At 44.4% G+C, this 144,179-nt stretch overlaps 2 protein-coding genes and 1 long non-coding RNA gene across 3 annotated transcripts; 2 read left to right on the top strand and 1 right to left on the bottom strand.

Annotated features, from left to right (window-relative positions):
- Positions 1-7,323: 7,323 nt before the first annotated feature.
- On the top strand, positions 7,324-103,999 carry LOC311225722 (uncharacterized protein; the record flags this gene model as incomplete). The annotated part of the gene is made up of 7 exons (XM_084311116.1): positions 7,324-7,439; positions 56,364-56,438; positions 72,746-72,826; positions 95,452-97,273; positions 98,096-98,274; positions 101,125-101,348; positions 103,864-103,999. The coding sequence occupies exons 1-7, from the start codon at positions 7,341-7,343 to the stop codon at positions 103,997-103,999; spliced, it is 2,616 nt and encodes an 871-aa protein (XP_084167242.1). The 5' UTR covers positions 7,324-7,340.
- On the bottom strand, positions 54,145-55,485 carry LOC311225058 (kinesin-like protein KIF15; the record flags this gene model as incomplete). The annotated part of the gene is made up of 3 exons (XM_084310268.1): positions 55,379-55,485; positions 55,016-55,157; positions 54,145-54,264 (listed from the first exon to the last, which is right to left on the bottom strand). The coding sequence occupies exons 1-3, from the start codon at positions 55,465-55,467 to the stop codon at positions 54,145-54,147; spliced, it is 351 nt and encodes a 116-aa protein (XP_084166394.1). The 5' UTR covers positions 55,468-55,485.
- Positions 104,000-104,198: 199 nt separating the features above from the next.
- LOC311225286 lies at positions 104,199-110,502 on the top strand. The gene is made up of 2 exons (XR_014619496.1): positions 104,199-104,352; positions 105,377-110,502. It is a non-coding gene; the product is annotated as an uncharacterized lncRNA (long non-coding RNA).
- The last annotated feature ends 33,677 nt before the right edge of the window (positions 110,503-144,179 follow it).

Genomic DNA, 144,179 nt, shown 5'->3' on the forward strand with positions numbered 1-144,179 from the left:
ATTTGTACGAAGTGGGTTTCTTCACTTCACTAACAGGAGAAATGTTAAACCATCCCGAGTACTCATATATAATAGGTGCGGATTTTAATGCCATTTGGAACCCAAGGATGGACAAAACTTACCTTTCCTTCTCCAGCGAACAAAAGAATTCATCTAAAGCATTAAAAGATTGGTCGAAATCAACAGGAGTAACTGATTTATGGCGTTCACTTAACCCCATGACCCGCAAGTACTCCTGTCGTTCGGCGAGACACAACACACTATCCAGAATTGATTACGTCTTTGCATCCCCGAGAATATTTGATAAATACGAAGTGGAAATGACACCCAATGCGCTATCAGATCACTGCTACTTAATCCTGAAAGCAACATTTGGTACACTATCTACCCGGGCCCCAAGATGGCGTTTTAATTCGATGCTGCTTAACAACAAGGAATTCATTACACAAATTAAAGAAGCTCTCACAGTATTCCTACAAGATAATGCTAACTCGGTGCAAGATCCCAGAATATTATGGATGTCGGTAAAGAATATGATCAAGGATTTCTCGGATAGATTTACCTCCATATTGCGCAAAAATCAAAACACAAAACTGTCTGAAATGGAAACGCTTTACTCAACGCTTTTTAATTCTTTAAAATACAACAACTCTACTAGACTAGATAACCAAGTTAACATTCTAAAGACAGAGATCAAAGCAATGTACAGACAAAAATCGGAATTGCAAATACGCAGCACTAGACAACAGCAGTACTTCCAAGGTTCTAAACCTAGTCACCTATTAGCCATGCGACTAAGAATTAATGCAAAATTTGCAGATATAACTGCCATTAGGAAACAACAAGCTCTAGTAACAGAACCCAAAATAATAAACGATACATTCAAAGAATTCTACTCCGATTTATATAACTCAGAAACGACCTTTGATCAAGACAAATTAGACACATATCTTAATCAAATTACTCTCCCTAAACTTACGGATGAAGACGCTAAACAGTTAGAAGTACCGATCACATTAGAAGAACTCAAGAAGGCCATATCCGGAATGAAAAACGGCAAAGCTCCGGGAATTGACGGTATCCCATCAGAAATGTACATTTCTTGCTGGGACATATTTGGACCCTTATTACTAAATATGATCTTATACTCAGTCAAAGAGGGAAGCTTCATTGAACACCAAAATACCGCACTCATTTCAGTTCTTCACAAAAAAGACAAAGACCCCACTGAATGCGGTAGTTACCGTCCTTTAAGCCTCCTCGGAACCGATGTCAAACTGTACTCTAAGATATTAGCCATCAGATTGCAAAAGCATATGACGTCTTTAGTTCATACGGACCAAACAGGCTTCATAAAAGGTCGCCTGATCAATGATAACATAAGGCGAATACTGCACGTACTAGATACAGACAAAGAGGACATCACACCTAAGGCGATACTATCCCTGGATGCTATGAAAGCATTTGACAGGTTGGAATGGTCGTTTCTATGGGCAGTATTGGAAAGGATGGGGTTAGGAAAAGGTTTCATTGATATGATTAAAGTACTATACAAGGACCCATCGGCCAGGATTACAACAGGCACATTCATCTCCGATATCTTTCCGGTATCGCGCTCAGCCAGACAAGGTTGCCCTCTTAGTCCCGGACTATTCAATCTATCATTAGAACCTTTAGCACAATTTATAAGACAATCCCAACACATAGAACCAATAGTAATCAAGGGCACACATCATAAAATTAGTTTATATGCGGACGACGTAATATTGTTCATGCAAAACCCCAACAACACATTGCCGCTTATACTCAAGTTGATAGAGAACTTTGGTGATTTATCGGGATTTAAAATAAATTGGCCTAAGTCGGCTTTTCTTCCTCTTAACACCAGTGCAAAAAAAGAGACAACCCTCCCAGGTGCGATACCCATGGTCAAACATTTCAGATGCTTGGGTGTGGAAATATTTCCCACCATAAGACAAACGGTGAAGCACAATTACACAAAAATACAGAACAAAATCAAGGACGACCTGGACAGGTGGGCAAAACTTAAAAACTCAGTACAGGCAAGGGTATCAATAGTTAAGATGGATGTATTACCAAGAATCAATTTCTTCAGCTCAATGCTTCCGTTACCTCCTCCAGAGGGCTACTGGAAAAGATTACAAACCTCCACATACAAATTTATTTGGAATAACAAACCACCTCGCATAAAAAGATCCACCGCACAGAGAAGTAAAGCAGACGGTGGCATGGCAGTCCCAGATTTTTTACAATATTTTAATGCCTTCACATTAAGACCATTGAAGAAGATATGGTTTGACCCCGAGGCTTTGGTATCTTGGAGAAAATTAGAAGAAAACATAGTAGCCCCACAGAGATTGAAAGACATAGCATACACTAAACTTTCAATCAAGCATTGTGAGCGAGAATTTGGCCCAATAATAACCCATGCAATCAGGACATGGCGGGAAACACAAAGGAAATTTCCTAACCATCAAGTATGGCATAATCACACTCCCATATTCAATAACAATGCTCTCTTAATGGGAAAACGACCTATAAGATTCCCTGTATGGGAAGAAAGAGGCATACACTCATTAGGGGATATTTTTAATAACAAGGGCCTCTGTAGTTATGTCGAAATATGCATAAAGTTTAACCTCACCGAGTCCACATGGCTTTTTTACATACAGTTACGACTTTGTATGAGATCTCACGGTGTTCCATTACACATACCAATTGAACACCACAGATACCACAAATTTTTCTATGAAAGAGATACATTGGGAGGTTTTGTATCAGGTTTTTATTATCAATTACTAACGTCCTCGTACGAAACCCTTCAACTAGACAATGTCTGGAGGAGGGATATACCAGACCTGGAAAATGACTTTGATTGGCAAGGAGCCTGGGCAAATGTCCGACTTACATCAAGGAACCCGGATCATCAACAAATCAATCTGAACTATATTCACAGGACATACTTGACTCCTATAAGGCTGTGCAAAATGGGGCTTATACAAGACTCCAAATGCTCCCAATGTACAAATGGGGACGAAGGAACATTTATGCACATGTATTGGGACTGCCCACCAGTTAAGGCATTCTGGAAAGATGTGTCCCAACAATTATCAATACTCGTATTTTGGAATATACCTGTACACCCCGCGATATTGCTATTGAATGATGTTTTTGAGTTTGCAGTGAACCCACAACTAAAAAGATTGGTTTTATCGGGTATCACAGTAGCTAAAAAACTGATTGCATCACGTTGGTTTCAACCGGAAAAAATGTGCCGGAAAGTGTGGTTTCTTACATATCTTGATGTGATATATCAAGAAATATCAACAGCAAGAATTCTGGGGCTCAATGAATCCAAAATGTTAATGTGGTTAGAAGTGGTGGAGAGAATAAAAGCTAGCCTATAATGGTGATGTCTGGTTAGGAGTGAGGGATAATGGAGGTACTATCCAAGAGGGGGTCCGGGAGGGGGGGATTTGAGCTGGAGCATATGTGTGTAGGGTTTTAGAAAATAGGTATTAGGGGTATATTATATACTAACATTTATATAATTGTAACTTCGCTGGATATACACGGTATATGGTTAAAATGTTATTATTGACTATTTTTGTTTTATCCTGTTTCTGTACTTGCATATATTTTAACCACCTTTACTGAAAGTTTCATTATACATTGTGTGTTGAGTACTGACTTTTAATAAGTTTTGTTTTGCAATAATAAAAAAAATTAAAAAAATAAAAAATAAAACCAGGGGGTCGATAAATTAAAATACAATAAAATGGGTCGGTGTACCCAACTTTGGTGATTAAAAGTTCAAAGGAGCTGTGTGTATTAATAGAGTGCACAGCCCTGGAGGAAAAACAGTTCTTGTGCACCAGCGCTAAGCCGCCTCCTACGCGACTGGTGGTGGCATTTGACCGGGGGGGTCTGGGGGCACAGGTAAAAGAGAAGTTTGGCGGACACAGTTCATTTAAAAATACATATTCATCTGACCTTTGCCATGTTTCTGAGAGACAGAAAAAGTCCAAAGGGTGGGGAAGGGATACAAAGATTACAATGTACACTAAACATAAATTAAATAATGAAGTGAAGACTTAACCCCGTCCTGCTGGCGAGACCTAACCCCGTCCTGCTGATCAGACAATCCGCCCAGGGTTCCAGCCTGTGGCTCTGTGCGACTCCCCGGGTCACTGATGTCCGGCAGTGCAGATGACGCGCTGCCACTCAGGACTGGAGAGCATTTCATGGACCTATTGACAATGGAACGAGCAGCCTCAATGCTCGCTGAATATGACCATGGAGAGGACGGTCCCTGGATCTTTTAAAGGACATATCTTTGAAGAGGTGTGGCAGCGTTGGAGGCCCCGGGACTCATCCTGGTCGCGCCGGGTCACGGTTCAACCCGGTGTCTGCCGGGTCACGGTTCAACCCCGGTGTCTGCCGGGTCACGGTTCAACCCGGTGTCTGCCGGGTCACGGTTCATCCCGGTGTCTGCCGGGTCACGGTTCAACCCGGTGTCTGCCGGGTCACAGTTCAACCCGGTGTCTGCCGGGTCACAGGCGAGCGTCGCTCGTACAATATATTCTGTTAACCCGAAGGGCCCTGTGCGTTTCTGGGGGGAAATGCCAGGGCGGACCGGACGCCACAGGGGCTCCTGAGTCCTCCCCTCCCTCCCCACTCGGCCATCGAGGTGCTGTTTATTAGCAGTCAGGCACAGGTCGAGCCTTGCTCTTGTTACCTGTCGGCCTGGGTTAAGGGAGCAGCCTTCTGTTTTGGGGTGGTTGTCTCCCTGGTATGCCGGTGGCGGATTCGACCCCGACCCCACGAGAGTATGCCCCCGCATGATTATGATGTCTGCCAATTGTGTCAAACTCTTTCTCTGAACCCCGTCCCCGCGAGACACAGGCTTACTGGCGGGTTCAGGGTTTGTGGGAGTGGGAGCGGTAACACAAGCTTATGCTTCGCATACGCTTCCCTTGTAGCGAGCGGGACGCGCGGTGGGGTAGACGCAGGTCCTTTTCCCCCACCTTTTTTCGCACAGTCGGTGTCCTGTTGTCATGACAGATATGATCAGTTATAAACAAGAAATATATAGACTCTAGTGAAACATATGACTCATAACAGCTTTATAATCAAAAGGCATTATAAAGAATTATGATATTATCTGATGCGATTATAAAGCGCATTCATAATCTATTAATACATTGTCTGACAATATTATAATGTCATCACTGGTAGTGCCTGAGAGAGAGAGAGAGAGAGAGAGAGAGAGAGAGAGAGAGAGAGAGAGAGAGAGAGAGAGAGAGAGAGAGCTTGATAAAGTATATCCACTCCACTGTCCAGACTGTGTTGATGTCAATCCATGTCCACACTGCATCCATATATAATATAGCTTCTTGTTGTTAGCCAACAAGTACTGTGTGAGTGACGAGCTGTGTCTCTTTGCCCAGAGAGCAGCACTGTAATAAGGCTTAGGAAGCAGACAGGCAGTGCACACTTCCTGTTTTTGTGTAGGGCCTGTGGGATATTTGTGGATATCCTGAAGAAGAATGTTCTCAGTCAACCGAGGTTTGGATAATAACAAGGTTTATTAACCAAACAGATAGAAATATACATAGTACATAGAGAGAATGGCTGAGGGCTTCGCCCCAGGTGATCAGCTGAAATGACCCAGGTAAAAGACCTGGTACGTTGTTGGGAGGAGCATTATAAATTATAGTTAAAGGGGGGGGGGGGGGGGTCCCATTTGATAGGTCAAATGGGGGGGGGGGGGACACAGGATTGGGGAGAGGGGGGGGGGACACAGGATTGGGGAGAAAGGGGAGGGGAATGTCTTTACATGAGAGAGTTGGGGAATCGTTCTATTATTCCACAGGTTGCTTTATTCTGTCATGTGATATTCATCCAGAATGTCCCTTTAGGCTGCCTTCCTCTGTCATGTGACTTTCATCCAGAATGTCCCTTTAGGCTGCTTTATTCTGTCATGTGACTTTCATCCAGAATGTCCCATTAGGTTGCCTTCCTCTGTCATGTGACTTTCATCCAGAATGTCCCTTTAGGCTGACTTCCGCTAACATGTGACATTCATCCAGAATGTCCCTTTAGGCTGCCTTCCTCTGTCATGTGACTTTCATCCAGAATGTCCCTTTAGGCTGCTTTATTCTGTTATGTGACTTTCATCCAGAATGTCCCTTTAGGCTGCTTGAAGCCTTTTTACAACGCATCGCCGTTTCCGGGTTCCCGTTTTGCGCTCTGATTGGCCAGGTCATGTGACATGAGCGCCAATCGTGGGACGGCAAGTTTCTACACTAGTTAAGCTTAGGCACTCTTCGAAGTTGGTTAAGGTTAGAGTTTGTCTTAGAGCGTGACGGCAAGTTATTTCGCCGGTTAAGCTTAGGCACTAATTTCGAAGTTGGTTAAGGTTAGAGTTTGTCTTAGAGCATGGCGATAGAACGGCAGGTAGTTTGCAGACTGTTCGACGCGGAAATGGGCAAACACGCTATTGGGCGCACATGTCACATGACCTGGCCAATTAGAGCGCCGGAAACGCGGATGCGTTGTAAAAAGGCCACACGCCTTTAGGCTGCCTTCCTCTATCATGTGACCAGAATGTCCCTGGAGTCTCTCCATCCTACTTCCTGGAACACAATCTTGTTCCTCTGCCAGGAAAAACTTTTCCTTTAGTGTTACCATAGAAATCCCTAAGTCAGCACTGTCTCACACACACAGGGTATAGTTTGGTTTTATTGTGTGTGTGTGTGTGTGTGTGTGTGTGTGTGTGTGTGTGTGTGTGTGTGTGTGTGTGTGTGCGTGCGTGGGCGCACATGTGTGTGTGTGTGTGTGTGTGAAGAATTTTCGCTGAGTCACATCCTCTCTGAGACAAGTCCACAGTCCACACCAGGCTACGTCCCATTAAGGCTCAACACCACCCTCCCTCAAAGTCACCTTGTCTCGAACCCTTTCCTTGTGCCCTAGCTCCATCACATTCTCAGTAATCATAGTCTAATATCTATAAGATAATATGAATCCTCCAACTAGACACATACGGTCTAGTTTCCTCAGGTGTAGGAGGCGAGGAGGAGGACGAGGAGACATAGAAGGGGTTTGGTTTCAGAATGGAACGCACACTGTATAAACATCTTTCACAATATCCACAATATCTTGGCCCCTTGGAGGCAGGAAGTGAAGGGAGGGAGGGAGGAAGGAATTGGAATGACTGCAACAAGAAGAGGCACATCTGGGACACAGTGTACCTTGAGGAGCGAGAAGAAGTACGATTAGTCTTAACAGCGGTTAAGCGGTTGTCCACGGGTCAGGACATGGCCAAAAACAGCAGCACCAATCGGGGCCAAAGGGAAGATGCCAAGACACTGCCAGGAGGGCCCCAGCCCGCCACCCGCACCAGGAACCCCATATCGGTGAGTGTTACCCAGTCTACAGGGAATACTGTAAAGAAATACAAAAAAACTAAACAAGATAAAGTCTTTAGCATGGTTTTCAAAGTTTCCATTCCTCACTTACAGTAAGTGCATGGCAGCAGGTGAACTGACATGATGACAGTGCAGATAAAAGACAGATTATAGCACATATTTTGGTCAGATTAGACAGTATAGGTATCGGTAGGGATGCACCAATACTGATACTAGCATGGAATATCGGTCAGATACCAGACTAAAGTTGAGATGTTCTTAAAGACCAAAAGTGACATGTTCATATAGGCTACAATATAAGAGACACGTGGCAGCAAGATAATACTGCAATAATATTACTAACTATAAACGCATTCGGTATTCAGTGCAATGATGTTAAAATGTTAGTAAATCACAATGCTTGTGTTAATAACCACACTGGACTGATCTAAATGTTAGTAACCAGTTAATAATATAGCCGCAAGCGGTGATATTCAAGCCAATATTGATCATTAGGATTGCAAAATAACTTCACACACACAGTTCAGCAGTGTTATGAAACATGTCCTGCACGTTTTGTAATGTTTCGATAAAGAAACGTTGATTTATAGTCCGATTTGTATTATGCCATGCCCATCTTTTAGCATTGTAAATGAAAACCACGCAAATTTAAACCACACCACCTGTGTGGGACTGAAAACTAGTTTCCAGTCTGACTGGTTATTGCTACTGGATTATGATTATGATAAATTCCACCTGCATGGCCCCCATACTTTCTTAACCGGTTGGTTCTGAATTCTCTTCACACCCTGATATAGACTGTGTCTAACTTGACAACATAAACATTCTAAATGGTTCCTTGCAGGGCTTGGATCACAGCCTAGTTAAGGCTTGTTTGTTGCAACCATTCTTCATTGCACACTGATGAAGGATGGTCGAAAACGTTTTGTGCATATTAAAACAAACGTTCTGTATCGTATGGCTCCGCTCGGCGTCACTACTGCACTGTACCTCGCTTGTGCACGCGCACTGAATAAAAATTCCACAATGTACCTTTACATCCCAATATTCGTCTGACCACACCCCTATCAGCTTACCTCATAAGCAGGTGTGTGCCCACCTACTCGCCTCCTTCTTCACTTTCACCACAAGGAAGTGCCTTCGGTAGATCCCCACTTGACGAGGTTGCTAGTTGAAGAAAGTTGAGACGTGTTTACATTGTGCTTATTTTTTTCTTCTCTCATAAATATTCAAGAGAAAAATCGAAGTCATAATGTCTACCTCGGAGAGTCGTAGACCCACTCTTCACCAGCGGTTCTCCATTCCCGCCTCCGTCGTGCTTTCTGGTGCGGGGCTGTTGCCACTTTCGTGGTTGCCAGCCAAGCCCGGGAGGCAGCCGATGGGTAGTTTGCCTCTCCGAGGAGCCGGTGCACCGGTGCCGTCGCCCCGGCGATGGCCTGGTCCCGGCTCTGGTTCCTCTGCTTCCGGGGAATCGTCCGTTCTTGAGCGGCCGGTTCCTTTGGTCCCGGAGGATTTGCGACGCAAACTTTTCGCGTCTGCTCGTTCACGTCGCAAGATGGTGTCCTGCAGACGCGAACGGCCTGGGTTTGGGGAATTGCTGGAGACCAGCGAGGATGCGTCGGTCTCTGCATGCCCTATGGAAACAGAGGATTACATGGTAGAGTCGGACAGATTTTTGTTTGAAGGCCCAGTGGAGGCGAGTATCCCACCCGTCCAGGTAACACTGGAGGGGGGTGAAATGTCTCCTTGGGGCGCCTTGTTCGAGGATGTCGGGGAACCACCTCGGCCTCATCGGCAGGATGCCCTGCTATCAGCCACATCAGACTGTGGCTCCTCAACCGGTCGAAGCCTGCTGCATGTGAGGGATGCGGGTTCGGTGGAGGAAGGTCTGCAGGGGGAACTGCAGGCTTTGTTCCCCGAGCTCATGGCAGTAGCGGCCGCTGCAAACGGCGTGCCGCTGCCGCAGCCATTGCCTGCTCCTGCCCCCGATGATCTCATAGGTCCTCTCTGGCAGCGTCGCCCGGTGAGAGGGGTGGACGTTGTCTACCCATTTTTCCCCTCAATGGGGGCCTATGTTCGTCGGGGCCAGGTGGTGTCTCACATCATGGGCCTTACTCCCGCCTACGTACCAGTTACGCGGGTGGCGGGGTTGGTTGAAGGTATGAGAGAGGGTGTGCCACGGCTTGATAGGCCGATGGCCGCTCTCCTCTGTCCGGATGTGGTGTGGGAACCGTTATGCAAGCCGGTTCTCCAGGGAAACTCGGCTAGGCGATTGGCGTATTGGAGTGACCAGTCGTTCGTCGCGGGTACACAGTCGCTGGCTGCTGCGTCTAATGTCGCACAGCTGGCTAGATTTGTATCTGGGATAATGACGGGCGGCACGGAGCTGACCGCGGTACAACATGATCAGCTCACCCAGGCGGCAGGAGCTGTCCTGCATCTGACTCAGGTGCAGGCCATAGCCGCTGGGAAAGTGCGCGCCCTGGCTACTCTGATCCACCGCCACCTTTGGCTGGAGCAGGCCCGTGTGCCAGAGAAGAAGAGAGACCCTCTTCTGACGGCCAACCTCTCCGATGCTGGACTGTTCGGGAAGGCCCTGCAGCTGATGACCTCAACATGCAGAGAGATGGCAGAGGAGAGATCCGTTCTCCAACCCCATTTTCCGCCTCCCGTCCTCGCCGGTGGAGTCAGAAGGCTTCCACGACGTCGAGCTACCTCCGCCGTGCCTACCACTGCCTCCGCCGCCACTGCTGGCCCGTCAAAGAAGGCCAGGAGGAGAGACGGTGCTACTGCTGCAGCCGGCCCATCTACGACCGGAGGAGACGGTAGGGATCGACGAGACCAGCAACCGATTGCCTACCGTCCCTCCGGGGCTTCTCGGGTGGCAAAGCCCGAGCGGCTCGAGGCAGCAGACGCCGCTAAATACAGTGACTTTTTCCCCTGTGGTCCCCTCTGTACCCCTCCCCGGCCCTCTCATATATTATTGTTGCCTAAATAAAAAGTATCCTTAAAGGGGGACTGTATTTTTTGGCTAAACAAACTGTGTTTCTTCACCTAAACATATGATGAGGTTGCGAAATGTGAATCTGCATTTGTATACATTGAGGGATGAGTTACGTTCGTGTTATGAGATTAAGCAAGGTCTGCAGCATACACTCAGTTATAGAAAGGTTTCTATCTTGGCCTGACGCTCCACATGCAGGTAGAAGCTGGTTGTATGATCTGTTGCTTACACACAAAGTAATGTTGATCCACAACACTGTTGTGTTAGTTGCAGTAATACTCGTATACACATGTTCCATGGCCTAGCCGTTATACTCTCTGTTTTTCTATGTACAACATGGAATGCGGGTGTAGGATTCACACACACACACGACTTGGTTTTGTTGTAAACCCTGTTCACAGTCTGTGGGTAGCGTGCATTGTATTAGCTTGCGCTATGCATTAGCATTCTACCAAAGGTCTCATATGCTACAATTGTTATTGTGTGTAGGGGGAAGGGTTTTTGTGAGGGGGTGCCGAATAAACCCCTCCTTCCCACTTGATTGGTCAAGGGGGTTTTCTCATCTCCTGTTGGGCCAGTCAGGGCCAAGCCGTTCAATGCCTTGGCTGGGGAGGGGGGGGGGGGGGGAAAGGGTTGTCCTGACGCGGCTCCTATTACAAACAGGAGTTGTGTGCGGGGTTTCCCCCCGTCATAGCATACGAGTACGTTGCTATGACGACGGCTTCCGTGAGTTAGATCTTTACGTAAGGTCTGTGGTGTCAAAGTGTCGGGTTAGAGCGTAGGACTTACGGGTCTGCTACGCTCGATTTTATGTGTAACTTGAGTCAGTTGGTCACGTGACTCACAGTTGCCATGTCTTTTTCATGCTACGACTCATGTGGGAAGGCTTTCTGGGGAATTTCGGTCTAAACCCTCTAAGTAAGGGGTGACTGGATGTAAAAATATAAACAGTTTTTACTCCCGGCAGTGTAGACTGGGATTCATGCTGTTGGTGCTTCCTTCTTTTTTATTAAAAAGAGTTGGGGTTAGGAAGCATCACACCCCTCTTGTCGTTCCCCTGGGCGCCTTGGGGATTCAATGACAGGTCTAAATAGCCTGTTTATTGATGTGGTTGTGTCCCGATGCACGCATAGTGCTAGCTTGGGGTGTTCTGTTGAACATCAGGCGACTGACTGGCACGCCTTGGTTGCTTGGGGTTAAAACAGCATTTTTATAAAGCAACTGGGATGGAGGTTTTTCCTCTTCCGACGACCTGTGTTGGTTGTCGACGGATTCTCGTTCATATCTGGGGGATGATGACGGAATGGATCTGAACATATGTAGAGGGGTCTCACGCCCTGGGGGTGGGCCACCGGGCACGGTTCGCACCGAATGGCTGGGTGGCGCCTTCTTTTCATGTTTTAAGATCAACACGCATATCTGCCCCTTCTCCTGGAGTAGGCATGTCGGCGTGGTTAGGGCACGGGACTGGTTCTGGTCACGCTGGTCCGGATCAGTTAAACCCGTTGTCCGCCGGGGATGCAGATCTGCAGTTCTGGTACCCTAAGGGACTTGGGCTTTTTTCAGGGGGAAAAATGCCAGGTCGGTCCGGGTGTCACAGGGTTAGGCGCTATGGAGACCCTTGTTGGGTACATTTTGTACTCCGCACTGTCGTAATGGCTTACGGCCATGCCAACCGGTACACGCCCGATCTCGTCGGATCTCGGCCGCTACGCAGGTTGGTCCTGGTTAGTACTTGGTTGGGAGACCGCCTGGGAATACCAAGTACGGTGTGCTTGGGGCTGGTTCTCCGTTCTTTCGCTCTTCTCTCACGCATGGCGAAGAGGGGCCTGTTGGGGTGGTCTTTGACCTCCTCTGGTGACCCTGTGCTTCCCGTATCGCCGGGCCCGGTCCGAAGTAATGTTTCGTCGACCCGTAGGCCTGGGATAACCCTGTTGGAAACTGAAACACTTGTCCTGCGGTAGTATGCCCGCAGGTATGTTTAGAGTTTTTCTTGAGGGGTTATAGGACCAACCACAGCATAGGGTAACGACAGGGTGGTTGGTTCTCTGGTGTGTTGGAGCAGAGTCAACTCCCGGTGTAGCTAAGGGGCTACACAACCCGGACTGTATTGATATGTTAGATTAAACCACTAATGCATAATACTAATTAGCCAGACAGTATAGGTACACAAAATGGCGGACACTCCATTAACTGCGCGGGGACATGGATACAAGTTGAACAAGCATTTTAATAGTAATAGCAACATACATATTCTATAAACACAGCTCTCCTTTAATAACGGAATGTCAGGGGCAACAACGTCAGAGGTAACGATAGTATTTAACTACTAGTACTCGACCATCGAAGCGTGGAGTGGATTGAGAAGAAGCACGTCGAACAGGGAAAAGCAAGATGGTGGATGGAGACGGTTGGATGATAGCTAGTTAGCTCCGTTTGTACTTAAAGCTAACCCGCAGAAAGTCTTCAATACGTCTTGTAGATCCAGGACGTTGCTGAGTTCAACTATAACGATACGTTACTTCGCTCACACAAGTCACTATACCGTGCCAATAGTGGCTCGACAATATTATAGTTGTATCAATGTTTTTTCTATGACTCGGCCACTGCACATAAAAAATACTATTAGGACATACTTTTCGATGTTACTCATTGTACACTCAACACCAGTCTATGACTCAACCTAAAACCTCACAGCAGATTGGAGGAGTGGTCAAATTTACTAGTTGGAATTGTAAGGGCTTAAATCAGCCAATCAAACGTAGTAAAGTACTGGGGCATCTTCAGAATTTGGGGGTTCATATAGCTTTCCTTCAGGAAACTCATTTCAAGCTATCTGATTATACCAGACTACGTAAACGATGGGTTGGCCAAGTGTACCACTCATCATTTCAGAGCAGAGCTAGAGGTGTGGCAATTTTAATCCACAAATCAATAAATTATATTTGCTCAGATGTTCTCTCTGACCCAAATGGTAGATTTGTGCTGGTAACTGGAAAGCTCTGTGGCACCCCAGTGATTATGCTTAATATATACGGCCCTAACTGGGACAATAGCTAATTTTTTAGATCTGTGTTCTCTTCGATACCTGACCTCTCCACACATTATCTGATATTAGGAGGGGACTTCAATTGCTGGCTTAATCCATCATTGGATCGCTCATCTACCAGAAATGCAGTACTTTCAAGCTCTGCTAAAACCATTCAATCTTTTATGGAAGAGTTTTCACTTTCAGACCCTTGGTGTTTTCACAACCCATCTAGCAGAGCATATATACTCATTCTTCTCTCATGTTCATCACACCTTCACTCGTATTGATTATTTCTTGATCGACAATAGGCTCATCTCATCAGTATTATCTTGCTCATATGATACTATTGTCATATCGGACCACTCTCCAGTTCTAATGGAACTGCAAATTAGGGGATGTGATAACACCCGACCACCCTGGCGACTGAATACTAGTTTGTTATCGAATGAAGATTTTGTTACTTTTATTTCCAAGCAGATAGATTTTTTTTTGGATATCAATAAGACGCCTGGGATCTCAGCTTCCTTACTATGGGAGACACTGAAGGCATACTTAAGGGGGGAAATTATTTCTTACTGCACTTATGAGACTAGAGCCAGAAAGAAGAAATTAGATAATTTAACCAAACAGATCACTCAGATTGACAACGTTTACTCTATCGCTCCATCACCTGATTTATATAAGGAACGCCTATTGTTACAAGCAGAATTCGATACTCTGACTACCACCCATACCGAAAAATTACTATTCAAATCCAGATACAATTACTATGAACACAGAGATAAGGCGAATAAACTATTAGCTCATCAATTAAGACAGGCATCAGCTTCGCATCAAATACCACAAATCCAAACTCCAACAGGCAGAACTACAGATCCCAAAGAAATTAATGAACAATTTAAAAACTTCTACTCATCTCTCTATGCTGCAGAACAACCCACTGACCCGTCTGCCTTTAGCAACTTTTTTGACTCTCTTGATATTCCTAAAGTTGACACCGACTCAGCGGTGAAACTGGAGGAGCCTATCACAATAGAGGAGATTAAAGAGGCTGCTCACAACATGCAGGCAGGTAAATGCCCAGGCCCCGATGGTTACCCAATCGAATTCTATAGGAAGTTTTTTGGCAAATTGGCGCCACTTCTTATTGATATGTACAATGAATCCTTCTGCTGTTTTAAATTGCCCCATACACTCACTCAGGCCACAATTTCCTTAATCTTGAAGAAGAACAGAGACCCTCTCCTATGTGGGAGCTACCGTCCTATAAGTTTGCTATCCGTGGATTTAAAGCTTCTTTCCAAACTACTATCTATGCGCTTAGAATCGGTACTACCCTCTATTATTTCCCCAGATCAGACTGGATTCATAAAAAAACTGTACTCTTCTTTTAACACTAGACGGCTTCTTAATATCATGTATAATCCCTCTTCTTCCTCAATATCAGAAGCTGTGATCTCACTAGATGCCGAGAAGGCTTTTGACCGGGTGGAGTGGAGCTACCTATTCTACACCATGGAGAGATTTGGCTTGGGTAAAACATTTATCACCTGGGTGAAACTGCTTTATACCTCCCCTATAGCCTCAGTCAGAACCAACAACACACATTCTGAATATTTCCCTCTCTTTCGCTCTACTCGGCAAGGCTGCAATTTGAGTCCCTTATTATTTAATATCGCAATAGAACCATTGGCCATTGCTCTCAGATCAAATCCTAACATAACTGGTATTCATAGGTTTGGCATCGAACAGAAGACTTCACTTTATGCGGATGACTTGCTTTTATATGTATCGAATCTCTCTGTCTCTATTCCAGCTGCCCTTGATGTTTTCAGTTCATTCTGTGAAATATCAGGATATAAACTAAACTTAGATAAAAGTGAGCTATTCCCTCTGAATGCTGAAGGTCGAAATGACCCCTTACATACTTTGCCCTTTAAAATCTCCCCACTTGGCTTCACATATCTTGGCATTCGTTTCACAGACAAATTTAAGGATTTATTTAAATTTAACTTCTCCCCTTTGTTAAGCAAACTGCATAACGACTTTGAACGATGGTCGCTATTACCCCTGTCCTTAACGGCACAAGTCAACTCAGTTAAAATGAACTCCCTGCCAAAATTCTCATACCTTTTTCAATGTTTACCCATCTTTCTCACACAAGCATTCTTCCAGAAAATTGACAGTTTGGTGTCGCAGTTCATCTGGAATAGGAGAGTCCCTAGGCTTGGTAAAGCCCTCCTACAAAGACCAAAGCCTCTGGGAGGGATGGCTCTGCCCAATTTTAAATTCTATTATTGGGCAGCCAACTTTAGAGCACTACAACATTGGGCAAGGTTTGAAGACACACCCTCATCCCCTGTATGGTTGCTTTTGGAATCCTCTTCTTCCAGCCCTGCCTCACTGGCTGCTCTGGCTCACGCACCTCTACCTTTTCCCACCTCTCCCTACTCTAAAAATATCATTGTCAAATCAACACTCAGGATATGGAACCAGTTCAGACGACATTTTGGTTTACAATCTTTCTCTTTACTAGCTCCAATTACAGCTAACCCTGTTTCCCCCCCCTCTGTGATGGATAGAGCTTTTCTCTCCTGGTCCCCTCTTGGCATTAGAACGTTCAGTGATTTATATATAGAAAATATTTTTGCAACAACTGTCTGACAAGTTCTCTCTTTCGAGGTCACATTTCTTCAGATACTTGCAAGTCCGCAGTTTTGTACGTAATATCAACCCACAGTTCCCCAAACTCCCAGAAGCCACTCCTATTGACACTTTACTAAAGCCTACACTGGTCACAAAGGGTATTATATCTGTCCTGTATGGCTTGATTTCCTCACTGCGTCCTACCTCATTAGAAAAGATCAGGAGGAGATGGGAGGAGGACCTGGGTGAGGACATCACAGAAGACCTGTGGGAGGATATTCTACACCGGGTCCACTCCTCTTCAATTTGTGCCAGGCACGGACTGATCCAATGTAAAATTGTTCACCGTTCACACTTTACTAAAGTCAGGCTAGCCAAGATCTATGGCAACATTGATCCCACCTGTGACAGATGCCACCGTGCCCCTGCTACACATAGTCACATGTTTTGGTCCTGCCCTTCCCTGCATAACTTTTGGTCTGAAATATTTGAAACTATCTCAAATAGTATTGAGATCCCAATCAGCCCGACTGCCATAACTGCTTGCTTTGGTGTCTCTATCTCCCCTACTACTCTGTCTCTGCCACGATATAAAGCTGACCTGGTGGCATTTGTTACTCTCCTGGCTAGACGTCTCATTTTACTGCATTGGAAGTCACCCACTCCTCCATCTCACTCTATGTGGCTCAGGGATATTTTGCACTTCCTTAAGATGGAGAAAATAACGTGTGTCATAAGGGGTTCTACAGCTAGATTTTATAAAACATGGGGTCGTTTCTTTACCTATGTTGGGGAACAAGGCTCAATCGACCCCCCATAAATAATGCTCACTCCTAACCTAGCACAGTCCAGTCGAGTGACATATCTACTTGTGCAAATGTAACCGATGTCTACCTTCTCATAAAAAAAAATAAAAAAAAAATAAAATGTGATCCATTCCTCTATTCCTGCTGTACAGTGCTTGTCCTGAGTGTTCATATCTGTTTAATTGACTGTATGTCCGAAAACAATATCTATATTTATTTTGTGGTCTCTTTTTTGTATACTCTTTTTAGTCTATATATTCAACAGACCTATACTTTGACTACTTATACGTAGCCATGTGCAACATGTATATTATTTACATTCAACAGACCTATATTTTGTTTATTTATACATAGCTTTGTGCAATAGGTATATTGTTTATCCAACAGACTTATATTTTGACTAACTATATGTACCTTTGTGCAATATGTATATTGTCTACATTCAACAGACCTATATTTTGACTACTTATATGTAGATATGTGCAATGCGTCTGGCATATATGTGTACAATTTGACCTTGTGCTGATCTCATATTGCAACGAAAAAACTTCAATAAAAATAGTTTTGAAGAAAAAAGAAGAAAAAAAAATATTATAGTTGTATCTAATTAGCCGTTCGGCTCTCTATAACGATACTTTCAGTCTGTGTACAACTGCACCAAACGTCTTCTCCACAACACACTCTGTAGCTGGTTACCTGTGGACTGGTTCTGCTCACCCACACAGAACAGTATACTCTCTCAGGACTTGCCTGGGCATGTTTCGAACATGTCTACAGGGGGCGCGCGCTGGCGCCTACGGCGTTAAGAATGGAACATATACAAAAGGCGAATGATAAATACTGGCACGTAAAACAGATGACGTGAAGATATATATCTTATATATATAAACAATATATAAGTTATACAAAATAATAAACGCAGACTTTCAGTGTTAATCTGGACCTTCAGAACAGCCGCCCCCTAATTAGTCTGAACCTAATTAGCAAATAAATTTGGGGCACAGATTAATATTAAGGGTCAAGTCAATTTCTCCATAATGGGCTATGGGAAGTTGGAAGTAATCTATAAAGTCGGTGGGTTATCGTCGTCGTCAGGGGGGTCAGGGAACGCAGGAAGCTCTATCAACTTAGCTACTGGTCTGGTATAAGTCCGCCCTTGTACGATGACCTCTGCCGCTCTGACCTTCCCATTCGAACCATTGATCACTCTGCTCACACGGCCGGCTGGCCACGTAGCTCGTGGGTAGTGACTGGTCTATGATCATCACGACGGTCCCCACGGTCAGGTTGTCCCTGTCTTTCACCCATTTCTGACGGGCTTGAATGGAGGGTAAGTAGTGTAGGAGGAAGCGGGCCCAAAACTGGTCGGCCAGTACTTGGCTGTGTCTCCACATCCTCCGTCCGTTCATCTCGTCCTGTCTGTACACCGTCTGAGGAAGGGCAGGGTCCAGCCGCCCCATCAAGAGGTAGTTTGGGGTGATGGGGTCGATGTCAGCGACGTCGCTTGAAACATAGCCGAGGGGCTTGGAGTTCAGGACTCCCTCAATCTCGGTGAGGACCGTAGCCAGGACTTCATCGCCCACTGTCTGGGCTCCAAGTACGGTGTACATAGCAGTCTTTATTGATCGGACCTCTCTCTCCCACGTTCCCCCGAAATGGGGGGCATTCGGAGGATTGAACTGGAAGGTGACCTGAGCAGGAGCGAGGCGGATCTTGAGTTCTTCTCATGTTCAGGAAGCTCGCTCTCAGTTCCGTGTCTCCTCCTCGGAAGTTTGTCCCTTGGTCTGACAATAGCACTGATGGGGTCCCTCTCCTCGCTTGGAACCTCCGAAATGACATGAGGAACGAGTCTGTACTCATTGACTGGAGGAGCTCAATGTGAACAGCTCTGGTGGTCATGCATTTATACACTATACCCCACCTCTTCTCTGTTCCTCTTCCTCTCTTGACGTTGAATGGGCCGAAGCAGTCCACGCCCGTGGAATGGAAGGCCTGCTCGCCGAGTCAGAGGCGGCAGGGAGGCAGGTCTGCCATCTTCGGGATAATAGGCTGCGCCCTCCACTTGCGACAGGTCGGGCAAGTTCGTTGGAATCGGCGTACAGCTTCTCTCCCTTGGAGTATCCAGAAGCGCCGTCGGATCTCCGCAAAGACTCGCTCGGTCCCCGCGTGGCACACCACCTCGTCGTATTTCTGAATGATCAGATCTGTTATCCTGTGTCGGCTGCTTAGGATGATGGGATGCTTAACATCCTCGGCCAAGTCCGGAGCCCGTCTCAACCGACTGCCCACCCTGATGAGGCCCTGGGCGTCGATTTCTGGGGCCAATGTGAGGAGTCGACTGTCTGAGGGGACTGGCTTTGCCCTTATCAGACACTCCATTTCCTCTGGGAAAGAGTCTCTCTGCGCCCTCTGCAGCATAAGGAGTTCCGCTTCCTTGTATGCAGGTGCATCGAGTTCTGTGGTGAGGGGGGGGTCCGGGTGGTGCCATAGGAATGTCCTTTTCTGGGCACTCTCCAGAGTTTGACAGTCGTCTAGGTCCGGGCCCGTTGGAGCCGGGGCTTGACTCAGCCCGCAGAACATGGACCCTTTTATTTCTGACTCGTCTTGGTTTGCCTCACGCGGTGTGGAGATAGGCCACTTCTCCTCCGGGAGCTTGAGGAATTCTGGGCCGTCACTGTATGAGTTAGGACGGGTGAGGTCGGCTAGGGACATCCCCCGTGTGATGACATCCGCCGGGTTCTGCTTGGTGTCAACATATCTCCAACATGCCGCTCCTACCAGGTCTTGGATTTCGGTTACTCGGACTCCGACGAAAACTTTGTACCGACAGGAGGCGGACTGGATCCAGGTGATCACGGTCATGGAGTCTGACCATAGGATGATCTCACGCACCGGTATGGTGAGTTCACTTTGCACCATTTTGGCGAGTTGCGCGCCTACCAGAGCTGCGCAGAGCTCTAGTCGCGGGATCGACTGCTGCTTGCGAGGAGCTATCCTCGAGCGGGCCAGGACGAAGGCTACGTGGACTTCTCCTCCCTCTTCTCGAGCTCTCAGGTAGGCCACTGATCCGTACGCCACTTCAGAGGCGTCGCTGAAGACGTGCAGGTCTATCTGACACGTCTCCAGTCGCACTGTAGGGGGGAAGTAACTCCGCGGGATGGCCACCTCGCGGAGTAAGACAAGTTCATCCTCCCACTCTCTCCATGTGGTGGCTAGGTGCTCGGGTATGGGGTCGTCCCAGCCCTGCTCCTTGGCCCACAGTTCTCTCACCAGCATCTTCGCCCGGGTGGTGTAGGGGAGGATACACCCCATTGGGTCGTACTGGCTGGCGAGTGTTCGGTACACACTCCGCCGAGTGGTCAGTCTAGTCGTGGACGTCTCCTGATCCGTCCTCAGAGGTGTGTGTCGGTAATGAAGCGAGTCCGTCTTGAAGCGCCAGACGAGGCCCAAAGTCATCTCTTGCGCTTCGCCTGGGGTGTGCGCCATCCAGGTCTCGCTGCTCGCGGCCTTAGTCTCTGGAGGGAGGTGCCGGAGAACTTGAGGGTCGCTACTGGCCCACTGTCGGAGGTCGAATCCACCTTTGGCTAACGAAGCCCGTAGCTTCAGTAGGATGCTCTCTTCTTCTGGCGTGGATACGCTCTGTAGACAGTTGTCCACGTAGAAACTTCGTTCAACGCTGTGTCGGACATCATCGTCAGCTCCGGGGTCTGTGGCCACGTGATTCTGTAACGCGAACGTGGCGCAGCACGGGCTGCAGGTGGTGCCGAAGGGGAGTACCTCCCATTGGTATATCGAGGGTTGTTCGTCGTCGAGCCTCTCCCTCCACAGAAACCTCAGTAAAGGCTTGTCTTCCTCCATCAGTCGAACTTGTAGGAACATCCCCGCTGATGGCCACTTTGTCCTGACGAAAGCGTATCAGAACGCCGAGGAGGGAGGGTCCGAGTGTCGGGCCTGGCAGTAGTAGGTTATTCAGATTCTGCTGTCCAATCTGATAACTGCAATTGAACACAATGCGGTTCTTTCCGTTGTGGGTGACCTTGTGGTGGGGCACGTACCAGGACTCTGTCGTCCCTTCTGCCTCGTGGTCATCGATTTTCTTTATGTGGCCGGCCGTTACCAGCTTCTCAATCTCGGCGCGATAGATTGTTGCTTGTGGGGGATCCTTGGCGAGGCGCCGCTCAGTGCTCTGTAGGTAGTGGTGCGTCGCTCCCTTAGGCACATGCAGAGTGGGCATCCCTTCCCGCCTCAAGAGTGGGGTTGCGTATCTTAGCACTCCGTCGACATCGACCCTCGTAGTCTTCTGCTCTAGTAGAGCGATGGCATACTTGTCCTCCTTGGACCGAACCATCTTGCGTTCGTTCTTGAATGGCAGTGCGTCTAGTGTCCATAGCCTCTCAACGTGCTGTAGGAGAGTGTTGTCTGTGTCGCTCGCCTTGGTGTAAAGGCAGCGTGTGGACGTTGGTCGGCTGGAAGGCCTGGAGAGGGGGCCCTGGAGCGCCCACCCCAGTTGGGTCTTAACCGCGGCTGGGCATCCTCTGGGTCCGATGTGGACCGTATCAGTTGGGACAATGAGGTCCGCGTGGTCGGAGCCAATGAGTAGGGTCGGTGTAGCGCCGCTGATGAGCGGTATGGGCAGTTGGCGTAGGTGGTCGTACTTTTCCCTCAGCTGTGGGATGGGGTAATCGTAGCGTGACAAACCTATGTCGTAGCTCGTGAACGCCTTGCTGATGCTGTACCAGCAAGGGGGACCGTGCTGGAGAGCCGCACTCAGAGCAAGCTGCTGGCCATCATGGGCAATACCAACCACCCTCTCCACCATACCCTGGTGGGGCAGAGCAGCAGTCGCAGCAGACGGCTCATCTCCCTGCACTCACAGACTGAGCGGCACAGGAGGTCCTTTGTCCCCACAGCCATCAGACTGTACAACAGCGTATTATAGTGCGGGGGACCTGACCTCTGACCCACACACCTGTTTTTACCTGTTTTTACCTGTTTTTACACCTGTTTTTACACCTGTTTTTACACCTGTTTTTACACCTGTTTTTATACACCTGCTTTTATCTAATCACGCTCATATTTAATATTGATGGGTATGATCTAATTGAATTTCATCATGTACTTATTTTTTATTCATGATGCAGACATAACGTGCAATAACTGTATGGGAACGGTCAATGTCTGTATACTATGTGAGCTGCGAGATACCCTGAATTTCCCCAAGGGGATTAATAAAGTATCTATCTATCTATCTATCTATCTATCTATCTATCTATCTATCTATCTATCTATCTATCTATCTATCTATCTATCTATCTATCTATCTATCTATCTATCTATCTATCTATCTATCTATCTATCTATCTATCTATCTATCTATCTATCTATCGATCGATCGATCGATCGATCGATCGATCGATCGATCGATCTATCTATCTATCTATCTATCTATCTATCTATCTATCTATCTATCTATCTATCTATCTATCTATCTATCTATCTATCTATCTATCTATCTATCTATCTATCTATCTATCTATCTATCTATCTATCTATCTATCTATCTATCTATCTATCTATCTACCGCTTCTCAGGCTGGTTGATCGCTGCAATGGTGAACGAGACGTTTTCACCTTTGATTGTCTTTAAGTCTCGACGAATGGTACGGAGGGTCATGGTCTCCTCTGGGCCCCGCAGGTCCAACTGGGTCGCGGCGGAGGCGAGGAGGAGTGTCTTCTCCAACCCGTCGTTGAGGACGGCGTAGGTGTCGAGTACCTTGTCCCCGTGACTGAGGAGTACTCGTACCACCTTGAGGAGCACCCTGGAGCTCCCACTCTTCGCGGGGTCGATGTAGAGTACTTCTGCTCTCGAGTTGCTTTATGGAGCTGGGTTTCGCTTGTTGCTCTCGTGCAGTGCTTCGAGGTGAGCGCCGTCACACTTGCCACACTTCTTCTTAAGGCGGCATTCTGCTGCCATGTGGCCGTGCGCGCAGTGGAAGCAGCAGCGGTTAGCTTTAATCCACTGACTTACTTCGACGGTGGTCAGTTTCTTGAATGCGTCGCACTGTGACAGCCAGTGTTCGTTGTCGCAGTATTGACATGCGATCTTCCATTTCTCCTTGGCGGGGGGGTTGTGACTCTTCTGCCGTGACACCGACTCGGCCTGGTGCATCACTGTGATGGGCCTGCTTTGGTCTTTAGCCCTCCTCTGTCCCTCTTTAAAGTTCGAGCCGCCCCATGCGAAGGTGTCGATTCTTAGGCTGCTAACCTCCCTGGCTAGGAAGTCAGCAAGATCCAGCAGTGACTGTTCTGGTCCATTCGGGTCACGGTAGTTTCGTTGCCGCCGAAAGCGTTCTTGGCGGAATGGGGGGAGCTTCTCCAATATGCGCTCCACGTTGGAGTTGGCGTACAGCTCGTACATCCCCTTCTCTCGCTGGGACCCGAGCATCCCTACTAGGGACTGTACTTTGACAGATAGGTCGTCCAGGGCTCGGTTGTCTCTAGCCGGGGGGAGACGTTCGATCTCACGTATCTCCTGAATGACATAGTCCCATGTACGTCCGTAACGTCCGTCGAGGGCCGCCAGGGCGTCAGAATAGGGAGTTTGTGAATTGGAGTATGCCAGCGCAATGTTGTGAGCTCTAGTTACCTTGAGATGCTTAAGGAGAATGGCGTACTTGTATGGCTCGTCCTGTACTCCTGACATGATTGTCTCTAGGCACATACGCAGCTCGGTATACTGCGCTCGGTCTTCTCTTGTGAAGTCTGGGAATGTGGGTGTCCCAATGTAGGGTGCCATGGATGGCTGTGACACTGACGCACGTGGGGGGAGAGGCATCCGCGGCGAGTCTCCCTGTACGTTGGGTCGTTGGTTCGTGCTGGGCGGGAACCAGGGGCTGGGTTCCCAGGCACTATTCCTCTGTGCCGTCTGGTGCTCGAACTCCCCACTGGGACGTGTTGGGGGTTCATAACGCAGCGTGTCGGGACTGAGACCGGGGCTGCGCTGAGCCTCCTGGTCTGAGATGGAGTAGTGCGGGTGGGCTTTCTGTCCTCCCTCGTCCACCGTCAGGCTTTGTAGTCGCTCGGCTAGCTGCTCTGCAACGTAAGCAGGTTCTTCCCGTAGGCGGGGTCCCGTGTAGCTTTGTCGGGGAGGGGAGGGTGCCATCGACCCTTGTCGTGATGATCTCCGGGAGCTCCGGGTGGAAGAGTGGGGGGTCACCTTCTGGAGCGCTTGCTCCATCATTTGTGCTTGTAGGCGGTCTCGTTCTGCCTCACGCTGCGCATTGACGCGGTCTCGCTCCATGTTTTCTTCAGCCTGGAGGCGTCTCTCTTCCAATCTGATGGTCATCGTGGCGTCAGCCTGGAGGCGACTCTCTTCCAGTCTGAGGTGTTCGCTTTCACTCTCTCGTTGCGCCTGGAGGCGTCTCTCTTCCACTCTGAAATGTTCACGCTCACTTTCTCATTGCGCCTGGAGGCGTCTCTCTTCCACTCTGAAATGTTCACGCTCGCTTTCTCGTTGCGCCTAGAGGCGATCCCTTTCCGCCGAATCGGTTATCGTGGCGATCAGGACTTGCGCTAGCTTCTGGTCGGCCTCGCTTGGGGATGACGCTGATGATGGTGATTTGGAATTGGCAGGGCTTGGCGGTGACCTGGTCTCCTCACGCGCTCCGAGGTCCATCTCGGAGGCGCTGTACTTTGTCTTCTCCCGCGCTCCGAGGTCCATCTCGGGGGCACGGTACTCTTTACTTTGATGCGCTCCGAGGTCCATCTCGGGGGCGCGGCGTTCTTTACTTTCATGCGCTCCGAGGTCCATCTCGGGGGCGCGGCGTTCTATGGGTATAGTCAAGTCATGCCCCGCTTGTCCCCCCCCGTAAGCTAAGTCAGTTTCACTTAAACTAGCTTGGGTCTCTACATCTGGGGTTGACAGGTCGATAAGGTTGGGCATACTTGAGCTACCAATGTTATCCTTGCTTAGCGTTCTCGTAGATAAGCTAGGAGGTAAATCTACAGCGTAGCCCTCCAAGTGGTGAGGGGGCTGACGCTGGCGCCTAGGGCGCTCTAATGGGGGAGAGCTGATTGGAGAGTGTCCGCCGCTGGCCATATTATCACTAATATTATTTGTATTATTACTGATACCATCCGGCTTGAAGGACCAATTGTAGCTAAGGGGCTACACAACCCGGACTGTATTGATATGTTAGATTAAACCACTAATGCATAATACTAATTAGCCAGACAGTATAGGTACACAAAATGGCGGACACTCCATTAACTGCGCGGGGACAGGGATACAAGTTGAACAAGCATTTTAATAGTAATAGTGTAACTGAGGGGTACAATTCCCTGACTGTATTACTAGATATGATACTTACTACCACTACCTTTGTACTTAATATTCGGCCACCCAGTACACGGCATAAATATATTATCATGAACACTCTCACGTAGATGAAACGGATCCAACACAAATGTACGAATTAGAAACAGGTCTTTATTTCCTACACAGCGATGGTGTGTAGAATAAGCACTTAATCACTTAATTACATTTATGAATTGAAATAGTATGCACTTTTATGGCAAGGAGTATTCGTCGGTATATCAATAGAAAATGTCCAATCTCTGAAGGCGCAGGTGGTAAATATACGACCTGGAATAGTTAAGGAATAACAGCAATGATACTTTAATGATTATAGGCTGGATACACTAGAGGGGGTTAATCCGGTCGCTTGTAAGCCGACAGGAGTAGGAGGGGGGGGGGGGTAGAATCCAGCTGCCTCGTCCGGCCAAGGGTATCCCAGGAGAACCCACTGTAGTGCCGTTCAATGCGCCGGCGATCCTTGGACCACAGATGAAAGCAGGTGGACTCTTTGTGGGCCGGCTCTCTCCGGTCCACGGGGGAGAGATGTGGAGAGACCTCGTCTTGCAGAGCGTCTCCTCACCTTCCGTCCTCTCCAGGGGGGGGGGTTCCAACACACGGTAGTGTCGGGGGTCTTTATCCATAGAATAATCAAAGTATCCAAAGCATAATCCGTGCCTGGGAAGGCGGGCTGTCGTCGGTAGAATAATCCGGTATACAGGTCCACTCGCTCGTCGGCTCTGGGGCTCCTCGGGTGCAGCTTCACATCGGGTCAACCACCCTGGGTAAGCAGCCAGTTCTCTGCCCGAAACGATGGGGTACTGACTACGGTAGTATTCTCACCGCACGAAGCACTATATATTAACAGACTATTATTAGCTTAATAGACTACGTCCAACTCGACGATATAGTGCCAAATATGACTATTCAAATATTAATATACACGATGTCTCAATACCGATGGTAGGCCGAACTTGGCCTTACTCCCACACGTGGCATCGCGGGGAGGCTTTACGTCTGTGACTCTATTGGAGGGTAAGAAACTGGACTGAAAAGAAAGTCCTACTTTAGTAGCGTAGTATATATACGCACTATGAACAAATAGTCCCATTAGTGGTGCGGTAGCCAAATTCCTACGCGGAACTAGGACTTGTTCGTACATGTCGAGCGGTACGTTTGAACTGGGTCTGAGGGGTATGGCAGCCTGGCACCAAGGTCTCGACCAATAGTAGAATGGAGACTATTATGGGATGTTCAGTAGGCTAGAATGGATATTCAATGCATATTGTACAAGGAATATACAAGGGATATCAGGGAATATTAGAGAATATACAAATACAATTAAATATATATATATAAATAAATATATATATTCGGTTTAATCTGGCCCTTCACAACAGCCACCCCCTGAATAGGTCCCAGACCTAATCAGTTAAACGGAGACAGATTAATCGCGTTGTCTATTTACACATAAGGGTTTGCTGTAGGGGTCAGTCAACTTCACAAAGTCATAGGGTTGTAGGGTCATGGTCATCATCGATTGTGTCTGGGAGTCGAGGCAGTTCTATGAGCCTTGCCACGGGACGGGTGTAAGTGCGACCCTGGACGAGCACTTCAGCTGCTCGGACCTTGCCGTCGGCACCGGTGATCACTTTGCTTACGCGGCCGGCCGGCCACATAGCTCTGGGCAGTGATTGATCAATAATCATGACGACTGTTCCTTCTGTCAAATTGTCTCTCTCCTTTACCCACTTCTGACGGGTCTGTAGAGACGGTAGGTAGTGCAGTAGGAAACTGTTCCAAAACTTGTCGGCTAATACTTGGCTGTACCTCCACATTCGTCGGCCGTTCGCTTCTTCAGGCCGGTACATTGTCTGGGGTAATGTGGGATCTAGCCGCCCCATCAGGAGTGTGTTGGGGGTAACTGGGTCGATATCCGCCACATCACTGGAGACATATCCGAGGGGCTTCGAGTTAAGTACTCCCTCAATCTCCGTGAGGACTGTCATTAGGACTTCTTCCGCCACAGTCTGGGCCCCAAGTACTGCGTACAGGGCTGTCTTTATGGAGCGCACTTCTCGTTCCCAAGTGCCACCGAAGTGGGGTGCGTTTGGGGGGTTGAATTGGAAATCAACCTGTGCTGGAGCGAGGTGGGTCTTAAGTTCTGGGCCCATAGCTTGGAAGCTCTCTCTCAGCTCTCTTTCGCCGCCTTTAAAGTTTGTCCCATGATCGGACAATAGGGTAGACGGTCTTCCTTTCCGTGATATGAATCTACGGAAGGCCATAAGGAATGAGTCTGTGCTCATGGTCGGGAGAAGCTCGATGTGTATCGCTCTGGTGGTCATGCATTTGAATACAATACCCCACCGCTTCTCGGTTCCTCTTCCTTTCTTTATGTGCAGCGGGCCAAAGCAGTCCATACCCGTTGAGTGGAATGGCTTGTCACCGATTCGGAGGTGACATGGAGGAAGGTCAGCCATCCTTGGTATGCTGGGCTGCGCGCGCCACTTGCGGCAGTCTAGACATGTTCGTTGGAAGCGTCGTACCGCCTCTCTTCCTTGTAGGATCCAGTAACGACGTCTGATTTCCGCGAAGACTCTTTCTGCTCCTGCGTGATGTACATCCTCATCGTATTTCTTTATAATCAGCTCTGTGACCTTGTGTCGGCTGTTCAATACGATCGGGTATTTAATGTCATCAGGTAGATTGGGGGCTCTGCGTAGGCGACCACCCACTCTGATGAGGGTGTGAGCGTCGCTCTCGGGGGCCAGGTGAATTAATCTGCTGTCGGATGGGACGGGCTTTCCTCCCTGTAGACAGGCCAATTCATCGGGGAACGAGTCTCTCTGGGCTCGCTGCAGTAGAAGCAATTCTGCTTCCTCGTAGTTAGCCGCTGACATATCAGCGGGGGACTTGCACTCCGGGTGGTACCGCAGGAATGTTCTTTGTTGTGCACTCTCTATGGACGTGCAATCGTTTATGTTAGGGTCGGTGGAGGCTACGGTGCTCAATCCACAGAACACAGACTTCTTAATTTCAACCTCCTCTGGACTTGCTTCCCTCGGGATAGGCATGGGCCACTGTCCTTCCGGGAGTCTTAGGAATGCGGGGCCGTCACTGTAGACATTGCGACGGGTGAGGTCATCCAGGGGCATCCCCCGGGTGATGACGTCAGCTGGGTTCTGTTTTGTATCAACGTAGCGCCACTCTGTTTCTCCGGTTAACTCTTCGGTTAAGTCTTGAATCTCGGTGACTCTGACTCCCACGAAGACTTTGTACTTGCATGAGTCCGATTTGATCCAGGCGAGTACCGTCGTGGAATCTGACCACAGGATTGTTCTAGACACCGGTATGGTGAGCTCACGTTGGATGAGCGTGGCTAGGTGCGCTCCGGCTAGGGCTGCGCAGAGCTCTAGACGTGGGATAGATTGTTGCTTGCGTGGGGCTATTCTCGAGCGGGCGAGGACAAATGCTGTGTAGATCTCTCCCCCCTGGTCTTGGGCCCGCAAGTAGGCTACTGATCCGTATGCGACCTCTGAGGCGTCACCGAAGACGTGTAAGTCCATTTTACATGTCTCTGGCCTCACCGTGGGTGGGAAGTAGCTTCGGCGCATATTAACGCCTGGGAGTGAGTGGAGCTCCATCTCCCACTCTCTCCAGGTGGATGCAAGGTGTGCGGGAATGGGGTCGTCCCAGCCCTGGTCCTTGTCCCACAATGCTCGTACAATCATTTTTGCCCTGGTGGTGTACGGTAGAATACATCCTAGCGGGTCATATTGTCGGGCGAGTGTTGTGTACACACTCCGTCTGGTGGTCGGCGCCGCCGCCGGCCTTCCCTGCTCCGTAGTCAGGGGCTTGTGTCTGTAGTGAAGCGAATCTGTTTTGAATCGCCACACCAATCCCAGGGTCATCTCCTGGGCTTCTCCCGGGATTGTAGCCATCCAGGTCTCGCTGCTGGCTGCCTTGTCCTCGGAGGAGAGGCTGCGCAGTACTTGCGGATCGCTGCTGGCCCACTGCCTGAGATCAAAGCCGCCTTTGATCAATGAGGCGCGGAGTTTAATCAGGAGAGCCTCGGCTTCTTCCTGGGTTGAAAGGCTTTGTAGACAGTTGTCTACGTAGAAGCTGTTCTTTACGCTGTGTCGGACCTCTTCGTCCGCTGCTGGGTCCTCTGCTACATGTTTCTGTAGTGCAAATGTCGCACAGCAGGGGCTGCACGTCGTTCCGAAGGGGAGGACTTCCCATTGGTAGATGGCTGGGTGCTCATCTCCTGGCTTCTCTCTCCATAGGAACCGTAACAGGGGCTTGTCCGCCTCTACTAATCTCACCTGCAGGAACATTCCTTTAATGTCCCCGCTGATGGCCACCTTTTCCTGGCGGAAGCGGAGTAGAACGCCGAGTAGGGAGGGGCCGAGTGTGGGACCGGGCAGTAACTCTTTATTCAGATTTTGGGATCCGATCTGGTAGCTGCAGTTAAATACTATGCAGTCTTTACCGTTGTGATGGACCTTGTGGTGGGGCACGTACCACGATTCAGTGGTCTGGTCAGCCTCTTTAATGTCCATCTTTGTGACGTGTCCCGCTGTGATGAGCTTCTCAATCTCAGCGCGGTATACACTCTCTTGGGCGGGGTTCTTGGCTAAGCGCCGCTCCGTGTTCAGCAGGTACCGTTCTATGGCGTCTGTCTTGGCGTGGAAAGTAGGCATTCCTTCTCGCCGCAGGAGTGGCGTGGCGTATCTCAACACGCCGTTGACCGGGACTCTCTTGGTCCCTGTCTCGAGGAGGTGAATGGCGTAAATGTCATCTTTAGAGCGAATGTCTTTCTTTCCATTCTTAAAGGGCATTTGTTCCAAGCTCCATAGCCGCTCTACGTGTTGCAGGAGTGCGGTTTCTCCCTCTGTGACTCGGGAGTGGAGACATCTAGTGGCTGTACTTCGGTTGAGAGATTTGGCGAGCGGGCCTTGGAGAGTCCATCCCAAACGGGTCTCGACTGCTGCAGGACAGCCTCGGGGTCCGGTATGAACCCGGTCTATCGGGACAATGAGGTCTGCATGGTCGGAGCCTATCAACAGGGTCGGCATAGCATTGTCTATGAGCGGGATCGGTAACTTGCGCAGATGTGCATATTTCTCCATCAGCTTGGCGACGGGGTATGTGTACCGCGACAGTCCTATTTCTTGGCTGGTGAAAGCGTCTGCAATCTGGTACCGTCGCTCAGGCTGGCCGCTTGCTGCGATAGAGAATGAGACATTCTCGCCCTTTATCGTCTTCAAATCTCGTCTTATTGTCCGAATTGTCATTTGGGTTTCGCTTCCCCGCAGCCCTAGCTGGGCCGCAGCGGAGGCGAGCAGCAGGGTCTTCTCTGACCCGTCATCGAGGACGGCGTAAGTGTCCAGGACTTTATTCTGGTAGCTTAGTGTCACACGCACTACTTTTAGGAGTACTCGGGCTCCACTGCTGCTGGCGGGATCGATGTACATGACGCTCGCTTTGCGGCTGGATGGTGCAGGTGAAGGGCGCCGTCTGTTACTGTCGTGAAGTATGTCCAGATGGGCTCCATCGCACTTGGTGCACCTTTTCTTTAAGCGGCATTCGGCTGCCATGTGTGAGCGCGCACAGCGAAAACAGCGCTTGTTGGACTTTATCCATTGACCTGCTTCCTCCGCGTTCAGCTTGGGGAAGGAGTCACATTGCGCTAGCCAGTGTTCTTTCTCACAGTAGGGGCACACTATCTTCCACTTCTCCGTTCTGGAGGGGGTACTGTGGCTCCTGCTGCTCGGTACTGACTCCGATTGGTGCATCACAGTCACCGATCTTCTTCCATCATTTAGTCGTCTGGTTCCTTCTCTGGAGCCAGGGGTGCTCCGTCCGAATGTATCTAGCCGTAGGCTGCTGACTTCTCTCGCCAGGAAGTCTGCTAGATCGAGGAGGTTCGGTTCGGGGCCATTCGGGTCTCGGTGGTCCCTCTGTCGCCTAAAACGCTCCTGTCGAGCGGGCGGCAGCTTCTCCAAGATCCTTTCCACATTTGAGTTGGCGTAAAGTTCATGCCTCCCCTTCTCTCTCTGGGCTCCCAACATCCCTACCAGGGACTGCACTCTGATGGACAGGTCGTCCAGTGCTCGATTGTCTATTGCTGGGGGTAAGCGGTCGATGTGTCGGATCTCCTGGATCACGTAATCCCATATGCGCCCATACCTCTGGTCCAATGCTACCAGCGCTGCTGTGTATGGGGTGGTGGAAGTCGCGTAGGCGAGCGCTATATTATGTGCGCGGGGCACCTTTAAGTGCTTCAGTAGGATGGCGTATTTATGGCGTTCATCCAATACATCCACCAACATGGTCTCCAGACACATGCGGAGTTCCGTATACTGGGCCCGGTTCTCTTGGGTGAAGTCGGGTACCATAGGCGTGCCAATGTATGACGCTGACTGTGGATACATCGGCGAGCGTTGGGGGAGAGGCCTCCTAGGCGAGTCTCCTCCCGCTCCTTGGTATGGGCTGGTACCGGCAGTGTACCATGGCCCGCTTGTCCAGGTGCTGTTCCTCGGTGCGGGTCGTGCGTCGTGCTCACCCGTGTATAGAGTCGGGGGTCTGTAGCGCAGCTCCGCGGGAGTATAGCCTGGGCTGTACCGGACCTCCTGGTCCGGTAGAGTACTGTGCTGTCGTCGGGCGTGGTTCTCCTCCTCTTCCTCTTCGTCTTCAGTTAGGTCATCCAGTGCTTGTAGTCTCTGGTTTAGCCTCTCCACAGGATATGCTGCTCCTTCCTGGTTGCTAGGTCTCGCTTGGACCGGTGGGGGGAGGTGGTCTGTGGGGGGTATAGACCTCGTCTGTTGGTCAAGTTCAGGGTTGTTTACTCGGCTAGGGGATGCCGCCCTGGAGGTGTGTCTAGACGAGTTCCTGGAGCCTCTGGCGGAGGGAGAGGGTGTTGTCCGTCTGATCAGCTGTTCTATTAGTTGCGCTTGCTGTCTGTCGCGCTCTGCGTCCCGTAGGGCACCAGCAGCTGCTCGCTGGCTGTCTGCTCGGTCTCGGGCCACATTCTCTTCTCTCTGAATGCGTCTTAGTTCTAGACGTATATGCTCTTCTTCGCTCCGCTGCTGGACCTGCAGTCGGTCGCGTTCAGCAGCGGCGTTCAGGCTGATGAGGAAGGCCTGCTGTAGGGTCCTCTCTGCCTCGCTGGGAGAAGGCGGTTGTATAGGGGAGCCTTCCCTCGGGTACTCCTTGCGGAGCCTTGGAGTTCTATCTCCACGGTGCTCTCCCCGTCTTCTTCCGTGCCGAGTTCTCTCTCGGTAGCGTTGTATTCCTCCCGGGACTCATTAGGGACTACTTCTTCAGTACTGGCGGGGTGTGAAGTCATGTCTGGTTCCCACTGGTCCCCACCGTGAACTTGGTCAGTTACATTAGAGCCCGTAGGGGCCTCTATGGTCGGGGTAGTCTGGGCGTTGGGGTTAGACATACTTTTACTTTCTAGTTTTACCGCGTTTACTGTTAGTAGAAGACTAGGTTGTTGACTGACAGCGTAAGCCTCTAAGTACTGAGGGAGCCGTCGTTCGCGCTGCGGGCGTTGGTTAGGAGGATCGTTTCGTGGAGTGTTCATCATAGGCCATTTCAATATTAATAACACTATATTAATATTACACTAATTACCCTCCGGCTCGAAGGACCAATTGTAACTGAGGGGTACAATTCCCTGACTGTATTACTAGATATGATACTTACTACCACTACCTTTGTACTTAATATTCGGCCACCCAGTACACGGCATAAATATATTATCATGAACACTCTCACGTAGATGAAACGGATCCAACACAAATGTACGAATTAGAAACAGGTCTTTATTTCCTACACAGCGATGGTGTGTAGAATAAGCACTTAATCACTTAATTACATTTATGAATTGAAATAGTATGCACTTTTATGGCAAGGAGTATTCGTCGGTATATCAATAGAAAATGTCCAATCTCTGAAGGCGCAGGTGGTAAATATACGACCTGGAATAGTTAAGGAATAACAGCAATGATACTTTAATGATTATAGGCTGGATACACTAGAGGGGGTTAATCCGGTCGCTTGTAAGCCGACAGGAGTAGGAGGGGGGGGGGGGGGGTAGAATCCAGCTGCCTCGTCCGGCCAAGGGTATCCCAGGAGAACCCACTGTAGTGCCGTTCAATGCGCCGGCGATCCTTGGACCACAGATGAAAGCAGGTGGACTCTTTGTGGGCCGGCTCTCTCCGGTCCACGGGGGAGAGATGTGGAGAGACCTCGTCTTGCAGAGCGTCTCCTCACCTTCCGTCCTCTCCAGGGGGGGGGGTTCCAACACACGGTAGTGTCGGGGGTCTTTATCCATAGAATAATCAAAGTATCCAAAGCATAATCCGTGCCTGGGAAGGCGGGCTGTCGTCGGTAGAATAATCCGGTATACAGGTCCACTCGCTCGTCGGCTCTGGGGCTCCTCGGGTGCAGCTTCACATCGGGTCAACCACCCTGGGTAAGCAGCCAGTTCTCTGCCCGAAACGATGGGGTACTGACTACGGTAGTATTCTCACCGCACGAAGCACTATATATTAACAGACTATTATTAGCTTAATAGACTACGTCCAACTCGACGATATAGTGCCAAATATGACTATTCAAATATTAATATACAGGATGTCTCAATACCGATGGTAGGCCGAACTTGGCCTTACTCCCACACGTGGCATCGCGGGGAGGCTTTACGTCTGTGACTCTATTGGAGGGTAAGAAACTGGACTGAAAAGAAAGTCCTACTTTAGTAGCGCAGTATATATACGCACTATGAACAAATAGTCCCATTAGTGGTGCGGTAGCCAAATTCCTACGCGGAACTAGGACTTGTTCGTACATGTCGAGCGGTACGTTTGAACTGGGTCTGAGGGGTATGGCAGCCTGGCACCAAGGTCTCGACCAATAGTAGAATGGAGACTATTATGGGATGTTCAGTAGGCTAGAATGGATATTCAATGCATATTGTACAAGGAATATACAAGGGATATCAGGGAATATTAGAGAATATACAAATACAATTAAATATATATATATAAATAAATATATATATTCGGTTTAATCTGGCCCTTCACAACAAATAGCAACATACATATTCTATAAACACAGCTCTCCTTTAATAATGGAATGTCAGGGGCAACAACGTCAGAGGTAACGATAGTCTTTAACTACTAGTACTCGACCATCGAAGCGTGGAGTGGATTGAGAAGAAGCACGTCGAACAGGGAAAAGCAAGATGGAGGATGGAGACGGTGGTCCTCTAGAGTTCCTACTCCAGAGGGCTGCAGACACACTTAGGTTAATCCATTCGTCGCTGGGGAGGAAAGGGTCTCGTACGGACCGGTCCTTGTATTCCTAGCGCCCGATGGCAGGATTAATAGCTATTAGCCCAAAAGCCTGTTGGCATGGATGATAGCTAGTTAGCTCCGTTTGTACTTAAAGCTAACCCGCAGAAAGTCTTCAATAAGTCTTGTAGATCCAGGACGTTGCTGAGTTCAACTATAACGATACGTTACTTCGCTCACACAAGTCACTATACCGTGCCAATAGTGGCTTGACAATATTATAGTTGTATCTAATTAGCCGTTTGGCTCTCTATAACGATACTTTCGGTCTGTGTACAACTGCACCAAACGTCTTCTCCACAACACACTCTGTAGCTGGTTACCTGTGGACTGGTTCTGCTCACCCACACAGAACAGTATACTCTCTCAGGACTTGCCGGGCATGTTTCGAACATGTCTACAGGGGGCGCGCGCTGGCGCCTACGGCGTTAAGAATGGAACATATACAAAAGGCGAATGATAAATACTGGCACGTAAAACAGATGACGTGAAGATATATATCTTATATATATAAACAATATATAAGTTATACAAAATAATAAACGCAGACTTTCAGTGTTAATCTGGACCTTCAGAACACCCGGGTTACCCGGTTGAGTGTGCCCCTGCACGTTCATGACGTCTGCCAATCGTGTCAGCCTTCGCTGCCTCATACCCGCTGTTTTTTTTTTTTTAAAGGAGGCTTTGTCATGGTGATCAACAACGCCAGCATACGCCCCTTCCGCCGGGGCGGCTGTTTTCAGCTGACCCCTCTGGCGCCTGTCGCGTCCGCAGTGCTCCAGGCTCGGGTTACAGCCTGTTGCCTGGTTTCCCCGGTGCGCTGCCTGCTTCCGTTGGTAAGACTTTTTTGTGCTTACGGCCATGCTGACTGCCTGTGCTGCAGGGTCAGTGTGCCAGGCGGTGTGCTATTGGGGGGAAAGGGCCCACTCTTGGGAGGGGCCTTATCCGAATACGCTGGCGATGTGGGGGGCGGTGTCACTAAGTGACTGCCTGGTGGGGTCTTGATGCCTGGCATCATTGACCTCTCCGGGCCCCCGTTTCCAGGGGATCCAGTCCCTTTGGTGGGTCTGGGTCTTCCTTCGCGCTCCGCTGCTACGGCCTTGCCACGGGGTTGGGTTTGCTCTTGACCCTGTGATTTCTGGGGGCAGTAACGAGGTTGTTCCTTCCGTTCGTTCCCGGGTGGCATGCGGGTTGTGCGTGTGTGTAGTCGTGGGGTCAGGCCACGGTCTGCTCACCCTGTGCGTTGAGTTGCTTGAGTGCCTCTTCGCACGGTCGGGTCCGTCGCCCTCCCGGGAACCTCGAATAGGGGGGGGGGGGGGGTGCCCTCCATTAGGGGGGGTCGGGGGGGCTCGGTCCTCCCTGATCTGATGGTTGTGGGGGGCCTCAGCGGGGTGTATTTGTCAGCCGATGGCTCTCGCTCGGCCTCCCTTGTGCAGTAGTGACGCCGAGCGGAGCCATACGATACAGAACGATAGGTTATAACTATAACCAAGTTCTGTGAGTATTGGTGACGCTCGGCGTCAGACGCCGCTGCTGCCCTTGATCTCACCTTGTGGTGAAAGCTTGGGAAGGAGGTGAGTAGGTGGCCACACACCTGCTTATGAGGTAAGCTGATAGGGGTGTGGTCAGACGAATATTGGGATGTAAAGTTGTGGAATTTTTATTCAGTGCGTGTGCACAAGCGAGGTACAGTGCAGTAGTGATGCCGAGCGTCACCAATACTCACAGAACTTGGTTATAGTTATAACCTATCGATATTCCTTGCAGGGCTTGACATAAACATTTTGGCTCACCAGCCACTGTGGCTAGTGGTTTTCCAAAGTCACTAGCCACTCAGCATTTTCACCAGCCAAAAATCACACACACAGCCCAAAGATATCTAATTGATACGAATTAATAGATACTTATGAGGATTTGCAATGCGCCGTTATTAAAATAACCACTTAGTGTATCCAGTGGCGTTGCGTGGGTAAAATAACAGAGGATGCAAATTTTTTTTTTATATTTTTTATTTATTTAAATGTTTTATATTTAAGCCAAGCAGTCACCATGTACAGTATGGCTCGGCGGCCAGTCAAACCAAGCAGTCAACATGTACAGTATGGCTCGGCGGCCAGTCAAACCAAGCAGTCACCTATGCCCCTTTCGTGACTGTGATGCACTGTAATCATGACAACTACTACCCTTTTTTTGTATGTATATTCCTGTAGTTTTGACCTAACCAGATTTATCATGACATGAGTGTTACTACTACAAAACAAAGCCAAGAGAACAGTTTTGACTCTTCAAATAAAGTGACTATATTTATTTTTCCAAATAAATATAATTTGAGTCAATCACAAAATTCACAATCCGTCAATGTTAACATTGTGTTTCCCTGAACAATGAGTGAACTAAAAACCAACAGGTATTGTGCTTTGTCAGCAGATAAAACATTTGACGCTATAGGAGAGGAGACTGTTGTGGTCTTGGTCCATGAAACAACTATTACTTGGCATTTATAGGACAGCACGCCTCAAAAAGAATTAAATAAACCAAACAAACATCACAGGTCCATATGTCCGTGGTGAAACTTACGTGCTGTGATTGCTGGCTGCTTTGTCACTATGAATTGAAAATGGGGGACCCTGATGTAAACAATGAATGAATAAATGAAAACTTTATTTAACAGATTGCAGAATGGGTACAATACAGTACGGCTCAATACACACAATTTTATAAGGGGATGCAGACCAGAGAAAGACGTTTGTCTTGTTTACATCAGGGTCCCCCATTTTCAATTCATAGTGACATTTATGACATACAAGACATACATGACATCATGACATTTATGGCATAGGGACATACACAACATACATAACATTTATGGCATAGGGACATACATGACATACAGGTATTTAATACTGTTACATTTGTGACGTATACGATATTTAAATATACAGTACTGTTACCCATAGATCCTGACAGAGTATATACATATGATGGGGAGGGGACTGTACATTAGGAGGGGGTGGGTGGGTGGGAGAGAAATATACATACAGCGGGGAGAGAATTATATACATGCGGTGGGGAGGAGACTGTCTATTAGACAAACGTCTAGACAAACAAGACAAGACAAACGGCTTTCTCTGGTCTGCATCCCCTTAACAATTGTGTGTATTGAGCCGTACTGTATTGTACGGTATGTCACTCTCTGTTTCAAACTAAGCCCTTGTGTCTTAGTTTTATGTCACTCTCACATGGTGCATTTCCAGAGTTCTAGATGTGGTGTGTTAATTAGATTCATGTAGTAATTTCATCCATGTCATCAGTTCATCAAGAAGAACACAGCTTTCCACAACCCCCCCCCCCCCACCCAACCCCACCTACCCAACCTCCTCCAATGTACAGTTTCTACGTCAAATGTATATACTCTCTTTTTTATACTCTTTTTGTATCACAAACAGTACTGTATTTGTAAATCTGGTATGTCATAGATGTAGCAGTACTGTCTATCTGTATGTCGTGTATGTCATATTATGTTATGATGAATTGAAAATGGGGGACCCTGATGTAAACAAGACGAAAGTCTTTCTCTGGTCTGCATCCCCTTAACAATTGTGTGTATTGAGCTGTACTGTATTGTACCCATTCTGCAATCTGTTAATAACGTTTTCAATCAATTCATCCCTGCATAGTTGAAAACATTCACACTTCTCTGATATCAGGGTTGGTTCTATTGGAGCAGATCATCTCTTGTCCGTACACTTTTGAAACAAGTCGGACTGAATACAGAGTATCTTATCTGAACTGAACTGAGCTACGTTTGGAACGACAGTGAATGATTTCCCCAAGACTGCAGGCAAGCAGGGGTTAGAAATGGGTGCAACCTGTTATGTGTCCATTAGATGGCATCACAGTGTTATTAATTTAGGTTAGAACACATACATTCTAACCTACTTACTGTAGCTGCTTACTGCTCAAGAAAGTAAATAGGTTATAAACCAGGCATCACATCCAGTATGAACTACCTACTAGTATTTACTACTACTACTAGTACTACTACTACTGCTACTACTACTACTACTACTACTACTACTACTACTACTACTACTACTACTACTACTACTACTACTACTACTACTACTACTACTACTACTACTACTACTACTACTACTACTACTACTACTACTACTACTACTACTACTACTACTACTACTACTACTACTACTACTACTACTACTACTACTACTAATAATAATAATAATAATAATAATAATAATTTATTGAATTGAATTGAAAACCATTATTTATCCCTGTAGGGAGATTCAGGTGTCCATCACAACATCAATAGCATTAGTACATGTTAAAAACAAAGACAAACATAATAAATAGAGCTAAAATAGAGCTAAAAACAAGTGCTGAAGGAGAGAAAAAAATAGTTCATATAGCAGATCACCTAATCCGTGGCGGTTAGCCCGTTCTAATAATAATAATAATAATATGATAAGCCATGTATTGTTTTTTAGAATGATGAACTATGTTATTATTTGAAATCAACACTAAAGTGAATGTATGTGCAGTGGATCATCTTAGTCCCCTGTAGCCTAATGCCTTTGTTTTTGGGCACCATGTTAGGCTCCAACCTAGGCTGTTCAGCTTTCCTTACCATATTAAGCTCCCACATGTAGACTATCAGACAGTTCAGCTTTCGTCGCCATGTTATGCTCCAACCTAGGCCAGACAGTTCAGCTGTCATCACCATGTTAAGCTCCCACCTATAGACTATCAAACAGTTCAGGTTTCCTCACCATCTTAAGCTCCAACCTATAGGCTATCAGACAGTTCAGGTTTCCTCACCATCTTAAGCTCTAGCCTAGGCTATCAGTTCAGGTTTCCTCCATCATATTATTTATCTTGTTGGATAACACTGGCCCGTAGGTCCCACGAAACCGTACATTGTGACAGGACCCGGGTTTGGCTTTTAAATCATTTAGATTTAAAGCCCTCCTGTTGCCACATTACACCCAGTGTAGCCTAATTTTGAATTAAGCATCACATGATTAATGCACTCATTTCACCAGGAGGGATAAGAGCGCAGAGTGTGGCATCCATGGAGTAGGTACGAGGTTGTGCAGATCACCCAGTGTCAACATTGATCCACAGGTTGGTGTAATTCTGGGTGTGTTTGCTTACCGCTGTGATGGTGTGTTAAGGCTTAATGCTGTCAGTTCAGGTGGTCACTGAAACATTTGGTCTTATGATAAATATTATTGAGAGTAAAAGCATTACATTGCAAAACCTGGCCATTGTGTGCTGTGGACCATTTATGTGAGCTATCAAGTTGAGGAAAGGCAGTCTGTTTTCAGGGCCGGCCCTAATGCATTTGGCATCCTTGGTGAGATTCTAGACTGGCGCCCTCACCAGGACCAATGCCCCTGCCTTTCTCTCTGGCATAACCCTCATCACTCATTACCAGCTAACATCATATCAATACGCTATGTCACCTTCAACTGTACATTGGATTATCAACGAAACCTTACTTGGTCCCAAGAAGACGGTCTCGTGTATTATTGGGTTTAATAGGACATTTATTGTACATTGGAGGGGGTTGCGTTAGGACATTTACAGGGGCCAGTTTCGAATTGCAGTCTCTCGTAGGTGCTCTTTGAGAGTGGTTTTGAAAGTGGGTAGTGATTCACATTCCTTTACAGCTGTGGGTAGGGCGTTCCACATTGATGTGTCATAATTGCGAAACGTGTTTAGTCCCTTGTTTGAGCCGAATCTGGGTTTAACATGATTTGTGGAGCTCCCTCTGGTGTTGTGGTCGTGGTATTCACTGACCTTTGAATGATTGATTGATTGATTGCTCCATAACAACAACATCATTAGAATAGAATAATAAGGGGCGGTCAGGTGGCGTAACAGAGATTGCGTTCGTCACCAAACCCCGGAGCGGCTGGATTCGCCCGTTCGAATCCAGCTCACAGCTCAGGGGTTGTCACCAGATTGGCTGGCCGTTCACACTAATACAATTGGCAGTATTAGAGGGTGGGAGAAGCTGGCGGGGTGGGTCCGGGTCGTTGTAAACAGCAACTCCTACAGTTCGGTCAGGGCGCCTGCTAAGCACGGATAGGACCTGAGTGGGATAGTGTGATCCTTCCACACGCTACGCCCTCTCAGTGAGAATCCGCGCTGCTAGGTGAAAAAGAAGCGGTTGATTGGCTGGACGTGTGTCGGAGGAAGCACGTGGTAGCCTCCACTCTCCCAGACCGACTGTGGGGGGTAAGTGCGCAGCGACCAGGAAGGGGATTGGGAATTGGCATAACGACTAACATTGGGATGGGAGAAAATCGGAGGAAAATGGAGGGGGAAAAAATATCAATAAAAAAAAAGAATAGAATAATAAGATACAAGGCAAAAGGGGAAAAGAAGAAAAAAACAGATAAGGTGAAAAAGAGTCCAGTTGTGATCGTTAATCAGATCTAGCAGATCTAGCAGATCTTGTACTATATCTATTGTGCTATATTTAATTTAGTTTATATCCCATCATTTTACTCAACCTCTTATACAGTCGTAGCCTACAGCCCTGGCCTATATTTGATTTCATAAATATATTATTCTATTATTATTATTATTATTATTATTATTATTATTATTATTATTATTATTATTATTATTATTATTATTATTATTATTATTATTATTATTATTATTATTATTATTATTATTATTATTATTATTATTATTATTATTATTATTATTATTATTATTATTATTATTATTATTATTATTATTATTATTATTATTATTATTATTATTATTATTATTATTATTATTATTATTATTATTATTATTATTATTATTATTATTATTATTATTATTATTATTATTATTATTATTATTCTCATATTTCATTTTATTTTACTCCACCACTTTATTGTATTATCTGTCTGTTAATGTCTGTCCGCTAATGTCGCACCAGTAACGTCCAAAGCAAATTCCTTGTATGTGAAAAGTATACTTGGCAATAAAGTAGGGATGTCCGATATTATCGGCCGACCGATATTATCGGCCGATATCGGCAGTAAAATGTGATATCGGAAAATATCGGTATCAGTTAAAAAAAAAAAAAAAACAATAACAATATTTGTTATATATATATCCAGTGAAATGATTAGTTACCTGAAATTATTCAGTTTTTTTGGGGGGGGAAACCCTGCATATATCGGTATCGGTTGATATCGGTTGATATCGGTATCGGAAATTAAGAGTTGGACAATATCGGAATATCGGTATCGGTAAAAAAGCCAATATCGAGCACCCCTACAATAAAGACCTTTCTGATTCTGGTTGATTCTAACAGACCTCCCAGATCTCCAGATATGCAGTGGTTAGCCCGTTCCGGCTCTGCCTGGTTGATGAAGCTTGTTGGCTACTAACACGAAGGTCGGCCCGAAGCGCTTAGTGGTATGTCTGGGGGGATAAGTTATGACTGAACATGCTTCTCATTTCAGTCAGCTTATCATGGAGGGAATAGTGTACAGCTTCCTCCTTGTCGTCCCTTCTGCTACCACCTCCAATTATCACATAATCTACCGTATAGACATAGAATTCTGTAATAAATGAATATAAATGAACAAATGTGGTCTAATTTTGTGTTGGTTCTTGACATGAAAATGTTTGAGAAGCACTGCTGTAGCCTGTAGGTGACCCCCTATATGGCCCATAGCACTGTCCCTGACATGTATTTACACTTCCATACTTGTATTTATTCGGCAGCAACACAAACACTTCTGTTTTTGGAGATTGCACATCATAAATGGATAATCTTTCGGCCCAGAAGAACCACAGAGTAGTAATTTTACATGAATCATCAGCTGTGGGATGACACGACAGCATGACTGGCCATATGTTGGGTTCACAAGTTTAGCTTATTTCCCTTGCTTTCAACAGTGAGGCGCGCTGTCCGGTAAACTAATCTGGCTCTGGGCAGTGATCCCACACGGCATCAGGGGACTGAAGCCTATTAAGGACGCGCACTCAACGAGGGACCATGAGGGGGGGGGGGGGGGGGTGCATGGCAACTTGATAACAATCCCGACAACAAACCCCCACTGTATCAGATCAAATCATTTACACTGCACGTCATTGCTTCCCTTCCGCAACAAAAGAGTCCTTCCAGCTACTGTTGCTTGCAACATGGCTGCTTGCAATAACAGGCCGGCAGTGTTAGGTGGTGTGTAGGTCTGTTAGTCCACGAGAATGCTTGGGATGATAGTGGTGATTATCCTGTCATGAGTCATGACATGACATGAACGGTAGTATTTAAAGCCAGTGCTGAGCTTTGTGTAAAAGTGATACCTCAAATGATAGGCTCACTTCCCACTTCTCTCCGATTCTGCGTGGGTGCAATTTGTCTGAGAAGGAGTGAAAATGAATTTGCATACTGCTAATATAAGTGGTGTCACGTCGTTAGTTAACAAGCCTGCATCGTTTGGCTCACTACTGTATGTGCCATCTGGGTGTTTGTGTTTGCAAGCGCTATTGTATGTGATCACCCCCGTTTTGTTTTGTGAATTGTTGGCCATTTAATTTCTCTAGAGATGACTGTATTGTTTATTAATGTCCTCCTTGTTCATTGACATGCCATCATGTACTGCAAATGAAGGTACTCTCTGTGTTTTCTTCAGGTGACTGTAACAGAAGAGGTCACAGGAACTCTACAGATACAGTAGACATGTTATAAGTCTTGTTCACATGAGAATTTTGTTAATTTCATACACAACCAAATAGATAATTTTTATATCAACCAATAAGACCCCTGAGATTTCAGCATCTTTACTGTGGGAGACATTGGGTCTCATTCTCGAACGTAGTTACGACAAAATATTTCATCTTAGCCAGATTTCAGCCTATTTAAGACATATTAGGGCTGGGAGTGGGAGTCCTCAAATCTTCCTGAGATCTTATTTGAGAGCAGATCCAAGAGTGCTGAGGAGCACACTTAAATATGCTCTCAGCCCACGATCAAACCTCATGATTGATTTACTAATTTAAAATGTTATCATAACTTGACAGACTTGTGTTCTCATAGTGATTCCTTCACGTCAACACTACAGGCCTCCTTGGAATTAATTACTAAATAAATATGACTATTTGTATGATAAGAAATTACGTTATTTGATGTTGGAAAAATAAATAATAGCTACACACACTGCAAATGACTCGGAATAAATAAATACATCAGCCACATACAATATATGTTGCATGTCATTTATTGTGGCTTATTTATTCTTTCCAAGTGTGTACGATTATCATGGCCTGCTGCGTCCTGCACAACATCGCGGAGAAGCGTGGTGTCCCGCAACATCCCTGACACCCTTTGAGTATTACTGAGTGATGTGTTTAGTTATTGGTATACATTGTAAACTGCATCGAATAATGACAGAAGCAAGCAAGTCGAATTCAGGTCCAGATTTAATTCACCTATGAATAGGAATTAATTAATGACAGAAGCAAGCAAGTCGAATTCAGGTCCAGATTTAATTCACCTATGAATAGGAATTAATTAATGACAGAAGCAAGCAAGTCGAATTCAGGTCCAGATTTAATTCACCTATGAATAGGAATTAATTAATGACAGAAGCAAGCAAGTCGAATTCTATTCACATGCGTGCAATTAATTGCTGTCGGACTAAGACAGCACGCCTATTATCCGGGCCCATTAATGGGTCAGGATGCATGTCCTGGTCAGGTGGTTGTTGAGGTGGCTGGAGGGTTATTATTGTGGGGGCAATTGTGGGTCTGGCGCTGCGAAACCCCGCTCCATCATGGTAGCGACCCACTCGCCGATGATGCCGAGGCGCTCCAGGCTGACAGCGGTTCTGTCCTGGCTGGCAGCGAGCCGCTCCAGACTGGCAGCGACCTGCTCCAGGCTGGCAGCGGTTCTGTCCTGGCTGGCAGCGGCCCACTCGAGGACGCTGTTTTGCCGCTCCTGCTCAGCCAGCATCGCCTCGCCCATGTGACCTCCATGGCTGGGTGCACCCCTGGCACCCCTGGCACCCCTGGAGGACGGGGGGGGGCACTGTTGGACGGGCCAGCACTGGTGGACGGGCCAGCACTGGTGGACGGGCCAGCACTGGTGGACGGGCCAGCACTGGTGGTCGGGCCAGCACCGGTGGTCGGGCCAGCACCGGTGGACGGGAGGGACAGCTCCGGGGGGGGGCGGGTCCGCCTCTGAGTCAGTTGAATCTGGGAATGAATTGGGGTGGTTAATTGTGATTGACGTGGGGGTTGCGATCATGCAATGCTTGATGCACATGCATGTTTCAATTAGATATTACAGGTGCATCTCAATACTTGATTTGCATGAATCCATGCGGCGCGGCACACAGTACATCTTGCGTATTTGTTCCCAACTACAATTGATTGATTCCACACCCGTGATTGTTGTGGTGCCTATGATGGCCTGGACGCGCAGGTCCAGGTCGGACAGGGCCGGGCCTGCTGGTCCTCCACCAGTTGCCAGCATGTCTCTCCTGTGCTTGGCAATCCGGTGCTTGCAGGCCGACTTTGTGTCGACCCACTTTTTGTTTACTTCGGTGGCTGTGCGCCCCTCGCCGGATACAGCGTTCACCTCTGCGGTGATTTGGGCCCATGCCTGATTGATTGATTGGAAGGTTTATGAAAAGATTGCAGAATGGGTACAGTACAGTACAGCTCAATACATACAAAACATACCTCCCGTTTGTGGGTGCCCCTGTACCCGGAGCTGACGCTGCTGAAAAGAACCCCCTTGTAATTATCCACTCCCGATATCAGTACCTGAATTAATGAATGGAAACTTTATTAACAGATTGCAGAATTTACAATACAGTACAGCTCAATACACACAATTGTTAAGGGGATGCAGACCAGAGGAATACGTTTGTCTTGTTTACAGGGGATCCCCACCTCCATTTCAGCATTAGTGAAATTCCTACGTCGTTGCTTAGACTTAGAGGCAGCTGCGCCTCTCCCTACCGTGTCAGAACGGCGCTTTGACATTTCAGCGAGGGTTTGCACACTGCCCAATTGACTGCTTTATAAGGACTGTCTGGGCCGTGGTTTGTATGCAAATGAGCTGAACGGGAACGCGCTTTGGAGTTTACGACATAATGCCATTCTCCAAGCAGATATCAGATCATATAATTTCTGCAACCGTTTCAGCCACTTAAGACATATCTCCAGCACGTTCAGGACTCAGAGTGTACTTGTCATAGATTATCTCTCAGTGGTTCCAAGATAAGTCTTCCAGGATATATCTTTGAAAAAGTTTTCGGGAATGAGACCCATTGAAGGTATATCTGAGGGGTGAGATAATCTCATATAGTGCCTATGAAACGAAGGTTAGAAAACGACAGATGAGTGACTTGACTAAGCAGATTAGTCAATTAGATAGCATACATGCTACTCAACCATCCCCGGATATCTATAAAGAACGTCTCTCCCTCCAAGCTCAATTTGATGTCCTCTCCTCTGCTTATGTGGAGGATCTAATGATTAAATCCAGACAGACTTACTATGAGCATGGAGACAAGTCTAATAAACTACTGGCCCATAAATTACGACAGGCCTCTGCCTCACATCAGATCCCTCAAATCCAGACACCCACTGGTTTAACTACGGATCCCAAGCTAATTAATGAAGAATTTTAAAACTTTTATACCTCCTTATATACATCTGAACAAACCTCTGACCATTCTGCCTATGATAATTTCTTTAATTCATTGGATATACCACAGATAAACCCAGAAGCTGCCACGGGGCTGGAGGGACCTATCACGATAGATGAGCTCAGAGAGGCCGCCTACTCTCTGCAAACAGGGAAGTGTCCGGGGCTAGATGGTTACCCTAGAGTTCTACAGGAAATTCTTTTATAAACTGGCACCCATTTTAATTGACATGTATGCAGATTCATTTAGGTCACTTAAGTTACCCCCTTCCCTTACCCAAAAGCTTTTTATTTTTTTTTTATTCTTTTTTAGCATTTTTACAGCTTTATTTGGCCACGCAGGACCGACAGAGGAGAGGGCGAATGGGAGGAGAGGTGGGGAGGACATGCGACAAATAACGACGGGAGCTGGGATCGAACCCGGGTCGGCCGCGTAGGTGCGCGAGGCACTATGGTATGCGCCACGAGGGCGCCCCAGATTTAAAGCTTTTATCAAAGCTCTTAGCTATGCGCTTAGAACCTGTCCTTCCCACTATCATCTCTCCAGACCAAACAGGTTTTTATCCAGAATAGATATTCATTTTCCAACATTAGGCGTCTCTTTAATGTTCTATATAGCCCTTCCTCCACAACTAGCCCGGAGGCTGTCATCTCACTGGATGCGGCCAAAGCTTTTGACCGTGTGGAGTGGGGCTATCTTTTCGATACGTTGAAAAAGTTTGGACTGGGGGATAACTTTGTAGCCTGGGTGAAATTACTTTACACCTCTCCCACTGCCTCAGTAAGGACTAACAACACACGTTCAGCACAGTTCCATCTACACCGCTCCATGAGACAGGGTTGCAATTTGAGTCCACTCCTGTTCGATGTCGCCATTGAACCGTTGGCCATCGCACCCTCGTATAAAAGGTATAATCAGAGGGGGTGTTGAACAGAGGACCTCCCTGTATGCAGATGACCTGCTTCTATACGTTTCTGACATCTCCACATCAATTCCAGCTGCACTTGACATATTCACCCGATTTGGCCATATTTCAGGGTATAAACTAAATTTAGACAAAAGCGAACTTCTTCCATTGAATGCTGGAATGCTGGAAGTGCTTGAATCCATTGAAGCTCGAAGTTATCCACTGCATAACTTTCCATTGAAAATGTCCCCCCATGGCGTCAAATATCTCGGTATCCAAATTAGGGATACATTTGGGGACCTATTCAAATTAAATTTTGGCTCTCTACTGACTCGATTTCAGGAAGATTTTGAACGTTGGTCATTATTACCTCTCTCTCTTGCTGCACGTATCAATTGCGTTAAGATGAACTCTCTCCCAATGTTCTCTTATCTTGTCCAGTGCCTGCCTATCTTTCTTCCCCACTCATTCTTTCAGAAAATTGACAGTCTATCCAAATTCATTTGGAATAACAAAGTTCCCAGAATTAGTAAAGCTCTATTACAAAGGCCTAGACCTCTGGGTGGCATGGCTTTACCTAACTTCAGAGCCTACTATTGGGCAGCCAATCTTAGAATCATACAGCAATGGCTACAGTCAGACAAACCTCTGGTGTGCCCTATGTGGGTTGACATCGAAGCCTCATCCGTCAAACCTGCCTCACTAACTGGTCTTATACATGCCCCCAGTGGTTTTCCAATGGCCCCCTACTTCAAAAATATTATCGTTAAAACTACATTCAGAATTTGGAATCAATTCAGACGCCACTGTGGGTTCAAAACTCAATCCCACTTGGCCCCGATAGCAGCTAACCCTTTATTTCACCCCTCACTGATGGATGGAGCATTCTCCTTATGGGCCTCACTCGGTATTAACACACTAGGTGACCTGTATATAGATAATGTTTTTGCCTCTTTTCAGCAATTATCAGAGAAATATTCAATCCATAGCCGACATTTCTTTCGGTATCTACAGATTCGTAGTTATGTCTGTAGCATTAACCCTATATTTCCCAACCTTCCAGAGGTAACACCCATCGACTCCTTTTTAACCCCGATGTCTTCCACCAAGGGCATGATATCGACTATGTATAATCTCATTATCTCCTTATGTCCCACCCCAATACACAATATTAAAAGTAAATGGGAGGAGGATTTAGAGGAGGAGATCTCGGATGACATTTGGGTTGACATTCTGCGTCTTGTTCATTCTTCTTCTATTTGTGCAAGACACAGGCTGATACAATGCAAAATTGTTCATCGAGTACACCTGACGAAAGTCAGATTAGCCAAAATGTATGAGGATATAGATCCTATATGTGATAGATCTCACTCGGCCCCAGCCACATATACTCACATGTTTTGGACATGCCCCTCCTTGCACAGGTATTGGACAAATATTTTTGAAACCATCTCGGGAAGTATTGAGACAAATCTTGAACCAAATGTATTGACAGCGCTTTTTGGATACTCTCCACCTATGTTATCACTTTCAAAGCACAAAGCACACGTTGTGGCATTTACCACTCTACTGGCCAGGCAGCTGATTCTGTTTAAATGGAAGTCCGCTGCTCCCCCCACTCACCTTCCCTGGATTAGAGACATACTATACTTTATCAAACTAGAAAAGATAAGATGTACTCTGAGAGGTTCTTCATCCATGTTCAAGAAAACGTGGGGTTCATTCCTTGTGCTTGTGGATGATGTACAGTTCCATACTATTCCAGAATAGCAATTCTCATGCTGCTTGCTTATATTCATCTGTGTGAACGATAATTCAGCGTGATTTATTTGATATATATACATTGGAGAAGCATATTTGGGTACTTGAACATGTGCTATATATTTGATATACTATTATTATATATGTATATGTATATATATATACTTCTGAGATGACTGTTGTGCGACCAAGTCAGTGTTTGTTTGTCTTATTGTTAACTTTTAATTTTTTCCTTCTGTTTAATGTTGTTATCTGTTCTATGTCAGCCAATCTTGTCATGAGAACACATTTCACCCGACAGAAGCTAGGTACGTTTTCACCAAATCATTCCCCCCACTGCTCATTCTGTCCCCAGGGAACTCCAGGCACATTATGTACATTATGATGTGGGACTGTACAGACAGGTCAACATGTTCTGAGACCACTCGGCGTGATCAGCACTGTCAGTCATTGTTGGAAAGAATGGGCCCTTTTCCCCCTGATCTGCTTCTGTTAGATGATGACTCAGGAAGTGACTTTTCCAATTCCTTGCCGTCACAATGGGGCAAATTCACAAAGGGATTGCGCGGCTGTTTCTGACGCAATGCCTGTGCGAATAGCCGCCAAAACAAACCTTGCTATTCACAAAGCACTAGCAAAGGGTGAAATACTGTGCTAACTGCGTTGCCATCATCATTGCGTCTCTGTGCGTCGGTGCTATTTGCGGGTATTTAAATGAGGTAATATGGGCGGAAAATGTGCCCCTTTCTATGCAAATGAGCCTCATTGCAAAAACACTCCAATTCACAAAGATCGGCGCTAATTGCCACGCTATAAAGTGGCGCTATTTACGTCTTCAGAGAATTGGTGGTAACTAAGCGCATTAGTGGCCAGCGTCTCCAGTGAACCATTGGGTTAGGTAATAATCACAATAAAGATAATAGAACCCGCACACTCATATGCTCCAGAATACACTTTTAATTTATAACGTTTCATTAGGTCCATGAGGAGTAGACGCTGGAAGCATGGTCAATGAAAAGTTTATTCTGGAGTATATGAGAATGCGGATTCTATTCTCCTAACTAAACATTAAATACAACTTAATTTTTCACTCTAAAAATATTCCTAAATCTGAAATTATTTTTACTGGCACACAGTGCCTAACTTTGGCGGAAAGATTCAGCACCATGGACAGGTCTACTCAAACTAATTGAATACATGTTTGTTTATGCACCTGAGTCTCCTGAATGCGTCGATCTGACATTCCTACGCTGAGCTATATGGTAACTTTCATGCACCTATACCGCAACAATGAGGCATTCACCTGTAGGGGGTAGGTGCTCGAAAGTTACCATATAGCTCAGCATAGGAAGGTCTGACCGACTCTGGATCTCTACGTGTTCTAGGGCTGTCTTAAATGCTTCGAAGCTTCGAACGTTCGATTCGATGGCACAAGCTTCGAACATTAAAAAAAAAATCGAAGTTAAAAAAAAAAAAAAAAAAAAAATTAATTTTTTTTTTTTACTTCGCTGTGTGTGTGTGTGTGTGTGTGTGTGTGTGTGTGTGTGTGTGTGTGTGTGTGTGTGTGTGTGTGTGTGTGAACTACCCATCCCAGTTAGGACAGCCGAATCCCATCCAATCTTTCGCCGTCGACTAAAGACTCACTTCTTCAACCATTATCTGAAATGATAAAAAAAAAAAAAAAAAAAAAAAAAAAAAAAAACTAACCTTACTGTCATGCACTTGTCCTAATAAACTAACCTACACTGTGACACGCAACACTTTGATGAACATTGTTACTCAGCTGATAGAGTTGTACCCTTCTTGCTGTCTTGTCGTACAGAACTTGTAAGTCGCTTTGGATAAAAGCGTCAGCTAAATGACTAAATGTAAGTGTGTGTGTGTGTGTGTGTGTGTGTGTGTGTGTGTAGGTGTGTGTGTAGGTGTGTGTGTGTGTGTGTGTGTGTGCGCGCACCTTGTAGAATTCCACACATAAGAAAGAAAGATACTGGGATGAATAAACAAAATAGGAAATAAAATGTAGAAATGCATGCAATACATAAATAAATATGAATCTCCATATATGAAATATAACATTTAGATAAGGTGCTACTGAGATGTTTTGGTGAGTTCTTTGTTTTTTTGTGGAAGTTGCCCTTCTTAAAAATGCATGAACATTCACTGATAATTGGTCTGTAGTGGAGTCTACAAGGTCTACATTGCCGGACCATGTAGAATCCGGACCTTGTAGACTGACATAATTCTGTGCATAGTTTAGTCTACACAGGCCATATTTAAAATAATCAAAATCTTACTTCATTCATCTTAAACATTCTTGATTTGGGGGATTGGTAGTTCCCATGAAATCTGAAGTTGTTCAAACGACAACAGCGATCCACCTTGAATTAAATCACACAGCCGAGTGAAACCTTGTTGGATGCGTCAGTCACGAAAGGGGCTACTTAATTAATTAATCCAACCCACTTTATTTATAGAGCACATTTAAAAACAACAACGTTTACGAAAGTGCTGTACAAGTCCCACAACATAAGAAAAAAAATAAAAAATAAAAAAATAAAAACGTTATCATGGTCATGTCTCTAGTATCCCCCACAACATGACGTACAAGCAAATCTATGAAGGGGAGCAAGATATGGCAGGAGACCTCTTCTGCGAAAACTCAGTTTTTGTTAACCACTAATAAGCTACAAAACCAAACTGTCTATCATATCAAAACACAATCTAGGGATGTATAGGAATAAAAAAAAAAAAAAATATATATCACATCTAGAATTTGCCCACCCAATTGGTACCAAAAAAGTGTTTGGCCCAAGGACTAGAAGAGCTACAGTATTGATTGTCAGGACTTCCAATTCGCGATCAGAGAATTGAAGCTTCTGTTTTCTGCCTGCCATTGTCCTAGGACATGCATACTGTTGCATGGGCAGTATTTATACTATTTTACCATATCAGGAGCAAATTGCACTCAGATGCTCGCGAGCCAACTAGAGTAATCCGGAGCAAATTGCACTCCACGAGCCAACTGTGCTGATATTTTTTATTTGTATTATTGTTGTTTTTAGTTTTTTCATCTCATGTATTGTCATTTCCCGTTTGTCTTGGTGTGTTTGTTTGTTCCTTGTCTTCTACACTCTAACTGGTCTTTGTATACTGCTTTGATTTAGCTTGAATAAAAAAAAAAATTGGTTCATAAAAATAATTAGTCAACAACCATTATGAGTGCTTGGTAGAGTAGCATTGCTAGCCCTGCTCGCCTTCCCAAAGGACTAATTGACCTATCTCAAACCGCCCTCTTTTCTTGATCCTCCAATCCGTCAACTGTCCAATCACAACTCCAAACACAGGGAGGGAAGCAACAGCTCTGATTGGAGGATCAAGAAAAGAGGGCAGGGTTTGAGATAGGTAAATCCTTCATCCTCAACATTGACAGCCAACTTGTCTCTCACTGTATTACGGGTTATATTAGGATCTGCGAGGTAAGCATTGTAGCCACAAAAAAGGCTGCTCCCTCAGCAACAAACAATGGATTAACAAGTACTGAACAGGAAAGAAGAGAGCTTTTATGGCAGGGGACATCAAGGGGCCAAGGCTGTCGGAAAAGAGCTCAAAAAAGAATCCAGAGAGCAGCCAAGGACAGCTACAAGAACAGACTAGAGGGGAAACTACAGGTGTGGGGGAGCTCAAGAAGATAACAAGCAGCAAGGCGTGGGGGGGATTGATTGATTGATTGATTGATTGATTGATTGATTGATTGAAAACTTTATTAACAGATTGCAGAATGAGAACAATACAGTACGGCTCAATACACACAATTGTTAAGGGGATGCAGACCAGAGAAAGACTTTCGTCTTGTTTACATCAGGGTCCCCCATTTTCAATTCATCATGCCATTTATGACATACATGACATACAGATATACAGTACTGTTACATCCAGACATTTATGACATACACGATATACAAATATACAGTACTGTTTAAGAGACAGAGATCATAAAAGAAAATATATACATTAGAGGGGGAAGAAACTGTACATTGGAGGGGGTTCGGTGGGTGGGGGGTTGGGGGTTTGGACATTTACCGGGGCCAGTTTCTAATTGCAGCCTCCCGTAGGTGCTCATTGAGAGCGGTTTTGAAGGAGGGTAGGGATTCACATTATTTTACGGCTGTGGGTAGGGCGTTCCACATTGTTGTGGCATAATTGCGAAACGTGTTTAGTCCCTTGTTTGAGTCAAATCTGGGAGGGGCCCCAGAGCGTGCAGAAGAGAACAGCCTCTTGTTTGACCAGGTGAGCCGAGAGGCTGGTCATGCAGCACCTCAAGCCCCGGGTGAGTGATTCCCTGGACTCCCTGCAGTTTGCGTACCAGGCAAACATCGGAGTGGAGGACGGCATCATTTACATGCTCCACAGAGCCTACACTACACACAGTGAGAATCACGTTACTTCACACACAGTTATCTGTCGACAGTGGATACAGTCAAATAGCTAAGGAATTAGAATAGTAACACCATGGCAGGCTAGCAAACATACATAGCAGACATTCGATTTAGCTCCTTGTACCACAGGCATGTTTTTCCTGCTGCGTATACAGTACAGAATATCATGGTGACAGGGGGTGTAAAAGAAAGAAGGGCAATAACATAACTTAATGTGAGCACAAGCAGGATTAAACCCATAACATTGTGTGTAGTACTAGTACATGCATGGTACACATACCTTATTCCGCCGATTCCTCCGAGTCACCTCTAAACGTCTCAAGTACACAAGGGGGATGACGGGGGGTGCGGGGCACAAGCCTGTACTGCTGGGCGAACATCAGCAGTAACCACTGTATTATCCCCACAGAGATATTAGACTAATAATAACACACACATAAAGTACGTGATATAAATGGGTATCCAGAGATGTATCTGCCCTTGGTGACTTCCCTGCACCAAGTGATGGTTCCAGGAAACATGCTGGTCCTGGATGAAGACTGTTATCAGGCACAGTGTGGCGCTATAGAAGTGATTCATGACAGAGATCCCACTTAGCCTTTTTCCAGTTTCAATCAAAATAGAAAATTGCACACACTCAATACAAAATAAGGCACATTAATTTATTTCAACAATGTTATAACTCTATATTATATTATGCTAATCAGAATGTCGTCCACAGGGGCCTCTCCGCCGTTCAAGGCGAATGGGCTGGCAAGAGGCACCACCCGAGACCGCAGGTTGTAAGCTTTGGTCGGGGTGCTGAGAATCTGACAGGAACGGAAGGGTTATGGTGGAAAGAGATGATATGGGATAGAATTCTGTGAGACTTGAGGCGTATTTCTTAAAGGGGACCTGCATTGCTATTCCTAGCACTATTTGGGCAACTTTACACAATTCCTGTGAGTCTATGGAAGACATCTGTAAGGTGTATTAAAAAAATAATCATTGTTTGATATTTCTAATGGAGTACTCAAAAGCATCATTTTCCAGCCTGTTATTGGCCTGGCTCCGCCCATAAGCACTTTGAGTGAGTGAGTGAGAGTGAGTGTGAGTGAGCTGTGTAAACACTGCATGCAGGTCCCCTTCTCTATCCCTCTCGATTCGGGAGCATAAGCTGTAGCGCGGCACAGTGGTAGACTTCCTCGAATGGGAGAGGGAGAGAGAAAGAGAAGGGGACCTGCACGCAGAGTGTTTACACAGTTCTCTCTCTCTACCACTGTGCACGCAGAGTCTCTCTCTCTCTCTCTCTGTCAAACCCCGATGGTGCGCTACAACCACAGAGCCAATCGGCTCACTATCCGCGCCATCCTCGCCACGTCAACATGCGAGTCAAATCAGAACGACCTGATTAAAATGGACCAGGAAATGAATGACCTGAATGACTGCAATCCGCCAATATGGTATAGGACACAAAAACACATTGATACTAACTCCTATTACTATAATACAATGCTAGAGACTCAAAAGACATTTATAATGCATGTCACCTTTAAGAAAAATTTTCCAACTTTCTCTCACCTTGATCGTATCGACATGGATTCTGTTCAACTCAGAGACTTCCTGTTTTGTGTTATCATGTGTGGCTTCCAGAATTTTCTCCAAATGTCTGTTAGACTTCTCAAGGTACCTCTTCTCAGATTCCAGCTTAGCCGTCCGTTTCCTAAAACACAAAGAATGGTATAAAAAAAAAAAGAAGAAAAAAATCAAACTCTGCAGAGCACTTCTGCATACCTCTAAAAAGGCAACTGATTTAGAACAATATCCTTTACTAAAGATCCTAAAAGCAAAAGTCCACCCTGGGGCCCATGTCTCCCATTTGCCATCAATGGTGAAGCGATATCTTGGTCCTCTCATTTCAGGCAAAAAGAAAAAAAAACACACTTTGTGATCTCCTTGTAGTCCTCAAAGGCATTAGTAGTGGCGGTGAGCTCTGTCTGTTTCTGGAGCAGCTGGGCCTTCAGCCTTTCCATGGAAATAGCAGAGATGTTTTCTGCAGTCACAGGGGTTGAATAGGCTGGCTCGCCTGTGGAGCAAACAGAGATTAATGATGTGTAAGTAGAACAGGGTGGGGCGAAAAGTCATTAATAATACATAAGTGTATAGCGCTTTTCCGAATGCTCAAAGACACTTTACAGAACAAAATAAACAAGTTTTAGTAGAGAAAATACTAATTTAAAATTAAAATAATTTTATAAAAAAAAGGTGAGATAGGAAGGAGTTCAAGGCTCAAGGCAAGGGTAAAAAGGTGAGTTTTGAGGTCTTTTTTAAATGATGAGGGTGTCTGCATGACGGATATAACTTGAGTACTGTTTACACAGTTGTCATTGGATCAATCACTAGCAGTTTGATTGATTGCCTCACAATAGGATGTTTATTGTAAGTCCCCCCCCCCCTACATTCTGTCTTACTGTAAACAGTGATGTTTTAACGATACTTTTTTTCTACCTCAAAATGGGTCGCCTGCCAAAAATTTCTGGGAACCCCTGCTTTACCAGTTCTCTCACGCAGGGCTGAGCGATATTCCTTTTATATATATATATAAAAAGGAATATCAAAATATTTACAAGCCCTTTTTTCTATGTCATGATATCTGCTTAATCCAATCAATGTTTATCATCCTGCATGGAAATCTGATACAATAAACTAAAGTTGTCATTTTCACCTGACATTCTCAAACTTTCAGAAAAAAGTTTGACGAATCTGGCTCACTATTTGCTTTTATAGCATTGATGGACAACATCGTGTATGACAATTCTCAATATAAAAAAGAAAATCATGATGCAATATCACGGTCGGATGTTATTTTCTATGTATCGATATATATTGCCCAGCCCTACTATCATCTCATGTCACCACATGCTTTTAGGACTCCAGGACGCAGTCAGAGCTGCAGGACCTGAGGGAAGCTGCAGAAAGGAAGGTCATATCCAATCGGATTGAGGTACAGTTGATTTTTCGGACACAATCATGGTGTTCTGAACTGGCTTTGGGGTTTTATGTCTTTTGTCCACCATGGTCCTTTCAGCCTCTGTGCTCAAAGCTGCACCACGTCGTTTAGGGAAACTTCAACCATACAAAAACAAACGTGTGTGTGTGTATATATATATATTTTGTTTTTTTTTATTTAAAGTTTTTATAAATTTTTCACATATGACAAGACTAATAAACATTTTTACAACAAAGTTAAAAAGATTATTATAATGGTGTGTGGGGGGGGTTGCAGAGTGTTACAAAGGTTCAGTAGTACACAAACATATTTAAGATATCTTAAACAAACTTAAATTAAACAAACTTCTCCGGAAAAGCCGATCCCTGTAACACAGTTTCAAGCTGCCCATATTACACAGTACAGCTTTAGGTTTAATCATTTGTCGCATCATGGGGCGACAGTGGTTCAGGAGGTAGAGCAGTCGTCTGGTAATTGTAAGGTTCCCGGTTTCGATTCCCGCTCCTCCCGGCAGTGTGTGAAAGCGCCCTTGAACAAGACACTTAACCTCTAATTACATGGTTGCCGCCGCCACGTGTGGGTGAATGTGAGTAACGAATTGTAAAGCGCTTTGGATATAGTCTAGATCGGGGGTCGGCAACCTGCGGCTCTTTAGCCAATCAGCTGTGGCTCCCTGGCCCAAAATTATTATTATTATTATTATTTGTTCTTATTTTGGAGATCGATGTCATACTAAATATTATGTATATTTGTATTGTTGTATAATATTTCATTATGTTCCACAAATAAGGAAAGGACTCAAATATACCTGAATAGTTCAGGGTTTTATTTCAAAGTCTGTCTACAGACACCAGTGTTTTGTCTCTTCTGTGTTTTATTTAAAAATAAGTCTACACAGCCAGTATTTTTTTCTCCATAAGAGTTTGAGGTTTCCCTTTGTTATAACAGGTATAACAGTAATTTCTTTTCTTTTTGTTGCTTTATAATTCCATTAATGCAACAAACTGTGTGCTATAAGTATAAAGTATAATAAATCACAAATTACTTTGGGTATGCAATTGTCAGGCGTTTTATGCTAAATGTGGGGTATGCTTGGGGATATATAAAACGTTATACACGGTTATCTTCATTTTAAGGGTAAATAGGTTGTGCGGCTCCCTGAGCATTTTATTTTGTGGGAGGGGGGAAAAGTGGCTCTTTTGATAGTAAAGGTTGCTGACCCCTGGTCTACCGGTAGATGGAAACATGGGCATAGGGTGGATTTTTTTTTTTTTTTTTCTCTCTTCACCACCTGTTTTTTCTTAATCCTTGAAGTGTCTATTTTAAGATTCTGCCAGGTAACCGGTTGAAATAATGTCCCATGGGGTTTATTTAACCCTTTATTACACCTACCCTGAACCAAAACCTGAAAAATAAGAAAAAACGGCATAACCTTTGAAGTTAACGTATAGAGACAAATAAAAAAAAATCCCAACAAGTTTGACCCAAGGAATTCAGTACAATTGTTATTTTTAAGATTCAAACAAAAAGAAACGCTGAAAAAAACAAACATATCTCATCTCTATTTTCCCTTTTTACTAAAATGTAGTGCATTGGACGAGATCGATTTAGGTTAATATTGGAAATAATATTGTTATAAAGATTGTCTCCATGCCGTTATGCCCTAAATATTGTAGATTTTGTGTAAACGTGGCCAAAAGTGGAAGACTAATGTGAAAAGACTAATTTGTCCTACATGGACAAAAATGAACACATTTTCCTATAAAATTTGAAATATGTTTTAAGGTTCAAACAAAGTACTATTACAGTACGTCTTCTCTGTTGGCACAACATTCAAACCTAAACTACTAATCATCGCCAAAGAGATCGTCAAAGTTTATCTCTCCAATCTTCATCTCTTCCTCCTCCTCATCACACTCGCATTTTCCATCCACGTTACGTTTTGCATAATCTGCCTCATTATTAAGAGCTTCTTGCTCTTCTGACTCCGCTTTCTGGGCCAGTACCCCAACAAGAGAAAGATGGAGGATGGGTCCAACCGTCCAGACAGGCTCTAACACCCCCTCATCCATCATCTTCTCCCAGCCCATATCCTGATCATAGGGTTTGGGCCTCTCAAATATTGGCTGGTCTGCTCTTTTGTAGCAGGCAACTCTGAAGTTGACTCGCTGTACATGTGGGATGAGACAGACCTTGGGAGGAGGCAGGTGTTCAAGGTCTACTTTGGATCTGGATATGCCCATCATCAACCTCCAAGAACTCATGCATTACCCCCTTTTGCCTCATGCACTTGGCTCTCCCGATAGCTTTTTTGCCAAGACAAACAATGATGATCCTCCTCTACCAGCATGACCAACCTCTCTATATAATGATGATCCTCCTCTACCATGTCGGCATGATCTACCTCTCCAGATACTGATGATCCTCCTCTACCATGTCAGCATGACCAACCTCTCCATATACTGGTGATCCTCCTCTACCATGTCAGCATGACTAACCTCTATATATACTGATGATCCTCCTCTACCATGTCAGCATGACCAACCTCTCCATATACTGATGATCCTTCTCTACCATGTCAGCATGACCAACCTTTATATACTGGTGATCCTCCTCTACCATGTCAGCATGACTAACCTCTATATACTGATTATCCTCATCTACCATGTCAGCATGACCAACCTCTCCAGATACCTGGACCACGACACTGGCACCTTGACCACGGCACTGGGACTGCAAGCTAATAATGCATGTGTCCGAACTGGCTGAGTCTCTGGACTCAGATTACTGCAGCACTCTGCTGGGATACTATGACTTTTCTGGGGATGACTGTGCCAGCGCTTTCAAAAGGAAAGAGACAGGTGAATCCGTTGAATAATCTGCTGAAGAACCCTGGATTCCAGAAGGCTTTTAGTTAGCTTGGCGCATTTTGTCGCTGGTAACGGATGAGCTCCAACAGGAGACGGCGGGCCATGGTTGGATGAAGTCAGTTGATGCTATGTGAACCAAGATGCTGCAGAAAATTATGGGTGCTGATAAAGTCCTGGATGCAAAGACTTGAATGTTGTGTCAACAAAGAAGATATCCAGTGCATATGAAAACACTGATCAAAATCGCATGGGAAAATGTGTTATTTGTCTATAGAATTGTTTATGCAAAACTATAATATTTAGGGCATAACAATCTTTATTACAATATTATTTCCAATATTAACCTAAATCGATCTCGTCCAATGCACTACATTTTAGTAAAAGGGGAAAATGGAGATGTGATACGTTTTTTTGCATTTTCTGTCCTGAAATTTAATCGGGATGCGTTTGAATCTTAAAATTAACAATTGTACTGAATTCCCTGGGTCAAACTTGTTTGGTAAAATGTTTTAATTTGTCTATCTTTAAAAAAAAAGAGAAATGTTTTTATTTTATTTTCATACATAAAACGGAACATAACCGTATAATAACAATAACAGCGACGACAACAATAATAACAGTAACATGAATCATAATGACCTTTACAAGAGACAGACGAACAAGAAAAAGTAAAATAATAAATGTGGCTCAGGCACTAGCAACCATGTTTGTGTATCCTTGAGGTGGCTCTTGAGGATTCGGATCCCTGCCAGTGTTGTCCTAAGTGTGTGACATGTGTGTGTTTTACCTATGTGCTTGTGCGTACCCTATGTGTGTCTAGTAAGTCTTGTGCATTTTATGTGTGCATGCTTCATGTGTGTGAGTGCATGTGTTCTGTGTGTGTGTATGTGGGCATGAACACTGTTACGTACCCCGTGGGGAGACGCAACACAAGGCCACAGACAGGGTAGGTGAGAGTGCAGTGACACAAAACGCCAGAGACAGATTGAAATAAATAATAATATTTATTTCACAAATGAGGATCAGCAACACGGAGAGCAAAGAGGACCTACCAGTGAGCACCAAATCAAATATTAAAAGGAAACAAAAACGCCCCAAAGTACAGGTGGTGGTGCTCACTCTAAAGCTGGTGTCTTTAACAGTAGTTCTCCTACGTGATGCAGAATGTAGACCCAGGGTATCTTCCTGCCCTCAATGTCCCTGTGTGCGAAACAAAAGATTAATAACAAGAAAACAATCACCATAGGCTGGGTGACAAACAAATATACAAAGGATTAAGGTTAAACAGAAATGTACTACAAACACCAAAAGACACAAGGATTCCAATAAAGAACTATTCACCAAATAGTTCTTACTCAAAAGCACACAGCTCTACAAATACAATAATGCTCCAAAAGCCACAGTTCTACAATAAGGCTGAACACACAAGATGTCTCCTAACTAACTAACAGCACAAAGTGCCAGAGCCTTCACCAGCTCTATTACCACACAAACGGAGAGAGCTCTACCTACAAAAGCACAGAGACATAGTTACCACCAACGCAGACCAAACGAACCAGGGAGCTAACTAACACTGAAACAAAAAGGGTATACATTTGACGTAAAAACTGTACATTGGGGGAGGTTGGGTAGGTGGGGGGGGGGGGGGCTGTACATTGGAGGTGGTTTGGTGGGTGGGGTGGGGTGGGGGTTGGGTAGGAGGGGTGGGTGGGGAACACTGTAGAACTGTACAAGCAAAACTGTACAACTGTACAACTGTACAACTGTACTAGGTTCCCACACTGGGCACCTAGTGCTCTCGCTCTACAATACACATGGAGGGAAGCTATTCCCACACTGGGCACCTAGTGCTCTCGCTCTACAATACACATGGAGGGAAGCTATTCCCACACTGGGCACCTAGTGCTCTCACTCTATATTACAGACACAGTAAGAACCTCTTCCCTTTAAGGGTTATCTACTGTTCCGCTTCGCGGTAGGTGAGCACAAGGTAAAGAGTAAAGGAGTTCAATGGGATTTTTATAAAGAACCACACATTATTATTACACTCAAAAGAAATTAACAGTGGGCCCACATTAGCAAATAAAAGTCCTAGCTAAAGCCGGCTTTTTCCCCAAAACAATAAATGGTTGGGGCACCCCTAGACACTGCTGCCAGCGTTCGTTCAAAGCACTGTTTATCTTCGCCCTTAGAGAGCCTGTGCCACACAGTGAATTGTCTACCGATAACGTTTCAGCACTCGGAGCGCCGCTGTACTTATCCAAGATGGCGGGCCTACTCTCACCACCACTCGTCCGGGTGTTAAGATGGCCGTCGGGAGATCCCGCGATAACAGGCAGCGGGGCGGGGTAGACGCTGGGGCAGGTGAGCTGCTGGGGCAACGGCTTGGAGGGGCTGGAGGAGCGTGCAGTGTAGTGGCGTCCTCTGCTGGGCTGAAGAGGTGGGCCGACACGCGGGCTAAACTGTGGTGCTAGCCTAAACAAAGCTAAGCTGTGGGTCGTGGTGAACCCCCCTGCTATGACGCCTATACACAGCTAACGCAAGGTGGACAATATCTACCACCTGGTCTTCGGCGATGCTCGCCTGTTGGTTCATTCACAGTGTCTCTGGCACATTAACCAAACGCTAAGCTACCGCATACTTCTAGGATAACCCGTTGTGTAACTGAGTTTATCTGGCGCATTAACCAAACGCTAAGCTACCGCATACTTCTAGGATAACCCGTTTTGTAACTGAGTTTATCTCTCGCTTGCTGAATCTCCGGAGCTCCCGTTCCGTGTCCTTCTCCCTCCATGGAAAACGCTGAAAAAGGAAGCCCCTCCCTCGACACCGCGCTCTGAGCCCGTACTTCTTCACCTGTGCCTCCCTGCCCAGCGTGACCACCAGCGCCCCTGGCGGCACCTGTATCCTGTCCCACTATGAAGCGTCAATGTTAGGATAGGGAGAATCAAAGAGCACAGCAAGTTAAGTGTCAGTGTCGGGGTAGGGATGATCAAGAGCGGTCAGCCGGTTACACAATGTCCTTGTGAACACAGGGAATGCAAAAGATTAGCGTTAGACACCTTGAATTATAGTCATACATTTTTGAGTGTCTACATGAATGCTAAATGAACATCACCTTTTCTATGCAACGTTAAATATGATGCTATTCCCCACGTTACCGCAATACAACCTAGTTGTACAGTAAATGACCAAATAAGGCTTTGTCAGTACAAATGTCCTAACCTAGTTGTACAGTAAATGACCAAGTAAGGCTTTGTCAGTATTCCAATGTACAGTGTAAAATGTGTGTGTGTCCCCTACCCAACCCTCCCCCCCCCCCACCTCCAATGTACAGCCCTCACCCACCCACCCAACCCCACCCCACCCACCCAACCTCCTCCAATGTACAGTTTCTACGCCAAATGTATATACACTCTTTTTCTGGACACTTTTGTATCACAAACAGTACTGTATTTGCAAATCTGATATGTCATAAATGTATAGATGTAGCAGTACTGTCTATCTCTATGTCATGTATGTCATATGTTATGATGAATTGAAAATGGGGGACCCTGATGTAAACAAGACGAAAGTCTTTCTCTGGTCTGCATCCCCTTAACAATTGTATGTATTGAGCTGTACTGTACTGTACCCATTCTGCAATCTGTTAATAAACTTTTCAATCAATCAATCAATACATTTATAATAAATGGGCTAAAGGAAAAGGTGGTCCAAGGGGGTACTTGGCAGAAAACAATACTAAGAGGGGCTTACATTATGCCAAAAAGGTTTGGAGAGAACCCCTGGTTTACACTATTGACCTTGTTATGAGACATCTTGAAGTGGCATTAAAGGCTTAGCGAACAGTGGCAGGATTGTCAGAAACACTTGCTGTAATCAGTATCCTCAACTGTTGTGGCTCTTTGATGTGGAGGATAATTTGGTAGAAAGCATTGTTCTTTGTTGACTTCACGCGGTACAGTACGGGGAGACAGAGGGCCTCTCTCTGCCCCCCCCCCTCTCTCTCTCTCTCTCTCTCTCTCTCTCTCTCTCTCTCTCTCTCTCTCTCTCTCTCTCTCTCTCTCTCTCTCTCTCTCTCTCTCTCTCTCTCTCTCTCCCTACCTCTCTCTCTCTCTCCCTACCTCTCTCTCTGAAGTTAATCCTTGAGCTGTTATCAATTCTCTTCCAGCGTGGGTGTTAGCCACAAGAGACCGCTCAGAGAACACAGGGACACAAAGACACCCTGTGCAGAAGTGAGAAGAGCACAGCTGTGAAATAACTTTGAACACAGGGAAATATTCCTCAGGGGTTTGTGATAATATGGGTTTTTCCAAGGCGATTCGCCGGTGCACATCGATTACATCCACTGATTCTATAATGAACGTGCGCTGCTCAGATTTTCCCAGGGCTCGGAGAGGGCAGTGGGGTCAGGTCAATTACGCATGACACCCAATAAGAAACCACCCATGTTCCCTGGTGTAACGGATGTTCTGTCCGTGTTCTCCTTTCCTGCGTTGTGTTCTTTGTGTGAGAGGCTTAGGGATGAGTCGGCACACGTGAACACTGTTCAATCATTTATTTGATGGTCTTCAATGGAGGCCACCTGTATGAAATGGGTGGTCGAAATACCACAAAAGGAATAGCGTCAACATGTGTTCACTCGTCAAGTCTCCCACGTTGAATGCTTGTTGCAACTGAATTACATTACACAATAAATCGACATCTTAAGGCACACATACCTGTATGAAATGGGTGGTCGAAATACCACAAAAGGAATAGCGTCAACATGTGTTCACTCGTCAAGTCTGTTGACAAAGAACAACCAATTGACTATATTGCACGGTGAAATACACCGTCTAAAACCTCCAATTGTGCATATAACCTAACCACACCATTCATTACAACACTATTGAGTCATTATCATTTGTTAACATTGAATTCTTATACAAAATATATATACAACAGAGTAATACATAAAAGTGCTGCGCGCTACAATAGTCAAACGTACCTCCCACGTTGAATGCTTGTTGCAACTGAACCCCCAAACCGGAAAAGGTTGCTTCTATCATCGCGCTAATAATTGACCCGGAAGGCGAAACTCTCGAACGTGAACTTTCTCAAGTTACGTTCAAATAAAAGTGTCTTTGGTATAAAGAAATAATAAATAATAATAACCACTTGGAGACATTTGTAAAAGGATTTGGTGACATTTCAATCCTTAATAAAATAATAAACAATGTCCAATTGACCTGGTTACATTCACCCCTCCTGAAATTTCACCAACATCCTGTGTCAGCAGAGCAAGGGGGACATACAAAGGAAAAAAAAATAAAAAATATAGGTAGTCTATCACTGACCCAAACTGGCACAAGATACAAGGACCCAGTCCCCTAGTCGACTCAAAAGTCACCCCCAAAAGAGGTTCAGAGAACAAAAAAGATTGATCAAGTCTCAGAATTCCCTTAGACCAGCACGACGCCTGATACGCCACACCATTCTTGGCACTTATTAAAGAAATGATAGACACCTAAGAAAAAAAATTATCTGACCGGGTATCTAGTGCTCCAGGCTCTAGCTCCATCCCTCACACTCGTTCCTGAGCTATCACTCCTGCAACAGGAGGTCTCTAGCATCTGAGTGTATAGAGAAAAAAACAGAAATCCCCACTAACACCCACTGGCTCCAAATAAAAATACATACTGGGTCTCTAGTGCTCCAGGCTCCAGCTCCATCCCTCACACTCGTACCTGAGCTATCACTCCTGCAACAGGAGGTATCTAGCATCTGAGTATCGAGAGGAAACAGAATCCCACACTAAGGTAGAAAAAAAACTGGAATACTCAATACTGTAGTAGAAAAAAACTTGGATGAATGAAATAATTATATTGCAATAATGGATTGACCAAACAGATCAATAACACTCACATTATGTACAATGACGATAACTAAATTTCCTACACATTCAATCGTAACATTATTTACATGACTTTTTTCTTTCTTTTTCCACTATTCCAATTGTCCATGTCCATGTCAGCCCAATCAGTGAACTGCACACTAAACCGTTCATCAGCCCACTGGCTTACCTGGGCGCGGTCCATGGAACCACCTGACATTTTTCTCCTTTCTTCAAAAAAAAAAAAAAAAAATGTTTATCACCGGCCACTAGATGGCAGCGTCTCACCACTGATGAATTGATGAGGCTGTGTTGGTTGACTGGAGGCAGCTCCCCGGTGAACGATTTGATAACGTTCTCCTTTCTTTGATCTTTATCCGGGTCCCGGCATCAATGTAACGGATGTTCTGTCCGTGTTCTCCTTTCCTGCGTTGTGTTCTTTGTGTGAGAGGCTTAGGGATGAGTCGGCACACGTGAACACTGTTCAATCATTTATTTGATGGTCTTCAATGGAGGCCACCTGTATGAAATGGGTGGTCGAAATACCACAAAAGGAATAGCGTCAACATGTGTTCACTCGTCAAGTCTCCCACGTTGAATGCTTGTTGCAACTGAATTACATTACACAATAAATCGACATCTTAAGGCACACATACCTGTATGAAATGGGTGGTCGAAATACCACAAAAGGAATAGCGTCAACATGTGTTCTATCATCGCGCTAATAATTGACCCGGAAGGCGAAACTCTCGAACGTGAACTTTCTCAAGTTACGTTCAAATAAAAGTGTCTTTGGTATAAAGAAATAATAAATAATAATAACCACTTGGAGACATTTGTAAAAGGATTTGGTGACATTTCAATCCTTAATAAAATAATAAACAATGTCCAATTGACCTGGTTACTTTGTGTCTCTGGCTGAGTTAAAGCTGCACCGCGTCATTGTGAAGAAAAAAATGGCCTCTACAGTAATTATTACAGTTACAAATGCTTGAAATGTGTTTCTAATCTCGACGCAAATACCCAACAATGAGGTGGGAAAGTAGTACCACAGCCAAACGGGCCATTTATAGTTTCAAACAGTGCCCCAGGGATCCATTTTGTTTTGTGACATTTTACATAATGGAACGTAAACCAAATGCGTCCAAATTTTTATAGGATTCTATCACATTTTCATAACAATAGCACCCTGCACCGTTTTCATTGAGGTTTCTTACAAATTAACGATGCTCTATATTGTCTCTATGCTCTATGGTGTCCTTTATATGCCGATTATCATTAGAATCTTAAATTGTACCATACTGTATGTCCCCCTTTAGACAACATATGTAACGCTACCAGCGCACTTTTGGTAAGATAATTAGTTGACCATTCGCGGTCGCTATACCGAGGTCGCAGTATTAGTTTACCGCTGTTCAGATCACGTCGAAGAATATAGACACATCCCAGTGACCTGCGACCTGTGCTAACGCTCTTGGGAAATGGTAACTACAGATGAGGTACTCAAAAAACTGAGCACCCTCCAACCGAACAAGGCCACTGGCCATGACAACATCCCCTCCAAATTCCTCAGAGACTCAGCAGCCGCCATCACCCCAGTCATCACACACATAATAAACCTCTCCATAAAACAGGGACACATCCCCAATGACTTCAAAATTGCGAGAGTAACACCCCTGCACAAAAAGGGCAGCAAATTAGACCCAGGCAACTACCGCCCTGTTTCTATCCTTACATCCATCTCAAAAGTCATGGAAAAAATAGTATACGAACAGGTCGAAAAGTACTGTTGTATATTCCTATATGAATATCTATTAATTACAGCACAGTGAGGTTGCTAACTAGAGGAAGGGAAAGATCACAGTGTGATAGAAAACAATGGTCCTCATCTGGGCTCCCAAATTTAGCCAGTAGAGAATAACATGTGTACAGCCAAACAACCAGAAGCTATGGTCCAATATTCATTTAATTGCAGCGTGGGCCGAGATTGGAATAATGCATTGGTTACATACAGGACACTTCAAGCATAATACATGATTGTACAAAAGGATTTGATGAGGTAAATCACAATAGCCCTCGTTGGCTTTTTACATCAAAGACAGTATTGTACATAAATATTAGTCATGTTATGTTAATGAAATAAGACCATAGTACTCTTTGTCACCACATGATAAAACCTGGGTCTAAGATAGGCATCTTACTCTAGTTATCACATTATTCCATATACAGTTTTACTCACATAGGGACAAAGTAGACCATGGTCGGTGGTGGTGGTGGAGACGCAGACTCAGACCCCCTGGGGACGGTGTGTGGCGGGTCTGGCTGGCCTCCCTCTCTATTCTTACTGTTCCAATACTTATAGATTTCATGACCTCACTTTTCTTAACCTAGTTCCACCAATCACAAATATCTAAACACAGGCAGTCCTCATTTGGTGTCTTCTGGTCGTGTGTCTCTGTAACAGCCATGGGTAGCCCCCTCCTTTTTGGACAGAGGGGGGGTTGGACTGTGGCCTCCTTTGAATGAATCAATCATGTTAACATTCCTTCTATTTGGTTCTTCTGTAAGTTACTTTTCTAATAGGTTACTATACTCTTGTTTTATTATTCCAACATTGTTTTCATTCTAAACTAATATACTGCAATTATTTCCTGTGACCTTACCTTGATTAGGCAACTGTCTTTAGGTTTTACTGAGTCACCGTTTTTCTGTGGTGTGTGACTGAGTAAACAATGTCGTCATTAGAGAGGTGTCGCCCGGTGATTTTCAACATGATGAGGTCTGATGACTTCAGCCTTAATAGTGTTTGTGTTGATATAATATTAACCCAGTATAGTCAGTGCTTCTTAGGTTAATACTATTCAATTCACAAGAGCCATCCCAAAACCCCATCTACCAAACTGACACTTTGTATTTTCTGAATCTATTATTGTAAAGATTCAACCACATTACTCTGAACCACAGAGGCATTTCCGCTTTTGGTCTCTTCTTGCTGTGCTCAACTGTCACATGTCTAGGTGTTTGGTTTCTTGGGGGGTTGGAATGGCTCCCTCTCCAACTGTTTTCTTCTAATTGCCGTTGTGTAAGTCATTTCAACATGGGGGGTTGGCCTGAAGGCTCCCCAAAATGTCACACAACCCTGCTGCCTGTTACTGCTTGTTCCATCACTCTGAGAGTCTATGTGATGAACTATTTACCATCACTACAGATACTTTCAGTTTTCTGGGTTAATCTAACATTTTTGATTATGAAATTATGAAGTCATGAAGTCAAGGTTACCACAGTACCTTGCGGAAAAAAATCTAATCTACGAATTCCAATCTGGCTTCAGAACATCCCACTCCACTGACACATGCCTTCTCTATTTGAACGACCACATCAAGCAAGAGGTGGATGCGGGCAAATACTGCGGCATGGTCATGCTGGACCTACAAAAGGCCTTCGACACTGTCAATCACACCATTCTGATTGACAAGCTAAAAGCAATTGGTTTTGATAGTTTATCAGTGAGCTGGATACAATCCTACCTGGAGGGGAGAGAACAGATGGTGGAGGTAAACGGTACCCTATCCCCCCCCCCCTCACAGTGAACTGTGGTGTTCCACAAGGAAGCATACTAGGACCGCTACTGTTCCTAATTTATGCAACTGACATGTCGTCAGCTTGTGACTGCAACTTGTTCCTGTTTGCGGACGACTCAGCCCTGCTGGTCTCTGACAAGAACAAGTTACAGGTTGAAAAAACCCTCAGCTCGGAACTAGGCAAAATCTGCATATGGCTCGCCGACAACAAACTATCATTACACATGGGCAAAACAGAGTCCATTCTCTTCGGTTCAAATAACAAACTCAGCAAGACCGACGGCTTCTCAGTTACAGTGGGTGACAATATTGTCACAAGGAAAGATGAAATTACCTACCTGGGTTCCATCCTAGAGGCTAATCTTTCCTGTGACAAAATGGCATCCAATGTAATAAAAAAATTCAACCAACGAACTCGATTCTTGTACCGGATCTCCTCTCTGGTAAACAAGAATACCCTGAAGACTCTGGCAGGAGCACTCATTCAAGGGTACTACGACTATGCTTGCACCTCATGGTACCAAAGCACCTCAAAGGCACTAAAAACCAAATTACAAACATCTAAAAAAAAACTAGTCAGACTACTGCTTGACCTGACTCCTAGAACCCACCTCACCCCTGCCCACTTTGCCAACCTAGGATGGCTTAGAGTAGACGACAGAGTACAGCAACTTGCAATGGGCCTGGTCTACAAGATACACTACACCAGTGGTTCCCAAAGTCGGGGTCGCGACCCAAAGGTGGGCCGCGAGCAGCCACGGGTGGGCCGCGAGATGATTTAAAAAAATAAAAATAAAAAATAAAAATAAATATTTTTTTCATTTTTTATTTTTTATTTTTTTATTATTATTTTTTTGTCAGGCCACTGAACTTAGAAGCAGGCCAGGACAGTGTTTCTAGTTGTATTCTAAAATTCTATTCTATTGTATTCTAAAATGTGACTATATGGTTTTATATTAACTTAATAAATAAACAAAAACGAAAAATCTACTTATTTCAACGAACATTTCAAACTAAATAACAGATTATGCACATAAAACGCTGAAAACAACCGAAGCAACAATAGTATTTTAATGAGGCTATTATTATTATCATTATTATTTTGCAACAAGTTAGCCCTCTCATAAATAGCACATATAAATGAATAACTAACTTGAACTAACTTAATAGGATTGAAGTGATATTTGGCTTAAAAAATCGGTCGCCTGGCAAAAAAAAAGAAAAAAAAGCCTGACGATGTGCATTGGGCCGCGGCTCTCTGACGCCTTATTTTCTGGGCCCTGGCCTGAAAAGTTTGGGAACCCCTGCACTACACGACCAAGGTACCCATGTACATGTCAAAATACTTCCCAAAGGTCAGTGAATACCACGATCACAACACCAGAGGGATCTCCAAAAATCATGTGAAACCCAGATTCGGCTCAAACAAGGGACTAAACACGTTTTGCAATTATGCCACATCAATGTGGAACGCCCTACCCAAAGCTGTAAAGGAATGTGAATCACTACCCACTTTCAAAAACACTCTCAAAGAACACCTACGGGAGACTGCAATTCGAAACTGGACCCTACAAATGTCCTAACCCAGTTGTACAGTAAAGACCAAGTATGGCTTTGTCAGTATTCCAATGTACAGTGTCCCCCCCCTACCCAACCCCCCCCCCCCCCCCCCACCTCCAATGTACAGCCCCACCCAACCCCACCCCACCTACCCAACCTCCTCCAATGTACAGTTTCTATGTCAAATGTATGTCAGTATTCCAATGTACAGTGTACAGTGTCCCCCCCTACCCACCCCCCACCCCCCACCTCCAATGTACAGCCCCACCCAACCCCACCCCACCTACCCAACCTCCTCCAATGTACAGTTTCTATGTCAAATGTATATACACTCTTTTTCTGGATTTTTTTGTATCACAAACAGTACTGTATTTGCAAATCTGGTATGTCATAAATGTATAGATGTAGCAGTACTGTCTATCTGTATGTCGTGTGTGTCATATGATGAATTGAAAATGGGGGACCCTGATGTAAACAAGACGAAAGTCTTTCTCTGGTCTGCATCCCCTTAACAATTGTATGTATTGAGCTGTACTGTACTGTACCCATTCTGCAATCTGTTAATAAACTTTTCAATCAATCAATCAATCAATGCAGTGTTGTAGTTTTCAACATTTTCACCTTTTAATTTTAACCCAATGCTGCCATCTACTGACAACATTTAGTGTTGTCTAATCGTCACCTTGAAAGCCACTTCCGTATACTAGCGTCGCCCCAAACCCATTCTAGAGATTCCCACTTTTTACTGGGAGTGGGGCGTGGCCGTATTTGGTCCCAGACAATAAGAGTGGCTGCGATTGGTCACCGTGACGTACTAAAGATATGAATGAATGAATGAAAATGAATGAATGAATGAATGAATGAATGAATGAATGAATGAAAATTTTATTTAACAGATTGCAGAATGGGTACAATACAGTACGGCTCAATACATACAATTGTTAAGGGGATGCAGACCTGAGAAAGACGTTTGTCTTGTTTCCATCAGGGTCCCCCATTTTCAATTCATATAGACATTTATGACATACACAACATACATGACATTTATGGCATAGGGACATATAGGTACGGCGGCACGGTGGTGTAGTGGTTAACACTGTCGCCTCACAGCAAGAAGGTCCAGGGTTCGATTCCCGCTTGGGGACCAGGTTTCCATGATCCCAGGTACCCAGGTGGGGTATCTCCCAGGCCTTTCTGTGTGGAGTTTGCATGTTCTCCCCGTGCTCGCAAGGGTTTCCCCCCCGATAAGATAAACCCAATGGAAAAAACATGCACAACAACAGATCGCTAACGCTGTGGCGTCCTTGACGAAGACGGGCAGGAGCACTTGGATTGGTCCCCTGGCGCGGCCCTCGCCGACGCCTGTCTGCTCCCAGCTGCCCTTGGGGGGAAGGACGACGGGATGGGTTAATCGCAGAGATGAATCGCATCTGCGATCCTACAAAGAACAATGCATTCGTGTGTGTTCCAGTGTGTGTGTGTGTAACCGTGTGTGCTAACCGCTAAACATTGAGGATAGTTGCATGCCAATTAAAGACCTCTGAACAGGTCCTGCATTATCATTATCAGGTATTTAGTACTGATACATTTGTGACATAAGCGGTATTCAAATATACAGTACTGTTACCCCTAGATCCTAGACAGAGTATATACATATGATGGGGAGGGCACTGTACATTAGGAGGGGGTGGGTGGGTGGGAGGGAAATATACATACGGCGGGGAGGGAAGGAGCTGATTATGCTCCAGGAGGGGACAATTACACTTTGGTGATTGTAAAGTGGCCATCTTCGATGACATCACGCCCGAAGTGCTAGCTCAGAGAGGGGAATATCGAGATGTCATGGCCCGGTTGTGGAAGTTGGGCCTTCGCCCAACTTTGCTATACCCAGCCAGACTCTCTGTGAAAATGAAGGAAGAAGAACACCGTCAGATATGGCCGCTAATAATGGCGAAGGAGTATGTGAAACTAGCTGACATGTACTCACTCCAGCTAGCTGAAAGATTATGTTGAATGACACTGTGTGCTATCGTAACAGGCTAACCTAGGTTTGTTTAACCAAGCTAGCTGGACAATTGCTAAATGCTACACGTGCTCATTCAAGCTAACTGGGCATATGAGCGAATAGACACAACAGGTATGTGTAATGACACTGTTTGCTATTTCGGCTAGGTGATTTAGTGAGGGGGGGACTGGGTATATTTTGTATTTGTTTTTTTGTCAGGCTTTGTTGTCTTGTCATTATTGTAGTTATTGTTGTCGTCAATGTTGTGTTTGTTTTTGAAAAAAATTTAAAATAAAAATTGGATAAAAAAAATTTAAATAAAGAGAGAAGCTATATAAAAGACAATATAAGCTTTCCTGCTTTCTCTCCTGCTCTTTCACACTCTCTCTCTCTTTTTCTTTTATAATCAGTATGCAGAGATGAAGGCAGAGACTGAGAAAAGGCAGCTTCAGAGGCGATTGGCTGACCAATTTCTCACCATGGAAGATGAGGTGAGAGACCGTTTCAGCCGAGGATCAAACCTGAATGGTCACTATTACAATAAAACAGCGGAATGCCACAAAATTGGAGTAGGGTATATCTGCAGAGCCACAGAGCCCAATGTCTGGGCGGGGCTTCGTGGCGTGGACGGGTTTGAGGCGGGGCTTCGTGGCATGGACGGGTTTGAGGCGGGGCTTCGTGGCATGGACAAGTCTTTGCACTACTGCGCATGCGGATGAGGGAGGGGGGGGCTCTCTCCCTCTCTCTCTCGTTTACGACATATTTATTGATTGAAAAGTTTATTAACAGATTGCAGAATGGGTACAGTACAGTACAGCTCAATACATACAATTGTTAAGGGGATGCAGACCAGAGAAAGACTTTCATCTTGTTTACATCAGGGTCCCCCATTTTCAATTCATCATACATACATCATACATACATACATCATACTTTATTTGTACTTGTACTATTTTGTACTTTACCAGCTGCACAGTTGTACTGAGCAACTCCCAGCAGGTGTGAGTGTGTGCAATGAATGAATGAATGAATGAAAACTTTATTAACAGATTGCAGAATGGGTACAGTACAGTACAGCTCAATACATACAATTGTTAAGGGGATGCAGACCAGAGAAAGACTTTCGTCTTGTTTACATCAGGGTCCCCCATTTTCAATTCATCGTAAATTGTAAGTGATGATGTAAGTACCTCCCGCTCCTCCTGCAGGCCGTTGCTGTGAGTAAGAGTGGGTCTCATTCCCGAAAATTTTTCAAAGATATATTCTGGAAGATTTATCTTGGAACCATTGAGACATAATCTATGACAAGTACACTCCTGAACGTGCTGGTAATATGTCTTAAGTGGCTGAAAAGGTCGCACAAATTATATTATCTGATATCTGCTTGGAGAATGGCATTATGTCTTAAACTCTAAAGCTTCAGCTTATTTGCATACAAAACAACGCCTCCATAGCTCCTTATAAGGCAACTGGTGACGCAGCTGTGTGAAATGGAATGGCGGAAGTGCTTTGCGAGCCGCGTGATTACGAAACCTAGCGTCAGTCAGTGCCAATCAGAGAGCGTCTCCGAGAAATGCGGCTAGGTTTCGTAATCACGCTTGCGCCCATCAAAACTAGATTCGATTAATGTATTGGCATCATATACAGCTCGCGGTACACACCTGCCGCAGCGCGCGCGCACACACAGACACACACACACACGCGCGCGCGCAGTACTGTATATGAATGAAGGAATGACATATAATATATATAGCCTACGGCGGGCGTAATGAATGAACGCAGTATGGCTTATTATTCCATAATTAAGCCTATAGGCTACTGTTCATTCGTAGGCGCACACAGGGGTGCAGTGCTGGGCATACGCGGTCAAACGACGTTTGGGCTTCGTCACTGAGGCCGAAGTGCGCGCATCCTATTATTATGCAAAGTCTAGGTGATAAGTGCCGGCGCGACGACACAAAAATGACTCGTTGCGGCACTTATCACCTAGACTTTGCATAATAATAGGATACCGACAACCAAATACAAGCCCTGTAGGTGGGGGGTTGCTTGATCTCTCGACTGGAAGGATGAGACAAGGTGCATCATCTGTTCTGTGCGCAACCGAGGGAACATGTATGCGCGTGCGCGGGCGTTTGGCCTTCGCCCATATTACGACTGCCCCCCTGGGCGCACACAAGACTTGTTATGGAATATTAATGCAGTCTATTTCCACCGATTAGCTTTAGTTCTTATTTATTTATCCACTGTCATTTCAGTGTTGGTGTATATGCTATATAGTGTATTTCAATATAAGTTTAATTGATTAATGATATATTCGAAGGAATGCAGGTTTATAGCTATATCAACCCCCTCCAATGTACAGTAAATGACCAAGTATGGTTTTGTCAATATTCCAATGTACAGTTTTGCTTGTACAGTGTAAGTCTATCCCCCACCCACCCAGCTCCTACCCAACCTCCTCCAACAGTTTCTACGTCAAATGTACTCTCTTTTCTGGACTCTTTTTGTATCACAAACAGTACTGTATTTGCAAATCTGGTATGTCATAAATGTATAGATGTAGCAGTACTGTCTATCTGTGTCATGTGTGTCATATATGATATGATGAATTGAAAATGGGGGACCCTGATGTAAACAAGACTGGTCTGCATCCCCTTATGTAATTGAGCTGTACTGTACTGTACCCATTCTGCAATCTGTTAATAAAGTGTTCAATCAATCAATCAATCAATCAATCAATCAAACAAAGGTCTGTCCCATTGTATACCAATCAATGGGATACATTGCATGTTGACCTGCATTCTTTCAAATGTATATAATTAATCATTAAAACAGAAATACAAATTCCACAGAAGGCATTAAATTATTATTATTTTCAATCATTTCACAATAATTGCATAATTGTGTTTGAATATCTGAGTAATTAAAGTAATTATACATTTGCCCAAAATAGCTGGTTCAGATATGGTTAAGCAGCTGCCCTGTGATCAGATGAATCCATATTATTTATTTTTCCGACATCAAATGCGTAATTTCTTATCGTACAAATATTGTCATATTTATTTTAATTATTAAGTAATTAATTCCAAGGAGGCCTGTAGCGTTAACGTGAAGGAATCACTATGAGAACACAGTCTGTCAAGTTATAATAACATTTTTAATTAGTCAATCAATCATGAGATTTGATCGTGGGCTGAGAGCATATTTAAGTGTGCTCCTCAGCACTCTTAAATCTGCTCTCAGCCACGATCAAATAAGATCTCAGGAAAGTTTGGGGACTCCCACTCCCAGCCCTAATATGTCTTAAATGGGCCGAAATCTGGCTAAGACGAAATATTTTGTCGTAACTTCGTTCGGGAATGAGACCCATTGCAAGTTCACTCTGAGTCCCAAACGTGCTGGTAATATGTTTTAAGGGGCTGAAACGGTCGCACCTGTGATATGATCTGATGTCTGCTTGGAGAATGGCATTATGTCTTAAACTCAAAAGCGTGTTCCCGTTCAGGTAATTTGCATACAAAACAACGCCTCCAGAGGCCCTTATAAGGCAAAGTAATGACGCAGCTGTGTGGAAATGGATGCGGAAGTGCCTTGCGAGTCTTGCACGACCCATCGAAATGAGATTAGATTAATGTATTGTCATCATATAGTACAGCTCGTGGTGCACCTGCCGCACACACACACATGCACACACACACACACACACACACACGCACACGCACACGCACACATACACATACACACACACACACACACACACACACACACACACACAGTATACTGTAGCCTACGCGTAATGAATGAACGCAGTATAGGCTTATTATTCCATTAATGCCTACGGCGTAATGAATGAACGCAGTATAGGCTTATTATTCCATTAATGACTTGTTGCATTAGGATTTAGTAGATATGCTCTGCCCTACGTACAGTATAGGTACAGTCTGTACTTATACTGTACGTAGGGCAGAGGCAGAGCATATATAGTATCTACTAAATCCTAATGAAACAAGTAACTAGAATATATTAAGCCTATACTGTTCATTAGACACGTATGCCATACTGGCGCACACAAAACTTGTTATGGAATATTAATGCAGACTATTTCCATGCGATTAGCTTTAGTTCTTATTTATTTATTTATCCACTGTCATTTCAGTGTTGGTGTAATAGGCTTATAGTGTATTTCAATATAAGTTTAATTGATTAATGATATATTCGAAGGAATGCAGGTTTAAGTAGGTTTGTACTACATTCTGTTGTGGAAGGACATCACATTCACTGAGAGACTTACACTGCATCAGGGTAAGACATTTTAAGTAATTTAGTAATATCTTTAAGTCCATCTTTCTTTCACCAAAGTACAAACAGAGAATTAAAAGTACTCCTGTAGTCTCGCGAGAGGTGCAGAAATGGGATTTGACGTCAGAGGAGACGCTCCGGTCAGTGTTTCACTACACAGACTGGAATGTGTTCCGCGACACAGATAACATTAATGTCTACACGGAAACAGTGCTGGACTATGTTTGTACTAGGGTGAAAGAAACAATCCCCACTACCAAAATGAAAGTTTACCCAAATCAAAAACCCTGGGTAGACAAATCCGTCCGTGAAGCTCTGAGAGAGCGCACCAAAGCATACAACGACGGCCTAGTGGCAGGCAACATGAATGACCACAAGGTGGCGCGATACAACGTAAGGAGGACAGTGTCAGAGGCCAAACGGCGCTACAGGGATAAAATTGAACTCCAGTTTGAACAAGCTGACTCTAGAGCTATGTGGCAGGGGCTCAAAACGATGACAGACTACAAAGGCGCCTCCCTCAAACTGAACAGTGACATCTCCTTAGCAAATGACCTCAATACCTTCTATGCGAGGTTTGATGCTGGTAATAACAACACCAGCTCACAAGCCTCGGCAATGGGGGGGGGGGGGGGTCGGCTGCTGATGGAGGCGCAGTGTTCAGGGTAACAGAGCATGAGGTGAGGCGGACCTTTAAAAAAGTGAATATCAGGAAGGCAGCAGGTCCGGACGGCATCCCCGGCCGCGTCCTAAAAGTCTGTGCCGACCAACTGGCCCCAGTATTCACTGACATATTTAACCTGTCCTTAGAACAGGCTGTCATCCCCACCTGCCTGAAGAAGTCCACTATTATCCCTGTACCCAAAAAATCCAAGCCTGCTTGCCTCAACGACTACCGCCCTGTAGCTCTCACCTCCATAGCCATGAAGTGCTTTGAGAAGCTAGTAAAGGGCTACATCTGCTCCTCCCTCCCCATCAACATGGACCCCCTGCAATTTGCATACCGCCCCAACAGGTCCACGGAGGACGCCATAGCCCATGTGCTGCACACAGCAGCATCACACCTGGACAAGAGGCAGGGGAACTATGTGAGAATGCTATTCATCGACTACAGCTCGGCATTCAATACCATAGTCCCCTCCATACTCATAGCCAAGCTCAGGGACCTGGGCTTGGGCTATGACCTCTGCCAGTGGGTCTTGGACTTCCTGACTGGCAGACCCCAGGTGGTGAGAGCAGGCAACTGCACCTCCTCATCCATCACCCTCAACATAGGGGCCCCCCAGGGCTGTGTTCTGAGTCCCCTCCTCTACTCCCTGTACACACACGACTGTGTGGCTCAGCGGAGTAGCAATACAATCATCAAATTTGCTGACGACACAGTGGTGGTGGGCCTGATCTCTGCCAACGACGAGAGGGCCTACCTGGAAGAGGTCAAGGTCCTGGCGGGATGGTGCCAGGAAAACAGCCTCTCCCTGAACGTCAGCAAAACAAAGGAGATGATTGTGGACTTCAGGAGGTCGGGGGTCAAGGACTACAGCCCCCTCAGCATCGACGGGGCACCGGTTGAGAGAGTCAACAGCTTTAAGTACCTCGGAGCCTACATATCCGAGGACTTGACATGGACCACACACATTGACAGTGTTGTGAAGAAGGCACGACAACGCCTCTACTTCCTCAGGCGCCTAAGGAAGTTCCAAGTCAGCCAGAAGATCCTTAAGAACTTCTACTCATGTACAATAGAGAGCATCTTGACCGGCAACATCACCTCCTGGTTTGGGAATAGCACTGCACAAGACCGAAGCAGACTACAAAGAGTGACACGTTCAGCCGAACGCACAATTGGAGGGGGGCTCCCCACCCTCCAGAACATTTACTACAAGCGTTGCAAGGGCAAGGCTAAGAGAATCATTAAAGACTCCAGTCACCCGAACAACTGCCTCTTTGAACTGCTGCGGTCAGGCAAGCGATACCGGAGTCTCAAGGCGAGCACAGAAAGACTCAGAAGAAGCTTCTATCCCCAGGCCATCAGGCTGCTAAACGAACAATGAATGAACACTACACAACAACAACCACCAAACGCACATAGCACACACATCCACACGCACACACTCACTTTAAACAAACACACTGTAGCACCCACTCCACACACTTTATAGCACACACCCACTTTAAACAAACACACTGTAGCACCCACTCCCCACACTTTATATTTATGGATGAAGGATTGCACTACAACTCGTACACCTTACTGTAAATTGTACCTAAAATTGTACCTCATCCCATTTCTGCTTTGCACTAGATAGTACTGTACATTAGTACACTGCATAGTATTGTGTATTGTATATTATATGGTAACTCAGAACATTGTACATATGTCTATACCGAACACTGTGACCTCATTTTTCTTCTTCTAAATTCATGCTATATTATGTTATTATGTTATTTGATACTATCTTGTCTAGCACAGTCTCTGGAGCGTAACAGTAAGAAGCATTTTGTATGAAAGTATTCTGTACTTCTGTATGACAACTATTAAAGAACTTGAACTTGAACTTGAACTAAACTGAGACTTGATTTCTGACCTGACCAGCTGACTTGATTAAGGGGCGTGTTTAAAGCGGCCATTTTGTTTCCTTAAGTGCCCCATTAAAGGCTGCTTCCTTCTTAAAGACAGCACTTGTGTACTGAGTGTGCTATCAAAGGCCTGTCACTGCTTAAAAGTAGAACCTCAGCCTCAGCCTCTCCTGGAATCACTCTGTACTACATTCTGTTGTGGAAGGACATCACATTCACTGAGAGACTTACACTGCATCAGGGTAAGACATTTTAAGTAATTTAGTAATATCTTTAAACTGAGACTTGATTTCTGACCTGACCAGCTGACTTGATTAAGGGGCGTGTTTAAAGCGGCCATTTTGTTTCCTTAAGTGCCCCATTAAAGGCTGCTTCCAGCTTAAAGACAGCACTTGTGTACTGAGTGTGCTATCAAAGGCCTGTCACTGCTTAAAAGCAGAACCTCAGCCTCTCCTGGAATCACTCTGTACTACATTCTGTTGTGGAAGGACATCACATTCACTGAGAGACTTACACTGCATCAGGGTAAGACATTTTAAGTAATTTAGTAATATCTTTAAACTGAGACTTGATTTCTGACCTGACCAGCTGACTTGATTAAGGGGCGTGTTTAAAGCGGCCATTTTGTTTCCTTAAGTGCCCCATTAAAGGCTGCTTCCTGCTTAAAGACAGCACTTGTGTACTGAGTGTGCTATCAAAGGCCTGTCACTGCTTAAAAGCAGAACCTCAGCCTCTCCTGGAATCACTCTGTACTACATTCTGTTGTGGAAGGACATCACATTCACTGAGAGACTTACACTGCATCAGGGTAAGACATTTTAAGTAATTTAGTAATATCTTTAAACTGAGACTTGATTTCTGACCTGACCAGCTGACTTGATTAAGGGGCGTGTTTAAAGCGGCCATTTTGTTTCCTTAAGTGCCCCCCCAGGTGTTAGACAACACTAATTAGTGATAGGGATTTAAAGGCTTGCTGGCTTAGCGTCAGCGAAGCGGCAAGAAACAAAGAGGGACAAAGAGGAGTTATCCACAGAGGAATCCAGGGATCCACCTAGTGCTAAGTACACCATAATCCTATCTTACACTCCACTCTAAAAAACCTCCCTTTCCCTCCCACTCTGCTATTTCTCTACTTCCTCCCTGCCACCCTTGACACCACAATGTGTATCATACCTATATCCACAATCTGCTCATCCAGAACCGATTCAACCCACCCACGGCAGTTTGCTAGCAACCCGGCTAATCTCTCCTACCCTCCTACAGCCACTAATACACCTGTCACAGTACGGGGAGGATTATGGAACTGTCAATCAGCAGTCAAGAAAGCTGACTTCATTACTGCCTACGCCCATAGTCAAAATCTGCAGCTCCTGGCTCTAACTGAGACCTGGATAACCCCCAATAACTCATCAACACCTGCAGCATTATCTACAAACAATAACTTCACTCACACACCTCGACCTTCCAGACGGGGTGGAGGCACTGACCTCATGACATCTCCTTCATGGGCTACAAACTTAACACCTGTCACTCTCCTCTTTCGAATATCATGCAGTATCTGTCTCTAATCCTTTCAATCTCACCATTGTTACACTCTACCGCCCTCCAGGTCCGCTCGATCACTTCACAGATGAGCTGGACATGCTTCTAAGCTCCTTACCGGAAGATGGTACCCCTCTCCTTCTATTGGGCGACTTCAACCTGCCTGACTCATCTCAGTCAGTCATAGTAGTCTCCCTCCTACAATCGTTTGACCTGACTCCCACTGCCATGCCTCCCACCCACAAAGCAGGCAACTCCTTGGATCTCATATTTTCCCGTAACTCCAGCATCATTAACACCACGGTAACTCCCCTACATGTATCTGACCATTCCTTCATATCCTTCTCACTAACTCTCATGCTTAACCGAAAGGTCTTCACCCCAACTCAAACCGTCTCACTCAGATGCAACCTGGCCTCCCTATCCCCCTCCACCCTCTCCTCTGACATACTATCCGCTCTACCTTTGAGTGACACCTTCTCTGCTCTCTCCGCAGAGATGGCAACCTCCACCCTCCTCTCAGCCCTTACAACCTCCTTCGACAAGCTCTGTCCCCTCGTTGAGAAACCTGCCCGCCGTTCCCCACCCAGTCCATGGCTGACAGATCCAGTGAGAGAACAGCTGAAAGGTCCTATAAGACAGGTCCTGAGAGCAGCTGAAAGGAAGTATAGAAAGTCACGCCTCACTGCTGACATCGACACATATCACAACCTCTTGTTAACATTCTCCAAAACCATTATTAATGCCAACGCTTCTTTCTTTCACCATAGGATCGAGGCCTCTGCCAAGAATCTACGCAAACTGCATGCTACCATGTCCTCCCTCCTCACTCCCCCCCCACCCCCCCCTCCCTCATCTTTCTCTGCCGAAGACTTTGCGATCTTCTTTGAGGAAAAAGTGGAGAACATCCGCAGCTCCTTCTCCCAACCCCCACCAATTCCAAATGCTGAATCGAGAACCTCATCCTTCACTCTGTCATCTTTCTCTCCCATTACAGAAGCCGAGACCCTGACACTGGTAACGTTGAACCGTCCGACTACATGCCAGCTGGACCGGCTACCCTCCCCACTCCTCCAGACCATAGCACCAGACATCCTCCCATTCCTAACTGCAACCATCAACTCCTCACTCAACTCGGGGGTGGTCCCCACCTCCCTAAAACAAGCCAGAGTCACGCCCCTCATAAAAAAACCATCCCTGAACCCTACCGTCATAGGCAACTACCGTCCTGTCTCTCTTCTCTCCTTCCTTTCTAAAACACTTGAACGTGCTGTATCCAGCCAACTTACTGCTTATCTCTTACAGAATGACCTCCTAGACCCTAATCAGTCAGGCTTCAGGACTGGTCACTCCACAGAGACAGCCCTCATTGCGGTCACAGAGGCACTTCACTTAGCAAAAGCGAAAGGCCTCTCCTCTGTCCTGATTCTCCTAGATCTATCTGCAGCCTTCGACACAGTCAACCACCAGATCCTCCTCGCGGCCCTCGCAGGAATGGGAGTGGCTGGCTCTGCGCTGACATGGCTGTCATCATACCTCAATGACCGCTCCTACCAAGTGTCATGGAGAGGGACCCTGTCAGCCACCCGCCCCCTGCGGACGGGTGTCCCCCAGGGCTCGGTTTTAGGACCCCTTCTCTTCTCTCTCTACACTAAATCACTGGGTAACATTATCACGTCTCATGGCTTCTCCTACCATTGTTATGCCGACGATACTCAACTCTTCCTCTCCTTCCCTCCCTCAGATATCCACGTCTCTGAGCGGATCTCGGCCTGTCTGTCCGACATCTCCGCCTGGATGACGACAGACCACCTCAAACTGAACCTAAGCAAAACAGAATTGCTCCACCTGCCGGCCAAATCCTCCGCCCTGACCGACCTTTCCATTACAGTCGAGAATGCAGCTGTGACCGCGTCCCCGACCGCCAAGAACCTTGGTGTTGTCCTCGACGACCAGTTGAACTTCTCTGCTCACATCGCAGCGACAACCAGAACCTGCCGATTCCTCCTGAGCAACGTCAGAAGGATCCGCCCCTTCCTGACAAAAGAAGCCACCCAACTCCTCGTCCAATCAACAGTCATCTCCCGCCTCGACTACTGCAACGCACTGCTCGCTGGCCTCCCGGCCACTGCCACTAAGCATCTTCAACTCATTCAGAACGCAGCGGCCCGCCTGATTTCAAACCTACCGAAGTCGGCCCATGTCACCCCACTTCTTAGGGACCTGCACTGGCTCCCCATTGCTGCACGAATCCGCTTCAAGGCCCTCGACCTAGCATACCGTGCGGCAAAGGGAACCGCTCCCGCCTACCTCCGGTCAATGGTCTCTAACTACACACCCTCAAGACCCCTACGCTCTGCATCTTCTGGCTGCCTCAGACCTACTCCTATCCAAGCTCCGGGAGGGTCATCAAAGAGAAGTCGCCTATTCTCAGTCCTTGCCCCACAATGGTGGAATGAACTACCCACCCGAGTTAGGACAGCCGAAACACGTCCAATCTTTCGCCGTCAACTAAAGACGCACTTCTTCAACCATTATCTGAAAAAAAAATAATAAAAAAAAAAAAAAAAAACTAACCTTACTGTCATGCACTTGTCCTAATAAACTAACCTACACTGTAGCACTCAACACTTTGATGAACATTGTTGCTCAGCTGATAGAGTTGTGCCCTTCCTGATGGCTTGTCGTACAGAACATGTAAGTCGCTTTGGATAAAAGCATCAGCTAAATGACTAAATGTAAATGTAAATGTAATGTAAGCTATATCAACCCCCTCCAATGTGCAGTAAATGACCAAGTATGGTTTTGTCAATATTCCAATGTACAGTTTTGCTTGTACAGTGTCCCCCCCCCCCCCTCCTACCCAACCCCCCCCCCCCCCCCCCAACCACCTCCAATGTACAGTCCCCCCCCCCCACCCACCCAACCCCACCCCACCTACCCAACCTCCTCCAACAGTTTCTACGTCAAATGTATATACTCTCTTTTCTGGACTCTTTTTGTATCACAAACAGTACTGTATTTGCAAATCTGGTATGTCATAAATGTATAGATGTAGCAGTACTGTCTATCTGTATGTCGTGTGTGTCATATATGTTATGAGGAATTGAAAATGGGGGACCCTGATGTAAACAAGACGGAAGTCTTTCTCTGGTCTGCATCCCCTTAACAATTGTATGTAATTGAACTGTACTGTACTGTACCCATTCTGCAATCTGTTAATAAAGTTTTCAATCAATCAATCAATCAATCAATCAATCAATCAATCAATCAATCAATCAAAGGTATGTCCCATTGTATACCAATTGTAACGGCCAAAATGGATTAATGTGCAGTGGATTCATGTGACCAGGGGGTGGCGCTTCTTTTATTTAAGCGTCAGGTAAACCTGTAGGAGGAGGAGTTTTGACCCGGATAAGGGCAATGGTTTTTGACCGCACGCACGTATACGAACACGCCACAGGGTGAAATGTTTGTAGGCAATTAGATATCGTATTAATTATTATTTAATCAGTTTAAGGAACAAAAGCAAGGATATTCTGTTTGCACGGTGAAGCAAATAAATATCATTTTTCAAGTAAGCTGCCTGCATTGTGTCATTGGGACAAGGACTGTTTTGGTATGAGACCAGGAATATAACGGCGCGTCAGCCAGTCTAACTACGGGATCAAAATTGCTCAGTAGCTCCGTATAAGACGGGAGCTCCTTTAATACCAATCAATGGGATATATTGCATGTTGACCTGCATTCTTTCAAATGTATATAATTAATCATTAAATGGCTTGATTCAGAACTCTCATATAAATATCACATTGATAATATTGTTAGAAAAGTCAACTTTAGTGCTGGTGTTCTCTACCGCAACAGAAAATGTTTCACACTCCCTGTCGGAAAGAAACTGGTTCAGCAACTAATTTTACCCACCATGGATTACGCTGACGTAGTTTACCAAACTGCATCTAAAACCAACCCTTCTTCACTAAACACACTATTCAACCGTCTATGCAGATTTGCTCTTGGCTGCCCATATTTGACACACCACTGCACCATGTATGAAAATCTTAATTTGCCAGCTCCCACAGTAAGACGACAGCAGCACTCTCTCTCTCTCTCTCTCTCTCTCTCTCTCTCTCTCTCTCTCTCTCTCTCTCTCTCTCTCTCTCTCTCTCTCTCTCTCTCTCTCTCTCTCTCTCTCTCTCTCTCTCTCTCTCTCTCTCTCCCGGACTGCCTGGGTAGTAAAAAAGCAATAAATGCTAAAAAAAGAAATCTTTAGAAATAAAAAACAATGTATGAATGAAAAAATATAACGTTCCCACATCCGGAACGATAGATACCCGATGTTGAATGGGCCATAGTAATGCAGATATAGCTATAATATTTAAAAAGTTATAGCCCTGCAAAGAAGGTAAACATCTCCATAGGCTTACAGCGGTGGCAGAGAGGGCATAATGATGGGCACAATGCATGGCGCCCAATGTGTTAATACCACAAAAACAATTCAGGGAATGGGATAGACAGATATCAAGATTCATTTGGGGGGGGGGGGGGGGGGGGGAAGACCAAGGATCAGATATGCAACTCTACAACTACCAAAGGAGAAAGGAGGAATGGCAGTACCCAGTTTAGAAGGCTGTTACTATGCAGCACAGCTTAGGACAGTAGCATGCTGGTGCAATGTGAATTATGAAGCCAAATGGAAAGATATAGAAACCAAAAGAGAAGGATTCGAAGTGCAGGCACTAATAGGAGATAGGGAGCTGTTTAGAAGACAGGAACAACTACTGGACCCAATTACCAAATTCACTATAAGCATATGGAACACAATAGTAAAGAAATACAAGCTAGAAAAATAATCCAAGATACTGAGATGGATAACACACGACAACAAATTCAAACCAGGGATAGACGACCATGTGAGAAGTGGGTTTAGGAACACAGCCCAATCGCTGAACACAGGAGAGGAGAATGGAGCGTTTCAAGGGGTTTTAATTGTATTTCCCAAGCAGACAGCAGTACAACAGGAATGTGCAATAGAACAGGGTTAGAATGTTCTTGGGGGGGTGAGGATAGATGTACTCCGGCTGCAGCTGTGGGCAGAGGACACAGGTCTGTGTCTGGAGAGAGAGCAAGAGCACTTCTTGCGTAGTATGGGACGTCCAGGCAGGAAGGCGCACTGGAACGGGGATCCTGGGGCACAAGAGAAACGGATTAGAGCAAGGAATACACAAGAGCAGGTTAGCAGAGCTTCAGGCCGAGACGTCGTACCTAGGTAGTGATGTTTAACACCACGACCACTTCTGGTCAGCGTCGTCGAGTAGAAGTAGGGTCTTCATCAACGGGGGATGGGATACAGCTGTGAGGAGTGAGGTGCCTGACAGCGTGTGAATCAGAGGGATGAGGTGCAGCTGGGCTGAGTGACGGGAAGTGAAGGGATGCTGGCCATATAAGGGTGTGAGGCTTCTGTGGAGGAAGAGAGGATGAGGAGGAGTGCGTGGTGGATGGAAAGGAGGATGAAGCGGAGTGTGTGGTGACTGGTGAACGTGAGGGGAAAAGGAGGGGGAGTGAAGTACGCTCGTGCTGTGACTATGACAGACCATGGGTTCAAAAGATGGGAACGGAGGGGATAACAGCAGTACAATGATAGAAGGAGGGGAGATGCAGACTCTACAAAAATGTTAAGAGAGAATAGAGACCACTTTAGATATTTACAGATTAGAGATTACTATAACAAAGAAATAAAACAAGACAGAGATAAAGAACAGAATGGGGTAATTAGGATAATGGTAAAATCATATTAAGGAAGGAAGGGGAGGGTTATATCAGCACTAGGGATGGGTACCGTTCACATTTGAACCGATACGGTACCGGTACCGGTACCTGTGAATCGAATCGAAAATAGGATCACTTCTGTAAAGAAAGACTTCGCTGTGGAAGAGAAATAAACCATTTGGATATCTTTGTTTTACACCGGAGCGGCTGTGGACCTTATTTTTCTTTATCAGCGAACGTACTACTCACGAGTAAGCAACTTTAACCAGTAGAGTGGAACGTCGGCCCTGATACGTATATTGTGCGTGTGAACGTTGACACAAAAAGAAAAAAGGTAAAAAAATAAATAAAATAAAGTGAAAAAAAAAGATTAAAAAAAAAGAAAATGTTTAGGGTATCTCACGTGAATCGATACCCGGTAGTACCGACGTGTAAAGGTAAGTACCTTTAAAAGCACCGAATTCGGTACCCATCCCTAATCAGCACTATATCAGGAAATAATGGACAGTAAGGGAATTACAACCTTGTATGTAAAAGAAAGGTGGGAAAAAGAGTTAGAAATAGAGATAACAGAGGAGGAATGGTATAACACATGTAAGACACAACAATCAACCACATGATCAAGGATATGGAGGGAGTTTGGGTGGAAAAACATAATTAGATTCTTTATAACACCAGAAATACAGGGCAATTACACACCAGCTCAGAAACCATGTTGGAGAAAATGTGGACAAGAAGTAGCGAACCACACACACATATTCTGGGGATGTCAGAAAATAAGAAACTATTGGGAAGAGATGGGAGAGATAATAAATGAAATAGTAGGTTATGAAATACCCCAGACAGGTCTAGTACTAGGGAACTTGTCACAGAAAGGCATTCAGGGAGAAGACAAATATTTGATTAAGATACTATTAGTAGCAGCCAAGAAAGCACTACAGGGTAGAAGCACAGACGAAGGAACAATGGACAGAGAGACACACCCTGTCTTTCTTCAGTATCCTACCAAACCCAGTAACCAACACCCAGCCCTCTTTGAACTGGAGGAGATAACAGAGCCTGAAGTGAAAAAGATCATTCTGGCTCTGAAAGGCTCCAAAGCCAAGGACGTCTACAGGCTTGACACTGATTTCCTCAAAACATACTCTGATGCACTCATTAAACCCATCACTCTACTAGTGAATCAATCAATCACCTCCAGGGAAGTTCCATCATCCTGGAAGATGGCCATGGTGACCCCTATCTTTAAATCTGGCAACAAGGCACTGGTGACCAATTATAGGCCCATCAGTATACTTCCTGTCATATCCAAAGTTGCAGAGAAGTGGGTGTCGAATCACATCTCGACTTGGGCCCCACCCCACTTAACCCAATGCAGTTTGGATTCCGTGCCCTTCACTCAACAGAGTCAGCCAACTGTCTGTTTGTTGAAAAGGTCAAGAGTGCACTAGATAGCAACAAGAATGTTGGTGCTATCTTCTTAGACCTTAGCAAGGCTTTCGACTGTGTCAACCATAATATCCTCCTAACCAAACTAACTCACTTCAATTTCTCAGCTGCTACAATAGAATGGTTTAGATCCTACTTATACAACGGCATGCAAATTTCTCGATTCTGATTGGCCATTCACACGTCTTTATTGGTAACAATCCACGGTCCTGGGCTCAGGACCCGCCCACAACCAAATCACATAACCCTCCCCGGCTCACTCCGGGAGAAAACAGGATCGCGGAGAACAAATGGTTATGTTGAAAGCACCATAACGACTAAATATGAAGCGATTCTGTCAAGGGGAATGTGTTAGTATTTTAAACAATGTTGGATGATGTAATTGATGGGTCTTGACTCAATCTAGAACAAAAGAAAAATCGCGGATTGATTGATAGATTAATTGATTGATTTAAATTTCTTCCTTCCTACTTTCCGACTGCAGCGTTCTCTCTCACACTGTCCGACGCTGGCGTACCCACAAACACACACATACACACACACACACACACACACACACACACACACACATACACACACGCACACACACACTGTGACACACACACACACACACACACACACGCACACACACACACACACACTCCTGTCTGCAACAGCGGGGGAGTCAGACTGAGAGAGAAGCAGCGCTGTTTTAAGTGAGCATGGTCTATTGAATTGATTGATTGGTTGATTGCTAATTTTATTACTGTACCCCTGGTTTCCAACTGGTTAAGTTTAGGCTAAAAGAAATAAATAAAAAAATAGGGCGAAGAAAACGTTTTTTTCCTATAGGGCAAAGAAAACGTTTTAATAAATTTTCAATCAATCATTCCAATAATACACAGTTGGATGTGTTAGTTGGTTGGATGCACTTCAAGCTGCTTCCACATGAGGCAACTTCTCTCAATCATTCCAATAATACACAGTTGGATGTGTTAGTTTGGTTGGATGCACTTCAAGCTGCTTCCACATGGAGTTGTGGGAACTACTTTTTCTGGCGGATGGTTTTTTCAATAAATCTTCGATTAATGTGTGTTTATTGTATAGAAATAAGGTTGGATGAATCTGGCAGTTGTATAAAAGCTTTACACCACGTGCAGTCGTGATTTGTGACCAATAAACCATGCCTAGGGGGGTCTAACGACCCTCGGCTGCGCCTCGGGCCTAACAACCACCCCTAGGCATGGTTTATTGGTCACAAACCACTCCTGCGTGTGATGTAATGCTTAATTATCAAACCGAAAACAATGTGTCACGGTCAATGGTGCCAAGTCCCCATATCTAGACAACCCTGTAGGTGTCCCTCAGGGATCAATCCTTGGGCCCCTGCTATTCTCCCTGTATATCAATGACCTGCCAAATGTGTGTCCCGAACTCAATGTACAGATGTATGCCGATGACGCAGTCATCTACACACAGGGCAAGGACATAGAGTTGTTTACATCTAGGCTCACATGCGCACTAGACAAGGTACAATGCTGGCTAAACAGCACTTGTCTCCTACTTAATGCGAAAAAGACTATGTGCATGTTCTTTAGCAAGCGTCCAGAAACCATCAAGCGGTCCAATGTGTTCCTGAGGAAGGAGGGAAGGAAGGAAGAACTAGAACTTGTTTCCCACTTCAAATTCCTTGGGGTCATCTTGGACTCAAACCTGACCTTTAAGAAACACATAAAGAAAGTGAGGAACACCATCAACTTCAACATTTCCAACTTCAAACAAATACGGCCATCCCTAACACTTGAAGCCGCAAAGACATACCTACACTGTATGGTCTTCTCTCACATTGAATATTGCCTTCTAAACTGGTCATTTACTGGGGCCACAGCCATGAAACCCATAGAACAACTTTACAACAGAGCATTGAAGGTATATGACAGGAAACAGTACTCATACCACCACTGTAAAATCCTGGATAAGCATCACATTTTTAATTTTGAAAACCTCAGACGTTATAAAAGTTCCTGCTTTGTATATAAATTCCTGCACAGATTAGCCCCTCCCCCTCTCAAGGAGTTTATCCACGAGAAAAGGAACACTGGATTAGCCACTAGGTCAAACACCAGAGGGGATTGTGAGGTCCATTTTAGAAAGACTGCCTTCAGCAAAAATGTTCTATCGATAAAGGGAAGTGGAACATGGAACAGCCTTCCGGTCCCCTTAAGGGAATGTACCACCCTGTCCACCTTTAGGGGCCAACTCAGGAAATGGCTGTTAGACAGCCAAATATGCACTCATTAGGGATGTTAGTGATGTTGTACTGACTGAATGTCATGTTAATGTGGTCATGTCAGTGATGTCAGTTTTTATGAATGAACGTTGTATGGTCCGTTTTGTGTTTGTTTTATGTTAGGACTACGGGTGGAAATTAGCCCTGTGCTATTCCCGGCATATTTACGTCCTTATCATGCTGTGATGTTATGCATACACATGTAAATGATGTTCATTAATTTGCATTGTCCTTAATAAACAAATCTTAAATCTTAGATAATAGAGGGGATACAGGAAATGGAGAGAATCACGCATATGCTGAGGCTGCAAGAGGAGACATTTGAGTCAAAATGGGAAAAGTGGGAGGAATATAGGAAGAAGAGGAACGACATCACAGAAGGATGAAAGGGAAACAAGAAAATAAATTGAAACGTAAATAAAAAATGTAAAGATAGAAATGACCAATGAACCCATGTCACACCCTGTCTTTTATTTCAGTTTTCTTTTTGATATTATAATTTTTTCTCTATTGTTTCTGTCTGTTTAATAGTATTGTGAATTTTGTATGTGTATTTTGTATTTTGTACCTGTATGTTTGTAAATCAAAATTGAAAATAAAAAATGTAGTTTAAAAAAAAAAAAATAGAAGTGGCTACGGTCCAGGCAGCTAGCCTAGCTGTTGGCCAAAAACGCCTCTCTCTGAGTTTTAAGGGGTGACAGTGGCTCAGGAGGTAGAGCGGTCATCTGGTAATTGGAAGGTTAGATTTCCATTCCTTCCGGCAGCGTGTCGTAGTGTCCTTGAGCAAGACACTTAACCCCTAATTGCTCCCAATGAGCAGATTGGCACCTTGCATGGTTACCTCCGCCGTTGGTGTATGAATGTGAGGAACAAATTGTAAAGCACTTTGGATAAAAGCGCTATATTAATGCAGTCCATTTACCATTTAAGCTAGGCTAATGGTCCGTATCCAGATGTGTGCTAAGCTAGGCTAGTTTGCAGCCGGATAGCTTTCTGCTGAATGCGCTACTGACTCTGGAGAAGATGGTAATTTCCCATAATGTCGGTTTGTTCCTTTAACTCAATCAGTGCCAGCTATTAGACTGGGCCCGCTGTAGTTAGGCCAGCTTTCCATTACAACTTTGCACTGTGCGTCACATTGTTTGTAGAGCTAAATCTATATTTTATATTATAGCTATGTATCCAATATTATTGTCAATTGACAGTACAAACCTTCCGTTCAAGATGCATAATAACGTTGCTAATAACGTTAAATCCATTGGCGTTTCGTCCCTACACACGACAGTTAAAAATCCAAATGCATATGATCAGTATTATGTTCCATCATGAATGCATGAAAGGGGGTGCAGGGGAAGTAGTTTCTGATTAATTGATTGCCAATAACGGCATTCGTTATTACCACAACATAGGCTGATCTGGGGGATGGCTATTAAATCCTTGCACGATCAAGCTGAAATTGACGTCAAATTGCTCTTACCTTTGGCCGGTTGGATTCCAAAAAGAATTTTCCAATTATTTGATCGCCATCTGGTAGATCATATGTCCATTGGCATATCCTTTACTGCAGTGTTTCTCTTTCTTTTTTTTCTTTTTTTTTATTATTGCAAAACAAAATTATTAAAAGTCAGTACTCAACACACAATGCATAATGAAATTAACAATTAAGATGACTAAAATGACATGCAAGCACAGAAACAGAAAGCAAAAAAAAAATATAATAATACTTTACAGTATACAGTGTATATCCAACGAAATTACCAATTATACCAATGTCTTATACAGGATATACCCCTAATACCTGTTATCTAAAACCCTACACACATATGCTCCAGCTCGAACCCCCCCCTCCCGGACCCCTCTTTGGATAGTACCTCCATTATCCCTCGCTCCTAACCAGACACTACCATTATAAGCTAGCTTTTATTCTCTCCACCACTTCTAACCACATTGACATTTTGGATTCATTGAGACCCAGAATTCTTGCTGTAGATATTTCTTGATAAATCACATCGAGATATGTAAGAAACCAAACTTTCCGGCAAATTTTTTCCGGTTGAAACCAGCGTGATGCGATCAGCTTTTTAGCTACTGTGATACCCGATAAAACTCTTTAGCTGTGGATTTACTGCAAACTCAAAAACATCATTCAATAGTAATACAGAGGGGTGTACAGGTATATTCCAAGATACGAGTTTTGATAATTGTTGGGTCACATCTTTCCAGAATGCCTTAACTGGTGGGCAGTCCCAATACATGTGCATAAATGTCCCTTCGTCTCCATTTGTACATTGGGAGCATTTGGAGTCTTGTTTAAGACCCATTCTGTTCAGTCTTATAGGAGTCAAGTATGTCCTGTGAATATAGTTAAGATTGATTTGTTGATGGTCCCAAGGGGGGCGCAGAGGCATGACAGGGGGGGGGGCCTTGAGATAAAAAAAATAAAAAAATAAATAAAAAAAAATTGGATTACAGAAGATTTTCACTAAAGTGCTATCTGTTGCAGCTGCACGGTTCTCCATGAAAATACCATATTTGGATAAGTTTGACCATTTCTCAAAATCTGAAAATCATTATTTAATAAAACACAGAAAAGGATTACCAAGTTACTCTGGATAAAAAAAACTTTACAGACAACATTGAGACAAAGCTTCCCCATCCAAACTCTTGGAAGAACTCATTGAAATCTCATCTGATACCACCTGGAGAGCTAGTTTCAGAGTGTGGTGCTGAGTACCAAGTATCTCATGATGCAGCAGTTAAGGTGTTGATACCATTCAGCACCACATATCTGTGTTAAGCTGGCTTTTCATCCATGACAGCTCTGAAAACAAAATATAGGGCCAAGTTGAGCCTTGAGGATGACATGCGTGTTGCCTTAAAGAGCAATAAAGACTGTTTGCTTATTTCCTATGTTCGCTTTGTAAATTCCCAGTCACTGAGTGAAGATCTGCTGTTTTGCAAATATGTCAAAAACAGAGCGACAGCTGATGAGCTCTTCAAAATTATTGACAGTTACCTGACAGAACATGGACTGAAATGGGAGAACTGTGTGGGCTTTTGCTCTGACGGTGCGCAGGCCATGGCAGGGAAAAGGAGGGGGCTACAGGCGCTCATCAAGGGGGTCTCGCCAAACGCGCAATGGACGCACTGTAAATTCACAGAGAGGCGCTAGCGTCAAGACAGCTTAGCCCTGAGCTGAATGAGGTTTTGACAGAAGTTATAAACGTGGTAAATTTCATCAAAACCCGACCCCTGAAACCGCGCCTGTTATCTGCGCTGTGTGAGGAGATGGGAGCTGACCATTCTGCAGTGCTGTTTCACAGCGAGGCAAGGTGGCTCTCGCGAGGGAAGGTGTTGTCAATTTGAAAGGTCATGATATTGGTGTTATTTCAATTAATTTAAACATGGCCCATTTCATGACTATTTTGTTGGGGCGAGGGGGGGGGGGGGGGCCCAAAATATTTTGGTCCGCCAAAGGGGGGCCTGACAGAAAAAGTTTGAGAAGCACTGCTTTACTGCATAATGAATTCGGCATCCCAAGAAGTATTCCATGCGATCGAGTGAAGCCCTCACTTCAGACTAGGGCTGGGCGATATGACGATATTATATAAATATCGGGTACAGTTCATTAACGATACACTTTTTTAACGTATTGTGGATATCGTGATGTTTTGCCCAAGAGGATTGTGTCGCGTCAATCTGGTCCACACCCGTTCAAACTTTTGAACAACGCCGCCCCCACACACACTACTGCATCAAAGTTACTAATTATTATTAACAAAGGCATTCGTTTTGTGGCATTAACGTTATATAGTTACACGTTCAATAACATTAGCGTATTTACCCAAACATAGCAACGTCCGATGACGACATAGATAGCAAGCGTTACTGTTCATATCTCAGCCCGTGCGGAGTTGTGCATGCCCATTCTGCGGTCTGTTAATAAAGTTTTCAATCAGACAGATGTATGGAAAGGCTTTTATTATAACATTCGTTGCAATAAAATCATTATGGCTTGTTTAGTCATGCTGCGGTGCGCTGGTAATCACTCGTCTGCCGCAGGGAGCTGTTGTTGTCGTTGAGCTGAGCTCAGCTCTCGTCAAAAAAAATTGCGGAAGTAAAAAACGCATAGAGCTTGCCGATTGGTGCTAAGAACAGCAGGGCGGGTTCAATCGGTGTGACGTAATTGGCAGACTCGACTGTCAATCAAAATTATTCTGTTGCCGGCTGAATGATCGAATGAATGAAAACGTTATTAACGATTGCAGAATGGGTACAATACAGTACAGCTCAATACAACAACAGTGGACTGGGGGATGAAGACCAGAAAAAGACTTTCGGCTTTTTTACATAAGGGTCCTCCATTTTCAATTCATCAAAACATTTAGAGACATACAAATATACAGTAGTTTCATAAAAATGCTAAAATGCTATTTATTGATTGATTGATTGATTTAAAACTTTATTAACATATTGCAGAATGGGTACAGTACAGCTCAATACATACAATTGTTAAGGGGATGCAGACCAGAGAAAGTCTTTCGTCTTGTTTACATCAGGGTCCCCCATTTTCAATTAATCATATTTCATATCTAAATCATATAATATCTCATTGCTAAATATATGCAATATATAATCTAATAATCCAATAATCTAAATCTAATATATAATATAAAAATGCTAAATGCATGGGTATTTTATTTAGTCTTTAATGTTAGCTTGCAAACTCAAATACTGTCTTGGTAAGCCTCATAATGAATTGTTTGGGGAAAAAAAGAAAAACATCGTGATGTGTATCGTGTATCGCCGAAAGGTCAGAAAATATCGTGATATCATATTTAGGCCATATCGCCCAGCCCTACTTCAGACTAACAAAAAAGTCCGCCTGGAGAGATTTCAGTGTGACACCTGGTCTGCAACAGCGGTTACTGCATTCTTGAGACAACGCCACTACCAGGATCTGGCCGGTACTGCACCTTCGGACTCCCAATATGCCTTTTCCAGGCAAAATACAGCTCTGTGACAGTGAATAGGATATTAATATAATTTTTTTTTAAACGAACCAAAAACGTTATATTATGTGGCTGGCACCCAACGGTTGTCGGGCAAACACGTTATATTACGTGGATGGCACTGATTGAGTTAAAGATTGACAGAATTACAACATTTACAATTTTACATTGACCTCATAATTTTGTCTCTCCACAGATTATGTGGCTGGAAATCACCCAAGAAGTTCTCCCAAGAAAAATACATCCCATAATACAATGTGTTATTAACAACGAACTGGACAAGCTCAAGACATTAATCAACGACAATAACATAAACAAACTTTACCCATGGAAGGGTGACATCATTGCCCCTGACGTGTATGACGATATCACCCCTTTGATTGCTGCAGTTGCATCTAAGAAGGAGGCCATCTGTACTTTCCTTCTGGAGAAGGGTGCAAACCCAAACCAACCATCTGCGGCGGGTTGGACACCTCTGCATTGCGCCTCATTTGCCAGAGCTCCTGTGAGCTTTGTGAGCAAACTGCTTGCAAAAAAAGCAAATCCAAACGGTAACAGCGATAATCTCTTGCAATTGTCGCCATTTCAATTAGCTGCCCACAAAGACAAAGAGGATATCATGAACGAGCTAATCGCTGCCGGCGCGATTGTGAATCTACTTCTTTTGGGACTGCCTGGAGAATCTACTTGCAATGAAAACATCTCTAAAATGATACATAAACGTGCATTAAATGGCGATCAATTCTTTTCCAGGCTAGAGCTTTCTTTAGATCAGCATCGTGCTGTGCAACAGAAAACACCTACAGAAGTTTTCAAAATGTTTGATACACAGATGCTAGAGGAGCATCCACAGACCCATATCAATTTGATCGATATACTCTTTAGTACCGATGGGGAAGAAGCTGGTCAGGAAACGATGAAGTGGCTGCTGGACGATGATCATCGGAATCTTTACATCAAGGATGCAATTCAACGCTTTCCATACATTCCAACTGCATATATACATGCAGTTGTTTCGTGTCTAAGTAAAGTTTTCTGCACTATGAGAGAGATTTCAAATGAGACATCACTGGCCATGATCCGTAATCTCCTGAATCTCTTGAAGCTGTCGACAACAAATCTTAAGATGCTGGAACTTCTGCTGCAGACACTCTATGTGATCACACAGAAAACAAAAGCCAAGGACTGCTCGAATCTAGTTCTCATTGAGGAATTATGCACAGAAATTGTCCATTTTGTGAAGGATAAGGGTTGCATTCCCAAGGCCATGAGAATATACTCATATGGCATACTTGCACACCTGCTGTCATTTGAGTTTATCCCTGGTATCTTAACGTCAAGGGGAATAGACTCTGTGCCTGAGTATGTGCTTAGGTCTAGTTGGATTGGGTTGAATGATGACAACCTGAAGGAAAGGATCAGAGACTTGCATGAGTACTTAAGCAACTCAAGTAAGGATTGTACTCTCAATGCCAATCCAGAGCTTTCACGTGCTCAGCCATTCCAGTCCAATACTGTTGCATCACAGAAGCCAAGGAAATGGCTCAGAATCAGTAAGAGATGGAGCCAACAGTTAGAGAAGCTGGCTAACATCGCTGAGAGTAAAGCTGTCCGAGTCGGAAGCCTTACGTTTGTGAAAGACGAGGAATTCCGCATAGCAAAGGGAAGCGATGGCACCGAGGTCTTCTTGGGCCTGAGAAATGATGGCACGGAAGTCGCCGTCAAGAGAATGTCTTTATCCAACTACAAGGTGCTGAAGAATGAGGAGTGTTTCTTACGTCTTCCACGACTTGACCATCCGTCCATCGTGAGATACATTGACTTTGAACAGGATGAGAACTTTGGTTATCTTTGTCTTCAACTGTGTGAATGTACCCTGGAGGAATACATCAGGGACTCTCAGTTTCAAGACAAAAAGAGAGAACTTGTGGATCAGGTTCTCAACAGCCTCAGTGTACTTCATTCTGAAAACCCTCAGATTCTCCACCGGGACATGAAACCCCAGAATGTTTTGATAGGTAAGTCTGTAAATAAGGAATTATGAAACATGCAATATTCATTCCCTGAAATATGAAACAATACAATCACTAGAAGAATAAAATAACAATCAACAGCTTAAAAGTGAAGGGCATAGTTATAAAGTACAAGAATAAGAACACATAAAAAGGTTTACAGATGTCTATAGATAGATAACGAGAAGATGTGCATCATATTCACATGTTAATGTGTAAATAATTACTTGTTGTACTTTTATTATTTTTCACCAGTGAGTAATGTGCAAAAAAAGAGCATTTCTGCTATGAGTTTAGCTAACCGCTAGTTTTGCTATCACTACCTCGGAAAGCCTAGTGTTCACATCCCAATTGCTGTTGGGGATTACCCATAGTGCTAGTTTTGAAGCTCTCCACTCATTCTTATAACTAGAGATACATTAATAATCACATTTTGTTGTCCAGTGATGTCATTGGTCACTGAATTCTAAATGAATTACTTAAAATGTGACAGTATAGTCTGAAGCTTTATGGAGGGATAATGTTGGTTTGATTTCGTTTTGAAATTCGTTTTGAAGTTAGTAAATTGTTTTATACATAGTAAAATAAATAGGGAAGTTGGGATCCTAATTAAAAACAAGCAAGCATCACAAGCAAAAAGTCTTAAGGGGATTCAAACCCACCAATGCAGGGACAGTTAAAATAGTTACAATTTATTGAAATTCCCCTTCAATGATAGGGTAAGGTTACTAGATACTTTCATTTACATGATAATTCCTCTGAAGACAAACAACTTGACACATTGTCAATCTAAGATTGTGATAATTGTTTACACTTTTTGTCCTGCAGATGTAATGGGGAGGGCAAGATTAGCTGATTTTGGCATCAGCCGACGCTTACCCAAAGACCAAACCAGCGTGCGCACGGGCAGTGCAGGAACAAGATGCTGGATGGCCAAGGAAACTCTGGAATATGAAGACCAACCTACCGGCCTACCGGTAGTATATAGATGGAGCTCCGATATTCAGGTGAGCTTTTATAAAAACCCATCACCCTGTGATGCCTTGACTTCATGAAGATTCTTAACTTCTCGCTAGGCCTTTCCACGACTAAGAATTTGTATAGTTTTTGATTGGCCAAAATGAGCCGATAGTGGGGTAGTTGAAAGCATGCAATTGATCCACTGATGGATACATCTTGATATTTGTCTAGTGCAGTGGTTCTCAAACTGTGGTACGCGTACCACTAGTGGTACTTGGTGGTACTGCTGGTGGTACTTGAAAACATTTCCAAAAAAGCACAAAAAAAACGTTTTTTTTTCTTTTTTTTGCAGTCAGGCCACTGAACTTAGAAGCAGGCCAGGCCAGTGTTTCTGGTTGCGGCAGCGCGATAGTTAGATAATCTAAGTGGGGAACAACCAGGAGATCACTGTGACAGAGAGTAATGCAGTCTAAACAGTCATACATCTTTAATTCAACTTCAGCCCTGATCATAACCATTTATTTTTAGATTTCTTGTAATGTCAGATAAAAAATGAAATATTCCCACTTTTCTGAAAAGAGTTGGTGTTAAATCTGACATTACAAAAAATCCATCAAAATATGTGTTGCTGCTAATCATTGACACATGCCTAGCCTGTAATAACCCCCCCCAGAAAAATTTACTTTGCATTTGATATATTGTAAATATTTAACTTTTTGTGTGTTTTTTTTAACAATAATTTGTGATGCCATCACACAAACTGGCATTTAAAGGGTAAACATTCAAAAATGTATTGAATATGTGTTTTCTTTTCTTTTTTACAATAATTTGTGATGCCCACCAGAATGCAGGAAATTAAGTTTTTGTAACAAAATAATTGTGTGTGTGTGTGTGTGTGTGTGTGTGTGTGTGTGTGTGTGTGTGAGTGTGAGAGAGAATGACGGACAATTGCTTGCTGTGTGAGAGAGAGAGAGAGAGAGAGAGAGAGAGAGAGAGAGTGATCGAGTGAGAGAGAGAGAGAATTAAGTACATTTTCTGAAATACAGTTGTTCTTAATTTTCTCACTTGCTATGTGAGAATGTTAGTTATTATGTTCTCAATGCCCCTTGCATTGTATGAGTTGTGTGGAAGCGTTTGCTAGTTCTAGTGCTATCCCTTTGTACATTGTGGCTGTGTCTGACAAAAGTTAACAATAAATAATGGTATTAGGAATACATTTGCCTCCTGCGTGAACTGTGCATAGCTGAATAGACTGTATTTTAACGCCGGTCATATGGTGGTACTTGGAGAGCCAGCTACGTTCTCAGGTGGTACTTGGTGTAAAAAGTTTGAGAACCACTGGTCTAGTGTGTTCATTATACAAGTGAAATCCTCTTTCTGTGCCCGTTTTCTTAGGCAGTTAGCCTCTCTTGTATCCGCACCATTAGCGTTAGTCACGCTTCTAGGCCTCTTTGCTTTTTGTATTCGACTGAGAAATTGGCAGTCGACTACAGCTCCTTTCGATCGATTAGTCGACTATTCGACTAGTCGAGGTCAGACCTACCTTGCTAATGAAACCTTGCTAATGAAATCATTTCCGGTTAAGTGTTGCCTTCAAATGGAACTAGGGATGCACGACTCGACTTTTTCAGTCCCGATACTGATACCTGGGCTTTGGGTATCGGCCGATACTGAGTACCGATCCGATACCCATTGTTCAATTAATAAACTATGCCTCACTGTGTGGAAGAGACTGGGATCATTCGTTTGTGCAAGGCAACGTCAGGCTTGACTTAAAACATTACTTTCCTAACTTAGTGAAATTAAATGTAACAAATTAAGACATTTAAAACATTACTTTCCTAACTTAGTAAAACAAATTGGGACAAATTAACACATGTTAATTTGATGACAAATATATCGGTGCATCCCTAATGAGAACAACCCACCATTGTGGTATTCACAACGTTGCAAGTGGGAAATTGTTAGCCTCAGTAGCTTCAAGACACATTCCTGTTAGGGTTTGGGGGTGTGTAGGACCCAAATGCAGGACAGAACGAGAAGAGAGCAGGCAGGAGACGGCGGGTGTGATTCCAAAGGACTTTACTGGGAAACCCACAATGGAACAGGATACACAGGATAGACAACATGAACCACAAATGACAGGATACAGAATACTCAGCATGAACCACGAACGACAGGATACAGAATGCACAGCATGAACCACGAACGACAGGATACAGAGTAATGAAACCACAGTGGAGGGCAGAACATATATACACAGACTAAATGACACATGAGGGTTGATTGGAATGAGAGACAACTGGGAGGGAAACATTGACAGACTACAGTGACACTAAAACAAGACAGGACTGATAACAAATACACACACACACACACACACTGGAGACATAACACTAAACCAGACAAGGGAATACAGCAGGCAATAGGTACACAGGAAGGGACAAGATGACAGGGAGTACACTAAGGAATAATGACAGACTTACAAGACACAAGTGAATAACAAGCAGAAACAGTAGTGTGGGCACTTGTCCAGCAGGTGGGGGTACAGGACCACAGATGGGTGGATGATGAGGAGCAGGGAAAAGTCTCTGAATAGGAGGAGGGAAGTGAGCAGGTCCAGGTGGATTGTTTCCGTTAGCAAGATCTTTGTGAAAAGTTTCAAGTTGTAAGATAGTTTGTAAACGGATGTTTTGATATTGTTTTTCTATTGTTAAACCAAATCCATATTAACTTCAATTCATCAAGTATTTCTACAGTTTTTTTTGGATTTGACGTTCACCTTGGAGACATTGAAATAATCTTCAATTCAGGGGTGCAATTTTGGATGAAGTTCTCCTTTAAAACAGTGAAAAATCATACTTTGATGACTAAATCATAATATGCTATTTCTTAAGGTGGCGGGGATGTTGATATATTACATCCTCTCTGGAGGACATCACCCATTTGGCAACAACACCCTTCGATGCGAGTTGAATATTGTGGAGGGTCGTCACGATCTGAAACACATTGAGGATGGAGTTGCAAAGCATCTCATTGAGTGCATGATCCATGAAGACCCAAAGAAAAGACCTACAGTGGATGAATGTTTGGCTCATCCCTTCTTCTGGTCAAGTGAAAGGTTGATATAGAAGCACCTCAGTCTTTATCGCCACCGAAATGGTTTCTTTATCCATTGAGAATGAATGTTATTCTATAACCCTAGTTATATGATTAATGGCAAAGCGTCTTGCTTCGCCTATTGGACTATGCACACGCCTATTGCGCACGTTGAAATAACTTTTCATGCACCTTACATCTACCTAGCCACGCCCACTTCCGTTAGTATATAACCCGGTGAAGTGGCCATGCTCACCCTTCCGAGCCCAAATCTCATGCGAAAAACGGACTGGGGTCCTCAGGGCCGAAAAAGCCAGATTCATATAACTAGGGTTATAGAATAACCTTTGTTATATTTCATACTGGCTTCGTGTCTTGCTTCGCCTATTGTACTAATGGGCGAAAAGCAAGTGCATAGCCCCGATAAATGTACCCTTGAGGTCCCTTCAAGACCATCAAAAGCGGAGAGGGTCCTAGCCCCACACTCATCCTAACGAGGAGCATGCTGTAACACCGACACCATGCATAACAGGGCGCAGCTCCCTAAAACGCACGAAATGCGAGTAAACCGTGCGTAAAAACACAGTCTACATCACACATCCCAGCTATTTACAATAACAGCAGGATGACGATGAGGTCCCAGCACTAAGGACCGCATGAGAGACAGAGCTTTCAGTCCTGTCCATCAGATAGAACCTGACAAAAAGACATGGGAGGCCAGCTGACGTTACACCGGAGAGAAGGCCGGGCCGTTCGCTATGACGTTGTTAGTGCAGCCAGACAGTCTCAAGGGAAAACAGAGCCCCTAGAAACGCTAGGGGATGAAATGGCGAGTAGACACAGCAGAATGACGGCGCAATACTCTCTGAGAGTATTTTTATTTTAACGAATGGGTAATGCCGTTCGGCCAAACGAACTTTCTCAACTTTATTGCCAAATATGATTTTATATTTAGTCAAAATAAACTCACACATTCGTATCGCCACGGTTGCCCAGGTGTGCCGAGGCGGAGCGGCGCTCTTGGTGCCGCTGGTCGAGAGACAGTCGCTCTCTTTCCCTTGGATGGAAGCTCTCTGGAAGCCTGGAGGCACATCCGACGCTTCGTTGGATTACAAGTTGCCGCTACCTCCTCTATGGACAAGGCAAAAAATGCCATCCTAAGAGGGGGGGCTTTGAGGAGAGGAACCTTCCTCACCTCCTCCAGGGATGACTGCTCTAGCCACAGATGCGTATGGAACATCGTGGCTAGGGTCATCGTCTTCCCAGAGGCTACAGCAGCCTACACTGTGTTAAAGTGCAGTATAGCCCTGGAGGCCCGGGCAAGGGTTTCGGCATCTCGGAGATCCAAGAACGCATTGCCCTCCACCACCTTTGATAAATACGATGTATCACTGGACGCACCTCTTCTCTCTGATAAATATGTCCAATGATGCACACGCGCAGCGACGGGGTTGGCTTTATCCGCCAACCCGCCACTTTACGTGCCCATTTACCCCTAGGTAAAAGCTTCTGATCAGAGCGCACATCATCTCGGGGGAAAAGACAGAGGCGTGCGGATTATCAAAGCGCACCCACTGGTCTAAAGCCCCCAGACCCAGCCTCACCTGCGCCGTTTTAAAAGGACAGGTAGGGCTTTTTTTTTTTTTACTCCTCACATTTGACACAATCATGGCGACATACGGGTGAAATGCACAGTAGCTTCTGTGTTCTCCCTAGGGAGCTCAATATCACAGGCTGCGGCTGCAAGCCTGCAGGAATAATTTACCGCACCCCCTCCGCCAGGGATACATGCTGTGTGGTCGGGGTGGTTAGCCCTGACACGCCGCACAGAACGTACGCTTTGGGGTCCTTCATCTCTATTTATTTAGATAGAGAATACCTAGTGAAATGCATCACTTCCATTTAGTCTGAGAACAGGGCTATGGTCCCGGCTTTAAGCCTCCAGAGACCCGTAGCCTCTACCTCCACAAACTGGCCGTTCCAACGGATCGGTGTGCTGAGCGCGTACCCCGAGAGTGAGCCTGAGGTCGTCAGCCATCAAGGGAACTGAAGTCGAGAGGCCCGGAGGTGAAACCCGCTTCGTCCCCAAGACACCGCTGGAACCAGGGACGTGGGTCTTTCTCCCGCGAAAAGGACTCACCACGGCCGCCTCACACTCTCGTCTACTCTGGATACCTGCGAGCTCTCGTTGAGAGCACGGCAGTCCAAAGATTCCCCACAACAGCAGGGACGCTGGCGGTGACGTAGTCCCGAAAAGGACCGTTGTGGTGGTGGAACTCGGCCCATCTTACGGTCAGTATATTTTTTATTTAGAAACACTCTTGTACAGCGCTGTCCTTTTGCGTGAAAGAGTGAGGAAGGGTGAGCATGGCCACTACACCTGATTTATATACTACGGAAGCTAGGTAGATGTAAGGTAAAGGTGCATGAAAAGTTCTTTCAATGTGCGCAATAGTCGCGTGCATAGTACAATAGGCGAAGCAAGACACGAAGCCAGTATGCAATATAACACGTGTTCTCGTGCCACGTTCTTTCAGGAGAGTGGAATACTTGACGAAGATCGGCAATCTGACGGAGGTTCAGAACTATCACACTGCCGACGGAGACCTCATTCAAGCACTGGACCAATGTGCCGGGGAGGGATTCAGTCGATGGAAACTGAAGGTGTATTAAAACATTATTTTATTGTATTCACATCTGTCTGTATGGCCTCGCAGATCCTTTATCAGGGTATCTGTGGGGTCTGTGTGTGTGGGGTCTTAAATTCCTAATTGAAACAGTGTCGCTATGTTGTCGTTTATTTTGCTAATATGGTCGTGGAATTGGTTTTAAATTGTAAAAAGTGTTATTAATAAGTGTTATTACATTTTACTTGTTGAAACCTGCAGATACCCTGTTTATTTTAAAACATATTTTATATTCCAGTTTCCACCTGCTTTGGTCGAGAAGATGGATAGCAAGAAGAAGCCTTACTCTGAGAACACTCTGGGGTTACTGCGCTTCATACGAAACTTCCATGAGCACTAGTGAGTCAGACTGATCCATTGTTATGTTATGTTGCTTGTTATGTAAGGGATAATGTATAGCTACGAGGTCATTGTCGCAAAATAATTGACCGACACATAGTTTAAAATACCGAGCCGCTTCGGCGAGGTGTTTTAAACGTCAGTGAAGGTCAATTATTTTGCGACAATGACCGAGTAAAGCTATACATTATCCCGCTTATTACATGGCTAACTTACTAACAATATACCTAATTCATTTGACAAATCGCAGTTGTTCTGTGGCTCTGTCAGCCCAAATAAAGTGATTATTATTATCGCGGGCAGCAGCCTCTGTTCTGGCTCCGCTGTGTTCTGGCTCCGCTCGTCGCTCCGCCCCCTGTCATCGCCGGCAGCACTGAATTGCACTGAAACAGTGTGTGTCAGTGGGCTTGATTGCCAACAGCTGCGCACTGCGGTCATTATTGAAAAAACAGCGGTCATTATTGAAAAATAATGACCGCTGTCGGGGGGCTGTTGACCAATCACAAGCAAGCATTTCGGCGAATGTGAAAACGCCATGTAATAAGAATAAATAATGGGGGACCCTGATGTAAACAAGACGAAAGTCTTTCTCTGGTCTGCATCCCCTTAACAATTGTGTGTATTGAGCCGTACTGTATTGTACCCATTCTGCAATCTGTTAAATAAAGTTTTCAATCAATCAATCAATCAATTAGATGATCACACAACGGAAAGCCACACTGGGCCATTTGCTAACTCGACAAACTACATTTATCTTTCAAAGAAAAATGGGTGCTTTGTACTACTGACATATTATTATTAAGTGGTTCACATGAGTTAGATTAGATTAGATTAGGTTTGATTATATTATTATATTACATTATATTATATTATGTTAGGTTAGATTAGATTCAAATGTATTGTCATTATACAGCACAAGTACAGTACAATGAAAATAAGTTTGGCATCCAACCAAATGTTAATGTTAATGTTAATGCATGCTGTGGAGAATTGGTAACTGTTCAGTACTGTTCTTTCCCCACAGTTCTGAGGATAAGGACGCAGACAAAATTGACCTCCTGGAGATGTTTCCTGATCTCTTTGGATGTGCTTACAAGTGTGCTGAAAGCCAAGGTTGGAATAAAAGGCACACCCTGCGAAAGATGTTTCAAAGAGACGGCAGTAGCACAGGGGCGTCATTTTGGTATGGCAAGAACTGCAGTAGCACCAGTCTTGTAGTCAAGTCGGAGAACCTGGAGGGAGCGTCAAGTCTCAGTCTCCCAGTGCAGGAGTCTGAGTCTGACGAAGTCCCAAGCGTCTTCAGAATGTAGCAGAGAGTCCGTGTTGCCAAACTTGACAGAGCCGGAACGGAGATTTCATTCATGCCAATTTTAGAATGTGTACCCTTTAAATGCCAGTGTTTGTGATGGCATCACAAATTATTGTTAAAAAAACATTTTCTTTTTTTCTTTATATATTTTCAATATATCAAAAGCAAAGTGGATTTTCTGGGGGGATTATTACAGGCTAGCATAATGTCAATGATTAGCAAAAACACTGATTTCGATGGATCACACTCTTACCATTAGGGAACAAAATTGTCCTCAGAAATGCCATAAAAATATATGTTTGAATGCAATATGTAGCGACACGCGTTTGGTTACAGCTCCACTCCCGTCAACTATATTTTCGTTTAAAAACCTTATTTTAACAATACTAATGAGATTAAACCACATCGTATATATTAATAAGACCTTCTACTAACTATATCAAAAGACATAAAGACTCAACATGGATACTAAGGATAAGAGAAAGGGTGGAAAGAGACTCGGCGCAGATACTCCAACGGCGCCGTTTTGACACAATCGATATCATCCAATATCCAACCTACCATTCATTAGTAAAGTACTTGAAAAGATAGTTTCAGTTCAAATAAATTCCTTTCTTGAAGAAAACAACATCTTAGAAGAATTTCAGTCAGGATTCAGAAAATATCATAGCACTGAAACTGCCCTCACCAAAATAATCAGTGACCTCAGACTAAACTCTGACGAGAATAAGATCTCCATCCTTATCCTGTTAGATCTCAGTGCAGCATTTGATACAATCGATCACGATATTCTAATCGATCGTCTTGAAAACCATGTCGGTTTCTCAGAACATGTGCTGGGCTGGTTTAAAACATACATCAGAGGGAGGAAATTCTATGTTAAACTAGGAGATCACATGTCTGATATATACGACAACAACTATGGAGTTGCACAAGGGAGTTGCTTAGGTCCTTTACTCTTCTCCCTTTACATGTTACCGCTGGCCTGGGTGATATCATCAGAGAACATAATGTAGATTTCCATAGCTATGCGGATGATACACAACTGTACATATCTGCTGAACCAAATGATACAGCGATTAGCTCCATTACTGACTGCTTACTGGCAATAAATAAATGGATGAGTAAGAACTTCCTGAAACTAAACGAGAACAAAACTGAAATTCTAATTATCGGCTCCAAAACTAAAAAAGAAACATTAATAAAGAACCTGGGGGGACTAACCCCTTGGATCAAATCTGAGGTCACTAGTCTTGGGGTTATCATAGATTCAGAACTGAACTTCAATTCTCATATTAGCAAAGTGACGAAAACATCGTTCTTCCAATTCAGAAATATAGCAAAAGTACGACCATTTATTAATCAGAACGATGCTGAGAAGCTAATTCATGCATTCATATCTAGCCGGTTAGACTACTGTAATGCACTTTTCACAGGTCTCCCTAAGAAAACCACAGAGAGGCTTCAGCTAATCCAAAACTCTGCAGCCCGACTGCTAACTAGAACCAAAAGGAGAGAGCACATTAGTCCTGTCTTAGCTGCTTTACACTGGCTTCCTGTAACATTTAGAATTTACTTTATGGTCCTTCTCCTTACATACAAAGCTCTAAATGGACAGGGACCTAGCTACATCGCCAACACTCTAATAAATTACACACCAGCAAGAACACTGCGATCATCAGCTGCTGGACTACTAGAGGCTCCCAGAAGAAGTCAAAAGAGGATTGGTAATGCAGCCTTTATCAACTATGCCCCAAAACTATGGAACAAACTACCCCAAAACATCAGGGAAGCCAACTCGCTAGACATCTTTAAAAGACAGCTTAAAACCTATCTCTTTGCTCAGGCATTTCACTGATAGATATCTGCTACCACCTAGTGGCAAGAGGAAACATCAGGGATATCCTGACACAACTTGTATTTACCTGCACTATTCTTACCCTGCCTACTCTTATACACTGCCTATCAAATTCATGTGTCGGTTATTGCACTTCTTACTTCTTACTGATGACTATTTTTAAACTGAATCATTTTAAACTATTTTTATTATTTGCTAGATCCAAATGTGAAACACTGTGATTATTTGTTCATGCAATAGGTCCCACTATTTAGTATGGGTTCGAGTCCCTGTGATCTAATATCACTAAAGTTACAGTGTGGGTTCGAGTCCCTGTGATCTAGTATCACTAAAGTTACAGTGTGGGTTCGAGTCCCTGTGATCTAGTATCACTAAAGTTACTGTAACTGAGGGGTACAATTCCCTGACTGTATTAATAAGTATGGTATCATTAAACCACTACTGTCTTATGTACATTACTACTGGCCATACAGTACACAGGTATATGATATGAACACCTCCACAATGACACGGTTCCACACAAATCTTGGTTAGAATAATATTTATTAGCAGCAATAATAGTAGATTACATTACTTTACTTAGAGTCGCGCTTGTAAGGCGAAGAATGTGCGTGAGTAAGTCAAGAGCGTAAGTCCATTAGAATAGTACGCAGGAGATAATGAATACCACCTGTATCAATAGGAATTATATCTATGGTACACTAGTAGGGCAGCGGGAGATACTAGTAGGGTCCCTCCGGTTGTAGGCCAGCAGGGGGAGGAAATGTTCGAATGCAAACTCTGGATCAACGGGGAATCAATAAGCTCCAGCTACGGGAGTCGGTACATTACTCCCTTGATCGGCAGACGAAAGCAGCAGCTGTAATCCAAGTATGCGTGCAGCATAGGTGAAAGCCGGCCAGCCTCTCTCAGAGACGGGCTCGAGTGATGTTCCTCACGGGTAAATCCCACACAGTAGTGGGTGTAGACGATTCTCCTCCGCTCCAACAGCCACAGGACCAAAGCAATATAATAATAATCCAGCCGGAAAAGGGCTCTGCATTCACCGGTGTAGATTCTCCGGTGCGCGGTACTTCACATTAACTAGGTCGAACTTGATGTTATTCCACTAAGCTCTGACACTTTACTATCCTATTCGCACGCGGTTATAAGTGCTCTATTTAGACGCACAGTTGCTCACTTCACTTGGTCGTTGACTCGTGATGAAGGCTTTAACGTTTGAGGGTAACACGTTTCTAGGTTAACTTGACTTTAGGCTAAGTGCTGCTGTATCCACCTGCGACGTATTTATACGTACGGTGAATAATCTAGTACCAGCCTTATTCCTGTCTCGTATTCTTGCGCCGAACCGGGCATGTCCAGGCAAGCCTTGGCGGTGACTTTGAACTAGACATTGGGGGTATGGCAGTGGCGCCTAGTGGATCGCTATCCAATAGGAGAACGAAATATTATGGTCTGTACTAGGTAAAAGGGATATTCCGTGTATATGTACAAAGAATACACAAGGGATATCAGACGATATACAAATATTATGCAATATATATCAAGTAGTAAATATATATATTCGGTTTAATCTGATCCTTCATAACAGTTACAGTGTGGGTTCGAGTCCCTGTGATCTAGTATCACTAAAGTTACAGTGTGGGTTCGAGTCCCTGTGATCTAGTATCACTAAAGTTACAGTGTGGGTTCGAGTCCCTGTGATCTAGTATCACTAAAGTTACAGTGTGGGTTCGAGTCCCTGTGATCTAATATCACTAAAGTTACAGCAATATGTACTGTGAAGCAGGGACGTGCACAAGACTTTCGAAAGGCAGGTGCCTGAAATCATAAAAGGGCAATAATTAGTAAATGTAATGCGAGCGCGCGATTTTTGGGGTTAATACAAGTATATCATGGTACATTCAGTTTCACCGATAGATGTCACCAAAACTACATAGTGTCCCTTTAATAACACAATATGCCTCCAGACCAACAGCTGCGAGAGAGAGAGAGAGAGAGAGAGAGAGAGAGAGAGAGAGAGAGAGAGAGAGAGAGAGAGAGAGAGAGAGAGAGAGAGAGAGAGAGAGAGAGAGAGAGAGAGAGCTGCGTGATTTTCCTGCACTAGCAGCAGCAGACAGGGAGGGGCTGGCGACGTGTTTCACGAAAATATACAGTGCACTGCAAACCCGACATTTTATTTTGTTGGGCAAATACCTTACCTGATGTGTACTCTTGCTTTGTTTTAGTTGAAATAGTAACTGTAAAAAAAGAGGTCTCAACTCGAGTGTGAGGGCACTGTGAGCTCAACAACAGCTGGATATCAATTTCCTGTTCAGTGCACTGCTGGCCCTGCGCGGTTTACATGTTGGCTGGAAGGACCTATTATTTACGAGAGGGGTGGCATTTCTCTCTCTTTCTTTACCTAATATTTAGATTCTATCGTGACATCTTTCATTTGGAAGGGCAGGGCAGTATATATATATATGTGCAACTGTAAAAAAAAAAAAAGAGGGTGGCATAAAAAGGGCACTTTACATTTACTTTTACATTTACTTTCTAATGAGAAATGAAAAAGGCAGGTGCCCGGGCACCCCTTCACCCCTATGTATGCACGTGCCTGCTGTGAAGTATGTTGGGAATTACAGGAGTATTACTGAATAGAGAGCCTATTAGGATGCTAGATCCTAATGTGAAACACTGTGATTTGCCATATCTTGCTATGCTCGCTCATGCCTGTATTTTTTATGTCCGTTCTATTTTATAATTTTTTTTTTACTATTTTTAAACTGAATCATTTTAAACTATTTTTACTATTTGTGTTACTGAAAACTGTAAGCGGAGAGCCTATTGGGATGCTAGATCCTAATGTGAAACACTGTGATTCTACCTGTCTATCTTTTTATGCTCGCTTATGCCTGTATTTTTTACTGTTGTGAAGCACTTTGAACTGCAACCTCTGTATGAAAAGTGCTATACAAATAAAGTTATTATTATATTATTATTATTATGGTTACTTCAGTCTTTAACTCAATATCTGGAAACACTTGTATCATACACCCACACAGTATAGAACCAGGTATTGCTGACCCGAATGTAATAGCCTTCAAGGTGCTGCACTCCTTACCCACGTCTGGGCTAGTACCAATAAGGATGCCTCCTAAGGCTCTACTTATAGGGTAACGTTACATTTACCTCCAAGAGGGAAATGGTTAAGTAGATGGGAATATTATGTCAAGGAACATACACATTATCACGCTCAAATAAAAGTAAATAAAACAAAAGTGTGGACCCACAATTACCCAAAACAAAAGCCCTATGCTAATGCCGGCCTGTATTGTTCGGGGTACCCCTATGAACTGGTAGTAATAGATCCTGGGCGCCGAAGCCCTAAAGTACTCTACCACAATGGCGGCCGCGCCGCTCTACCACCGTCCGGGTGGCAAGATGGTGACGACGGTCCTCGTCGCAGGGACTAGCAAGCGGGGTTGGAGCAGGGGCAGTGGTGTGCAGAGCGCGTGTTGGGTGCTGGCGACCTCTGCTGGACGGGACGGCTTCAATGCTTTTTTGCCCCACTAATGTTCAAAGCCACAGACGCGCTCAGGTTGTGTTGCTTCGCACGTTTCTTCGCAGGTTGCCCAGCTTCAACTCGCCTCCACGAGCCAGCTGGCAACTTCCTGCGTGCCACTGCAGTTGGCTGGCAGCCAATGATCGGGCCCTGACGTCTCGCAGCTCGTCGTAATATGGCAGCCCTCCTCGTCGGCAGGCTCCCGGACGCGGACTTGCCGAATGTGTGGAGGGCTGACAACAGCGCGGAAGGGTTTCTCTTCAGCAGCAGAAACTGTCTTGACATGGCCTTGAATCCAGCAGTGAAGAGGGGGTCCCGACTGAATCGCATCATCTCTGACATCACCTCCTGGAGATCACAGTCGTCATCATCTGAATGTGTGACAATAAGAAGGGAATAGGTTTATTTTGAATGTGTATGCTGGTATTGTACATGCATTATAGTATAGGTAATAATTACCATTATAATTACACTGTCACAAACAGACGCGTTCATAACTCACCTGGTTCTTCCATGGGCCTACTGCTTGACGCAGGGGTGGCTTCTGTTGACACAAAGACACACGCATATCAACGCCAGTATCTCACATCTTATGGTGTGTGTGTGTGTGTGTATGTGTGTGTGTGTGTGTGTGTGTGTGTGTGTGTGTGTGTGTGTGTGTGTGTGTGTGTGTGTGTGTGTGTGTGTGTGTGTGTGTGTGTGTGTGTGTGTGTGTGTGTGTGTGTGTGTGTGTGTGTGTGTGTGTGTGTGTGTGAGAGAGAGAGAGAAAGTGACACTGTCACAAACAGACGCGTTCATAACTCACCTGGTTCTTCCATGGGCCTACTGCTTGACGCAGGGGTGGCTTCTGTTGACACAAAGACACGCGCATATCAACGCCAGTATCTCACATCTTATGGTGTGTGTGTGTGTGTGTGTGTGTGTGTGTGTGTGTGTGTGTGTGTGTGTGTGTGTGTGTGTGTGTGTGTGTGTGTGTGTGTGTGTGTGTGTGTGTGTGTGTGTGTGTGTGTGTGTGTGCGCGCGTGCGTACGCGCGCAAGGAAGGGTGGTATTACTTACCCTGGAATGACTGGCATGCTGGCTGAGCAAGTCGCAGGGGTTGCAGGAAGTCCAAGGAACTGCTTGACGCAGGGGTGGCTTCTGTTGACACAAAGACACATGCATATCAACGCCAGTATCTCACATCTTATGGTGTGTGTGTGTGTGTGTGTGTGTGTGTGTGTGTGTGTGTGTGTGTGTGTGTGTGTGTGTGTGTGTGTGTGCGCGTGCGTGCGTACGCGCGCAAGGAAGGGTGGTATTACTGTTAAGACCATGTCTACATTTATGTTTGTTTCATATTATATATTATTTATATTATATATATACAATGTGGGAATGGTTCATTTTTCCTAAATACATTCTAGGGGTATGATTTGTGACAAGATGGCCGCCAACCCTGAGCTGCTGGGATGAGAGTTGATTGCTGCAGGGGGTAATGAGCAGCAATGCAATTCAGGTGTGAATGCCATCTTGGGGTGGAATAGGCAGAGGAAAAAAATTCTTTGCAGTGGAAGGACTAGTTTCCTTCAGTGGGAGAAGAATGCCCATTTAGAATTAGAAAAGAGGGAACCAAGTGAAAGAATCACTCCAGAGACGCCATTGGTATGTATGTTTGTAGTTGTGTAATTGTGAATTTAAATCACTATAAATTGTACCTGTGGAGGGCTGGGTTGGTGGCAATTTTGTGGGAATCATTCCAATTAATGAATGTTTGGGTGTACTGTGTAACTAGATAGGAGGGGATGCCTTTTGGCAAGTTGTTTTGTTTACTTTGGGTTGGATCTGGTCCATTGTGATCAAGTAACAATTGTTTGGTTAAATGTAATTCGAACATAATTTATTTGGTCTGGTTAAATTTAAAGTAAAATGTATTTGGAAGGTTGGTAAAATATAATTTGGTTAAATTGAAATTCAAACTATAATTGATTTGGTCTGTAAAATAGCCAAAGAATGTATAAAATGTAATTTGGTTAAATTGAAATTCAAACTAAATTGATTTGGTCTATAAAATAGCCAAAGAATATATAAATGTGTTTGGAGGGAAGAAATAATCATATACTGAAAATACTACAATTTAAATGTATTTGATTATTTGGCATGCACTTGTTATTTGTTGGAGTGGCTAATTTTTGTGTTTTTCTTTAAAGGTTTTCAACAACAAATGATGATGTGTTGGAGCAAAAAATCATTAAAATCTGCAATATGAAGTCGAGTTGTCCCAGCGTCCTCTGTTGAGGTTCAAGCCGTTTTCAAGTTTGGGCAGCACTGGTACCAAAGGGGGGAAAAAAAACCACATAACTTGACAATTACTTACCCTGGAATGACTGGCATGCTGGCTGAGCAAGTCTCAGGGGTTGCAGGTAGTGCAAGGAGACGGTTGCTATAGTATACAGAATATAAGAAGAAGCGGCATTGCGTTTAGTGTAGGAAAGGTCTATTATGGTTTATTGTGAAAAGAAAGGTATTAGCTTTACCTGATGTTAATTTGAGCATTTCTGCCTTCATCGCCGGAGTTGTGGGGAGGAAAGTGCTTGACATCTCCACACTGTAAAACTTGGCCACTGCTGCCAGGTGTTTACACACGGCCCCAGTTAGTCCTGCCGGGCATGAGCACATCTCCGCCTCCGTGTCCACGATGTACGGCCCCATCACCGAGCCCTTCACCTCGTACCTGTTGTCCTCAAGCTATACAAATCATAAGTCATACAGGACATTACACAGTGGCTAAATCTGCACTGGTTACTGCAGTCAAGTCATCTCTAAAAGTATGCATTTCATATATTACCCGCTGGATCTGAGATGCAGTGATGTTGCTATCCTGGGGAAGGAATCTCCTCTTCTTGTATGTCCGAGGGCAACATCAACAATGCGGGCCTCGTAGTAGACATCCAGCCTCGAGGTCAGGAGGTTAAACAGTTGGCATGGGTTGAAGGCTTTAACCCTCTGCATGATCCTGTCTTTGAATAGCCGCACCGCTGCTTCAGCGTAATTGTTGGTGTCATTTCCCCGGGTGAGGAGACCGCGGCTGGACCGGTGGCTCAGTGCCCAGCACTCTCTGGTGAGGAGACCGCGGCTGGACCAGTGGCTCAGTGCCCAGCACTCTCTGGTGAGGAGACCGCGGCTGGACCGGTGGCTCAGTGCCCAGCACTCTCTGGTGAGGAGACCGCGGCTGGACCGGTGGCTCAGTGCCCAGCACTCTCTGGTGAGGAGACCGCGGCTGGACCGGTGGCTCAGTGCCCAGCACTCTCTGGTGAGGAGACCGCGGCTGGACCGGTGGCTCAGTGCCCAGCACTCTCTGGTGAGGAGACCGCGGCTGGACCGGTGGCTCAGTGCCCAGCACTCTCTGGTGAGGAGACCGCGGCTGGACCGGTGGCTCAGTGCCCAGCACTCTCTGGTGAGGAGACCGCGGCTGGACCGGTGGCTCAGTGCCCAGCACTCTCTGGTGAGGAGACCGCGGCTGGACCGGTGGCTCAGTGCCCAGCACTCTCTGCGAATGTAGAGGCGCTCAATGTACCTCAGGTACTTTTCATACCTGCAATTGATCAAATAAGGAAACAAACACAGAAGATGCACAAACATGGATGTAATGACAGCAGGCTCATGAAGAGGTAGACACAAGCCTCCTGACTTTCTTGCACCAAATTTGCAAGACTGCTGTGCTGTGGGAATGTCTGTGTACATAAGCAAACGCGTCTAAGCACTAACCTGACAGCAACAGGGTGCTCTCTCGCCTCCGCGTGTACAGCCTGTCCACCCCTGCTGTCTCCTTGGAGTAGAGCATCCCTTGAACCAGAGTGAGCAGAGTTTGTCTGTCTCGGCACTCCACCAGACTCTCCTTGCTCCACAACCATCGCCATACTGCTTGTAGCAGATGGAAGGAGCACAGGAGAAGAGTGGCTAGTGGGAATGCCCTCCCTAAGGCTCCCCTCTCTGCCTTGCAGTCATCGGTGATGAAGATCTGTGGCCCAGCTGCTCCCCTGCCGGCAAAGGCCCTCTCTCCAATCAGATTAGTCAGCAGCTGTAGACCTTCAAAAATCGTCTCCTTGTCCTCAGACTGGCAGAAGAGGATCCCCAATGGTACGCCACCGGCAGGGCTGTGCGTCAGCAACAAAAAAACACGGATGTTCTCCCTGTCCATGTTCCCTGAAGAATCGTTGAAGCAGAGTTCGCCACTGTGCTTCAGCTGACACACCGACAAACACAGATGGACAGACGGACAGACAGACAGACACACACAGAGGCAGGCAGGCAGGCATAGTTAGTGTTAGTTAGTGTGTTACATAGTTACTTAGTTAGTTGCCACCTCAGCACCACTGTGAATGGAACACCATGACAAAATCACAGTATACAGATACCTGGTGGTGCACTCGTCTCATCAAGGGAGAGAGCACAGCGCAACTAATGGGGCCCCTCGAGAAGAGGTGCCCATTACGGCACACGCCTCCTGGCACTTGGCGTTGTACGCGTCCACCTGCCGACCGAGGGCTTCCACCGCATACTCTGGCCACTCTGGGCGCCAAATTGGTCCCTGTACACCTTTGCGAATAATCTGAAAGATTATTGGCAAAGAACACTAATTTAGTTGGTGAAATTGTAACTGCATAAAATTCCAATTCATGGTTATGAATATTTTGGCAGTACTGTAGTTCATAACTGAACGTCTACCTATGCACATATGACAGGTCTGGGCAGATCCCTCTGTTTCCTGCAGCAATCGCGTATGCGTCTCTTGAGTTCAATTAGGAGAAGGTAGGCGTGTGGCCAATCTGGAACAACGCTGTCAATGTGTCTATGGCCTTTTGTCCAACATCTCGATAGCGCATGGCCTCTACGTTTAGACGAGCGTTTTGTGAACAGAAACCGCAAAAGTCATCTTGCGGTTTCACTTTTAATTTTACGTTTAGACGAGCGTTTTGGGGTGGAATTCTCCGTGCAGACGACGCTGTAACGACGGACCCCCGCTGTCACACGATTGGCGCATATGTCACATGACGTGCTGTGAAGACCCGCCCTACTCTGCCTCTGATTCGCAGACTGTGGATGGGGAATGTGATTGGACCAAAGCAGAGTCACTCGCAGACAGTGGGTCCACTCACGCCGCGGGACAGATTCTTGTGTATTTAACCCTTTCACTGCCACACGACAGCCGGTTGTGTGATAGTAAAGGGTTAACCTTCTGTCGTGTGGCAGTGAAGGGGTTAAAAGTACTGCCAATGTAGCCTTCAGGTGATCTCCGTTGATATAGTCAGACATACTTGCTTTGTTTACGTCTCGGCTACTGGCGCATACCTGCTACCTGTGACGTAAGCAGTATGCGCGACCAGAGCCGTGACAACCCTTTCGTCATCGTTTTAACAGATTTATACGGTTTAACAGTTTAGACGAGAGCGCAAAGCTTTTGCGTTTCTAGGAATTCCACCCTGGAAGGTAGTCTCACTTTTTTGCGGTTTCACCCCGTAAAAACACCGTTTCCGTATAAACGAAAGGCACATCCGAAAAAATATTTTTGCGGATTCACCTGCTAGCGTTTCCGTCTAAACGGGGCCTCATGGAGGTTGTGGTTGTGAATATTCACAATGCGAACTTGCATTGGGAAATTAGGGATATGCGGGTCTTTACTCCTGTAAAATAAATAAAAATCAACTATCAATAAAAACTAGGCCCCAACTGTTATGTCCATAAAAACAATTGAATTATAAGTATTGTATTGTACAGTTCAAACTCACCGGGTCATTCCTCTATTTTTTTAGTGTTACAGCCATGGTAGCGCGGCAGCCGGTGTTTTTGGATGTCTGCTTGCCTTGTCTCGCCCCGATCACCTTATGCTGGCACCTGTAACTTTTCTGCACAACATTTTGATTGAGGTTATCATTATGCGTATGGCTGAAAGGCACAAATGGTAGTCTTAACAAATGACATAAGACGTTTTGACAACACAATTCTTACCTTGAATAGGACACGGCTCCCCCCCTTGGTCGCGTAACCTCCACTCTCCATGTCACCCCGGATGACTCATTCACCAACTCCACCCACTCGTTGGCCTGTTCCACAGTGTGGACATCCGCGTGTAGTGTAGACATGAAACCACGGTCGTCTCCTATTGGGGCGACCTCTTCTTCATACTCGCACACATGGAGCGGAAACGCGTCAGGCAGCCAACCCTACAGCAGAGATGCAATTAGCCTAATGGTAATTTAAGTAATTTAAGACCCCCACATAAAGATTAGGAATGATCATAATCAACGACAGGGATTACCTTTAAGTGTGGGTAGTCCTCTATATTGTTTCTCACTGGCGTGTCCTGCTCACAAACACCATCACTGCGTCTAAAGTCCAAATGAATGCAAAAACAGCAGGCTAGCTATTTAGGTATTAACAATTGTAAGTATTGACCTGTACTAATAAACTTTTCAATCAATCAATCAATCATGTAACCTACTGTACCTCTGCGCTGGCTTGCACGTTGTAATGTAGTTAATCAATCAATCATGTAACCTACTGTACCTTACTGCACATGTGCGCTTACTGTACCTCTGCTTGCCTACAGCACAGCAGGTAATGGGCCAATGGCGTTAATCAATGAAACATGTAACCTACACCTACTGTAACTTACTGTACCTCTGCTTGCATACAGCACAGCAGGTAATGGCGTTAATCAATGGAACATGTAACCTGTAACATACTGTACCTTACTGTACCTCTGCTTGCCTACAGCACAGCAGGTAATGGGCCAATGGCGTTAATCAATGGAACATGTAACCTGTAACCTACTGTAACTTACTGTACCTCTGCTTGCCTACAGCACAGCAGGTAATGGGCCAATGGCGTTAATCAATGAAACATGTAACCTACACCTACTGTAACTTACTGTACCTCTGCTTGCATACAGCACAGCAGGTAATGGCGTTAATCAATGGAACATGTAACCTGTAACTTACTGTACCTCTGCTTGCCTACAGCACAGCAGGTAATGGGCCAATGGCGTTAATCAATGAAACATGTAGCCTACACCTACTGTAACTTACTGTACCTCTGCTTGCATACAGCACAGCAGGTAATGGCGTTAATCAATGGAACATGTAACCTGTAACCTACTGTACCTTACTGTACATGTGCGCTTACTGTACGCGTGAATATTAAAGGCAACCAACTTGTGTTTAGCGTTTCTCTGATTGGCCACTACGCCCATGTGACCGCAGCAGCGCGAGAGAGCTGCAGTGAGGAAATAGGCTGTCTATTGCCTCGCGCTGCAGCGCGGAAATAGGCTGTCTATTGCCATTCTCTAAGACAAACTCTAACCTTAACCAGCTCCTTAACAGCGCCTAAACTTAACCATAACCAACTCCGAAACACTGCCTAACCTTAACCTTAACACTTTGAGCGCCACGCCTGGTTTTCCGTTTTACCGCTTGAATGCCACCATCGGCGCCAATGTTAACGTTAATATCGCCTAATCTATGTTTTAAATTATGGCTATGTGTCTAATCTGCCCATCGCATTATCAAAGACTATTTTCCAGTCAGTGCTGTGAAGGCAGATTGTTTTTTTATCGCGTCGTTTCCGTTTCAGAGCAGTTAGAAAAGCAGTGGCGGCCGCTGGCGCTGGTGCCTTGTAGGTCGCAGTTCTCGTTAATAGGTCGAGTTGAAAATGTAATGCTCTGAGATGCTCTGGAGCAATCTCTCTCTGTCTCTCGGATCAATCAAATCAAATAATTAACACATGTATGTTGTCATTTTAAACAACTCACCATTCATTCATTATGCATCAGCTAAATTAATGTTATAGTTCACAACACAGCAGCTCGTTTTGAATCGCTAGCCTATTAATTATCGTCTCAGCAAGCACAGTCAATACTTTTTTCCGTAGCCGCATTTCGCGGAGACAGCTGTGTATAGCGAGAGAGAGAGAGCGAGAGAGAGAGAGAGACTCACTGTTTAGTTGAAACGTCCAGGGCAGGAGAGCTTGATAAACGTGTATAATCCACTGTTGATGTATATCCACTGTCCACTGTCTCCAGACTGCATCCGCCATATAGCTTGTTAGCCAAGTGTTAGCTTGTTAGGCTGTTAGCACAACACAAGTACATTTCTTTGTCCATTTTTCCGCGTCGAACAGACTGCAAACTACCTGGCGTTCTATCGCCATGCTCTAAGACAAACTCTAACCTTAACCAACTTTGAAAGAGTGCCTAAGCTTAACCATCTAAAGAACTTGCAGTCACGGCACGCTCTGCTGCCTGCATTTCACAACAACACAACAACACAACTATCTCTCACCAACGGACCGGAATAAGCTAGAATTGGAACATTAGAAATTGGATTCGGCCAATCAGAGATCGTCTCTGTGAAATTCTGCTACGGAAAAAAATACTGGCGTCGGCCAATCAGAGAGCGTCTCCGCGAAATGCGGCTACAGAAATTCTTGACGCTACTGGCTAGACCGCTTCAAATTGCGCCCGGATTCCAACATAATAGTCATATTTCAACGCACAACGCGTTACGCACTGATTGGCTTCGACGGATACAGCGATCAAACCGTGACGCGCACTCAGAGCGCTATTGCGTCTAGCCGGGCCGAAAAAAAAAAAAAAAAAAAAGTGATGTCACTTCCTGTTCAAGAAAACAAGTATTTTTTTATTTTATATAATAACGTTATATTGTGCATTGGAAACACAAACATACTTAAAATGAGTAAATGTTATTAATTTTAAACATGTTTATATTATTTATAGGGCTATAAAACTAAAAACTAAAAAGTTTTATTTTCTTCTTCTCTCTGATTTAACAGCAGTCAGCAGGTGGGTCGGCGCCCTTGCGCCCCTAGTGGCAGAGCCGCCACTGTAGAAAAGCCCCCGTTTTGATATAAAAAACAGCTCATTCTGGAGCATTCTATGAAAATCGTCTTTTAGTGGAATATTCCACAACGTTGATATTCGTCGGCCTTTTTATGAATCGTTTTTAAATAAACGCTAGATGATCAATATTATACGTGCACGCAAGCACATTACGGCCGCGCACTGATAATCGCTCCGTTGATTTCCTCACAGACTTTTACAGTGAAACCGAAAGACATTTCACAAAACAGCTTATAACTTCATCAAACTTACTCTGATTATCCTACCACTGATAACATAGAGTCCTTACCTGACATCAGATGGTATCCAACTGGTATATTCCAATTCCTGATCACCATTCGAAAAAATCGATAAGTGTATGGATCCAACGCGAGACTGTAGATCTCCATGATCCGCGGGGATCTGAGGCTCCAGAATGAACTGTGGTAACCCCGGCTGGATCAGTGAACTGGAAAATGTGGAGTACCGGATTTTTTTCCCCATTCATTTTCATTGAGTCCATTCCAAAATCACTTATGTCATCTGGGAGACGACAGGGGGCGCTTTTTTCCACAGTGATCACCGGCGCAGCTCGGCTATACTCGGGTAGGCTCGGGTGATGCAATAATTTTTCAGATCGCAAACAAATAATAATAATAATAATTCCGAGAAATCTCGTGAGTGGCACGCAACCACCTATAAAAAAACCAGAGAAATCTCGTGAGTGGCACGCAAAGTGTTAACCATAACCAACTCCGAAAGAATATTGCCATTCTCTAAGACAAACTCTAACCTTAACCAGCTCCTTAACAGCGCCTAAACTTAACCCTTCTAACCATAACCAACTCCGAAACCATGCCTAACCTTAACCAACTCCGAAACAATGCTTAAAGTTAACATGTCTAAACTTAACCGGCGAAAGAATGCACGTTAAAAAAAAAATAATAATAATTGAAGGGAATCGAACTTGCCAGCAACGGACCGCAGGATCTACAGCAATGCAGCGCTGCCAGTTAAGCTACTTCTGGATAGTAAAAAAGGGGGGATTACTGCTACATAATGCTGCCACGACGGAGCTCCTGCCGCTCCGCTCTGCTGCTGCCGCGGGGGCGTGGCTAGACGCAAGTTGGGCGTGGCTAGACACAAGTTGGTTGCCTTTAATATTTAGGCGTACAGGCCGGGCGAATCACGGCAGTGGAGAATACGGTGATAGGAATTACACGGGTGGTCCAAGAGAACGAGAAGACCGTCAACGATGGATTTACAGAGTTAACGAAGGAGATAAAACAGGTGGAAGAAGCGTGTCGGAAGAAAATACAAGAAGTCGAAGAGGAAGCAAGGGAGAGGCAGCTCGAGACCCAACGTTACATCTGCACTGGCGCTGCTCTGATGGCTGCCTTTCTGATCACTCCGACGAGACTGTGCTTTATTTTGTTAATTTTTATAGTATTAGGAGTTTTATTTGCACCAACTGTTGGTGCATTATATGTGTATGACCGTCAGTCAATCATTGACATTGGATTAAGAAAAACTTACTGTTTGGATTGCTCTCTGGATCGGATCGCTGAACAGCAGAAATGGCCCGCCGAGATCCTTTGTTATGCCGGCCATGGCCAAGACCAAGCCAAGCCGCGAAGACGAGGAAAGAGAGCCGGGGTCCGGAACAGACTGAGGTCCAAACGACACAGAACCACATTGCCCAGCATATTGTTGGCCAATGTGCAATCGATAGGAAACAAATTGGACGACATCAGAGCAAGGATCCAATTCCAGAGGGACATTCGGGATTGTAACGTCCTCTGTTTCACAGAAACTTGGCTGAGTCCAGATGTCCCGAATCACGCAATAGAACCGGCAGACCACTTCTTCGTTCTCCGCAAAGACCGGACGGCAGAAGAGTCACTAAAGACGAGAAGAGGCGGCATTGCCTTCATGATAAACAAGGAGTGGTGCGATTTAGGCAACACAAAGGAACTGTCTAACCACTGCTCCCCAGACCTGGAGTTTATCACGATAAAATGTCGACCCTTCTTCCTCCCAAGAGAGTTAACGTCCATCATCCTCATCGGAGTGTACATTCCACCACACGCGAACACTGGGGTCGCACTTTCAAAACTTCACGACGAGGTAAACAAACTCCAGGCAGCTAATGTTGACGCTGCCATTTTGGTCTTGGGGGATTTCAACAGCGCGCGTCTTAAAAAGGTGCTGTCGAATTTCTATCAGCATGTGACCTGTCCCACCAGAGGCGAGAACATATTAGACCATGTATACTCGCAATTTAAGAATGGGTACAAGTCACAGGCTCTTAGTCCATTCGGTAAAAGCGATCACGCCGCCATATTCCTTTTGCCAAAGTACAAACAGAGTCTCAAGCGAACGCCGGTGGTCTCGCGAGAGGTTAAGCGTTGGGCCGTGACGTCAGTGGAGTCACTCCAAGCAGTGCTGGGAAGCACAGAATGGAGTGTATTCCGTGATAACACAGCCAATATTAACGAATACACCGAAACGGTGATTGACTATGTCTGTACTCAGGTAGAAGTAATAATCCCCTCCACCAAAATTAATATCTACCCAAATCAAAAGCCCTGGGTAGACAAATCCGTCCGTGAGGCTCTGAAAGTGCGCACATCAGCATACAACACCGGGCTGGTGACAGGCAACATGGAAGAACACAAGATGGCAAGATACAACGTCAGGAGAGCAGTAATAGAGGCAAAACGGCGTTACAGGGATAAAGTTGAACTTCAGTTTGAACAGGCTGACTCTAGAGGCATGTGGCAGGGCCTCAGAACAATGACAGACTACAAAGGAACCCCCCTCAAACTGAACAGTGACATCTCCTTAGCAAATGATCTCAACTCCTTCTATGCAAGGTTTGAGGCTGTGAATAACAACACCAGCCTACAAACCACGGCAATGGGGGGGGGGGGGGGGTCTGCTGATGGAGACTCAGTGTTCAGGGTAACAGAGCATGAGGTGAGACGGATCTTTAAAAAAGTGGATATCAGGAAGGCAGCAGGACCGGACGGCATCCCCGGCCGCGTCCTAAAAGTCTGTGCCGACCAACTGGCCCCGGTATTCACTGACATCTTCAACCTGTCCTTGGAACAGGCCGTCATCCCCACCTGTCTGAAGAAGTCCACCATCATCCCTGTACCCAAAAAATCTACGCCCGCTTGCCTCAACGACTACCGCCCTGTAGCCCTCACCTCCATAGCCATGAAGTGCTTTGAGAAGCTAGTGAAGGGCTACATCTGTTCCTCCCTCCCCATCAACCTGGACCCTCTGCAATTTGCATATCGCCCCAACAGGTCCACGGAGGACGCCATAGCCCATGTGCTGCACACAGCAGCATCACATCTGGACAAGAGGCAGGGGAACTATGTGAGAATGCTGTTCATCGACTACAGCTCAGCATTCAATACCATAGTCCCCTCCAAACTCATAGCCAAGCTCAGGGACCTGGGCTTGAACTATGACCTGTGCCAGTGGGTCCTGGACTTCCTGACGGGCAGACCCCAGGTGGTAAGAGCCGGCAACTGCACCTCCTCATCCATCACGCTCAACATAGGGGCCCCCCAGGGCTGTGTTCTGAGCCCCCTCCTCTACTCCCTGTACACACATGACTGCGTAGCACAGCGGAACAACAACACCATCATCAAATTTGCTGATGACACAGTAGTGGTGGGCCTGATCTCTGCCAACGACGAAAGGGCCTACCTGGAAGAGGTAGAGAACCTGTCACAGTGGTGTCAGGAGAACTGCCTCTCCCTGAACGTCAGCAAAACAAAAGAGATGATTGTGGACTTCAGGAGGTCGGGGGTCAAGGACTACAGCCCCCTCAGCATCGACGGGGCACCAGTTGAGAGAGTGAACAGTTTCAAGTACCTCGGAGCCCACATATCCGAGGACTTGACATGGACCACACACATTGACAGTGTTGTGAAGAAGGCACGACAACGCCTCTACTTCCTCAGGCGCCTAAGGAAGTTCCAAGTCAGTCAGAAGATCCTTAGGAACTTCTACTCATGTACAATAGAGAGCATCCTGACCGGCAACATCACCTCCTGGTTTGGGAATAGCACTGCACAAGACCGTAGCAGACTACAAAGAGTGACACGTTCAGCCGAACGCACAATTAGAGGGGGGCTTCCCACCCTCCAGAACATTTACAACAAGCGGTGCAAGGGGAAGGCTAAGAGAATTATTAAGGACTCGAGCCACCCGAACAACTGCCTCTTTGAACTGCTGCCGTCAGGCAAGCGATACCGGAGTCTTATGGCGAGCACAGAAAGACTCAGAAGGAGCTTCTATCCCCAGGCCATCAGGCTGCTAAACGAACAATAATCGCTAAACGAACAATAATCACTATGCAACAACCATCAAATGCACACAGCACACACACCCACACGCACACACTCACTCAAACAAACAACACACTGCAGCACCCACTCTCCACACTTTAGATCACACAAACACACTTACACTTTATATTTATTGATAAAGGATTTGCACTACAACTCGTACACCTACTGTGAATTGTACCTAAACTGCACCTCGTCCATTTATGCCTTGCACTATATAGTATTGTATATTAGTACACTGCACAGTATTGTATATTGTATGGTAACTACGTCTACGAACATTGTACATATGTCTAAACTGAACACTGTGACCTCTTTTTTTACTTCTAATTTTTACTATGTTTTTATTTCATACTTATCTTGTCATGCACAGTCTCTGGAGCGCAACAGTAAGAAGCATTTTGTACAAAAGTATTCTGTACTTCTGTATGACAACTATTAAAGAAACTTGAAACTTACAGGCAAAATAATATCCGCATTGTGGGACTGGATGAATCAGTCAATTGCACAGACGACAGTTTTCCAACAGTGTTAGTAGAGATTTTAGGTAACAACACCCTACCCACAGCGCCGATAGTGGACCAATGTTACAGAGTCGGTACACGAGACCAAAGAGGCAACGGTCCGAGGGTTATCATTGTTACTCTGCGCAAGACGGTAATAAGAGACGCCATCATCAGAGGGGCGCGCAATCAAAGGGGGAAACTGAAATATGGTGAAAATTCAATATCTATCTACGAAGATCTATGCAAGGAGGCCATCGCTCAGCGTTTCCCCTACAAGGATGTGATGCAGAGAATGTACAAGAGTGGTCTCAGGCCAATCCTTAAGTACCCGGCACTACTATCGATCTTGGGGAAAGACGGTATTAGGCACGGAATACGCACGCCTAAAGCCGCAGAGGATTACATGAAGCAACATGGATCTGGTCCCCCGGGGCAGGACGCAACACTGGCTCGAATCAGATAAGCCTACTCATCTCTCTCTTTCTCTTTGTATTTTAGTAATTTTATTAGAATGACTTTACCACGGCTCAACAAAAGTAACAGATGATATGCATGCTGGCAACACCAAGGCACAAGGTGTTTAATATGGTTCGTAAGGCATTATATTTACAGACTTCTGGTCTCTGTGGAGACAATAATCCAACATTGACATTGAGAACATTCTGGAATATTCTGGACTCCTCTCTCGACTGCTCAGGGACACAAAGGAATATCCCGGAAAATACTAGTAGGTCATGACCCCTGGGTAGGAAGATCATTCTGGAACATAACAGCAGTGTTTATGTATTTACTAGGGTATTCTACAACCTTCTAGAATATAATGCACCCCTACAACGAAGGCCTGTAACTTTAACATTAACATCCGGTGTGTATAAGCATATGATCCAATGACTGAAGTTTAATTAGGCTTTAATAAGGCTTTAAAAACGACAAGGTTATTCTAATATTTTAAATAATTACTCCACTGATTTAGAGATTTGCACAATGTAGCTCTAAAAGTCTCTGTTTTTCTCTTTTTTCTCTTTATTCAATTTTATTTTATTTGTTTTTCTCTGAGTTTTATTTTAGTTCTCACTCCTTTTTTTATCTTTCATTGTTATTTTTTTTCATTTTAAGGTGTTAGTATTTATCTCCACTCTTTTCCTTTTTCTGATGTTTCCTACATAAGTTAGTAGAAGGTTCAAATGAATATATCAATGAAGGTATATTTTTCATTTTTCACACTATTGTTAGTACATTAATGGGAAGGCGCAAGACCAAAAGCGACATTCTATTGAATTAGAATTAAAGTTTTAGATCCTATGGCAATTAGCATAGGAAGAGTAGGATTACAAAGCTCAATTTGGGCAATCCGGTGGCTTAAGGGAGGGAGTCATACGCGCAGGATGTGTCTATGGAACACAGTCCTGTACGACTCTCGGTGGGAGGGGGGGAAAGGGGATTTTTATTTGTATATATGTATGTTTTTAAGCTCGGCTCTCAACGGGACCTCAATAGTTGGATGTATATCTATTGTAGCCTCGCACTCCAGAAGCATTACCAACAACTACACAACAACATGTATAGATTATGGCTAGTTTGAATATAATGATCTGGAACACTGGGGGAATAAATAATCAACACAAACGCAAAAGCGTGCTCACACTGATGAAAAAAGAACAGGTTGACGTGGCTCTGCTAAGCGAAACGCACATTCTAGAGAAAGACATAGATACGTTAGCGGACAACACATATCATAACATTAGTCACTCTTCCTTTGGAACGAGAACTCGGGGTGTTGCCATAGTCGTTAGACGGAAGTTGAATATTGAATTAAAGGGAGTATGGTCTGATGTAGATGGTCGGATAACTATAGCTAAGATTGTACACAAGAACAGGAAAATAGCGTTGGTAGCGGTATACGCCCCAAATTTGTACGAAGTGGGTTTCTTCACTACACTAACCAAAGCAATGTTAGACCTTCCCGATTACTCATTTATAATAGGTGCGGATTTTAATGCCATTTGGAATCCAAGGATGGACAAATCTCACCTCACCTTTTCCAGCGAACAAAAGAATTCATCTAATGCATTAAAGGATTGGTCGAAGATTACAGGTGTAAATGACTTATGGCGATCACTTAACCCCACGACCCGAAAGTACTCTTGTCGATCTGCGAGACATAACACATTATCCCGAATAGATTACGTCTTTGCATCCCCGAAACTATTTAATAACTATGAAGTGGAAATGATACCCAATGCATTATCAGATCACTGTTATTTACTCCTAAAAGGAACATTTGGTATACTATCCTCCCGAGCCCCAAGATGGCGATTTAACTCGATGCTGCTTAATAACAAAGAATTCATTACACAACTCAAAGAGGCTCTTACAGTATTCCTACGGAGGAATGCAAATTCGGTGCAGGACCCCAGAATGTTATGGATGTCGGTAAAGGGAATGATCAAGGATTTCACTAATAGCTTTTCCTCCAATATGCGCAAGAATCGATGCTCAAAACTGGCTGAACTGGAAACACTTTACTCAACGTTATTTAATTCTTTACAATACAACAATTCGATTCAACTGGAAAATCAAGTTAATGTACTAAAAAAAGAGATTAACGCCATATACAGACAACAATCTGAGATACAAATAATACAAATACAAATACAAATACAAGACAACAGCAGTACTCTCAAGGTTCCAAACCAAGTCACCTATTAGCTATGCGATTAAGAGTTAATGCAAAATTTGCAGATATAACTACCATTAGAGCACAACAAGTACTTGTTACAGACCCTGAAAAAATAAACGCGACATTCAAAGGATTCTACTCCAACTTGTATAAATCAGAAACAACCTTCGATCAAAACAAGATTTACACATATCTTAATCAAATTAACCTCCCTAAACTTTCAGAGGATGACGCTAAACAGTTAGAAACACCGATCACACTAGAGGAACTCAAGAAGGCCATATCCGAAATGCAAAGTGGTAAGGCTCCTGGAAGAGACGGTATCCCACCAGAAATGTACCTCTCTTGTTGGGACATAATTGGACCCTTATTACTAAATATGATTTTATACTCAGTCAATGAGGGGAACTTCCATAAGCACGACAATATTGCACTCATAACAGTCCTCCTTAAAAAAGACAAAGACCCCACTGAGTGCGGTAGTTATAGACCCCTAAGCCTCCTCGGAACCGATATCAAACTGTACTCTAAGGTATTAGCCATCAGACTACAAAAGCATATGACGTCTTTAGTTCATCCGGACCAAACTGGCTTCATAAGAGGCCGCTTGATCACTGATAACATAAGACGATTACTGCACGTACTAGATGCGGACAAGGATGACACCACACCTAAGGCGATGCTGTCCCTGGATGCAATGAAAGCCTTTGACAGGTTGGAATGGTCATATCTATGGGCAGTATTAGAAAGGATAGGGTTAGGTAAAGGTTTCATTGATATGATTAAAGTATTATACAAAGACCCTTCGGCCATGATTACAACAGGTATTATCACCTCCGGAATCTTTCCGGTATCACGCTCATCTAGACAGGGTTGCCCTCTTAGTCCCGGACTATTCGATCTATCATTAGAGCCTTTAGCACAATATATAAGACAATCCCAATCCATAGAACCAATCGTAATCAAGGGCACACAACATAAAATTAGTTTATATGCGGACGACGTAATACTGTTCATGCAAAATCCCAACACCACATTGCCTCACCTGCTCAATTTGATTGAGGACTTTGGAGATTTATCGGGATTTAAGATAAATTGGCCGAAGTCGGCTTTCCTTCCACTTAACGCCCCTGCAAAAAAATATATAACCCTCCCAGTAGAGATACCTATGGTAAAACACTTTAGATGTTTGGGAGTGGAAATATTCCCCACCATAAGACAAATGGTGAAGCACAATTACAGAAAAATCCAAAATAAAATCAAAGATGACCTTAACAGGTGGTCAAAACTTAAAAATTCAGTACAGGCACGGATATCAATAATTAAGATGGACATACTACCTAGAATAAACTTCTGTAGCTCAATGCTACCGTTACCCCCTCCAGAGGGTTACTGGAAAAAATTACACTCCTCCACATACAAATTTATTTGGAATAACAAACCACCACGTATAAAAAGATCCACCGCACAGAGAAACAAAGCAGATGGTGGCATGGCATTTCCAGATTTTTTCCACTATTTTAAGGCGTACACTTTAAGACCATTGACAACATGGTTTGATCCCCAAGCATTAGTATCCTGGAGAAATCTAGAAGAAAATATAGTAGCCCCACATAGACTGAAGGACATATTATACACTAAATTATCAATTAAGCAATGCGAACGGAAATTTGGCCCCATAATTACTCATGCAATCCGGATATGGCGTGAAACACAGAAAAAATACTCTAACCCACATAAATGGCATAATCATAATCCCTTATTCAATAACAATGCACTCTTGATTGGAAAACGACCTATAAGATTCCCGATATGGGAAAAGCAAGGCATACACTCATTAGGTGATGTTTTTAACAAACAGGGTTTTTGTAGTTATGAAGAAATACGCAAAAAATGTAATCTCACCAAGTCCACACATCTTTTTTACGCACAGTTACTGTTATGTTTGAAGTCTCACGGTGTTCCATTAAAGATACCAATTGAACACCACAGATACCACAAATTCTTCTATGAAAGAGAGACATCGAGAGGTTTTGTTTCAGATTTTTATCATCAATTACTAACTTCCTCATACGAAACCCTCCAACTAGACTCTGTCTGGAGGAGGGATATACCAGACCTGGAAAGTGATTTTGATTGGCAAGAAGCCTGGGCGAATGTTCAATTTACATCAAGGAACCCGGACCATCAACAAATCAATCTTAACTATATTCACAGGACATACTTGACTCCTATAAGACTGAAAAAAATGGGTCTTATACAAGACTCCAAATTCTCCTTATGTACAAATGGGGACGAGGGGACATTTATGCACATGTACTGGGACTGCCCACCAGTTAAGACATTCTGGAAAGAGGTGACCCAGCAATTATCAAATCTCTTAACTTGGAATATACCTGTACACCCCTCTGTATTACTGTTGAATGATGTTTTTGAGTGTGCAGTACATCCACAGCTAAAGAGATTGGTTTTATCGGGTATCACAGTGGCTAAAAAGCTGATAGCATCACGATGGTTCCAACCGGAAAAAATTTGCAGAAAGGTCTGGATTATTACATATCTCGATGTGATTTATCAAGAAATATCTACAGCAAGAATTCTGGGTCTCAATGAATCCAAAATGACAATGTGGTTAGAAGTGGTGGAGAGAATAAAAGCTAGCATATAATGGTAGTATCTGGTAAGGAGCGAGGGATAATGGATGGATTATCCAATGGGGGGTCTGGGAGGGGGGGGGGGGGTACGAGCTGGAGCATATGTGTGTAGGGTTTTGGATAGCAGGTATTGGGGGTATATCCTGTATAAGACATGTAACTAAATGATGATTTCATTGGATGTGCACTGATAACAATGCTTGTATATCTTATCGTGTGTTGTCATGTTTGTTTATATGTTTGTTTAAAAAATAATAAAAAAAATAAAATACAAAAAAATATATGTTGAAATAATTTACCACTTTTTCTTTCATAAATCTTTTATTCAACTTCAGCCCTGATCATAAGCGTCTTCAGAATGTAGCAGAGAGTCCATGTTGCAGTTTGGTTGTTAAAATAATAATTATTATTACTTTGATTATTATTATTATTATTATTATTATTATTATTATTATTATTATTATTATTATTATTATTATTATTATTATTATTATTATTATTATTATTATTATTATTATTATTATTATTATTATTATTATTATTATTATCTTAATATTATAAAAAAAATGTATGAACTTATTTCACTTTACTTTTGTTTTTGTGTTTTCTTTTTAAACGATGATTTAATGAGTTGAGGCCCCGTATAGGCCCATCTGGGTCTCTTGCCTCTACTCAGCACCTTTTTAATACACTTTCTGTCATGGTCAACGTTTAGATTTTTTACTGTTTTGCTGAAATAAAAAAGAAATAAGAAAAAAAATATTGTATCTACTGACAAATTATGGTAGAATAGAATAAAAAGGTATAATAAAATAAAATGGAAAGTAAAGTACAGTAAAAAAAAAAAAAAAAAAAGGTTACTTGGTGCTTTTCACCCAATAGTCGTAAGGCTGATTGACTGGATATTTTCGAAGACTCCGTTATCAGCTATTACAGTAACACAGAATGCCGCGCTACAGCTAGACGGGTTCTCTTTCCACCGGGCGGATCGCACTTAAGAGTCGCTGAAAACACGGGGCGGCGGCCTCGGCTGTTACGTCAATCAAAGGAAAGGTGGTGTACTGACACGGAAATTATGAACCGGTCTTGCTCCCCTGAGCTAGAGACACTCGCCATCCGATGCAGACCGTTTTATCTACCGAGGGAATTCGCCTCAGTTATTATAGTGGCGGTATATATTCCCCCGCAAGCTGAGGCCAAGTCGGCGTCCCAGCAACTGGCTGCATGGATTACGGAGATGGAGAACGCACACCCAGACTCTACCCTCCTTGTAATGGGTGACTTTAACCACGTCAACTTGAGGAAGTCGGCACCCAGGTACAAACAACAAACATTCGCTGCTACCAGAGGCGAAAAAACACTCGACCAATGTTACTGTACAATTTCTCGGGCGTTTCACGCCGTGGTGCGCTCCCCTCTCGGTCAGTCTAACCATAATATGATTTTTTAAATCCCTCAGTACCGTCAGCAGTTAAGTAAGGGATAATGTATGGCTACGAGGTCATTGTCGCAAAATAATTGACCGACACGTAGTTTAAAATACCGAGCCGCCTCGGCGAGGTGTTTTAAACGTAGTGAAGGTCAATTATTTTGCGACAATGACCGAGTAGGCTATACATTATCCCGCTTATTACATGGCTAACTTACTAACAATATACCTAATTCATTTGACAAATCGCAGTTGTTCTGTGGCTCTGTCAGCCCAAATAAAGTGATTATTATTATCGCGGGCAGCCTCTGTGTTCTGGCTCCGCTGTGTTCCGCTCGTCGCTCCGCCCCCTGTCATCGCCGGCACGGCAGTAAGACCTGTCTCAAACCCTGCCCCTTTTCTTGATCCTCCAATCACAGCTGTCGCTTACCTCTGACTTCCTCGTACAAACTTTGTTTGTACGAGGAAGTCAGAGGTAAGCGACAGCTGTGATTGGAGGATCAAGAAAAGAGGGCAGGGTTTTGAGACAGGTCCATTGCACTGAAACAGTGTGTCAGTGGGCTTGATTGCGAACAGCTGCGCTCTGCGGTCATTATTGAAAAATCTGCGGTCATTATTGAAAAATAATGACCGCAGTCGGGGGGCTATTGACCAATCACAAGCAAGCATTTCGGCGAATGTGAAAACGCCATGTAATAAAGACTATTAAAAGGACTGTCCGGTCTGTGAGGCAGTGGTCGACTGAGGCTGCTGATAATTGCTCAGCGACTGTCTGGAGCTCACTGACTGGTCTGTTTTTAGTGAAGCATGTGATGATTTGGATGAATACACTGACACAATATCCTCATACATCAACTTCTCGGAAGACTGGTGTATTCCATCAAAGATGATGACTATCTATGGCAATAATAAGCCATGGTTTAATAAAGAGGTTAAAAGTCTCTGGGTTAAGAAGAATCAGGCTTTCAAAAGTGGAGATGCAGATCTCTATAAAATTGCCAGGTATGAATTTGAACGAAGTGTGAAAACAGCTAAGGCTAAGTACAGAGATAGTCTTGAGGACAAATTGAAAGCTGGGGGAGATGCATCTAGCTGCAGCACCACGTCTCCCGGCGGGCTGAGGACCCAGCGGGCTGAGGACCCAGCGGGGTGAGGACCCTCGCTTCCATTGGCTGATTTGCTGAGGACCCTCGCTTCCATTGGCTGATTTGATTTGGGTCACGTCCAATGGCTGAATTGGAGTGTTGCACTGCGGGCATTGGCTGATTTGGGAATCAGACTCCTGGTGGTGGAGGGGGGCGGCTACGACGCGCTGACGAAGAGCGGGCTGCGTGTTACTGTTCCGCAACTGTAAGTTACTTCCGGGGTAGGCCTGATTGGCCCCGACAGGCACGTGACGCGGCAAACTCAGGACGCGCAACGAGGCTGCTGAGAGCTGTCGCGCGGAAATAGGCTGTCTATTGCCATTCTCTAACACAAACTCTAACCTTAACCAGCTCCTTAACAGCGCCTAAACTTAACCGTTCTAACCTTAACCAACTCCGAAACAATGCCTAACCTTAACCTTAACCTTGCCTAACCTTAACCATAGAAAGAATATTGCCATTCTCTAAGACAAACTCTAACCTTAACCAGCTCCTTAACAGCGCCTAAACTTAACCGTTCTAACCTTAACCAACTCCGAAACAATGCCTAACCTTAACCTTAACCTTAACCATGCCTAACCTTAACCGGCGAAAGAATACACGTTAAAAAGAAAATCACGTTAAAAAAAAAGAATTTGATGGGATTCGAACCCGTCAACAACGGACCGCAGGATCGCAGGACCGCTGCTCTGCCAGGTGAGCTGAAGCGCCGAATGAAAATCATGGCGGATTAGGACGGTTACATAATTCCGCAAGCTCTGCCGCTCCGCTCCGCGAAGCGTGCCGCGCGGCAGAGAAAGTTGCGCGTCACGTGCCTGTCGGGGCCAATCAGGCCTACCCCGGAAGTAACTTACAGTTGCGGAACAGTTATAGGCGAGCGGGCTTCCGGTCACCGCACGTCTCGTCCTCTACAGGGGGGGAGGGGGGTGGATACTGGGGGGGAGGGGGGTGTACGCATTAAACCCATGTCGATTCGCCATATGATTGGCTTATTAAACTGTTCTTAGGCTTTTATGTAGCCTATAAAATCAGACTCCTGGTGGTGGAGGGGGGCGGCTACGACGCGCTGACGAAGAGCGGGCTTCCGGTCACCGCACGTCTCGTCCAGTCGTCCTCTACAGGGGGGGAGGATGAATGAATGAATGAATGAAAACTTTATTTAACAGATTGCAGAATGGGTACAGTACAGTACGGCTCAATACACACAATTGTTAAGGGGATGCAGACCTGAGAAAGACGTTTGTCTTGTTTACATCAGGGTCCCCCATTTTCAATTCATATAGACATTTATGACATACACAACATACATAATAATAATAATAATAACTTTATTTGTATAGCACTTTTCATACAGAGGTTGCAGTTCAAAGTGCTTCACAACAGCAAAAAATACAGGCATAAGCGAGCATAAAAAGATAGACAGGTAGAATCACAGTGTTTCACATTAGGATCTAGCATCCCAATAGGCTCTCCGCTTACAGTTTTCAGTAACACAAATAGTAAAAATAGTTTAAAATGATTCAGTTTAAAAATAGTCAAAAAATTATAAAATAGAACGGACATAAAAAATACAGGCATGAGCGAGCATAGCAAGATATGGCAAATCACAGTGTTTCACATTAGGATCTAGCATCCTAATAGGCTCTCTATTCAGTAATACTCCTGTAATTCATGAACAAATAATCACAGTGTTTCACATTTGGATCTAGCAAATAATAAGAATAAAATGATTCAGTTTAAAAATAGTCATAAATAATCAGTGTTTCACATTTGGATCTAGCAAATAATAAGAATAGTTTAAAATGATTCAGTTTAAAAATAGTCATCAGTAAGAAGTAAAAAGTGCAATAACCCACACATGAATTTGATAGGCAGTGTAAAAGAGTAGGCAGGGTAAGAATAAATACAAGTTGTGTCAGGATATCCCTGATGTTTCCTCTTGCCACTAGGTGGTAGCAGATATCTATCAGTGAAATGCCTGAGCAAAGAGATAGGTTTTAAGCTGTCTTTTAAAGATGTCTAGCGAGTTGGCTTCCCTGATGTTTTGGGGTAGTTTGTTCCATAGTTTTGGGGCATAGTTGATAAAGGCTGCATTACCGATCCTCTTTTGACTGCTTCTGGGAGCCTCTAGTAGTCCAGCAGCTGATGATCGCAGTGTTCTTGCTGGTGTGTAATTTATTAGAGTGTTGGCGATGTAGCTAGGTCCCTGTCCATTTAGAGCTTTGTATGTAAGGAGAAGGACCTTAAAGTCAATTCTAAATGTTACAGGAAGCCAGTGTAAAGCGGCTAGGACTGGACTAATGTGCTCTCTCCTTTTGGTTCTAGTTAGCAGTCGGGCTGCAGAGTTTTGGATTAGCTGAAGCCTCTCTGTGGTTTTCTTAGGGAGACCTGTGAAAAGTGCATTACAGTAGTCTAACCGGCTAGATATGAATGCATGAATTAGCTTCTCAGCATCGTTCTGATTAATAAATGGTCGTACTTTTGCTATATTTCTGAGATGGAAGAACGATGTTTTCGTCACTTTGCTAATATGAGAATTGAAGTTCAGTTCTGAATCTATGATAACCCCAAGACTAGTGACCTCAGATTTGATCCAAGGGGTTAGTCCCCCCAGGTTCTTTATTAATGTTTCTTTTTTAGTTTTGGAGCCGATAATTAGAATTTCAGTTTTGTTCTCGTTTAGTTTCAGGAAGTTCTTACTCATCCATTTATTTATTGCCAGTAAGCAGTCTGTAATGGAGCTAATCGCTGTATCATTTGGTTCAGCAGATATGTACAGTTGTGTATCATCCGCATAGCTATGGAAATCTACATTATGTTCTCTGATGATATCACCCAGCGGTAACATGTAAAGGGAGAAGAGTAAAGGACCTAAGCAACTCCCTTGTGCAACTCCATAGTTGTTGTCGTATATATCAGACATGTGATCTCCTAGTTTAACATAGAATTTCCTCCCTCTGATGTATGTTTTAAACCAGCCCAGCACATGGTCTGAGAAACCGACATGGTTTTCAAGACGATCGATTAGAATATCGTGATCGATTGTATCAAATGCTGCACTGAGATCTAACAGGATAAGGATGGAGATCTTATTCTCGTCAGAGTTTAGTCTGAGGTCACTGATTATTTTGGTGAGGGCACTTTCAGTGCTATGATATTTTCTGAATCCTGACTGAAATTCTTCTAAGATGTTGTTTTCTTCAAGAAAGGAATTTATTTGAACTGAAACTATCTTTTCAAGTACTTTACTAATGAATGGTAGGTTGGATATTGGACGATAATTTGCCATTTCATTACTATCCAAGTTAGTTTTTTTTAGTAATGGCTTTACAACTGCTGTTTTAAAGGCATCCGGGAAAATACCAGTCCTAAGGGAAGTGTTTATGATATCTAGCACAGGGCTTGAAACACTATTAAATACCCGTTTGAAGAAAGCTGTAGGTATAGGGTCAATGTCTGAGGTGGAGGAGTTACATTCTGAGACAGTTTTGCAGAGTACATCTAATGTGATGCATGTGAAACTTCTCATGGTTACATTGCACGGTTTGCCGCAATCAACTTTATTTCCATCATGAGTAATGCTGGCCCTGATCAAGGTTATTTTGTTGTTAAAGAATAGTGCAAGTTCTTCACACTTAACCGTTGATGACTGAGGAGGTGTAGGGGCAGTGTTGAGTAGTACATTAATAGTGGAAAAGAGGATTCTGGAGTTTCCAGCATTTTCTGTAATGATTTTAGAGAAGTAATCTTTCCTTGCTAAGCGGATGGTTTTATTATAAGCAGTTAAAGCATCTTTGTATATATCACAGCATATGGTGGTTTTTGTTTTTCTCCATTTTCGCTCCGCTGCACGACATTTCCTTTTTTCTTTGTTGACCGTATTATAGTTTAACCAGGGCGAGGCTCTAGTTTTCTTCTTTTTCGTTTTTAATGGGGCGACAGAATTTAATATAGATGACATTGCATCATTGAGATTTTCTACCATTTCATTTAGAGAGCTGTCATGATTGTGTGGTTCATGTAGTCTGATAAGATCAATGAACTTTGATTCAGCTTTGTCGTTTAGGAGCCTCTTTTTAACTATGATTTCTTTTTTTGTTTTAGTAAGGGTTATTTGAGTATCAAAAAATATACAGTGATGGTCGGAGAGAGGTAATTCAGTTATTGAGATATTTGTTATGCTTAGCCCAGTTGTTGTTATAACTAAGTCTAGTGTATTCCCAAGCCGGTGAGTTGCATTTGTTATATGCTGTATTAGGTCAAAGCTATCCAGTAGATTTTTTAGTTCCATAGTTTTGGAGTCTGTTTTCTTATTAATTATTAAAATACATGACATTTATGGCATAGGGACATATAGGTATTTAGTACTGATACATTTGTGACATTAACGGTTTTCAAATATACTGTTACCCCTAGATCCTGACAGAGTATATACATATGATGGGGAGGCGACTGTACATTAGGATACTGGGGGGTGGATACTGGGGGGGAGGGGGGTGTACGCATTAAACCCATGTCGATTCGCCATATGATTGGTTTATTAAACTGTTCTTAGGCTTTTATGTAGCCTATTAGTAAGATTAAGAATACATCATGTGTTGTGTTTATTTTTACCTTTCCGTTTATAAAATAAAAGTTTTGCCACACGCCCCGTTTTTGTATTCATCAATGTATGTATCAATATCTGGAATGACTCCTATTTCCTATTAGTTGGCTATTTATATATTATATGGTTATTGTAAGGAAGGATCCGGCGGGCTGAGGATCCGGCGGGCTGAGGATCCGGCGGGCTGAGGATCCGGCGGTCTGAGGACGCTCGCTTCCATTGGTTCCATTGATTGAAAACTTTATTAACAGATTGCAGAATGGGTACACGTGACCGCCACAGGCCCTGATTGATTGATTGAAAACTTTATTAACAGATTGTAGAATGGGTACAGTGACCGATTGATTGATTGTTTGATTGATTGATTGATTGATTGATTGATTGATTGAAAACTTTATTAACAGATTGCAGAATGGGTACAGTGACGTCACAGGCCTGGATTGATTGATTGATTGATTGATTGATTGATTGATTGATTGATTGATTGATTGATTGATTGAAAACTTTATTAACAGATTGCAGAATGGGTACAGTGACGTCACAGGCCTGGATTGATTGATTGATTGATTGATTGATTGAAAACTTTATTAACAGATTGCAGAATGGGTACAGTGACGTCACAGGCCCGGATTGATTGATTGATTGAAAACTTTATTAACAGATTGCAGAATGGGTACAGTGACGTCACAGGCCCGGATTGATTGAAAACTTTATTAACAGATTGCAGAATGGGTACAGTGACGTCACAGGCCCGGAATGATTGATTGAAAACTTTATTAACAGATTGCAGAATGCAGTACAGCTCAATACACACTATTGTTAAGGGGATGCAGACCATGCAGTACTGTTACATTTGTGCTCTCTGAATAGGTCAATGCAACAGGAACAGGTCTCTGGGTCACTTCTTAACACGGCAACATTATGGGATGTGCACTTACCGTCTTCTCCAGAGTCAGACAAAGAAGATAGATCCTAATTATTATCCTCTCTGTGTGTTCAGTATAAAGCTATCCGTCTGCATGCTAGCCTAGCTCAGCACAAATGCATGGAAGTGGATACGGAGCACTAGCTTAGCTTTTTGGCCAACAGCTAGGGTAGCTGGTCCGTATCCGCTTCCATTCATGTGTGCTAAGCTAGGCTAGCATGCAGACAGATAGCTTTATATTGAACGCACGCAAGGGAAACTGGTATCCATCTTCTTGTCTGACTTTGGAGAAGACGGTAAGGGCATTTCCCATAATGTTGGTGTGTTCCTTTTAACATGAAGGGAATTAGAAATGCCTTCTCCCCTAATATAGAGACAGAAAGAAAGAGAGACAGAGAGAGAAAGACAGTGACAGAGACAGAAAGAGAGAGAGACGGAGAGAAAGAGACAGACAGAGAGAGAGGCAGAGAGACAGAAAGAAAGAGAGAGAAAGACAGTGACAGAGACAGAAAGAGAGAGAGACGGAGAGAAAGAGACAGACAGAGAGAGAGGCAGAGAGATAGAAAGAAAGAGAGAGGAAGACAGTGACAGAGACAGAAAGAGAGAGAGACAGAGAGAAAGAGACAGACAGAGAGAGAGGCAGAGAGACAGAAAGAAAGAGAGAGAAAGACAGTGACAGAGACAGAGAGAGAGACAGACAGAGAGAGAGGCAGAGACAGAGAGAGAGACAGACAGAGAGAGAGGGAGAGAGAGAGGCAGAGAGAGAGAGGCAGAGAGAGAGGCAGACAGACAGACAGACAGACAGACAGACAGACAGACAGACAGACAGACAGACAGACAGACAGACAGACAGACAGACAGACAGACAGACAGACAGACAGACAGACAGACAGACAGACAGACAGACAGACAGACAGACAGATGATGGAAATATATCATGACATCACCACCGAGCTTACAGCACGGCTTTCATTTCTGGGTAAGTACTTCTATTCTATTCACATAATATGCTTACTTCATATATCTACTCTATTCACTGTGGTATCTATTGCTATGTCCGCCCACTAGAATCACACGAGCTGTCTAACGCCTGTCCCGTCTCCCTGTCCCCCTGTGAGTTGCTGTCCTGGAGTGCTGACCGGAGTGTCGGACGTCCCCTGATGAAGGCCGGGAAGATGCGACCCTCTCTGCGTGCCCTCCTGTCTCCGGCGGTCTCGTAGTGGTGACTGGAGTGCTGGACGTCCCGCGATGATGTCGGGGAGGTCGCGACCCTCTCTGCGCCGCCCCTATCTCCCTGTCTCCGACTGTCTCTGAGCAATGACCGGAGTGTTGAATGTCCCGTGATTAAGACGGGGAGGACGCGACCCTCTTTGCGCCGCCCCTGTGCCTCAAATAGATTCGCTATCAGCTCTATCTTCAATCTTTCAAATGTTCAGTTGCTATTGCATGCACTCATCTGTGTTCACTAACAGTTGGTAAGCATGCCCTCAAGTGTGTAGTCTGCAACACTACTATCACCGACATCTAAGAAGGGAGATCCCCCCCCCCTTGAATGGCCCTTCTAAGGTCTGCCTGTGGAGCATTTTTCCCCATTAGGTTTTAGTGAGTTTTTCCTTACCTTCGCGTGGGGTATGTCTGGGAGTGCTTGCATTCTTTCATTTATTTGCATTTATTTTTAAATTTGTTGGACCTTATGGTGTTCTGTTCTTGACTTATTATTATGTTTTCTTCTTGACTTGTTTAAAGAAGACATGTACGGCCCATGGGGACATTAACGTGTGTTGTCGGGCCTTATAAATAATTTGATTTGCTATTGCATGCACTCATCTGTGTTTCACTACACACATGAGTGCATGCTTACCAACTGTCCGTCTGCAACACTACTATCACCGACATCTAAGAAGGGAGATCCCCCCTTGAATGGCCCTTCTAAGGTTTCTCACCTCCACACTGCCTGTGGAGCATTTTTTTTCCTATTGCTAGGTTTTAGTGAGTTTTTCCTTACCTTCGCGTGGGGTATGTCTGGGAGTGTTGCATTCATTTATTTTGCAAATAATTTACTATTTCATCTTATTTTATATTTAAAATTACTGCTACTACTTATTGTTATCATTCTTGTTTTCATTGTTGTGCACTGTTGAGTCTGAGCTCGAAATACAAAAATGTCATTACATGCGTTGTGTATTTGACAAGTAAAGAACTTGAACTCATTTTTTTTTTTTTTTTTTTTTTTTAATTTTTTTTAATTTTTTTTATTATTGCAAAACAAAACTTATTAAAAGTCAGTACTCAACACACAATGTATAATGAAACTTTCAGTAAAGGTGGTTAAAATATATGCAAGTACAGAAACAGGATAAAACAAAAATAGTCAATAATAACATTTTAACCGTATACAGTGTATATCCAGCGAAGTTACAATTATATAAATGTTAGTATATAATATACCCCTAATACCTATTTTCTAAAACCCTACACACATATGCTCCAGCTCAAACCCCCCCCTCCCGGACCCCCTCTTGGATAGTACCTCCATTATCCCTCACTCCTAACCAGACACTACCATTATAGGCTAGCTTTTATTCTCTCCACCACTTCTAACCACATTGACATTTTGGATTCATTGAGCCCCAGAATTCTTGCTGTAGATATTTCTTGATATATCACATCGAGATATGTAAGAAACCACACTTTCCGGCACATTTTTTCCGGTTGAAACCAACGTGATGCGATCAGTTTTTTAGCTACTGTGATACCCGATAAAACCAATCTTTTTAGTTGTGGATTCACTGCAAACTCAAAAACATCATTCAATAGCAATACCGCGGGGTGTACAGGTATATTCCAAAATACGAGTATTGATAATTGTTGGGACACATCTTTCCAGAATGCCTTAACTGGTGGGCAGTCCCAATACATCTGCATAAATGTTCCTTCGTCCCCATTTGTACATTGGGAGCATTTGGAGTCTTGTATAAGCCCCATTTTGCACAGCCTTATAGGAGTCAAGTATGTCCTGTGAATATAGTTCAGATTGATTTGTTGATGATCCGGGTTCCTTGATGTAAGTCGGACATTTGCCCAGGCTCCTTGCCAATCAAAGTCATTTTCCAGGTCTGGTATATCCCTCCTCCAGACATTGTCTAGTTCAGGGGTGGCCAACCCGCGGCTCGCGAGCCGCATGCGGCTCTTTGCCCGTCAATGTGCGGCTCTTCCATCCATAAAAAAAAAAAAAAAAAAAAAAAAAAAATTACCTTTTTTTTTTTTACTTTTTTTTTTTTTTTTTGCTTTTTTTTTTTATGTCACTCATTCCATAAGGACGTAGAATAAACATTTACAAAAAAAATTTAAATGGTCCATTTGCATGTTCTTGGTATCTGAATCTAGGGACATATATGGATCAGTGTCAGAAATAGTGTGTCTGTTACTAGGCTTGAGTAAATTGTAATGAACCAAAGGAGAATATCAATTCTATTTAAAAAAAAAAATAATTATCTTTGACTGTAAATAACACCATGCTAAAATTGACCAGACCTGAAAAATATAAGCAAAAGAATAAAGGGAAGATGATTAAACAGAAGGTTTTGTAGATACAGTACTGAATTCTGCCATCTTTTTTATAATGTAAATTTCTCCACCATTTTTCATCATATTGCAACACCGTTTTTTGCAAGACGTTCACAGAAAGGTAGAGAAACTAACTGCGTTCTGTTTTATGGCAATAACGTTCAGGTTTGTGGGAGATAATCCCAAAAAATAAGAGAAATTAAAAAGTAAATCCAGAAATTGGCGGCTAGGTGGTGTAGTGGGCAAGGCACTCGCCACCAGTGTGGAGACGCTAGGATTCGCGTGTTCGAATCCAGCTCTCCACATTGTTTTCAGTTTAGCTGGTCGTCCGCAGTAATACACATTGGCCGTATTACGGGGAGGGAAAACTGAAGGGTGGGGATCGAACGTTGTGAACAAGCGACTCCTACAAGTCGGTTGGTGCGCCTGCGCAGTAGAATCAGGAAGTGTCGGGGGCAGCGTGAGCCTCCCACGCGTTACTCCTCGACACTGAGAGATCGAGCTGCGCAGGTGAAAAGATGCGACTGCTGTTACCTCAAGTACCGGAGGGGACTTGTGCTATGTATGACTTAGTCCACATTGCAGCCGGCTTGTGGGAGGCAAGAAACAGCGTTCGTGACAGGGGAGGGTTGAATTGGATGATACGAAATTGGGATGGGAGAAAATATAGAAAAAATGGGAGAAAAAGTGGATCAAAAAAAAAAAAAGTAAGTCCAGAAGTCAGATGATTGACAGGGGCTGGTGTGAGCTGGGTAGGGTAGTTTTTCGAAATTTGAAAGCCCTGAGTCTCTTCCTTCAAAAGACTACACTCACTTTTGGCTGTGCCACTTCCTCCTGTCAATATGCGCCGGTTTCCGACTCAATGCCCTGAGATTTCTATAATCTTATATTTCACTAATAACAGTTAAAATAATTGGTAAACAAACATAATGCTGAAAATATACACTTTTACTGTATATCTCGGGCTTAAGAGGTTAACCCTGTGAGGCCCAAATTAAAAAGAAATTAGCAACTTCAGAGGCCAGAGGGTGGGACATATAAACACATTTACTATCAAATAGCATTGTGAGGCTGAACAACAGGACCAATTGACTATACATGTGCTTAAAGGGGAACTATCTTATAAATGGCTTTTTTCAGTGTTTACCATTGTTTCTTAGCTATGTGGACTTATATTAATAGGATATATGTCTCTAATTCTCATATTGGCGAATTCTTCCAATTCTCCTCTCACAATATTCACCCTCACTGAACTGAGTCATCTGAAAATTTGCATATCTGTGATGTCAGAGATTTCTCAGCTGCATAATAATGTGGCAGTTGATGTGGCAGTTGGCACCAGGCCACACAGTGGTTGGAGCCCAGCCTCAAAACGGCTTAAGATCTTGAGGTAGAAAAATGCGTTTTTTAGTACTTGATTCGAAATACAAAACAATGCATTTTTTTTGAAAAAAACCTAGGTGTTCCATAGACTCACAGGAATTGTGTAAAAGTGCCCAAATAGTGAGAGAAATAGTAAAATAGTTCCCCTTTAACATTTTTTAAATAAACATTATTTTTTAAATGGCTAAAAGTGATTTTGTAATTTTGCAACCGTGGGTCTCACAGGGTACTTTTAACCCTGTGAGGCCCAAATAAAAAAGACATTAGCAACTTCAGAGGCCAGAGGGTGAGACCTATAAACACATGAAGGGTGCCGTGACTGAAAAAAAAGGTTGAGAAACGCTGGTATATGGTGTGGCTCTTTGTGGTACCACAGTCATTTTTTTGTGGCTCTTAGTCTCTGACTGGTTGGCCACCCCTGGTCTAGTTGAAGGGTTTCATACGAGGACGTTAGTAATTGATAATAAAAACCTGATACAAAACCTCCCAATGTATCTCTTTCATAGAAAAATTTGTGGTATCTGTGGTGTTCAATTGGTATGAGTAATGGAACACCGTGAGATCTCATACAAAGTCGTAACTGTATGTAAAAAAGCCATGTGGACTCGGTGAGGTTAAACTTTATGCATATTTCGACATAACTACAGAGGCCCTTGTTATTAAAAATATCCCCTAATGAGTGTATGCCTCTCTCTTCCCATATAGGGAATCTTATAGGTCGTTTTCCTATTAAGAGAGCATTGTTATTGAATATGGGAGTGTGATTATGCCATACTTGAGGGTTAGGAAATTTCCTTTGTGTTTCCCGCCATGTCCTGATTGCATGGGTAATTATTGGGCCAAATTCTCGCTCACAATGCTTGATTGAAAGTTTAGTGTATGCTATGTCTTTCAATCTCTGTGGGGCTACTATGTTTTCTTCTAATTTTCTCCAAGATACCAAAGCCTCGGGGTCAAACCATATCTTCTTCAATGGTCTT

Source organism: Notolepis coatsorum, assembly GCF_963971535.1.
Source record: "Notolepis coatsorum genome assembly, chromosome: 3".
Taxonomy (NCBI): domain Eukaryota; kingdom Metazoa; phylum Chordata; class Actinopteri; order Aulopiformes; family Paralepididae; genus Notolepis; species Notolepis coatsorum.